Genomic DNA, 144,179 nt, shown 5'->3' with positions numbered 1-144,179 from the left:
ATAACAAAGCAATATAATTTTCTTCCTCGCTCACACTCTTGTTCTTCAGCTTATTGTGTTTTTATTGTCCTTGCATCAATCAGTTCGAGGATACTTTAACTCAAGGGTTGAGTGCTACTCAAATACTGGTTTGATTTATTTTATTGTATAATTCTATCTTTAATCTTCATATTTATCAATCGGTATTAAGTGAAATCACGTGTCCTTAAATCCACATTATAAGTTTAATTGTTATCCAATTTTGAGGGAAAATAATTTGGCGCCTGTTGATACCCAATTTTTCTTCCATATTTTTCAAATATATATATACTTTCAAAATAGTACATACGCATCATCATTTGATTTACAAGCATATACAAGTATTTTCATAATTTTTCATAATTTTTAAAGACTTTAAATCAATTTATTTCCGTATTTTTATTATATAAATACCCATTAATTACCTTAAAAATAATTTTTATGATGCTTTTATCATCTAAACTCATCATTTACACCCATATTAGGTTTTAAATATATTTAGTACATTTTTTATAATTACATTTGTATTTTAAAGGCTAAAATTGCATATTTTTGCAATAATAGCCTATATGTACTTATAATTACTTTATTTATGCAAAAATAACCTTTTTATATTTTTATAATGTTGAATATTTGTTTTTAATCATTTTTATGCACAAATTATATTTTTATTATTTATCTATTATTTTTACAAATTATTTGATTGGTTAAATTTGGGTATTTAAAATCTGGCCCCAATTTTAATTTATTTCGGACCCAATACTACCCAAAGCAACCCAATTCACCCAAGCCCAATATCTAAGCCCAATACCCTTACCCACTTAATAAACCGACCCAACCCCTGCCTAGATCCCAGCCGTTGATCACAAATGATCAACGACTCACAGACAACCGCTCCCTTTCCTTATATCTCCACCCCCAAACCCTAAACCCCATTTTCCAAAACCCTCCGACTCTATTTCCCTCCTCTGATGAACCCTAATCCCGTCGCCTCACTAAAATCCCCCCCAATCCCGTTCCTAATGGGATTCTTTCCCCATTTACTTACCATTTCAATATTTTCCCCTTATTTGGTGCTATGTTACAGAGTAACTTAAGTACTTGCCTAAACATGGCAAGTACCCCACTTAGATTCTGTCCTAATCGATTTTTACCTCTTGAATCTGGATGACCTTAAGTCCAATCACGTTATTTTGTACCGTATGAGCCCTATTCGCTCGTATCTTGCTGATTCCCTAAAGTTAGGGTTTCAGATTCTCTTTTGATTCGAACCAAAACTGGTTCAAGTTTTGGTGAGAAAATCTCTCGCCAAGCGATAAGAACCAGGTGAAAATAATTCTTGGAAATTTACCTTCTTTGCTGGACATTCAGCCAAACAATGTACTGATCGAGGCCGCTACTATGTTCTGGGATGAAAAGAGGGTTGTTTTCCATTCTGGTAACATAGAGATGACTCCCCTTCTTGAGGAAATAAGAGGTTTTACCGGGCTACCCTGGGATAGCCCTGGTCTGCTGGTACCGGAAAATAGTACTTCTAGGGGATTTCTGAAAATGATGGGTCTTAGAAAGAATGACGAGTTAGTCTGCCTGAAGAAGTCCTACATACCTTTCGACTTCCTCTACGAGCATTATGGGCACATCACATCCTACCATATCTATCATGATGAGTTTGCCATCACTTCCCTGGGCTGGACTCATCATCGAGTTTTTGTATTCATCGTCTGTTTTCTGGGTATGATAGTATTTCCAATTCAAGGAGACAGGATTCACACTCGTTTGGCTATGGTTACCAAGACCTTAATGGAACGGATTGAGGGACAGACTTACACTATTGTCCCAATGATCGTGGCAGAGATATACCGAGCTTTGGACCATTGTAAGAAGGGATTCAGACATTTTGAGGGTTGTAATTTGTTACTGCAAATATGGTTGTTGGAGCATCTTCAAAGCAGACAGTACCATCAGGAATTTCCGCGGCGACCATGGAATGACCATATATCCTTTCACTATCCAAAAAGAATGACTTTCATCCCAGACAGGTTTGCACAATCGGAAAACGCCGTGGATTGGGTACACTTCTTTAGCAATTTGACTGATGATAAGCTCCATTAGATGTTCGAGTGGTTCCCTACTAGCGAGTTGACTATCAGGTCCAGGGATGTTCCTCACTTAGTGCTGATCGGGTTGAGGGGTATCTATCCTTATGCTCCTATAAGGGTCATGAGACAGGCTGGGAGAAAACAAGTCATACCGCGAGTTTCTAAGATGGTTCACTAAAAGCAGACTTTCAGGGTGGTACCATTCCATTCAAGTGTGAGGCCCAACACATGTGGCATCTGAAGATTATTGTGGAAAAGGATACCATCGAACAAGATTGGTACCACGCCGGTCATGTGTATTTCTACCTATCATGGTTGGATGATGACATAGCAGGAGAAGTCGAGTCAGGGATCGATCGAGGAAACAGGGTTAGAGACGATGCTGAAAGCACAAGTAAAATACAAGAGGTTGCGCAAGAGAATCCTTGAGTCTGAAGTCAGACATTTGGAACAATACAAGATAGACATGGAATCAATCAATGAATGGAGGGAAGTTGCTACAAAATCAACAGAGAGGTTGGAGTACTTAGAGCAGGGTCTGATGGAACTCGGCATCAAGTTTCTCCAAATCTATGTGTCGCTAGGCCTACCTCAGGCACAATGAGGTCCCCAAAATTAGGACGCGAATTTATAATTCCGCAATACATGTTTAAATACTGCATATATCCTTCCAAAATCCCCTACTGGCTTGTTTACCTTTTTGCTTTTCTTTGTATTGATTATTCCCATCCCCTAAGGTTGATTCTTGCATACTGGCATCATCAGCATATCATACCAGATCCAGAGGCCCTCCACCTCCTCCTCCTCCAAGTGATCCTAAAAGTAAGGGAATGGCTAAGATGGATGACATGAGCGGTATCAGGAAAGATAACGCTGCGCATGCGGAAAATGTTAAAACTTCAGATGATCGGAGTACTCTGGCACAAAATGTTTTGGTTCTACGGTTGGAGCAGAAAATACTAGAATTGCAAGGGGAACTTGAGCAAGTCCGCAACTTGGCAAATCTCTTCCTCACCTTAAACGTCCCGAATATTAACCAACAGAATGCCCAAAACCCAGCACCTCCTCAAAACACACCAAACCAACATCCACAAAACCCTCCCGCACCTCATCAATATGCCACACCTCCTCAAAATCCTAACCCTCCACCAGTGCCAACTCCTCCTCAACACCAACATCTTTCGACTCAGTATCCACAAACTACTACCTACCATGCTCCTCAAAATACATCGCAACCTACCCCCGATCCGCAGAACTCAACCAATGATCATCACTACACCCAAATCCCCGGCATCCACCAAAGTAACCCCATATACGTAGAAACTCTACCTCACCCCACTCAACAAACCCCATACACACCAAAATGCGCCGAGAAGGACCTGCTCATTAAGAATATGGCAGAGGAACTTAAGAAGCTCACAAGCCGAGTCTAGGTTGTCGAAGGGAGTAAAGGAATTGAGGATTTAAACTATGAAGATCTGTGTATTCAGTCAGACATAGAACTGCCGGAGGGTTACAAACCTCCCAAGTTCGAGATGTTTGATGGAACAGGTGATCCAAAGGTGCATTTGAGAACTTATTGTGACAAGCTTGTAGGAGTTGGCAAGGATGAAAGAATCCGCATGAAGCTGTTCATGAGAAGCCTCACTGGAGATGCCCTATCTTGGTACATCAGTCAGAACCCAAAGAAATGGGTTAATTGGGTAGGCATGGCATTAGATTTCATGGATCGGTTCAGGTTTAACACAGAAAACGCACGAGACATTTTCTATATTCAAAATCTCAACAAGAAGCCAACGGAAACTTTCCGCGAGTATGCTACTCGGTGGAGGTCTGAAGCTGCAAAAGTAAGGCCAGCGCTGGAAGAAGAACAGATGAATAAGTTCTTTGTCAGAGCTCAGGATCCGCAATACTACGAAAGATTGATGGTTATTGAAAACCATAAATTTTCTGATATCATCAAGTTGGGAGAGAGAATAGAAGAAGGGATCAAAAGCGTAATGGTGACAAATTTTGAAGCACTCCAAGCCACAAATAAGGCCCTGCAGTCAGGAGGTATCTCCAAGAAGAAAGAAGTAGGTGCAGTAATGGTAGCCCAAGGTCCGAAGTCTCCTCTCACATAACAAATGCCTCCACCCACATATCAGCCTTCACCTCCTAGATACCAACAACCTGCCACCACTTACCATACCTATAACACCCAACCCGCATACTACCACTCACCACCAGCCCGCCAAAACTACCAAAAACCTAGACTAAATTTTGACCGTAGACCACCAAGATAATACACCCCAATTGCTGAACCTGTAGACCAATTGTACGAGAGACTGAAGGTTGCCGGTTATATCACTCCCATTCCTGCTGTCGCCATGGAAAATTCCTCTCAATAGGTCAATCCAAATAAGACATGTGCCTATCACTCAGGCATGAAAGGTCATACTATTAATGAGTGTCGTACTTTGAAGGATAAGATTGAGATATTAATTGACACCAAAGTCATACAGGCAAAGGAGGCTGCACCCAATGTCCGTAACAATCCTCTCCCGGATCACAAGGGCGGAAGGGTAAACATGATAGAGACCGATGAAGAATGGGACTCATAGGGGTCAATTGGACTCATTCGAGAAGGGGATAATCCTGAAACATGTTCAGTCACTCTCACACCTATTATGGTACAAACCCAGGCACCAATTGAAGTTGAGATAGCTGCACCAACTCCGTTTAAGGTTGAAGTAACAACACCTTTCACCGTGATGGTAGCACCTACACCGTCTTATAAGTCTAAAGCTATATCATGGTATTATGTTGCAGAATCAAGAAGGAAAGGAAAGGGGAAAATGGAAGAAACTGGTGCAGCACACGTTATGACCAAAACTAGTAGGGTTTACACGCCCGAGCATTTGGGGGGAACAAGTAAAAAAGCCGCTTCCAAGCAGCCCATCATTGAAACTGGACCGGATGATCTTTGGAGAAAGATGCAAGCAAGGGAGTATTCTGTGGTTGATCATTTGAACAAAACCCCTGCTCAAATATCCATTCTATCACTACTGCAGAATTCTGAGGTACACATGAACGCGTTGATGAAAGTGTTGAATGAGGCTTGTGTACCCAACAACATTACCAGTGGAGAGATGTCCAATATGGTAGGACAAGTGTTGGAAAGCCACAAGATCACTTTTCATGAAGACGAGCTACCACCATAAGGACTAAGTCACAACAGGGCACTACATATCATAGTGCAATTTGAGGATAAGTTCATTGCCAGAGTCCTGATAGATGGGGGTTCGAGTCTTAACATATGTCCACTAACTACTCTGAAAAGACTGGGTAAAGGCCTGCACGAGATACGAGCAGGAAGTATGAATATGAAAGCATTTGATGGGTCTCAAAGGGCCAAAATTAGGGAAACCAAAGTCAGCCTACAAATGGGCCCAACCTGGTTTGATGTTGAGTTTCAAGTGTTGGACATATCTGCTACCTACAACTTATTGTTGGAACGACCTTGGATACATGCCGCTGGGGCTGTAGCTTCTACTCTACATCAGGTCGTGAAGTTTGAGTGGAACCATCAGGAAGTGATCATCCATGGGGACAGAAGTAATCCCATTTACACCAGTCAAACTATTCCGGTCATCGAGAATAGAAGGAAGTTAGGTGGAGAAACATACCATCGCATCGAGCGCGTCAACGCATTGAAAAAGACAAATAGTGGAGCAGTAAGATAGAAGGCATATTGGCATGGATAGGGTATGAGCGTAGCAAAGGTCTCGGCAATAATCTCCAGGGGATCACCAAACCAATACAGCTAAAGTGTCACGGCACGACCTTTGGGCTTGGGTATGAATACACTTGTCACGAGTATTAGCATTGGTCGCCACCATGGCGTGGTCCTTATTACCCTCTAGAGAAACCAGTACCATATTTGAGCTAGTCATTTCACCAAGATGACATGATATGGGAGTCCGAAGAAGATGAAGTTCTAGCCGGTATAAGGAATCTGTTTCTGGATGATGGAGACATGGATTGCAGTGCGATAGTTAAGGAGGAAGAGGAGGAAGGCCTCATTATTCAGACCTTGGAGAAAGGAGCTGTTCTCAAGAACTGGACTGCTTCACCATCAAGGGCCCATCGAGTTCTTGGGTAGCCTGGCAATTAGCATCATTTATTTTTAAAAGCAATTTTTATGAGCATTTAATACGTTTTTAGCATTTTGTTTTAAGCATGTTTTGTTTTGAAATAATTGCTCGGGTCATCGAGCCGCACCTGTTTGAGGTTTTCAAGATTTATCTAAATGCATTGATGTTTTTAGTATTCATTATTATTCTTTACATTTTTCTACAGCATTATTATTACCTGCCCCGATGAACTTACGACTGTGACGTGTAATGAGACAATACAACTTAAGGATAATGATTCGGAGGATTTGGAAGGGGATATAATGCCCGAGGAAATTGTCAGAGAAGTGAAAAAATTTGAAAACAAGCCTAAGTTCAATTTGGATGAGACTGAAATAGTTAATCTAGGAGACTCCAAAACAGTCAAGGAAACACGTGTGAGCATTCACCTGTCACCATCAGAGAAGAGAAGAATACACTCATTTCCTGAAGGAATATGAGGATATATTTGCATGATCCTATGATGATATGATCGGTTTGAGCACGTCCATAGTGGCTCATATACAAACTACCAACCTAATGTGTCCGCCAGTAAAGCAGAAGCTTAGAAAGTTCAAGTCAGATATGAGCTTGAAAATCAAAGAAGAAGTCACCAAACAGATCAAAGCTAAGGTTCTCAGAGTAGTTGAATATCCAACTTGGTTGGCTAACATCATGCTAGTTCCAAAGAAGGATGGGAAAGTCAGAGTATGCGTCGATTATCGGGACCTAAACAGAGCAAGTCCCAAAGATGATTTCCCGTTACCCAACATACACATACTGACCGACAATTGCGCCAAGCATGAACTCCAATCCTTTGTTGATTGCTTCACGGGATATCATCATATCTGGATGGATGAAGAGGTTACCAAAAAGATGACTTTTATCACACTATGGGGGGTGTACTGCTATAAAATGATGTCGTTCGGTTTGAAGAATGATGGGGCCACTTATATGAGGGCCATGATAACTATTTTCCACGACATGATACACAAGGAGATAGAGGTATATGTGGATGATGTCATCATCAAATTCTAGAAGAGTACATATCATATAGCAGACTTGAGGAAATGTTTTGATCGGCTTCGGAGGTACAATTTGAAATTGAATCCTGCAAAATGTGCCTTCGGGGTCCCCGCAGGAAAGTTATTAGGGTTCATCATCAGCCGCTGAAGAATTGAGCTAGACCCATCAAAGGTCAAGACTATCCAAGATTTGCCGCCTCCAAAGAACAAGAAAGACATGATGAGCTTCTTGGGACATCTTCATTACATCAGCCGCGTCATAGCACAATCAACCGTAATCTGTGAGCCGATTTTCAAAATGTTAAAGAAGGATGCCACAACCAATTGGATTGAAGACTGCCAGAAAGCTTTTGACAGAATCAAAGAATATTTGTCCTCACCGCTAGTCCTGGTCCCGCCAGAACCTGGTAGACCACTGCTACTCTATCTCTCCATTTTAGATGGGGCTTTCGGTTGTGTCTTGGGACAACACAACCAGAAGGGAAGGAAAGAACATGCCATATACTATTTGAGTAAGAAGTTCACACCCTATGAAGCACGGTATTCTTTGCTGGAATGCACCTGCTGTGCTTTGACCTGGATAGCCCAGAAAATGAGGCACTACTTCTGTGCCTATACCACATATCTCATATCAAGGATGGACCCTCTGAATTACATCTTCTAGAAACCCATGCCTATAGGGAAGCTGGCAAAATGGCAGATATTGTCGAGTGAATTCGACATTGTCTATGTGACTTAGAAGGCGGTTAAAGGAAAAGCATTAGCGGATCATCTTGCGAAAATCCTGTAGGAGGAGAATACGAACCACTAAAAACATATTTTCCTGATGAAGAAGTATCATTCGTAGGAGAAGATATCGCCGAAGCCTACGACGAGTGGAGAATGTTTTTCGATGGAGTTGCAAACTTCAAAGGAGTGGGTATTGGAGCCGTCTTGGTGTCAGAAACAGTCAAAATTATCCGGTATCCATGAAACTCAGATTTCTGTGCACCAATAATATGGCAGAATATGAGGCTTGCATATTGGGGCTCAATTTGGCCGTTGACATGAATATCCAGGAATTATTGGTAATTGGCGATTCAAATCTGCTGGTACATCATGTGTAGGGAGAATGGGCTACAAAGAATACCAAGATATTACCATATCTATATCATGTGCAAGAGATGATGAAGAGGTTCACGAAGATAGAGTTTAGACATGTCCCGAGAATCCAGAATGAGTTCGCAGACGCATTGGCCACTTTGTCCTCATTGATACAGCATCCGAACAAGAATTTTATCGACCCCATTCCGATAATGATTCATAATAAGCCGGCTTACTGCGCTCATGTTGAAGAAGAAGCAGGTGGGAATCCATGGTTCCATGATATCAAGGAATACTTGGCAAAAGGAGAGTACCCGGAGCATGTAAATCATACTAAACAATGCACGCTCCGAAGATTGTCCAACCATTTCTTCCAAAGTGGAGGAATTATGTACAGAAGGACTTCAGACTTAGGATTATTACGGTGTGTTGATGCCAAGGAAGCTTCCAAACTGCTCGAAGAGATACACTCTGGAATTTGCGGACCACACATGAATAGTTTCGTTTTAGCCAAGAAGATACTGAGGGCAGGTTATTTTTGGATGACTATGGAAACAGACTGCATCGGGTATGTCCAGAAATGTCATCAGTGCTAGATACACGCAGATATGATACGGGTACCTCCAAATGAACTCAATGCAACGAGTGCACCTTGGCCTTTTTCTGCTTGGGGAATGGACGTCATTGGACCAATCGAGCCCGCCGCTTCAAACGGGAACATGTTCATTTTAGTGGCCATAGACTACTTCACAAAGTGGGTCAAAGCTGCATCTTACAAAGCTATAACCAAGAAAGTCATCGCAAATTTTATCAGAGATCGTATTGTTTGCTAATTTTGGGTTCCAGATCCATCGTCACTGACAACGCTGCCAATATCAACAGTGACCTAATGAAAGCTATATGTGAGACCTTCAAAATCAAGCACAAGAATTCCACAGCATACAGGCCTCAAATGAATGGAGCCATGGAGGCCGCAAACAAGAATATCAAGAAAATACTGAGGAAGATGGTAGACAACCATAAGCAATGGCATGAGAGGTTACCATTTGCCTTATTAGGGTACCGGACCACAATCCGCACGTCAACCGGGGTAACTCCTTACCTATTGGTCTACGGTACTGAAGCCGTCATCCCCGCCGAGGTAGAAATTCCTTCTTTGAGAATTATACAAGAAGCTGAACTCAGTGACGCAGAATGGATAAGGAGCCGCTATGAGAAATTAGCCCTCATAGATGGGAAAAGAATGAATGCAGTGTGTCATGGTCAGCTTTATCAGAACAGAATGTCCAGAGCTTTGGACAAAAGGGTCAAACCTAGACAGTTCGCACCGGGGCAGCTGGTGCTGAAACGGATCTTTCTACATCAGGATGAAGCCAAAGGAAAATTCTTACCCAACTGGGAAGGGCCTTATATGGTTCACAGGGTACTAACAGGAGGAGCACTCATACTCGCAGAAATGGATGGAGAAATTTGGCCAAAGCCTATCAACTTAGATGTAGTCAAACGATACTATGTTTAAACTGTTAGCATTTCTTCTTATGATGTAACTGAACTACGCTTGACCTAATTCCCGTTTAAGAGAGGATACGTAGGCAGCCCTGTGGGTTCGATCATAATTCAATAAAATTCTCATTTTCCCCACAATCAGAAACTGGGGCAGAATTTTGAGGTGGACCCTCAAAATTCCGGGGCAAGCTCAGCCAACGACACCGTATGCGGAATAACCAAAAATTCGTCTAGATAACTGGGGCAGAATTTTGAGGAGGACCCTCAAAATTCTATGGCAAGAAGGTTGCAATGTCTCTGATAGTGTCATAGTTACTGGTCCATCTAATCAATTTTTAAATTGCACATTACTGTGTTTTGAATAACTATGTATGCATATTTTTCGAAAACTTTATTTTTAGCCAGATGCTACCCATGGTAACTCGAACAGGATTCCAACGCAGAGCGGAGCAGACAAAGGCATGAACCAACCTCCCTCGCAAAACTCAAGTTTTTTCTTTGAATGCAGGAACAAGAGATAGTCGCCAGTACGTGCGCACCTTAGAATCACTGTCTTCACAACAACAAAGCTACCGAACTCATCCAAAGCTAAGAAATACTCCGCTATCACTTATTATTTATTCACTTCATGAGACTAAGCGTTGTCTCAAATCTTGCATGAGGCTAAGCCCTGCCTCCTCAATTGCATAAGGCTAAGCTCTGCCTTCCCATTGCAGGAGACTAAGCAGTGTCTCAAATCTTGCATGAGGCTAAGCCATGCCTCCTCAATTGCATAAGTCTAAGCTCTGCCTTCCCATTGCACGAGACTAAGCATTGTCTCAAATCTTGTATGAGGCTAAGCCCTGCCTCCTCAATTGCATAAGGCTAAGCTCTGCCTTCCCATTTCATGAGACTAAGTATTGTCTCAAATCTTGCATGAGGCTAAACCCTTCCTCCTCAATTGCATAAGGCTAAGCTCTGCCTTCCCATTGCATGAGACTAAGCATTGTCTCAAATCTTGCATGAGGCTAAGCCCTGCCTCCTTAGTTGCATAAGGCTAAGCTCTGCCTTTCCTTGCATAAGATTAAGCATTGTCTCAAATCTTGCATAAGGCTAAGCCCTGCCTCCTCAATTGCACAAGGCTAAGCTCTGCTTTCCCATTGCATGAGACTAAGCATTGTCTCACATCTTACATAAGGCTAAGCCCTGCCTCCTCAACTGCATAAGGCTAAGCATTGCCTTCCCCTTGCATGAAACCAAGCACTGTCTCCATCTTGCATGAGGCTAAGCCTTGCCTCCTCAACTGCACAAGGCTAAGCATTGCCTTCTCATTGCATGAGACTAAGCATGGTCTCTCCTTGCATAACGACAAATGTTGCTCTACTCCAAACCTTGCATTATTATCTTCTCTCGGGACTAAGCTCTGCTCCCGATTCTACACAAGACTAAGATTGTCTTGTTTTATCTCAAGCATCGTATCTCTGCATCTCATGGGCTGATACATAGCCAATTTGTCCGAAGGCGTCATAGTCCGAAGGCATCATCCTCATAGCCGGGAGACACCATGCCATGGCCTGAGGATCTCTTAATCTTGCACATCATTATTCAAAGGCATCATGGTTCAGAGGCACAATCTTCATTGTCCGAGAACATCATTTCATAGCCTGTAAATCCTTTACCGCACAATCCATGGCCTGGGACATCATGGTCTAAGGACGTCATCCTCACAGTCCAAGGATGATCTCCATGGTCCAAAGGAAATTTGCATCATGTTTAAATTTATGCGATAATCTGTATGCATGCATTGTATTTTGAGTTTGCAAGTAATCCGGGAAGTAACCGTTCTCATAACGGGAGCAATCTTCGCTACAGTTTCCATTCAACGTTCATATCCTTCAATTATTTCAAATGCAACCGACCACCGTCAGTTACTTATTCTCACCTGATGCCCACTCAAATATTCATAACCATTCTCAACATGTCATATCCATAATATTCAGTCCGTTCTTACAACAATTCCATCGGTTTATTCCACCGTCGGATCCAGAACTACACATGGCCTGATTCCTGTATAACCAGGGATGTGTAGGCAACTCAGAGACCAGGGTGCAACCTATAGTTTTCAAAACACCTCATTTGGTCAAAATTGGTTATCATTTCTTTACCCGACAACTCTTTCATCCTTTCCGGATAAAGAGGGGCAGCTGTTGATACCAATGTTTCCCCCGTATTTTTCAAATATATATATATATATATATATATATATATATATATATATATATATATATATATATATATATATATATATATATATATACACTTTCAAAATAGTGCATATGCATCATCATTTGATTTACATGCATATACAAGCATTTTCATAATTTTTTATAATTTTTAAAGGTTTCAAATCAATTTATTTCTGTGTTTTTATTATATAAATACCCATTAATTACCTTACAAATAATTGTTATGATGCTTTTATCATCTAAACTCATCATTTACACCCATATTAGGTTTTAAATATTTTTAGTACATTTTGTATAATTACATTTGCATTTTAAAGGCTAAAATTGCATATTTTTGCAATAATAGCTTATATGTACTTATAATTACTTTATTTATGCAAACATAACCTTTTTATATTTTTATAATGTTGAATATTTTTTTTCAATCATTTTTATGCACAAATGATATTTTTATTATTTATCTATTATTTTTACAAATTATTTGATTGGTTAAATTTGGGTATTTAAAATCTGGCCCCAATTTTAATTGATTTCGGACCCAATACTACCCAAACCAACCCAATTCACCCAAGCCCAATACCTAAGCCCATACCCTTACCCACTTAATAAATCGACCCAACCCCTGCCTAGATCCAAGCCGTTGATCACAAATGATCAACGGCTCACATACAACCCCTCCCTTTTCTTATATCTCTACCCCCCAAACCCTAAACCCCATTTTTCAAAACCCGCCGCCTCTATTTCCCTCCTCTGATGAACCCTAATCTCGCCGCCTCACTAAAATCCCCCTATCCCGTTCCTAATGGGATTCTTTCCCCATTCACTTACTATTTCGATGTTTTCCCCTTATTTGGTGCTATGTTACGGAGTAACTTAAGTACTTGCCTAAACATGGCAAGTACCCCGCTTTGATTCTGTCCTAAATGATTTTTACCTCTTGAATCTGGACGACCTTAAGTCCAAACGCGTTATTTTGTACCGTATGAGCCCTATTCGCTCGTATCTTGCTGATTCCCTAAGGTTAGGGTTTCAGATTCTCTTTTGATTCGAACCAAAAATGGTTCAAGGTTTGATTTTTAGAATTATTTCGTCATTATTCACCCTGTTATGTATGAATCTGCCTTATTTTCTGCCGATATTGTGGTTTACCTACAATACTTCATCTGCTGACAGTTCAAACACCAAGCCACATACTCTACTATCTCTTTCTTCATTCTTCTCCACTAATAATGTTGACTCAAATCCTGATACATCTTGCCGGCACCCGGATGAATGGAGTACCATGAACTGTAGGCCTCCTCAAGACTCAACTCACGCAGCCCATCCACATTGGGCACACAAATCCGACCCTACATCCGCAACACCCCATCGTCTCCAATTGAAAACTCTTTGGAATCAATGTGTTGTACCGTTTCCATAAGGACAAGCCATGGGGGTCGTCATACTGATGCTCTCATACAAAGAAGACCGAGATACCGTGCAAGCAAGAACCCGACTAGGCTCCGAAATATCTACCCTCGTGAACTGATTGGCCAAGGCCTGAACATCTGATGCTAGCGATCTCTCACCAACTGGAATATACGCAAGGCTACCCATACTCACAGCTACTCAAGGCATCAACCACCATATTGGCCTTCCCGAGATGGTACAAAATGATAATATTATAGTCTTTTAATAGATCTAACCACCTCCGCTGCCTCGAATTTAGATCCTTTTGCTTATGCAAGTGCTAATAGTAGCTACGCACGGACTCTCGTCACCTCGTGCATACGTAGCCCCCACAAATAGAAGCACATAATGATTTGATTCACCTATGGGGTTAATTTCCTCTTACAAGGTTAGAAAGGGGACTTACCTGGCTCTAAAGTTCCATAGCCGGCTCCCAAGCCTTTCAAACGACTCAATTCGATGCCTAACGCTCCGAAACTATTCAATAAATGTGCAAATCCATAAATATATACTCTAATACTCATTATAATTCAATTTACAACAATTTCTAACTCCGCTCGAAAAGCTGATAAAGCAACCCTCGGACCCATGTGCCCGGATTCTAAAGATTTTAAAAAATAAGCATTACCCATAATCCCACGAACTCAAATATATAATTTATTCTCAATTTCATGCCAAAATTCGTGATCAAAATCCAAGAATACAAATTTCTAGGTTTTTCTTCGAAACCCCAAATTTCTACAAATTTTCATGCTTCATTCCATGTATAAATCTTGTATTTAACTCACAATATGCGGGAATCACTTACCTTGACATAGATGATGAAAATCCCTCCTTGTAGATCTCCAAAATCGCCCCAACCAAGTGAAAAATGAGAGAAGAAAAGCCAAATCCTGCTCTTAAAACGATTCTGCCCAGCGATTTTTCGCACCTGCGGTGCCTTGGCCGCATCATTATCCTTAAGTTGCAGTGCCTTGCGCATTTCTCTTACCTGGCCAAGCTCCGCATCTGCGGACAAAAAGTGGCCACTTCTGCAAGCCCATCCGCTCCTGCGACTACTGCTCTCGCACCTGCGGTCACGCAGAAGCGCCAAAATTTCCGCACCTGCGGTGGCTGGGGTGCCCTCACGCATTCGCTTCTGCGGCTCATACCTCGCACTTGCGGCTGACCAAGCGCAGGTGTGATTATGACAGCAATTGGGAGCTTCAACTATTCCTCCCAATTTATAACTTGGTCCGAGCCTCATCCGATTGCCATTCGGGGCCCCCGGGGCCCCGCCTGAACATACTAACAAGTTTGGAATCATGAAACGGACTCGCTCGAACCCTCAAATCACGCCAAACAACATCGAAATCATGAATTGTACCCCAATTCAAGCTTAATGAACTTTAGAACTTCAAAATTCTACATTCGATGCCGAAACTTATCAAATCACATCCGATTGACCTCAAATTTTGCACACAAGTCATAATTGACATTACGGACCTACTCCAACTTCCGGAATCGGAATGTGACCCCGATATCAAAAAGTCTACGCCCGGTCAAACTTTCCAAAAACCTTCAAATTTCTATTTTTTCTCCAAATGACCATGAAATGACCTACGGATCTCGAAATCCACTTCCGGACGCGCTCCCAATACCAGAATCACCATATAGAGCTATTCCCAGACTCAGAATCCCAAACGGACATCGATAGCATTGAAATGCACTTTAACCCAAATTTATGAAATCCTTCCAAAAATGACAACTTCCACAATAGGTGCCGAAACGCTCCTGGTTATTCCAAAACCCGATCGGACATACACCCAAGTCCAAAATCATCATACGAACTTGTTGGAACCTTCGAATCCCGATTCCGAGGTCGTTTACTCAAAAATCACACCTTAGTAAATTCTTCCAACTTAAAGCTTCCGAAATGAGAAATTGAATTCCGACCACACGTACAGGTCATAATACCTGATGTGAAGCTGCTCAGGGCCTCAAATCACTGAATGACGCTCTAGGGATCAAAACGACCGGTCGGGTCGTTACATTCTATCCCTTTTAAACATACGTTCTTCCTCGAATGTGCTAAGAACTGCTCTGGAGTTGTCTGAAATCACTGTTTAACACCTTGTGCACCTACCCGTTCTACCACAACTCAATTGAGCACATTAGCTCGAGCATATCTTAAGATTCTCCCCTTTATTTAGGCAAATAAGCCTTAAAGCCAAATTCCAACATCCAAAATTCTCTACTAGGCCTGCTTCCAACATACGAACACTGTTTCAATCACTACACGATGTACCGATACATGATTGTATACTCTCACTGAATTCACACCATGCACCGCATTATTCACATGACCATAATAACATCTTCTGATGACAATAGGCCAAAATCCCATGAATCTGATGCTCACAACACACCTCATGACACATATAAGTCTTGTTCCAATTCTCGAAATGCCATAACAGAGAAGATGTGTAGAACTCATAGCCACCTGCCGAATTACAATTTAAGGAGTATCTCCTCCCGACAAGAACCAATACCTCATTCTGGACTGAATAACAATATCTACTCTTTAATATGCTTCATATAAATCTGATCGCACTAATCCCAGGTCCAATAATCTCTTCTCACCCAGTACAAGATGCTCAGGCAATAAGCCACCTCAGACACTACAAAAAATCACATATGATGCCACAATGTGCCCACAAGCTACTAACTCGAATGTGATACATAAGGAAACGAACTATGGAAGGATCTACTCAACCCACGTAACTAATTTAAACAGCCAAAAAGATGTTATGAACCTTTCTCAGGAAACGAGGAGCAAAACACACAATAATAGATGTGGGAAACTGTACTCAATAACACACTGTTGTGGCGTGCAACCCGATCCACACATGATACCGTTGCGGCATGCAACCCGATCGAACTATCATACCCGTGGCGGCGTGCCACCCAATCCAACCATATACCCATGACGGCGTGCAACCCGATCCACACATGACAATAAATAGGGAAGTACCCATCAAGACAAAATGCTTATACTTACGAAATACCCGAATGTCAACCACAAGCATGCCAAGTGCACAATACCATCCCTGGGGAGACAGATAGCGCCATAAGCTTTAAAACTAAAGCACGACTAAGGTGCAATAAATGACCTGTATCTCGAGAGTCATCCTGCTCATATAACACCACAAACTATATGGGATCTCAATATGAGTGCGAATAATCAAACCGCCTCACAACCCACATGGCACAATAGAGACTACACGAAAGAGCCGACAACAGAAATAACATCCAAAGCCCGAAGAACCCTCCGAAAACAATGCTATGCTGCAATGAATACATCCGGCCTTATATAGAGCCCACATTCACATTTAGATCTATCCACGCACCTCAAGACGATTCTGATTGTACCGCACTGGGCTAATAACCTTTCAAGGTTCCATAATAACCATTATTTGTTTTTCCATGACACGCAAGTACAACCGTCAAATCCGGAAAAAATTTCTAGAGTCCACAATCAAATGAATCGAGCGCTCTTCAAGCATAAATTCTCAAATTAGTGATAGTACCACAATCTCCATACTTGGCTTCAATATTCTGTCAAGCAAGTGACTACATGTCACACTCATATAATCTTCCTTTAGGACACGCTCCCACGACTTTCCGCACCAGATAACAAGTCTACACATCCATACCACCGGCCATACTAATGCTGTAAAGCAAATCAAGAATCCGCAATTAGTACTCAAAGCCTCATACACATGACACCGATCTCAAGTGATGCTAAAGACAATACCAGCTTACTCTAACCATCTGAATTCCGTTTCCTGCTCATCCGAGCTTGTGGCATTCTTGTCAACACCGAACCGCAACCTTGATCATCAACTTCAAATTCCCATGCTACTCACTACACCTAATCATGCCAATGCACAAGAGTAAAAATATTTCATCATCACTCCTGAACCACTAATAGAATACACACTTCATCATATAGGAAGCTCTCACTTGACTCATTTCAGGAGAACCATTGCAACACATGACTGAATTCTCATAACCGCTAAAAATACAACCCCAAGTGGTGGTCTAATCCACCATGTCCCTTCCGGGATCCATCTATACATAACATGCCATAATAATCGAATACCTCTGAATAAATCAAATTACGGCAGTCGTCAAGCCTCGCACGTACCGCCACAACCACCTGTAAAACTTAACACGTTGAAGGAACCGATCATTGCCACCATCATGCCAATTCAACCATTGCTAACTGGTCCGACTTCTTCTAATTTACCCTGGACTTGCCTTAGGAATAATAATGGTTCCGGTCAAAACATAACAAACCCAAATCCGCACCTATCCTGAGTGACCTCATTTCACGAGACCACGTTGTCTCAAAACCCACGAACCATCTCATACCCTCTTTGTGCGCATATTTGCATCTTCAACTGGTACACCTATTATGATAATACCTCTATGAATCCGAAGTTACTTTCCCCCATTCCTCCAATGCTACACCGTAGACCGAAGATAACGTAGAACACTCCCAGCCCCTTTCATAATCCACTGCAAAGCTTGATACTTAACTATATTACAGACTCAAAATCCTGAGGCACCGCGCTTTAACTTTTGAAACCACTTAGACCGTTGTTGAGAGTCACCCACTCTGGCTTGGTCCCGTATATAACCAACTCCAAGGCCTTGCTAGTGCATGAACACTCTCTCAAAGAAGAACCCATCTGGATCACTTTCCTTGTACTTCACATCTACATGAAGCATAAACTCTGAGTCTTCCTGAAGCCTGAACATGAATCGATAAGGACAATTACAACACACATTCCTCAAATCCTTTTCTCAAATTATCACTAATGTTCTCTTTCTTTAGTCGTAATAACCCATCAATATGCCGATAACCAGAAACCTCACAAGTAGATAACCATGCAATCAAATTGTAGACGTTGGGGCTCTCCTGCTTAGCTTGGAGGTACCATTGCATAACGCTGGGGCCCACCAAGACTCCTTATCCCCCATTGACATGATTTTGCACCATCAACCTGCCAAATTCCTCGAAATCCTTCTGAATCATTAGCCATATTTACATATCCGACCTCTTATCGGATAGCCAGTAAAATCCTTCACAGAAGCTTTGTCAACACCACATGACCGCTAACCTGCTCACAGGAGATAACCCACCTGTGAAAATTACATGCCGACATCTTCCAACAGTGTTGCACCGAGTACAATTACTATGAAATCAATAAACCACCCTGAGCCCGTGCTCCTTCACTAGCTGTATAAGTCCGTTCACTCCACATTGACATCAACTAAAGGTGTGACGATACATTCCGATCCAACTCCCTCCTGTCACACCCAATCTTCATCAATATAATAACTAATATTCCAAATTAAGCATGTAGACTTAGTCATTGTCCCCCATGAATCCCCCAAATCACTCTAAACTTTCCTCAAGGCGTGCAATTATCCTACCACAGAACCCATATGCTACTCTGCCACTCTCCCACTTTGGTCAAACCCTCTCTTTTAAGCAACTACTCGACTTCTGTTTCCTTACACTTGGCCTTCTAGAAGTTTAACCATCGCAAGACACGTCCCACATGTCCTTCCTCATCCTTCGCTGCCCAGTTGTTGCCTTAACTCAAAGTTCATCTTTGTAGCACCCGAACCAACCGATTACCGCCAACTCTAAACCCTCCCGAAGATCATCCTCCTTGAGCCATAATCATTAGGATTACCGATTCGATTCTGAACCACAACACACTGCGACATCTAATAGCCGCTTCCCTGGCACCATTCACAATACTCTGCGCCAAAGGCGATTTGAAGAAGGCCCTAACACCGGTGAACTTAACACATTCGATCAAGGATGACGACATCACATCTCGGATGAAGATTCCACCACATTCGAAGATACCAAGTCTCGTTACTCCATCAATCCAACCTGAACATTCTTAGTCCGATTGCATTTCCTCCACTAGAAATAAAACACTGAACCTCTGAATCACACATTGAGAAAAACCTCCTTTCGATTCATTCACTGCCCCTGTGTGATAACAACTCATGAACATCATAGAAATTGGTGCATAGCTCCAAAACCATCAGAAATATCGCTACTAAGCTGAGATGACAGAACATCCTTCCACAAGGCGACGGCATTAGACCAATCGAATATGTAGGGAGAAACATCCTGCTCTACATCAGTAGTGCCATTAAAATTCCTCGATTCCAAATTTATAACAAGCGCTTCACGTCGCATAAGATTGAATAGTAAGGAGATGAAGGTATAAGCCTCAAAGGAATCAAATCGCATGATGAGGAATCAAGAAGGGAAGTGCTCTTAACAGTCAGGTAGCCTCTTGAAGATAAGTACATGCGTCTCTGTACTGATCTGCACGGCTCTACTAGACTCACTCATGACTCGTGAGACCTAAGTGAACCTAGTGCTCTAATACCATATTGTCACGACCCAAAATCCATTAAAGGTCGTGATGGCACCGGATCCCGCTGTCAGGCAAGACAAAATAAATAATTCATGTGGTTCTCATTTTAATATTTATGAAATCAAATTTCCTTCAACTAAATAGTAAAAGATGGAATTTACAGTGTAGATAATAATATTTTTACAATTTCAATACAGGACAACCCATAATCACCCCAAAACCCGGTGTGACAAGTGCATGAGCATCAACTAGGAATATAAAATAAAATACATCATTTGTCCGGAATACAAATTGGATAGGAAAAATATAAATACTCTGAAGGAGACTCTGCTAGCTGCGGATCATAGTATAGAGTGCAACTCACCTAAGTCCCCGCTGTAACCGCGCCTCTGCACCCACAAGGCCACTAGGCATATATGTACCTGCACAAAAATGTTCAGTAAATGTTCAGTAAATCAATGCGTACTCAGTAAGTATCCCGCTAACCTTGAAGAAGTAGTGACGAGGGGTCGGCTCCAACACTTACTATGGGCTATAAATAAAATACAAGTGATATAATTTAGCATGGATTATGTAGAACGGCTGTAAGCCTAATATCATGAAATAAGTAAACAATTCTTTTGTAAATAAGAAATTTCCAAATTTATTTTTCATCGTTTATCATTTTGTATTTCAGGCCAATGAAGCAATATCAATTGTCATAAATTCCAAAGCAACCAATTCAATCATGAGCAAATCATGCCGAGGTCGTACGACACGGTCCAACATAAATATTTAAACTGTGCACTGCCGAGGGTGGAACAACGCGAACCATATATGCATCTATCTGCTACAGAGGCATTCAGCCCGTTCCATAAAAGGGAAAACACATTAAACAACCAATTCAAGATTTATTAAGGGGTAAATATTCCAAGAATTTCAAATTCCCATTTAACGGTCAAGTAAATGAAGTTTAACCTTCTTACAATTCCTTTATCATGTTTCTAAATGTTTTGGACAATTAATTTAACAAGTAGGGCACAACATCACAAGTACAACATGATATGGGTCCTAGACTACCCGGACATAAGCATAATAATAGCCACGCACGGACTCTCGTCACCTCGTGCGTATGTAGCCCCCTCAAATAGAAGCACATAATGATTTGATTCACCTATGGGATTAATTCCCTCTTACAAGGTTATAAAGGAGATTTACCTGGCTCCGAAGTTCCATAGCCGGCTCCCAAGCCTTTCAAACGACTCAATTCGATGCCCAATGCTCTGAAACTATTCAATAAATGTGCAAATCCATAGATATATACTCTAATACTCATTATAATTCAATTTACAATAATTTCCAACTCCGCTCGAAAAGTCGATAAAGCAATCCTCGGCCCACGTGCCCGGATTCCGAAAATTATCAAAGATAAACATTACCCATAACCCCCACGAACTCAAATATATAATTTATTCTCAATCTCATGAACAAATTCGTGATCAAAATCCAAGAATACCAATTTCTAGGTTTTTCTTCAAAACCCCAAATTTCTACAAATTTTCATGCTTCATTCCATGTATAAATCTTGTATTTAGCTTACAATATGCAGGAATCACTTACCTTGACATAGATGATGAAAATCCCTCCTTGTAGCTCTCCAAAATCGCCCCAACCAAGTGACAAATAAGAAAAGGAGAGCCAAATCCCGCTCTTAAAACGATTCTGCCCAGCGATTTTTAGTACCTTCGGTGCCTTGGCCGTATTTGCAGTCCCGCACCTACGACAAAATCCTCGCAGGTGAGCATTTCCCTTACCTAGCCAAGCTCTGCATCTGCGGACAAAAAGGGACCGCTTCTGCAAGCCCATCCGTTCCTGCAACTACTGCTCTCGCACTTGCAGTCACGCAGGTGCACCAAAACTTCCGCACCTGTGGTGGCTGGGCTTCCCTCACTCTTTCGCTTGTGCGGCTAGTAGCTCACACATGTGAGCTTGCACCTGCGGCTGGCCAAGCACAGGTGCGCTTATAACAGCAACTGGGAGCTTCAGTTGTTGCTCCCAATTTCCAACTTGGTCCGAGCCACGTCCGATTGCAACTCGGGCCCCCCGACGCCTTGCCCAAACATACCAACAAGATTGGAATCATAAAATGGACTCATTCAAACCCTCAAATCATTCCAAACAACATCAAAATCATGAATTTCACCCTAATTCAAGCTTAATGAACTTTAGAACTTCAAACTTTTACATTCGATGCCGAAACCTATCAAATCACGTCTGATTGACCTCAAATTTTGCACACAAGTCATAATTGACATTACGGACCTACTCCAGCTTTCCGAATCAAAATACGACCCTAATATTAAAAAGTCCACTCCCGGTCAAAATTTCCAAAAACCTTCAAATTTCTATTTTTTGCCAAATGACCCCGAAATGACCTACGGACCTCCAAATCCACTTCTGCACACGCTCCCAATACCAGAATCACTATATAGAGCTATTCCCAGACTCAAAATCCCAAACGGACATCGATAGTATTGAAATGCACTTCAACCCAAATTTATGAAATCCTTCCAAAAATGCCAACTTCCACAATAGGTGCCGAAACGCTCCCAAGTCATTAAAAACCCGATCCAGACATACACCCAAGTCCAAAATCATCATACGAACCTGTTGGATCCTTCGAATCCCGATTTCGAGGTCATTTACTCATAAATCACACCTTATCAATTCTTCCAACTTAAAGCTTCCGTAATGAGAATTTCCTTTCTAAACCGACTCAGATTTTCCTGAACTTAAATTCCGACCACACGTACAAGTCATAATACATGAAGTGAAGCTGCTCATGGCCTCAAACTACTGAATGGCGCACTAGGGCTCAAAATGACCTGTCGAGTCGTTACAACTCGAAATGACCGGCCGGGTCATTACATTTACCTCGACAATCCTCTGAACAATACCACGTGTGCCAAAAACAACACAGCACAATATAACAACTCGCACCACGTGCCCATATGCCACAATATTTTGTTGAAGAAAATTCCAATACCACAACCACACATAGCCTTCGGCTCAACAACACTGAATCTAACAACAACAACAATAATTACATGGGAGTATGGCAAGTAAATCAGCACAAGTGTAATGACCCGGCCAGTCGTTTTGAGTGTAATAGCCCCGATCCTCTATTTACTACTTCTCCCATATCTATTTCTGCTATTGTGACTTGCCTGGAGGTTTCGCTTTGGTTTTTGGAGTGTTTTGGGACACTTAGTCCCTAAATGGAGGTTTAAGCCTTAGGATTTGGACCGTAGTCAGAAATGTGTGAAGACGACTCTGGAATAGAATTCTGTTAGTTTCTTAGCTCTGTTAGGTGATTTTGGACTTAGGGGCGTGTCTAGATTGTGTTTTGGAGGTCCGTAGCTCATTTAGGCTTGAAATGGCGAAAGTCGAATTTTTGGAGTTTTGGGCTGGTAGTGGAATTTGTGACATCGGGGTCAGATTCCGATTCCGGAAGTGGGAGTAGGTCCGTAGTTATGAATATAACTTGTGTGCAAAATATGAGGTCAATCTGACATGGTTTGGTTGGTTTCGGCATCAGTTGTCGAATTTGGAAGTTTCAAGTTTCTTTAAGTTTGGATTGGTGGGTGATTCATGATTTTAGCATTGTTGGATGTGATTTGAGGGCTCGTCTAAGTTCGTATGATTTTTTAGGATTGGTTGGTATATTTGGTTGAGGGTCCGGGGTCTTCCGGAGTGTTTCGCATGCTCAACGGGTTGAAATGTGAACTTATGCAATTGCTGAAGATTTCTGGTTGTTGCTGTTTTTGCATCTGCGGTTGGGGAACCGCAGGTGCGGACTAGCACGTGCGGAGGATCAGGCATAGAAGTGGTTTGGAAGGATGAGCTCAGGGATCACATATGCGAGGTAATATTCCGCATCTACGATGTCCGCATATGCGACCCTGGAGCGCATGTGCGAAAAGAGACCGCAGAAGTGGACCAGTTTCCGCAGGTGCGGCCACAGAAGCGGTCCCAGGTCCCTTAAGTCATTTCCGCACCTGCGATAGAATTTCCACAGGTTTGGTGCCGCAGGTGCGATGAATAGGTCGGAGGAGCGAATTTGCTAGGCAGAAAAGGGAAAACAATTAGAGGGTTTGATTGTTACTTAGTCTAAACTATAGTATTTCTTGCTGTAATTGTTACTTCGGTTGGTTGCCTGTATATTTACTTTGGGACTACAGAACCGTATTCCAGGAGATCCCCCTGTATTGCATATTTACTTTGGGACTACGGAACAGTATTCTGGGAGATCCCCCTATTTTGCATATTTATTTTGGGACTAAGGAACGGTATTCCGGGAGATCCCCCTTCACATTTATGTTTGGAACTACGAGACGATATCTCGGGAGATCTTTTGTTGTTATCATTGTGTTTTGAGCTGTTGTCTTTCATTGATTCTATTCATGTTAGATTTTCGTATTTATTTTACTGCGATATTTCATTCTGTCTTATTTCATTATATTTATACTAGTAGGGCCCTGACATGATCTCATCACTACTTGACCGAGGTTAGGCTTGGCACTTACTGGGTACCGTTGTGGCGTACTCACGCCCTTTCCTGCACATGTTTTTCGTGTGTAGATCCAGGTTCATCTTACCAGCCTCATCACTAGTTGCAGTCGCTGCTGCTTATTGGAGACTTCAAGAAACATCTGCTCGCGCCAGCAGATCTTCGGAGTCCCCCTCTATCCCTCCATGTTCATTTTTCCTTCTTTCTGTAGAAATAATGTATAGAACGGTTAAGACTTCTTAGTAGCTTGTGACTTACGGTATTACGCATTTTGGGAATTGTTTTGTACATTTTCAGAGGTAATAATTATATATGCCGAGTGGCATTAAGTTGCGTATTAGCTATTTGTTACTGTTAGTAGTTAATGTTCTTGTTTTTGTTTCATTTCCACAAAGTGTTAGGCTTACCTAGTCGTAGAGACTAGGTGCCGTCACGACGGTTCACGGAGGGAGAAATTGGGTCGTGACAAGTTGGTATCAGAGCTCTAGGTTCATAGGAGTCGTGAGTCACAAGCCGGTTTATTAGAGTCTCGCAGATCGATACGGAGACGTCTGTACTTATCTTCGGGAGGCTATGGAACTGTTAGGAACAAACATACTTCTTTGATTTCCTTGTCATGCGAGTTATTGGCATCAAATTCTAAAAATTCTCTATTATATTCTTTCTCACAGATGGTGAGGACTCGTACCGGAAGATTTGACAACCAGGCACCCACGCCCCCTGTTAGGGCCGCCAGAGGCCGAGGCTGGGGTAGAGTACGGCCACACGGTGCAGCCAGAGCACCCGTGCGAGCTGCGACATAGGAGCCCTCTGGCAGGCATCGGAGGTTCCTATTGCTGCACCAACCCTTCAGGAGACTCTAGCCTAGTTCATGAGCATGTTCAGCACCTTAGGTCAGGCTGGATTGATTCCGTTAGCACCCGCCATATCTCAGGACGAGGGTGGGGCACAGACTCCCATAGCCCACACTCCTGAGGAGATGGTCCAGGTTGATCAGGCCCAGAGTTCATTCCTATGTCATCGGTAGCCACGATTCAGCACGAGATTAGGACAGCCGCTTCTGAGGTAGAGCAAATTAGACTTGAGAGGTATAAGAAGTACCACCCACCTACCTTCAGCGGATTGGCTACATATGATGCTCAGGGTTTTTTGGAGGAGTGTCATCATATTCTCCGTACTATGGGTGTAGATGAGACGAGCGTGGTTTCTTTTACCACTTTCCAGCTTAGAGGAGTAGTCTATCGGTGGTGGTGTGCTTATGAGTTGAGTAGTCCGGATGAGGCAGCTTCACTTACATGGACTCAGTTCTCGGACATGTTTTTGAGAGAGTATGTCCCTCAGAGCCTCAAGGACTCATGGCACGTGGAGTTTGAGCAGCTGTGCTAGGGTGTTATGACTGTGTCAGAGTCTGCAGTCTGCTTCAGTGATTTGGCCCGACATGCACCGGCCATGGTTGCCATAGTTCGAGAGGGGGTTCGACGATTTATTGAGGGACTTCACCCCAGTATCAGGATTAGTATGGTCAGGGAGCTGGAGATGGATATTCCTTACCAGCAGGTTGTGAGTATTTCTAGGAGATTGGAGGGCATGCTTGCCCAGGACCGAGGGGAGAGAGAGGCCAAGAGGTCTCGAGAGACTAGTTCTTATTTTGGAGCTCATGCCCCAGGAGCTCGCCGTGGTAGGGGTTATGTGGGTCGCCCCATTCATTTAGCTCTTCCAGCTGCCAGTGGTTTTCCAGCCCCTTCTAGGCCCCAGGAGCCTTATTATGCACCACCAGTATCTAGTGTACCTCCTACTCGGGGTACTTTTAGCGGCCAGTCCAGCAGACCTGGCCCGAGTCAGTCATAGCAGCCACGCCCTCCGAGGGGTTGTTTTGAGTGTGGCGACACCCGTCATATGGTGAGGGATTGCCCCAGACTTAGGAGGGTTGCACCTCCATAGACTTCTCAGCCACCACGTGCTCCACTAGGTCCTTAGGCTATGATTCCAGCACCAGCTTCCGCCCCACCTACTCAGCCATCTCGAGGTAGAGGTCGGGGAGGTCGAGGTCGCCATAGAGGGGGAGGCCAGGCCAAGTAGTATGCTCTTTCAGCTCGTACAGAGGCAGTTGCTTCCAACTCTGTCATTACAGGTATTGTTCCAGTCTATCATAGAGATGCGTTGGTATTATTTGACACAGGCTCTACGTATTCATATTTGTCCTCTTATTTTGCCCCACATTTGGGCGTATCTCGGGATTCTTTGAATTCCCCTGTTTATGTGTCTACTCCCGTGGGAGATTCTCTTATTGTGGACCACGTGTATCAGTTGTGTTTGATTGTTCTTACTGGTTTTGAGACCAGTGTCGACTTATTATTACTCAGCATGGTAGATTTTGATGTTATCTTGGGCATGGACTGGTTGTCACCCCATTATGCTATTCTTGATTGTCATGCTAAGATCGTGATGTTGGCTATGCCAGGCTTACCTCTATTAGAGTGGAGAGGTACCTTAGAGTATACTCCCAACCGAGTTATCTAATTTCTTAAAGCTCAATGAATGGTTAAGAAGGGGTGTGATGCGTATCTAGCTTATGTGAGAGATGTCAGTATTAATACCCCTATAGTTCAGTCAGTTCCAGTAGTGAGGGACTATCCAGATGTGTTCCCAGCTGATTTCCAGGCATGCCGCCCCATAGAGATATTGATTTCGGCATTGACTTGTTGCCGAGCACTCAACCCATCTCTATTCCTCCATACCATATGGCTCCTCCTGAGTTGAAGGAGTTGAAGGAGCAGTTGAAGGAGTTGCTTGATAAGGGCTTTATTCGGCCCAGTGTGCCACCTTGGGGGTGCTCCTGTCTTTTTTGTGAAGAAAAAGGATGGTTCTATGCATATGTGTATTGATTATCGCTAGTTGAACAAAGTCACAGTGAAGAACAGGTATCCTTTGCCTCATATTGATGACCTATTCGATCAGCTACAGGGTGCCAAAGTATTTTTCAAGATTGATTTGCGTTCAAGTTATCATCAGTTGAAGATTCGGGAGCCAGATATCCCGAAGACTGCTTTTAGGACTCGATATGGCCACTACGAGTTCCTTGTGATGTCATTTGGGTTGACCAATGCCCCAACAGCCTTTATGCACTTGATGCATAGTGTGTTCCGGACCTATATTGATTCTTTCATCATCGTATTCATTGATGACATTCTAGTGTATTCCCGGACTTAGGAGGATCATGAGCAGCACCCGAGGATAATACTTCAGACTTTGAGAGAAAAGAAGTTGTATGCAAAGTTCTCAAAATGTGAGTTCTGGTTAGATTCCGTGGCATTATCGGGTCATATTGTGTCGAGTGAGAGGATCAAGGTGGATCCAAAATAGGTGGAAGCAGTGCAGAGTTGGCCCAGACCGTCCTCAGCTATAGAGATCCGGAGCTTTCTTGGGTTGGCGGGGTATTACTGTCGGTTTATTGAGGGATTTTCTTCTATTGTAGCACCTATGACCAGGCTGACCCAGAAGGGTGCTCCATTCAGGTGGACAGAGGAGTGTGAGGAGAGCTTTCAGAAGATCAAGACAACTTTGACTACAACCCCAGTAGTGGTATTGCCTTCAGGTTTGGGGTCTTATACAGTTTATTATGATATGTCGCGAGTTGGCCTCGGCACGGTGTTGATGCAGGACCGTAGGGTGATTGCCCAGACAATTGAAGGTGCATGAAAAGAACTATCCTATCCAGGACCATGAGCTAGCAGTTATTGTTCATGCCTTGAAGATTTGGAGGCATTATTTGTACGGTGTTCCTTGTGAGATTTACACCGATCACCAGAGTTTGCAGTATCTATTCAAGCAGAAGGATCTTAATTTGCATCAGAGGAGGTGGTAAGAGCTGCTTAAGGATTATAAAATTACCATTTTGTACCATCCTGGGAAGGCCAATGTGGTGGCCGATTCTTTGAGTCGTTGAACAGAGAGTTTGGGGAGTTAAGCATATCTACCAACAGCAGAGAGGCCTATGGATTGGATGTTCAGGCCAGTTTGTGAGATTGGATATTTCTGAGCCGAGTCGAGTATTGGCATGTGTGGTCTCTCTGTCTTCTCTTTATGATCGTATCAGGGAGCGCCAATATGATGACCCCCCATCTGCTTGTCCTTAAGGACTCGGTCCAGCACGGTGATGCTAAGGTGGTCACTATTGGGGAGGGTGGTGCATTGAGGATGCAGGATATGTTATGTGTGCCCAATGTGGATGGGTTGCGTGAGTTGATTCTCTAGGAGGCTCATAGCTCGCGGTACTCCATTCATCCGGGTGCCGCAAAGATGTATTAGGACCTGAGGCAGCATTATTGGTGGAGGAGGATGAAGAAGGACATAGTAGAGTGTGTGGCTAGATGTCTAAATTGCCAGCAGGTGAAGTATGAGCATCAACGACCGGGTGAGTTTCTTCATAAGATAGAGATTCCGGAGTGGAAATGGGAGCGGATCACTATGGATTTCATTGTTGGACTTCCACTATGTAGTTTAGGTGATTGTGGACCGACTGACCAAGTCAGCTCATTTCATTCTTGTGATGACTACCTATTCTTCCGAGCAGCTGGCTCGAATTTACATTCATGAGATTGTCAGACTTCATGGCGTACCGGTATCTATCATCTCTGACTGGGGCACGCAGTTTACATCGCAGTTCTGGAGAGCGGTACAGCAGGAGTAGGGTACTCGTGTGGAGTTGAGCACAGCTTTTCACCCTTAGACGGATGTAAAGTCCGAACGCACTATTCAGATTCTTGAGGATATGCTTCGTACGTGTGTGATGGAGTTTGAAGGTTCTTGGGATCAGTTCTTGCCACTTGGAGTTTGGAGGTTCTTGAGAAGGTGAAGGTGATTCAGGACAAACTTCACATAGCCCAGTCTAGACAGAAGAGCTATGCAGACCGAAAAGTTTGCGATGTTGCATTCATGGTTGGAGAGTGGGTCCTGCTTCGGGTTTTGCCTATGAAAGGCGTTATGAGGTTTGGAAAGAGGGGCAAGCTTAGCCCAAGGTTTATTGGCCCCTTTGAGCTGTTGTGGCGAGTTGGGGAGGTTGCTTATGAACTTGCCTTACCTCCCGGCCTAGCAGGAGTTCATCCGGTATTTCATGTTTTGATGTTCCGGAGGTATCACGGCGATCCGTCTCATGTGTTGGATTTCAGCTCAGTCTAGTGGGACAAGGATCTACCCTATGTTGAGGAGCCAGTGGTTATTTTGGACAGGCAAGTTCGAAAGCTGAGGTCAAAGAACATTGCATCAGTAAAGGTTCAGTGGCGGGGCCAGCCGGTCGAGGAGGCAACTTGGGAGATCGAGCAGGATATACGCAGCCGTTATCCTCATCTTATCACCACTTCAGGTATGTCTCTATGCTTGTTCGAGGACGAATAATTGTGTTAAGAGGGGAGGATGTAACGACCCGGCTGGTTGTTTTGAGAGTAATAGCCCCGATTCCCTATTTACTGCTTCTCCCATATCTATTTCTACTATTGTGTCTTGCTGGGAGGTTCCGTTTTGGTTTTGGGAGTGTTTTGGGACACTTAGTCCCTAAATGGAGGTTTAAGCCTTAGGATTTAGACCGTAGTCATAACTATGTAAAGACGACTCCGGAATGGAATTACATTGGTTCCGTTAGCTCCGTTTGGTGATTTTGGACTTAGGGGCGTGTCCGGATTGTGTTTTGGAGGTCCATAGCTCATTTAGGCTTGAAATGGCGAACGTTGAATTTTTGGAGTTTTGGGCTGGTAGTGGAATTTTTGATATCATTGTCAGATTCCGATTCCAAAAGTTTGACTAGGTCCGTAGTGTTGAATATGACTTGTGTGCAAAATTTTAGGTCAATCGGACGTGGTTTGGTTGGTTTCGGCATCCGTTGTCGAATTTGGAAGTTTCAAGTTTCTTTAAGTTTGAATTGGAGGGTGATTCGTGATTTTAGCATTGTTGGATGTGATTTGAGGGCTCGACTAAGTACGTATGGTATTTTCGGATTGGTTAGTATGTTTGGTTGAGGGCCCGGGGCCGTTGGGCGTGTTTCGGATGCTCAACGGGTTAAAATTTGAACTTATGCAATTGCTGAAGATTTCTGGTTGCTGGTGTTTTCACATCTGCGGTTGGGGAACTGCATGTGCGGACTCGCACGTGCGGAGGATTAGGCGCAGAAATAGTTTGGAAGGAGGAGCTCAGGGACCAGTTTCCGTAGAGAGAGAGACCGTGGAGCGCATGTGCGAAGAGAGACCGCAGAAGTGGACCAGTTTCCGCAGGTGCGCACGCGCAGGTGCGGCCACTTTCTCGCAGAAGAGGTCCCAGGATCGTTAAGTCATTTCTGCACCTGCGATGGAATTTCCACAGGAGCGGTGCCGCAGGTGCGATGAATAGGTCGCAAGAGCGAATTTGCTGGGCAGAAAAGTGAAAAATATTCGAGGGTTTGATTCATTTCTCCATTTTTGGACTTGGGAGCTCGGAAATTGGCTATTTCTTTGAGGGATTTTCAGAGGGAGTCATTGGGTAATGATTCCTAACTCCTTTATGGTTATAACCCACTAATCTATCATTAATTTTATCATTTAATTTCAGATTTGGGATGAAAAACATTGGGAAAAATTGAGAAACGTTCTTAGACCAAATTTTGGGGATTTGATCAAGCTTTTGGTATCGGATTTGAGTGAATTTGGTATGGTTAGACTCATGAGTGAATGGGTGTTCGTATTTTGTGACCTGTACCCGATTTCAAGACGTGGGCCCGGGGAGGCGTTTTGGGCGTTTTTCTAATTTCTTGCCTTAGCTATGATTTCGTTAGATAGATTAGTTTCTTGTAGCTATATTTATGTTATGTAATTGGTTTTGGCTAGATTTGAGCCATTCAGAGTTGGATATTCCTGGAAATAGCATTGTGATGGATTGATTTGAGATTGGTTCGAGGTAAGTGGCTTGCCTAACCTTGTGTGGGGGAAATCCCCTTAGAATTTGGTACTGTTGGATATGTGGGCGCCGTGTACATAAGGTGACTAGTATGTACACATGATATTTGTTGTAAAACTCTATTTTTCACTAAGTCATAACTTGTTTTTCTCCTTATTTGAAATACACTGGCATATGTAACTATCTTGTTTAAACTAGAATAGCATGCCTACATTGTTTAACTACCTATTTGAACACGGTGCAACATGTTTAGTGAAATTTTTTGCTTTCCTTGACTTGAATTTAGTCTAAACTGTAGGATTTCTTGTTGTAATTATTACTTCGGTTGGTTGCACTACATATTTACTTTGGGACTACGGAATGATATTCCGGGAGATTCCCTTGTACTGCATATTTACTTGGGACTACGGAACAGTATTCCGGGAGATCCCCCTATTTTGCATATTTATATTGGGACTACGGAACGGTATTCCGGGAGATCCCCCTTCACATTTACGTTTGGAACTACGAGACGATATCTCGGGAGATCCCTTGTTGTTATCATTGTGTTCTGAGCTATTGTCTTTCATTGATTCTATTCATGTTAGATTTCCATATTTATTTTACTGCGATATTTCATTCTGTCTTATTTTATTATATTTATACTAGTAGGGCCCTGACATGATCTCGTCACTACTCGACGGAGGTTAGGCTTGGCACTTACTGGGTACCGTTGTGGTGTACTCACACCCTTTCCTGCATATGTTTTTTGTGTGCAGATCCAGGTTCATCTTACCAGCCTCATCAATAGTTGCAGTCGTTGTATCTTATTGGAGAATTGAAGGTACATCTGCTCGTGCCCGCAGATCCTCGGAGTCCCCCTCTATCCCTCTATGTTCATTTTTCCTTCTTTCTGTAGAAATGATGTATAGAACGGTTAAGACTTCTTAGTAGCTTATGACTTACGGTATTCTGGGTTTTGGGAATTGTTTTGTACATTTTCAGAGGTGATAATTATATATGCCGAGTGGCATTCAGTTACTTATTAGAAATTTGTTACTATTAGTACTTAATGTTCGTGTTTTTGTTTCATTTCCGCAAAGTGTTAAGCTTACCTAGTCGTAGAGACTAGGTGCCGTCACAACGGTTCATGGAGGGAGAAATTGTGTCGTGACAACAAGAATTACAAAAACACAATGAAACGGAAGAACGAGCTCACAATGAAATACATATCAAGTAATAATGGCTTCAAATAAGAATATATCAACATTGGAAGAGATAACATGTAATAAAAGAGACAACAACTTTTCATTAAAGCATACAAGAGTACATTTAGCAATAAAGGGTTGAACATGAACCAATCAACTTCAAATAAGGCGTGTAAGGGTAAATTTAGCAATGAAGGATATACCATGATAAATTAACTTCAGTTTAATGTGAATGAGAAACCTAAGTGTCTAAAACCGCCAAATTTCACATATAAGACGTATACACACTCGTCACCTCGAGTACACGTCTTCCACATAGTTCAAATAGCGCAAACAAATCAATCCCTACGGGGTAGTTCCCCCCCCCCCCCCAACAAAGTTAAGTAAGATACTTACCTCAAAAGCCCTCAATCAATACTCTAAAATAGCTTTTCCTTTACAATTCACCTCTACTCGGCTCAAATCTAATCATGAGAAGTCAATTTCGATAAATAAAACTAGGATCTTTGCAAAATTCTTCAAAAGTCAATAAAAGAGGTCAAACCCCGGGTCCAAGGATACATTTCGACTACCCATAACCCACGAGTCTGTGTTTTGTTTCAAAATCCGAGTCCATATCGAATCTCAAAACTCAAATTCTCATTTTTCAAAACATAGATAAAGTTTCTTAAAATTTCACTTTGATTCTTATAATTTTGATGTTAAAATTCACATATAATCATGTAAAATAGTTGAAAATTGATCAAAATTGCTTACCCAATAATTGTAGATAAAAATCCCTCTTTTAATTTGCATCTTACCGAGTCAAGGGTTAAAAAATATGAAAATGAGACCAAAATTCCGTCCCTCAAAGTCTATGTACAGTCACAGGTGTCGCAATTACGACCTGGGATTCGCGAACGCGAACCCCGCAAATGCAAGGAAACAATCGCAAAAGCGAAGCCCCTCACACCGCTGCAGTCATCGCAAATGCAATGACCAGTTCACAATTGCGAAGAGTGGACCATCGCAAAAGCGATCAGGATGATCGCAAATGCGATCACTGGTAAGCCTAGACCCCCTTTGCAAATGCGAACACAGGGTTCGCAAGTGAGAACCGATCAGACTCAAGCCATTCTTATAAATGCGACCCCACACCTTGCAAATGCAAGTGCCGCAGATGCGAACAAACTATCGCATTTGCGAGACCTGTAGCATCTGATCAAAACCAGTAAACTAAAACTCTTTCAAACATTCCGGAATGCGTTAAGAACTCACCCGAGCCCTTAGGGCCCCAAACCAAATATCAACACAAGTCTAAAAACATAACACGAACTCGCTCGCATGATTAAATCATCAAAATAACATATGAAATTATGAATCGGACCTCCAAAATACATGAAATCAATATGAAACTGAAGAACTTCTAAATACACAAGCGCTTCCGATTCTTATCAAATCAACTCGGAATGACGCCAAGTGAAAAAACAGACCTATTGCAAGTCTCGAAATAAAATCTAAACACGATAGCTATGAAGTCAAACTACGATCAAACTTATCAAAATTGTAAGCCTTTAATCGCCAACTTTTGGCATACCAACACAAATCAAACTACGGACCTCCGAATCCGATTTTGGACATACGCCCAAGTCCAAAATCACGATACGAACCTATCAGAACCATCAAAATACCGTTTTGGGGTTGTTTCCATAAAAGTCAAATCTCGGTCAATATTTCTAACTTAAGCTTCTAAAGTGAGAACCATCATCCAAATTCATCCCGAAGCATCGGAAAATAAATTATGACCGCGTACGCAAGCCAAAATTCACTATATGAAGTCCTTCAAGACCCTGAACCATTGAGCGGATCGCTAAAACTCAAAACGACCGGTCCAGACGTTACTTTTTTTAATGTTGAGAAAAACTAATTAAATCGTTGAATTAAATAATTAGCTAACGAATCCAATTTAATTATTTAAAAAAATTATCATATAAGAAAAATTATTTGTTAAATTGACAAAACACTCAAAGTACATAAATTTATTTTTGTATGAAGAGTGTCGACGGTGAAAGCAATAATAAAATATACAATTATAGTATAAAATTCAAATTCAAATTCAAATCGGTAAAAATACAAATTTGAAGCAATAAGGAAATATTTTAGAAGACAACTAGATTATAAATGAGTTGTCATTTGTTTCATTCTTGCATTCAGTCCAACAAATAAAAATGTCTCGCTATAATTTTTATACTAAGTTTTTTCTTGTATAATTAGTTCAATATTAGCCATTCTTTAAACATTACATTGTCATTATTCAATTTTTAGAAGGTATAACGCTAACTTTTTAAGCGCAAATTTTTAAAAGACTAAAAGAATTAATTTTTAATTTGTTTTATTTAACAATTCTTTAAAGAATTGTGATAAATAATATTTTTATATTTTATTTTTAGTATTAGGTCACATAAGTAATAGCAATTTTCATAAGTTTCGACATTAAGTCCGGATAAATCATAATAAGGCTTCTAAATAAAATTCCTTCGTTTGTTAAGCTAACTAAATGGGAATAATATTTATTATTTAAAAAAAATCTTAAATCTTAATTTATAACTGAAAAAAATTATCTAACAATATGTATATAATTTTTTAAATTTTTTAATTCATTGATATAGTTATATGCGTAAAGTGCAGACTCTGAAACTAGTAATTCATAAAGGCTAATCTATCACCAGGTAGTCTACAATGGTGACTTAACAGAAGAAACAAGTCGAAAAGAGAAAAACAATATTAATAGGCAAAATAGTTTGGGAGGCCCCTGTACCTATCCAGTTTTATCATGCTGGTGTTCATACTTACGAGTTTGCCAACCAAACCACTCTACTAAGCATTTTAAACTCCGCTTCAGCCTGCTCATGGTGCGTGTTGTTTAAACACCTCCACGTTGACTAATACATCAACAAATAACAATGTGTAGATGCCATGTCACATGGCAGATTAAAAATAATTAAAAAAATAAAAAATAAAAAAAAATTTAAACACTAATCCCCTAGTCCTCCCTCATTGATTTTTCTCTCTCCCCTCACGGTCTTCCTCCTGCCCATCTCGTTTCTCTCTCTTCATGTACTTCCTCCTCTCCCTTTCCAATTTATCCCTTTTTATATTGTAGAAATAAAATTAAAAGGAATAAAGAAAAGAAATTGAGGTAAAATTGGAGTAATTATTTTTCCAGATCGAAAAGTGGGAGAAGAAGTTCGGTTGTCCATTTCTATAGCTGAAGGCGTTAGGTGGCGGAGAAGAACTTCGATGGTCCATTTTATGTCTAGCTCGAAAATGGGGGGAACAATTCATTGTTGTTCTTCTTCTTCTTTTACTGATAGGAAAAAAGTCTTACCTTGTTTGATTTGTAAAATTTGGGGTTAAATTTTCTCGAAAAGTTCAAATCTTTTTAGTGTATTAATTGGTAAAAGATGTATACTTTGTGCTTCAAAATCCTTTATGGGTTAATTTTGAAGTGTGGGGATTTTGGAGAATTTTTCAGTTGACCTTCTTTTTGTTTGTTGGTATTTTTTGTAGTTTGATGGGTTTCCCTTCTACAAAAAGGGCATATAATTGAATTTCAAAATAGATCTGAATTATTGGCTAGAGGATTCTAAATTAATGACAAAGTTTCAAATTCGAGGGAAGAAACAAACAAAGAAGATAGGGGAGGGGAGAAAGAATTGGACAGAAAATGTTGAAGAGAGAGAGAAAAGCAAAGAAGAAAAGTTCACTTTTGTTCAACAATGGAGGATGAACAATCGGGAAGAAGATGACAGCCAAAAATAGTTGTTGGTGCCTTTTTAATAGGCCTCACACTCCTTAAACGACTGTATCACACTCACTTCAATAAAAAAAATACCACATAGGATGAACGAGGTTTAAAATGATCAATTTTTAAGGGTAGAGGGGTTTGGTTGGCAAACTTGTAAGTACAAATACCGGCATGACAAAACTGAACAAGTACAGGAGCCTCTTAGGCTATTCCGCCATGTTAATATTTTACTTTGTTCAGTTTTTTTTCCTGTTATGCCTGAATTTTTGGTTACCACCGCCACTAACATATGCAACAGCTCATCTCGAGTAATGGGTTGGTACAACTACTTTTATTAATTATTCAGCAACAGAAGAATGTATGAACAAACTTACAATTCCTCTATCACTACCTTTCATCGGGAAGAATATCTTTTCAAAAAGATTCCTCAATCACTACTAAGGCGCCACCAATCAACCAAATTGTTTTCAATTTTCGGTAAAAAAAAACTACATAAAAAAATACAAAAGCACTAGTCAGTGGAATTTAATTCCTCTTCTTGTATATAACAAGGCACATACCAAAATAAAAAAAAATCAATTCAGTCTTGTGTACTTTAAATACATTTAAACTGACAACTCTTGAATATAGAACATTAGTCACCTCTGTATACGGTCGAAGTCGAGCTCGATTACAACTTGGTAGATTTGGCTTAGAACCCGACGATCACGGACTGGAAGTTGACCTCGAGTCTCACCGAGCTAGAACTTGAGGTCGGAAGACCTGCATTCAAGGAACGTTGAGTCCGATGTCGACCTTAGCCTCGAGTGAGCTCGGAGATAACAAATGGAAGACCTAAGTATCCGCGATCGGCCGGATAGTACGGCAGGAATATCGGCGCATATTGGCAAGGAACCGGCAATTAGCAAATCTAGAGATTTTTACCTTTTATGGAAATGTACCTAGAGTAGGACTCCTCTACTATATAAAGGGGGTCTGATAATTCATTGGACATATTGTAACACGCACCCAAAAGCAATATATTATTATTACTAGTTCTTATTATCTCATCATTCCGTTCCGATATCGATTAAGGCATTTTGACTCGTGGGTGACCAACCTTCAAGACCAAGATTGTTCAACTTGCGTTGTTTGCATTTACTTTTCTATTATTAATTTCAATATTAATCTGATTTTCTCAATTTGTATCAAATTAGATCACGTATCCTTAAAACCGCGTATAAATTTTATTTTTATTTGATTTTGAGGGTAAACAGTTTGGCGCCCACCGTGGGGCTAAGGATAATAGTGGTTATTTGATACACGGTGAAAATGATAATGTAGCATCCAGGAACGACGTGCCCCCGGTCAATCCCGATGGAGTCCCGACTGCAATTCCAATTGACTTCAGCTCAACGTCCCGAGGACAATGTTCGTAGGGATGTTCGATCGGCCGCACAAAGCACACATGGCCGCGAAGATGGTGGAATCAACTTGCGAGTGATCTTTGAAATGTTACAGGCTCAACATGCAGCGATAGCCCAACTCCAGAACCATAGTCGCCCATCGAGTAGGATTGAGGCCGCGCTATCCCAGAAAGTTGTTCACAGTGTTGAATCGGCTTCAAGGAGATCGAATGAGGAGGAATCGAGGACCAATACAGTAATCATGAAGATGCTCAAGGAATTGAAAAAATGAATTGAGTTGGGCTGGGCTATCAGATCCCAGGAGCACCGCGATATTGAAAGGCCTGGGCTCCAAAAGGTTCGTGCAGAAACCTTTGGCCCCGAGCGTGGCTCCCAAGCCGATCCTTAAGAAGTTCTGCATGCCTGAGATTCCTAACTACAATGGAACGACCGACCCGAACGAGCACGTTACCTTTTACACATGTGCCATCAAAGGGAATGATTTTGAGGATGACGAGATCGAATTTCTCTTGCTGAAGAAATTTGGAGAGACCATGTCGAAGGGAGCTATGATATGGTATCACAATTTTGCACCAAATTCTATTGACTCATTTTCAATGCTTATAGACTCTTTCATGAAGGCACACACCGGGGCTATCAAGGTTGAGACCAGGAAGTCGGACCTTTTCAAAGTAAGTCAGAAGGACAATGAAATGCTCAGAGAGTTCGTGTCTCGATTCCAAATGGAACGGATAGGCCTACCGTCGGTCGCTGATAATTGGGCCGTTCAAGCCTTCACCCAAGGATTCAATGTTCGAAGCTTGGTGGCTTCACAACAGTTGAAGTAGAATCTGATAGAGTAACCGGTTGTTACTTGGGCTGATGTGCATAACGGGTATCAATCAAATATTAGGGTCAAAGACGATCAACTTGGGGCTCCTTCCGAGTACATTTATCCTGTCAGACCCATCGACATAATCAAGAGAGATATTGACCGAGAATCGAGGTCAAACAGAGATTGGTACCGGCCATATAATGGAGATCGTAGAAGCAGTGGGTCCGGGATAGGTTCTATGCGAAGTGAAAGGAGAAGTGATCGAGGTTAGAGCTCTTGGAGACTGATGAGCAAGAACGGCTTCGACATGCCTGTCGTACCTAAAGAAGCACTATGATTGTCGGAATCTAACTTTAATGTTGATGTAGGTGTCATCGTATCAGCTATCAGACACATCAAAGTTACTAAATGGCCTCGACCTTTACAATCCAATCCAGCCCAAAGAGATCCCAACCAGATATGCAAATATCATGGAACTCATGGCCACATAACGGAGGATTGCTGACAGTTCAGAGAGGAAGTAGACCGGTTATTCAACAACGAGCACCTTCGAGAATTTCTAAGCAAACAAACGAAGAATCAATTCAAAAACAGAGATTCTAACAAATAGACCGAACAGTAAGAACTTCAATATGATATCAACATGATCATCAGTGGAGTCAATGTCCCTCAAGGACCGATGCTGAAATGCACCAAAGTATCCATCACAAGGGAAAAACAGACTCGTGAATACATATCGGAAGGAACCTTGTCTTTCAGCGATGAGGACGCATAGGGGATCATGCAACCTCTCAACAATGCTCTGGCAAAATGAGTAGTCATAAATAAAGCTCAAGTTAAGATGTGTTAATTGATCTAGGTACCTCGTTCAACATCATCCGGTCGAGAGTCGTAGAACAGCTCAGTCTAAAAGATCAAATCGTGCCCCCAATCCGAGTTCTGAACGGATTCAACATGGAACGTGAAACCACTAAGGGGCAAATAACATTACTAGTCAATGCTGCCAGGACCATCCAAGAGGCCAAGTTTTATGTGATCGAAGGTGACATGAGGTACAACGCCCTGTTCAGGAGGCCGTGGATCCACAACATGAGGGTAGTGCCCTCGACTCTTCACCAAGTGTTAAAATTCCCAACGCCGAGAGGGATTAAGACGATCTACGGAGAACAACCAGCCACAAAAGAGATGTTTACAGTCGATGAAGTGATTCTGATATCAACCCTCGCAACGTCGAAGGAACCAAGTTCGGGAGCAGAGCGAAAGGCCAAATAGCAATCAACGATACCAGCCACGACCCAACCAGGCAAGCAGGGGACTGACGAAGACAATGATTATGGGGTTCCCCGATCTTTTATAGACCCCGATGACTCCGACGCTACTAAATCAACGGTTGAAGAGCTGGAACATGTCATATTGATCGAACATCTACCCGATCGGAATGTATACCTGCGCACGGGTTTAACTCATGAGCTTAGGAAAAAACGCATTCAATTTCTTATAGCTAACATGGATTGTTTCCCTTGGTCTCATCTTGACATGACAGGGATCCCACAGGAGATAACCACCCACAAGCTAAGCCTGGACCCAAAATTCTATACGGTCAAGAAGAAAAGTAGGCCTCAGTCCGAGGTCAAGCATGCTTTCATCAAGGACGAGGTATCTAAACTCCTTAAAATATAGTTCATTCGGGAGATTAAATACCCAGATTGGTTAGAAAACGTAGTGGTAGTCCATAAAAAGGGGAACAAACTAAGAATGTGTGCAGACTATAAGGATTTGAACAAAGCATGTCTGAAGGACTCCTTCCCTTTTTCTAACATATATGGCATGATCGATGTCACGGCCGGCCATGAGATCCTCAAATTTCTCGATGCCTATTCCAGGTACAACCAAATACAGATGGACCCGGATGACCAAGAGAAAACCTCCTTCATTACTAAGTATGGCAAAGTACTGCTATAACGTGATTCCATTCAGACTAAAAAATGCCGGTGCCACTTATCAACACATAGTAAACCGGATGTTTGAGGAACAAATAAGTAAATCGATGGAGGTTTATATTGATGACATGTTGGTTAAGTCCCTATGAGCAATGGACCATATAAAACATTTGCAGGAAACTTTAAGCATTTTGAAGAAGTACAATATGAAGCTGAACCTAGAGAAGTGTGTGTTCGGAGTCGGATCGGGTAAATTCCTCGGGTTCATGGTATCTAACCGAGGAATCGAGATCAACCCTGATAAAATCAAAGCTATCGAAGATATCACGGTCGTGGACAACCGGACGTATAGCCATGCAAAGATTAACCGGACGTATAGCCACCCTAGGACAATTCATCTCGAGGTCCTCGGATAAGAGTCACCGATTCTTCTCGCTAATCAAAAAGAAGAACTACTTTTTGTGGACCCCGAAGTGTCAACGTGCACTGGAGGAACTCAAACAATATTTATTGAGCCCACCACTGCTTCATACACCGAAATCAGATGAACAACTGTACTTGTACTTGGCAGTATCGGAAAATAGTGGTAAGTGGAGTCCTGGTCCGAGAAGAACAAGGTACGAAATGTCCAATTTACTATGTTAGCAGGACCCTAGGTGAGGCCGAGACTAGGTACCCTCACCTAGAAAAACTGGCGCTCGCTTTGCTAAGCACCTCTAGGAAACTAAAACCTTATTATTAGTGCCACCCCATATGTGTTGTGACAACTTACCCGTTGCGAAATATTATGCAAAAACCCAAGCTCTCAGGGCGATTGGCCAAATGGGTTGTGGAAATCAGTGAGTACAATATTGAGTATCGACCCGGAACATCCATCAAATCTCAAATTCTGGCAGATTTTGTTCCCGACTTTACGCCGGCCCTAATACCCGAGGTTGAACGAGAGTTATTGGTAAACTCGAGAACGTCCTCGGGAATCTGGACCCTCTTTACAGATGGTGCCTCGAACTCAGCATTGTGTTGAAGCCACCAACAGGAAATGTAGTTAGAAAATCTATAAGGACTGTAAAATTGACTAACAACAAGGCCGAATGTGAGGCCATGATTGTAGGTCTCGAACTAGCCAAAAGCCTGGGGGCGGAGGTGATCGAAGCTAAGTGGGATTCCCTCCTCATGGTAAACGAAGTTAATAAAACATTCAAGGTCAGAGAAGAACGAATGCAAAGATACCTAGATAAGTTGCAGGTAGCATTACATCGATTCAAGGAGTGGACCTTACAACACATACCCCGGGACCAAAACAGTAAGGCTGACGCCCTTGCTAACTTAGGGTCATCGGTCGAAGACAATGAGCTTAATTCGGGGGAAGTAGTGCAACTCATGAGATCGGTGGTGGAAGAAGGTCATGCCGAGATAAACTTTAGAATCCTGAATTGTGATTGGAGAAACAAATACATAAAATATCTAAAGAATGGAAAATTGTCCTCGGATCCAAAAGAATCGAGGGCCCTACGTACAAAAGCAGTCTGGTTTTGTTTGTCCGAGGATGGAACCTTGTTCAGTAGAATGTTCGATGACCCACTAGAAATATGTCTAGGACCAGGAGATACCGAGTATATTTTGAGGGAAATTCACTAAGGCACCTGTGGAAATCATTCGGGCGCCGAGTCACTGGTTCGAAAGGTGATTAGAGCAGGCTAATACTGGATCGATATGGAAAAGGATGCGAAGGAGTTCGTACAAAATGGTGATGGGTGCCAATGACATGCTCCGATGATACACCTACCAGAGGAGCTGTTGCAATTGGTTTTATCACAATGGCCGTTCGTGAAGTGGGGAATAGACATCGTCAGCCCCCTTCCATGGGCACCCGGTAAGGCCCAATTTATTTTGTTTATGACTGACTATTTTTTTACGTGGGTAGAAGCCCAGGCGTACGAGAAAGTTAGGGAAAAGGAGGTCATCGATTTCATTTGGGACCACATCATATGTCGAGACTGTGTGCCACAACGGAAAGCAGTCTATCAGTAGCAAAGTAACCAAATTTCTCGAATACCGTAAGATCAAAAGGGTCCTATAAATGCCTTACCACCCTAGCGGGAACGGAAAAGCCGAATCAACCAACAAAACCATACTCCAGAACCTTAAAAAGAGGTTGACCGATGCCAAAGGAAAATTGAAGGAAATCCTACCCGAAGTCCTTTGGGCATATCGTATGATATGGAAGTCCAGTACCGGGGCCACTCCATTCTCATTGGTTTACAGCGTCGAAGCTCTAATGCCAATCAAAGTCGGAGAACCATGTATCAGATTCCGATATGCAACAAAGAAATCAAATGACGAGGCCATGAATACGATCCTGGAGCTATTGGATGAAAGGCGCGAAGCTGCCCTTGTTCTGTTGGCTGCCTAGAAGCAACATATCGAGAGATATTACAACAAAAGGGCCAAGATTTGATACTTTAATGTCGGGGACTTAGTACTAAGGAAGGCCACGTTGAACACCCAAAACCCGAATGAGGGAAAGTTGGGGCCCAACTGGGAGGGACTGTATCATATCATCGAAATCACCAGAAAAGGATCCTACAAGCTCGGAACGATGAACGGCGAACAACTACAGAGCAATTGGAATGTAACTCACCTAAAACGATATTACTGCTAAGCTACGGTCCCATTCATTTTCTTTAACTTATATTTCGGACTAACGCTTGCTGGTAACCGGCAAGAAGCAGTACAAAGTTTTTAGGTATGTAAGTACGCGTTGCACTCTTTTTCCCTTGAACTAGTTTTTTCCCAAATGAATTTTCCGGCAAGGTTTTTAATGAGGTAACAGTGGATCGTGCTAACTTAGAATCGATGACCGGTCAACAATCGATGTCGAAGATCACATTAACAGTATCCGAGGCTTCTCTACAATAACCTCGAATATCGACTTTAGCAAGGGAAGAAAATTCGTAACCGAACGGTCTCGATCGATAGGATTTATTATAAGGTCCAAACAATAAAATGAACCATGCCAACACAATGCTTGTACACATAAGTAATTATGACACACAAGAATGAAAAGTAGTCTCTTCCTTGCGGATAAGTATCATTGTCTTTTTAAGTTTCTTGCATTTCTTAAGAAATTCCCTACTTCCGATCTCCTAAAGGTATCGAGCCCAAGGGTCACCTTAGTCCGAGTTCATGCGATCAATCCCACTCGGGGACTGATATCCGAAACCAAACTCGGACGGTTCGAATTATCAGAGCTCGGGGGCATAAGTCCTATTAGGCTAAGCCCGAATTTTAAAGGCTAAGGCAACCCCTACCCGGGGACAGTTACCTTAGGCAAGCCCGGATAACTCGGGAAAGGAAGCCCACTGGGTGACACCCGAACTAAAAGGCTACAACAATATTAACACGGCTCGGAGACGTTCGAGACCCGTAACAAAAACAAGGCCTAAAAAAGAAATTTTTTCATAACCGGTTATAAAGGCTACCCTCAAGAAACTATAATCTAAATTACTCACTTTGAGAGAGAGTTTCCGGTAACACCAAACCCCCAAGATGCCTTAAAACAGAAAAATGTAAAGGCAGGGTTTGTTTGAACTTTCGAACATAACCTAATTATTTCATGCTAAGGCATTTCGATCTTTGTGAATACAAATAATAAATCAAAGGAATTTTTTTGAAAGTTGTGAAAGGAAAAGAAAGACTTATGTATTTATCCAAAATCTTTTTTACAAGGGCGAAATGGCCCCGATACAAAATTCTACAACGGCCAAAACGGCTTCAAAAAAAAAAGGACAAAAACATCTAAAATGACCCGAAGTGGCCTAGTCTTCGCCGGGGGCCGCGTCATCACCTTCGGGGTCTCCTCCACCTTTGGGCTCATCCAAATATTCAGAACCCTCAAAATCCTCCACCTCAAGATAAGCCAGTTTCCTGGTCTTGGCTTCGGATATCTTGGCATTCTCTATTTTAGCCAACAGGTCAAAACCCCGAGCTTGATCTCCCTCGAGGGCCTCCCTTCATGATTTCCACTTCATATAGTCCACCATATTTCCCACTTGGTCCTGAGTCACTTCGGCATCGGCCTTACGCTCCGCCACCCTCTCAAAAGCCTCGGCCTTGACCACAACAATATCCGATTTGGCCGCCTCAAGTTCCTTGGCCAGATTTTCTTGGCCAGAAATAGCCGAGCTCAGCTGAGACTGGATCTCCTCGATCTTTTTGGCATTTACCAAGGCTTTTTTCTTTTTCTACCCGGAGCTGGACCTCAATCGAAGCCAGTTTTTCTCGGGCAGTCTTCTTTTCCGAGGCCAAGAAGTCCATGCTCTCTTCCATTCTTCGGCCTCAGCTTTCACTGTATCCACCGCCTCTTGGAGCTGATCGATTTGGTCTAGTTTATTTTGAACCTGCGGGTTAGGGTCACTAGCCACTGTGTTTGAATCATCATCACTAACTTCAAATACTCATCTTACCTGCTCGACCAGGTCAGCATGCTCCTTTCGAGCTACTTCTAGCTCAGCCTGGAGTTTCTCACTAAGAAGCTTGTAAGCGTCCCTCTTCTCAGTAAGCTCCTGAGTCTTGGCCTCATGTTGGTTTAACTCTTCTCGATATCAGAGAAAAGTTTTGTGATGAAGCACCGAGGCTAGCAAACACGAAGAGAGATGTTACGATTTTTTGCGACTTAAATCTAAGTACATAATAAAGAGGCATTCGAAGTTACCTGATTTAACGCATGTTGAGCTTCGTTGAACAGGCAAGGCGCTTACACCTCGTCCATCTTGGCCTGGTCCTCTTTGGTCACCAAGCACCGAAGATAACTGGAAACCCCCACTGGGCGAAGAGAACCCGAGCATAATCCGGGATAGACATAATGATTGACCGCCTCCGATCAGGATCTGAACTTGGAGCTGGGAACCGGTCCACTAATCTCGGACTTGAAGAAGATCCACTGTCTCCTGAAGACAGTACCTTCTTTGGTACCAATAAGTCACCCAGTCCGGTGACATCCTCCGAGGCGATAGAATCTAAGCCATCGAAGAAGTTATTGAAAGAATCTGCCACCCTTTTAGGCCTCTCATTTGAGTGGGCCTCATTGACCATAGAGTCGGTAAATAGAAGCGACCCGGAGAGATCTATCACCCCAAGTGCATCCTTCGGGGAACTTTCCTCTGCTCGAGGAGTACCAACCGTGGTCTCCTTGTCGACCTCCCCAGCTCGGGACAAAATGGCCTCGTCCCTCCCTGGTTCGGAGGCTTCGGCCACTGCCTTTTCGTCGACCACCCTGGTTTGAGGCAGTTCGATACCGCTTCTTACGCTAGTCATTAGCTCGGAAGCTTCTTAATTTTTGTCTTCGGACTCATCCTTTAGTCGATTCAATGAGCTCGATGGGACCTCCCGGGTTTTGGTACTTTGCTTGGATTTGCACACCAGCCTCCTTTTTGGTTTTTTCCTCTCGGAGCCCTTCTTGTTATTCAACATATTTGGGAAGACCTGCAAAGGAAGAAAAAGTGAGAAGCAGCACATCAAGAAAACTAAGTGTTATTCATTCAATAGAGGAATGTCACCATGGGAATGGGCCTCCCACCGGCCCTTCAAATGTTCGCGCCACGCGCGATCGGAATAGGGTTTCTGTGACATGATGCCCTAGACCCACTCATTGAGTCGAGGAACTGTATCTGGCATCTGAGCAACAACTGCACCATGAAACATCGATAAGAAGGGAGAAAAAGGAAAAGCAATAAATAAAATCTTAAAGGCAAGGTTATACTTACGATTCATGCTCCATTTCTCGAGAAATGGCATGTCCTCTGCCGACATTATATCCGAGGTCTTCACTTGAACGAATCGGCCCAACCAACCTTGGTCTCGATCCTCATCTATGCTCGAGAATAGGGCCTTACTGGCCCTACGAGCAAGTTTTATTAATCCCTCTCTATAGAGTCAGGGACTGTACAGACGTATGAGGTGATCGATGGTGAAGGGACACTGCTCAATTTTGCTTATGAAGAATCGGAGGAGAATTAATATCCTCCATAAAGAGGGATGAATTTTATCGAGGGCCACCTCGTACCTTACAAATGACTATGATGATCGGTCCAAGGGGCCTAACGTGAAGGGATAAGCGTAAACACTTAAAAAACTCTCCACGTGGGTAGTAATCGCTTCCTCGAGCGTAGGCACCACCACGTGCTTATCAACCCAGTTGCAATCCTCCTTGACCTTGGAGAGGAGACTGTCGGTGATCGAGCATATATATATCGATACCGGCTCGCACTGACCCGGTACCGAAGTGATTTTCTAGACCTTAAAATCCGCACTAGTTAGGCACCCCATAGGAACGAACATCTTTATGGAGGGCTCCAGTGTCGTTTCCTCAATAGCAGCAGACAAAACATTTTCCTCTTCAGCCGGTCGCGAGGCAGATAGAGTTTCATTTTGAAGAACTGACTTTGAGGTCTTCGCCATTTTTTTGGGAAAGTTAAGGGAAAAGAGGAAGTTAAAAGGATATGCTTGATAATTTGGGATAAAGAACAGAAGTTCTTATAAAGTGATTTTAGAGTAATCAGAAAATTGATGTTTTGGAGTATAGAAATTTCTAAGGTAAGAGGGCAAAAGTGTTGGAAGTAAAGATTGAATGCGATAATGAGGGGTATTTGTAGTTTCTCGGCGATTGTTCATATCTGGGAGTAGCTGACAGGCAACTGAAATGCATATAATGCCATTAAGATCTGACTGATGAGACATTTTGACTGTTTTATCATTTCTGTCGCAAAAAATTGAGATCAGGATTGGAAGTTCATGTCATTTCTCATCGTCTACTCTCCTAAAAATGAGGTGACTATCTGTATACGGTCGAAGTCGAGCTCGATTACAACTTGGTAGATTTGGCTTAGAACGTGGCGATCACGGACTGGAGGTTGACCTCGAGTCTCACCGAGCTAGACATTTAGGTCAGAAGACCTGCCTTCGAGGAACGTTGAGTCCGGTATCGACCTTAGCGTCGAGTGAGCTCGGAGATAACAAACGGAAGACCAAAATATCCGCGACCGACCGGATATTGCGGCAGGAATCTCAGCGCATATCGCCAAGGAACCGACAATTAGCAAATCTAGAGATTTTTACCTTTTATGGAAATATACCTAGAGTAGGACTCCTTTACTATATAAATGGGGGTCTGATAATTCACTAGACATATTGTAACACGCATCCCAAATAAATATATTATTTCTAGTTCCCATAACTAGAAATGCTACTTAGATGTTTAAGAGTCTTGAAATATTGAAGTTGGAACAGAACAGATCCCTATAGTTTCAAGGGTAAGAACTATGAACTCAACAGTTAACAAAACTAAATTAACAGGCCAAGCCGCCAAGAACTATTCATGCTTATCAACTATCATGGTTATTGGTATAATACAACAGTACTTCTGCTTCACCAGAGGTACAATGCTAGCAGACTTTCAAACTGAGGAGTTGACCCTCTTTTTAGTCTAGATCTTGCAAGTTACATTGATTACAAGCAACAACAGATCCAGGATATGAACACTTGTGTACGGGTGTTTGTATATATATATATATATATATATATATATATATATATATATATATATATATATATATATATATATATATATCCAATATGGCCGTGAAAAATCATCGAAATATATTATATGAACACGTGTGTACGTGTGTGTGTGTGTGTGTGTGTATATATATATATATATATATATATATTTATATATATAGCCAATATTACATGAAAAATCATCGAAATATATTATATGAACATGTGTGTACGTGTATGTGTATATATATATATATATATATATATATATGTATGTACTATACACACATATGTATACCTATATGTATACGTACCGTCACGACCCAAAATCCAACGAGTCATGATGGCACCTAACATACCTGGAAGGCAAGCTGGACATAACAATAATAAACCATAACAGCAGAAAAGACAAATATAACATGAGTCTGAAACCTTAATAAAGCACAATACCGCTAATATATGATAATTCCCCGTGAAATTGGTGAATACAGAGTCATGAGCTCTACAACGGAATATAAGTCTGAAAGCTAAATAACAATACTGTATGAACTAAAAATAACGGTACATACTCAGCTCAACAAGCAATTCTACTACTGCTGACTGGTCCCAACACCTGGATCTGCACAATTTATTGCAGAGTGTAGCATGACTTCAACCATCCCAATGTACTCATCAAGTATCATAACTAACCCTGGCAAGGTAAAGAAGCACGAATTATTAATGATATTTGCTATAACCTGTGGATGATGTATAAACAGAATGCACTCTCTCTCTCTCTCTCTCTTCATAAAAAGACTAACACCGTCTGCCATCGCCATCACTACCATCTTCCACCATCACTGCAAGCAGCACAGGTAAGGCCTCTAACCTCTATCTCTCCTCTCTTATTCCCTTCATCTCCGACCTTCTCTTTTTCTCTCTCTTTCTATTCTTCCCCCTTCTTCCAATCTTCTTCTTCTATTCTCTCTCCGGCAACTGGTTGGAGTGCATAATGCACTGCTCTCTTTCTCTCTCTATTCCCCTCCCCTCATATCTTACGTGTGTGTAGGGACATAGCGGCAGACCCCGTCGAAATCAGCCAACCTTCCACCGAAGATCTAGCCATGCGCCAGTGCTATTGCCGTCGTACAGCCGGTTTTCCGATGCATTCTTCTCCCTCCAAGAATCGAGGCTCAAGGATGACCAACAGATTTCCATTACTTCTGACAAATAGAACTTTAGGCGTTGCGATCCAGGTTTTTCCGTTCCTCCTTTTTCTCGATATTTTCTATTTTAGCAATAACAATATCCGTTGACTGCTTATTTGATCTTGTCCATATTCACTCTTACTAATTACATTAGCAAGAGCATCAATAAAGGTTTCGATTTTGTCCTTTATCTTACTGCCTCGATTTTGTCTTGAATCTTTGCTTGCTTGTTTTTGTCACTACTAGTTGTAGGATTTATTCCCTTTAGTTAGTGTAGTTTAATCCGTTGCCTATTTTAGTGCATGTAGTTGAAGATTATATTTCGGTAATTTTTTTTATTTGAAAATTTGTCGCTTGTTTTGGGGTAGTGCTTGTGTAGTGTCCCTTATATTATAGTGGCTTTGGTGAACGATGATAGGGTAAGTTCTTGTCCTTGAGAGGCAAGGGGGTCATTGCGAGGGATTTAGTGGGATTGGGTGCGGGGTGTAGGGGGTAGGATGAGGGTAAGAGTGTGATAGGGGGTAGGGGGTAAGAGGGTGAAGGGAGCCACTAGGTTGAGAGTTGGGTCTTGGAACATAGGAACTTTTACTTGGAAATCTATAGAGTTAGAGAAGATTCCATGGAAGTGGAAGATTAAGATAGCTTATGTACAGAAGACTAAATGGGTAGAGGATAGGGCACAGGATGCAGACGGGTTTAAACTATGGTTTTCTAGGAGCAAGGGGGGCAGGAACGGGGTTGATATTTTGGTTGATAAGGACCTTAGGGATTTAGTGGTAGAGGTAAGGCGAGTGAGCGACAAGTTAATGAGTATTAAGCTAGTTATTGGTGGATTTACTTTGAACATGATCAGTAGGTACGCACCCCAGACAGGCTTGGATGGGGAAGTCAAGAGGTATTTCTAGTAGGATTTGGATGAGATGGTGCGCGGTATGCCGCACACAGAGAAGCTTTTTATTAGATGAGATTTGAACGGCCATATTGGAGCGACGTCTAGGGGCTATGATGATGTACATGGTGGTTTCAGTTTTAAAGATAGAAGTAGAGGGAGAATTGTTGCTGGATTATGCTAGAGTGTTTGATTTGGTGATAGAAAACTTTGATTTTCCGAAGAGGGTGGAACACTCAGTCACCTTCTGGAGCTCGGTGGCCAAGACCCAGATTTACTATATACCATGCAGGAGGTCCAATAAAGGACTTTGCACGGATTTCAAGGTCATCCCGAGTGAGAACCTCACGACCCTTCATAAACTCCTCGTGATAGATCTCGAGATCACGAGGAAAAAGAGGATAAGGGTGTTGTATGTCCAACCTAAGATCAAGTGGGAAGCCTTGACTGAAGACAAAGCATGGGAGTTGGGGGTTAAGTTGTTGACGATGGGAGCTTGGAGGAGTAGTGGAGATGCGAGCCTGATATGGACCATGATGGCGCAGTGCATTAAGGAAGCTGCCAGAGAGGTATTAGGGGTCTCGAAGGGTTACTACGATGGTCGCAACGGAGACTTGTGGTGGAATAGAGAGGTCCAAGGAAAGGTGAACACCAAGAAAGCAACGTATCTGAATTTAGTAGAAAGCATTGATGAGGAGGAGAAGATGTTGAATTTGGAGTGGTATAAGTTGGTTAGGAAGCAGGTCTAAGAACTTTTCTCAATTGTTTCTAATTTGTTTCACCCCAAATCCGAAATTAAATTATAAAATAAATGATAGATTACTAGGTTATAACCATAAAGGAGTTAGGAATCATTACCCAATGACTCCCCTTGAAAATCCCTCAAAGAAATCGCCAATTTCTGAGCTCCCAAGTCCAAAAATGGAGAAATGAATCAAATCGTCGAATATTTTTCCTTTTTCTGCCCAGCAAATTCGCTCCTAAGACCTATTCATCGCACCCGCGGCACCGCACCTCCAGAAATTCCATCGTAGGTGCGGAAATAACTTAAGGGACATGGGACCGCTTATGCGAGAAAGTGGTCGCACCTGCGCGTGCGCACATGCGGAAACTGGTCCGCTTCTACGGTCTCTCTTCGCACATGCGCTCCAGGGTCGCATCTGCGGACATCACAGATACGGAATATTACCTCGCACCTGTGATCCCTGAGCTCCTCCTTCCAAACCACTTTTGCGCTTGATTCTTCACACGTGCGAGTCCGTACCTGTGGTTCCCCAACCGCAGATGCGAAAACACCGGCAACCATAAATCTTCAGCAATCGCATAAGTCGAAATTTCAACCCGTTGAGCATCCGAAACACTCCCCAGGGCCCCGGGACCTCATCCAAACATACCAACCAATCCTAAAACACCATACAAACTTAGTCGAGTCCTCAAATCACATCTAACAACGCTAAAATCACGAATAACCCTCCAATTCAAACTTAAAGAATCTTGAAACTTCCAAATTCGACAACTGATGCCGAAACCAACCAAACCATGTCTGATTGACCTCAAATTTTGCACACAAGTCATATTCAACACTACGGACCTACTCCCACTTCTGGAATCGGAATCCGACCCCGATGTCAAAAATTCCACTACTAGCCCAAAACTCCAAAAATTTGACTTTCGCCATTTCAAGCCTAAATGATTTACTGACCTCCAACACACAATGCGGACACGCCCCTAAGTCTAAAATCACCTAACGGAGCTAACAAAACTAACAGAATTCCATTCTAGAGTTTTATTCACACTGTTCCGACTACGGTCTAAATCCTAAGGCTTAAACCTCCATTTAGGGACTAAGTGTCCCAAAACACTCCAAAAACCAAAACGAAACCTCCCGACAAATCACAATAGCAGAAATAGATATGGGAGAAGCAGTAAATAATGGATTGGGGATATTACTCTCAAAACGACTGGCCGGGTGGTTACACTTGTTCTTTTTACTTGCCATACTCCCATGTTATTGTTGTTGTTGTTGTTGTTGTTAGATTCAGTGTTGTTGAGCCGAAGGCTATGTGTGGTTGTGGTATTGGAATAGTCTTCAACAAAATGTTGTGGCATATGGGCACGTGGTGCAAGTTGTTATATTGTGTTGTGATGTTTTTGGCAAACGTGGTATTGTTGAGAGGATTGTCGGGGTAAATGTAACGACTCAGCCGGTCGTTTCGAGTTGTAACGACCTGACTAGTCATTTTGAGCTCTAGCACATCGTTCAGCAGTTTGAGGCCATGAGCAGCTTCACTTCAGGTATTATGACTTGTATGTGTAGTCGGAATTGAAGTTCGGGAAATCCAGAGTCGGTTTAGAAAGGAAATTTTCATTTCGGAAGCTTTAAGTTGGAAGAATTTACTAAGGAGTGTGTTTTGAGTAAATGACCTTGGAATCGGGATTTGAAGGTTCCAACAGATTCGTATGATGATTTTGGACTTGGGTGTATGTATGGATCAGGTTTTGGATGACCCGGGAGTGTTTCGGCACATATTGTGGAAGTTGACATTTTTGGAAGGATTTCATAAATTTGGGTTGAAATGCATTTCAATGCTATCTATGTCCGTTTGGGATTTTGAGTCTGGGAATAGCTCCGTATAGTGATTCTGGTATTGGGAGCACGTACGGAAGTGGATTTGGAGGTCCGTAGGTCATTTCGGAGTCATTTGGCAAAAAAAAGAAATTTGAAGGTTTTTGGAAAGTTTGATAGAGAGTGGAGTTTTTAATATTGGTGTCGTATTCCTATTCCAGAAGTTGGAGTAAGTCCGTAATGTCAATTATGACTTGTGTGCAAAATTTGAGGTCAATCAGACGTGATTTGATAGGATTCAGCATCGAATGTAGAAGTTTGAAGTTCTAAAGTTCATTAAGCTTGAATTAGGGTGCAATTCATGATTTCGATGTTGTTTTGCATGATTTGAGGGTTCGAGCGAGTCAGTTTCATGATTAGAATCTTGTTGGTATGTTCGGGCGGGGCCCCGAGTAGCAATCGGACGAGGCTCAGACCAAGTTGGAAATTGGGAGCAATAACTAAAGCTCCCAGTTGTTGTCATAATCGCACATGTGTTTGGCCAGCCGTAGGTGCGAGCTCACAGGTGCGAGCTACTAGCCGCACAAGCAAAAGAGTGAGGGCAGCCCAGCCACCACAGGTGCGGAAATTTTGGCGCACCTGCGTGACCACAGGTGCGATACCAGTAGTGGCAGGAACAGATGGGCTCACGGAAGCGGTCTCTTTTTGTCCGTAGATGCGCAGCTTGGCCAGGTAAGGGAAATGCACACCTACGAGGATTTTGTCGCAGGTGTGGGACCGTAGATGCGGCTAAGGCACCGCAGGTGCTAAAAATCACTGGGCAGAATCGTTTTAAGAGCGGAATTTGGCTCTCCTTTTCTAATTTTTCACTTGGTTGGTGCGAATTTGGAGAGCTTCAAGGAGGGATTTTCATAATCTATGTCAACGTAAGTGATTCCCGCATATTGTGAGTTAAATACAAGATTTATACATGGATTGAAGCATGAAAATCTATAGAAATTTGGGATTTTGTAGAAAAACCTAGAAAATTAGTATTCTTGGATTTTGATTACGAATTTGGGCATGAAATTGAGAATAAATTATATATTTGAGTTCGTGGGGGTTATGGGTAATGTTTATCTTCGATAATTGTCATAATACAGACACGTGGGCCTGAGGGTTGCTTTGTCGACTTTTTGAGCGGAGTTGGAAATTATTGTAAATTGAATTATAATGAGTATTAGAGTATATATCTATGGATTTGCACATTTATTGAATAGTTTCAGAGCGTTGGGCATCGAATTGAGTCGGTTTAAAGGCTTGGGAGCCGGCTATGGAAATTTCGAGCCAGGTAAGTCTCCATTCTAACCTTGTAAGAAAGAATTAACCCCATAGGTGAATCAAATCATTATGTGCTTCTATTTGTGGGGGCTACGTACGCACGAGGTGACGAGAGTCCGTGCGTAGCTACTATTTTGCTTATGTCCGGATAGTCTAGGACCCATATCATGTTGTACTTGCGATGTTGGGCCCTACTTGTTAAATTAATTGTTCAAAACATTTAGAAACTCGATAAAGGAATTGTAAGAAGGTTAAACTTCATTTACTTGACCGTTAAATGGGAATTTGAAATTATTGGAATATTTGCCCCTTAATAAATCTTGAATTGGTTGTTTAATGTGTTTTATCTTTTGTGGAGCGGGTTGAACGCCTCGGTAGTAGATAGATGCATATATGGTTCGCGTTGTTCGACCCTCGGCAGTGCATAGTTTAAATATTTATGTTTGACCGTGTCGTACTACCTCAACATGATTTGCTCATGATTGAATTGTTTGCTTTGGAATTTATGATAATTGATATTACTTCATTGGCCTGAGAAATAAATGATAAACGATGAAAACTAAATTTGGAAATTTCTTATTTACAAAAAAATTGTTTACTTATTTCATGATATTGAGATTACAGCCGTTCTACGTAATCCGTGCTAAATCATATCATTGGTATTTTATTTATAGCCCATAGTAAGTGTTGGAGCCGACCCCTCGTCACTACTTCTTCGAGGTTAGGCGGGATACTTACTGAGTACACATTGATTTACGTACTCATACTATACTTGCTGCACATTTTTGTGCAGGTAAATATATGCCTAGTGGCCTTATAGGCACAGAGGCGCGGTTGTACCAGGGACTTAGGTGAGCTGCACTCTATACTACGATCCGCAACCAACAAAGTCTCCTGTAGAGTATTTATATTTTTCCTGTCCAATTTGTATTCCAGACAGATGCTGTATTTTATTTTATATTCCTAGTTGATACTCAAGCACTTGTGACACCAGGTTTTGGGGTGATTGTCACGCCCTAACCTCAGGGAGCGCGACCGGCGCTCAACCGAGTGAACTCGGTCGAGCAAGCCTATTAAACCTTTCCTACCCGACTTATTCATAATCCAAAAAAAAGGAACGCATCACAATTTGTTAAACAGGGGAGTGATCAATTATATAAATTTATAAACGTTGCTAGTTCATTTTGTTTTTCATTATATATATTATGACATAGTTAAGTTTCCCAAAGCACATACTTTTTACAATCTAATGGAAAAAAGTTTCAAAATACAACTTGATCCTATGACCACCCCAACATTCATACATGACCCACATAAATGTCTACAGAGCCTCTAAAGGTACAAAAGACCAACATGACAATGCCGGCAACAAGGCCCCGGCTATACCTCAAAATGTGAAAACTTATACAAAAGAAGAACTACATGACCCATGGAAGAAATGGGGCTCAAGAAGACTGCTGTGAGGAGAGTAAGAGGGAGAGTACCACTATCTGTGATCGGCGTTATCTGCAATGAAACCACCTACATCCATTAAAAAATGTAGCGCCCCCGGCAAAAGGGACGTTAGCACTGTCGAATAGTACTAGTATGTAAGGGCAAACACCAATCTTAATAGAATGAACAATGACACAAAGAGAAGACAGTCTTAATAATTAAAAAGTGCTTCACAACATTCAAAGAAACACAAAGTAAGGATCACATACTTTTTTAGTTAATCTTTCCATCTTTTTAGGTTATTAATCTTTAGTGCCAAGTGCCAAACGCCACAGCTCATAATGCCACCGTATTTTTACAAGGAGTCCGGTCTCGGCCCGACCGGCTAAGCCATCTCAAGTGAGACATATCTATATCCACAATGTAAATCAATAATTCCAACACAAATGCCACAATGTGTAGAGCATGGAGTCCGATCTTGGCCCGATCGGCTAAGCCATCTGACTTGTGACATAACCTCTTTTAATTATTCACTCAATTCACATTTCTTTCCCATCTTTCATTACATGGCACAAACAACCTCATTTATTAAGTAGTTCCTGGCACTTGGGCACATTTTACAATTCAAGTCTTTCCTTTTTTATTCGTTCACATAACATCATCATTCATGTCGATAAGTACCATCACATAAGGCATTGCACACATAAGGGAAGGAGCTTGAAAAATCATAATTACGTTCTCAAATAGCATGATGATATGGTAAATATCTAAAACAATTAGGGAGCATGAATCTTTCAACCTAACACACTGAGGCAACAATTCTAGTATGACAAAGTCGGAACTTACACCAATTATTCGGACACCAGGAATTCGATTCTAAGAAGAAGAGAGTTAGCCATACATACCTCAATCGAGCTTCTTTGATTCTACAATTATCCGGAACTCTTAGCAACCTCAATCTAATTTTAGCAATATAACAAGTTGAACCAAAATTAGGAAGACATTCATGGTTTTAGCCCACTTGAACATTTTATCAAATACTAAGTGTATATTAAGGTTTCAAGGTTCTTTTCATGGGAGGTTTCATCTTTCATAACCCATTCATCTCCATTCTTAGCTTACATTCTCCCTACACCCTTTTATCTTACATGCATGCGATGTACTCACCCCCATCCCCATGAAGTATCACACTAGTACCCCATTATAGCTATGTTTGGAATTAAGAGCTGGGGTGGTGAAGTCTTACCTTTTAGGAAGAAGACCTAGATTCCTCTCTTGATAATCTTCAAGATCTAAGTGAGAATTGAAGAACAATTTGATGAAGATCACTTCTCCCTCTAGGACCCTCTCTCTCTCTCACTCTAGAAATATTAGAAAATATGCTCAAAATGGTCCATGGGGGTATATTTTAAAGAAATAGGGTTGGGTTTAAAATCCAAAAAATGAAGCTTTGGAACAGGTTCTGCGATCGCATAACCAATATACAGACCGCATATCGGTCGCATAATTGCAAACCAAAATGGCCAAAAAGTTGTCCGTGTCTGCGGTCACTATGCGGCCCGCATAATTGTTATGTGGTCACATAATGCACCGCAGAACAGTTATGCGGTCCCATAGTCGACCGCATAATTGCTCCTAGACTGACCCAAAAACTGCCTCACTCTACGCCCATTATGTGGTCCGCAGAGTGATTCTACGGTCGCATAATGGACCGCAGAAACGCGTAATTCTGCCAAACATTTTATTTTACTTTTTGATGCATTGTTCAACCCAAAAAGTTCGAACCGCGAAGAATTTCTTTAATACACAACACGTAAAACCAATTCAGCACCACAGAATATTATTAACATTATTTTGCAAAATTTTACGGGGCCTTACTTTATCCCCCACTTAGGATCATTCGTCCTCGAATGAGGGTAAAAACCTATTATTAGCATCTTGTGGAACTAAGTTTTCATACCACACACCAGCAGCCCCAAATCCGATTAACTCCCTAAATTCTCAAAAATTTCGCCAGAGTTTCGTTTGTAACTAGGCCTATCCACCAGTCAGAGAGCCCCTGAAACACATCTTACAAACATGTATAGAACCCAACGACATAGCATAACTCATAACCACACCAACCGTGGCCTCATGTAAACAACATATAATCAAAAGGAGCATCTTTACATTAACTAAACAGGTGGTACAAAATTCTTAGGTGACAGGTTCATAAAAGAAAGGATTACACAACTATTCAAACAAGTGAGGATACTTCTCCTTCATCTCTTCTTCGGCTTCCCACGTGGCTTCTTCAACCTGCTGGTTTCGCCATAACACTTTCAAGGAGGCAATTTCTTTATTCTTCAACTTTCGGATCTGCCTATCAAGAATGGAAACTGGAATCTCTTCATATGACAATTCTTCATTAACTGCAATGGTCTCAACCGGAACGATGAGTGTAGGATCTTTAACTACTTTCTTAAAGATAGACACATGAAACACCGGGTGTACTAATGACATCTCAAGTTGTAATTCAAGCTTGTATGCCACTTGACCTATCCTTTGAATGATTCTATACGGCCCGACATACCTCGGACTTAATTTCCCTTTCTTTCCAAACCGCATGATCCCCTTTATCTTTCTTGAAATCTAAGTCTCTGCGAGGAACTTCCGAATAGGATTTTTGATGACACTGAGGAGTTTTCAACCTCTCTTTTATGATCTTAACCTTTTCCATAACCTGATGTACAAGGTCTGGTCCTATTAGTTCATCTTCTCCAACCTCGAACCACCAAATTGGTGATCTACATCTTCTACCCTACAAGGTCTCAAACGGTGCTATCTGAATACTTGCATGGAAGCTGTTGTTATAAGCAAATTCTATGAGCAGAAAATGATCATCCCAGCTACCCTTCAAGTCAAGCACACAAGCACGCAACATGTCCTCAAGCGTCTGAATAGTCCGCTCTGCTTGCCTATCAGTTTGTGGATGGAAAGCCGTGCTAAGATTTACATGCATACCCAAACCTTGCTGAAATTCCTTCTAGAAATTAGCTGTGAACTGGGCCCCTAGATGGGAAATGATGGAAACTGGAGTGCCGTGAAGCATGACTATCTCCTTGATATACAATTGAGCATACTGTTTCGCAGTGTCGGTGGATTTAACCGGCAAGAAGTGAGTTGATTTCGTGAGTGGATCGACGATCACCAAAATTGAGTCAAACTTACGCGGAGTGCACGGTAACACTACCAGAAAATCCATATTGATCATTTCCCATTTTCACATTAGAATTTCTATACTCTGTGCTAAGCCAACGGGCCCTTGATGATCGACTTTCACCTGTTGACATTTTGAACATTTTGCCACAAAGTCCGCCACACCCCTCTTCAAGTCATTCCACCAGTAAACTTCCTTGAGGTCATGATACATTTTCGTAGAACCCGGGTGCACGAAATATCAAGAAGTATGAGCTTCTGCCATGATTCTTTCCCGAAGACCATCTACGTTTGGAACACACAGTCGTTGTTGGTAAGGTAATGTACCGTCATCTATGCCAAGAGAAAAAAGTCTTATGTTTATGAATTTCTTCCTTCAGCTGCACCAACACTGGATAATTGTATTATTTCTCCTTGACTTCCGCCACAAGCGATGATTCCACCCTATTTAGCACAATCACTCCCCCTTCATTAGAGTCTGTAAGGTGAACTCCCAAACTGGCCAACTCGTGAACCTCCTGGGCCAAGGGCCTTTGACATGCCTCCAAGTGAGCCAAACTACCCATAGATTTCCGACTAAGAGCATCTGCCACCACATTAGCTTTCCCCGGATAATACAAAATGTCGATTTCATAATCTTTGAGCAACTCAAGACACCTTTTGTGCCTTAAGTTCAATTCCTTTTGCTTGAAAATGTATTGAAGACTCTTGTGGTCCGTGAATACATCTACATAGACTCCATACAAATAATGACGCCAAATTTTCAATGCAAAAACCACCACCGCAAGCTCTAAGTCATGAGTTGGATCGTTCTTTTCATGATTATTAAGTTGCCTTGAAGCATATGCTATAACCTTGCCATGTTGCATTTGTACGCACCCAAGACCAAACCTTGAAGCATCGCAATACACCACAAACCCCTCAGTAACCTCTGGCAGGGTCAATACCGGCACCGAAGTCAATCTTGATTTCAATTCCTGGAAGCTCCTTTCACAAGCATCGAACCACTGGAACTTAACCACCCTCTACGTCAATTTAGTCAATGGAGAGGCAAGAGTGGAGGACCCCTCTACAAACCTCCTATAATACCCGTCCAAACCCAAGAAACTGCGAATCTCTGTTGGAGTAGTAGGTCTAGGCCAATCCTTCACCGCTGCAATCTTTTGAGGATCAACCTTAATTCCTTCTCCAGAGATGACATGACCCAGGAATGTAACAGATTCAAGCCAAAATTCACATTTCGAGAACTTGTATACAATTGGTGTTGATGAAGAGTCTACAGAACTAACCTGAGGTGGTCGGCCTGATCCTCTCAACTTCGTGAATATACAAGGATGTCGTCAATGAATACTATCACAAAGGAGTCAAGAAACGACTTGAAGACTCGATTCATAAGATCCATGAAAGCTGTCGGGGCATTTGTTAGCCCGAATGACATTACCAAAAATTTAAAGTGCCCATACCGTGTTCTGAAAGCTGTTTTTGGATTATCCTGCTCCCTTACCTTCAATTGGTGGTACCCAGATCGCAAATCAATTTTGGAGAAGAACTTAGCACCTTGTAATTGATCAAACAAATCATCTATTCTAGGCAATCGGTATTTGTTTTTGATGGTGACTTTGTTGAGTTACTGGTAATCAATACACATCCGCAGCGATCCATCTTTATTTCTGACAAAGAGAACCGGTGCGCCCCAAGGAGACACACTCGGTCTAATGAAACCTTTCTCTAGCAAATCCCTTAGTTGTTCCTTTAGCTCTTTTAATTTCGTCGGCGCCACTCTATAAGGTAGAATGGATATAGGCTGCGTTCCAGGCATCACATCAATCCCAAAATCAATCTCCCTATTTGGAGAAATTCTAGGGTGCTCATCCGGAAAGACATCGAGGAATTCATTCATAATTGGCACGGATTCAAGGGTAGGCACCTCAGCGGTGGTGTCCATAACTCGGACCAAATGATCAATACATCGCTTCCTGATCATCTTTGTGGCCTTAAGATAAGAAATAAACCTACCTTTTGGCATAACATTATTCCCTCCCACTCAACAACTGGCTCGTTAGGGAACTCAAGCCTCATAATTCTGGTTTGGCAGTCGAGTTTTGCAAAACATGAATAAAGCCAATCCATTCCAATTATTACATCAAAATCAATCATCCCCAGTTCAATGAGATCAACTATGGTATCCCGACCATGCACCTTGAAAACACAATCTCTATAAACCTGCGCGACCGTAATAGACTCGCCAACTGGAGTAGATACAGAGAACGACTCATAAAGTTGTTCCGGTTCTATCCCGAAGCTCATAACAACATAAGGAGTAACATAGGATAAACAAGATCTGGTATCAATAAGGGCATACGCATCATGAGATTGAACAGTCAATATACCTGTGACGACATCTGGGGAAGCCTCTGCACTCTGTCGACAACTCATAGCATAGAACCGGTTGGGTCCTCCCGAACTCTGTGCACCACCCCTAGCTGCACCACGCCCTGCGAGTACTGGAGATCCTCGAATTAGAGGAGGTGCTAAAGATGTAGCAGCTTTAGGACTGGATGACTGAGTTTTGCCCCTGCCTGCACCTTAACGAGATGCATGACACTCCCTCTGAATATAGCCTCTCATTCCGCATCCGTAACATACTGGCATATCCAGGTAGCAGACTCCAAAATTTATCCTCCCACACTTAGGGCATGGAACCCTTTGCTGCTGCTGGAATCTCCCTCTTGATCGGCCTTGATGGTGGGACCCCCTTGCTGCCTTGACTGGGCCTAAAGTGACTCCCCTGCTACTGACCATGCCCTGATGGTAGGGCACTAGCTGAAGACTGAGCATAAGACTGGGAAGACCCTGATGATCCTCCCCAAAAGGCTGATCTCCCACCTCCGAATGAATCCCCAATCTGATCTCGGCCCGATCGGCTAAGTCATCTCACTTGAGACATAATCTCTTTCAATTGTTCACTCAATTCACATTTCTTTGCCATCTTTCATTACATGACACAAACAGCCTCATTTATTAAGTAGTTCCTAGCACTTGGGCATATTTTACAATTCAAGTCTTTCCCTTTTTATTTGATCAAATAACATCATCATTCATGTCGATAAGTACCATCACATTAGGCATTGCACACTTAAGGGAAGGAGCTTGAAAAATCATAATTACGTTCTCAAATAGCATGATGACATGGTAAACATCTAGAACAATTAGGGAGCATGAATCTTTCAACCCAATACACTAAGGTAACAATTCTAGTATGACCAAGTCGGAACTTACACCAATTATTCGGACACCAGGAGTTCGATTCTAAGAAGAAGAGAGTTATCCATACATACCTCAATCGAGCTTCTTTGATTCTACAATTATCCGAAACTCTTAGCAACCTCAATCTATTTTTAGCAATATAACAAGTTGAACCAAAATTAGGAATACATTCATGGCTTTAGCCCACTTGAACATTTTATCAAATAATAAGTGTATATTAAGGTTTCAAGGTTCTTTTCATGGGAGGTTTCATATTTCATAACCCATTCATCTCCATTCTTAGCTTACAATCTCCCTACACCCTTTTATCTTACATGCATGCAATGTAGTCACCCTCATCCCCGTGAAGTATCATACTAGTACCCCATTATAGTTATGTTTAGAATTAAGAGCTGGGGTGATGAAGTCTTACCTTTTAGGAAGAAGACCTAAGTTCCTCTCTTGATAATCTTCAAGATTTAAGTGAGAATTGAATTACAATTTAATGAAGATCACTTCTCCCTCTATGACCCTCTCTCTCTCACTCTAGAAATATTAAAAAAATATGATCAAAATGGTCCATGGGGGTGTGTTTTAATGAAATAGGGTTGGGATTAAAATCCCAAAAAGGAAGCTCTGTAACAGGTTCTGCGATCGCATAACCAATATGCGGACCGCATATCGGTCGCATAATTTCAGACCAAAATGGCCAAAATGCTGTCCGTGTCTGTGGTCACTATGCGACCCGCATAATTGTTCTGCGGTCGCATAATGCACCACAGAAAAGTTATTTGCTCGCATAATCGATCGCATAATTGCTCCCAGACTGACCCAAAAACTGCCTCACTCTGCGGTCTGTAGAGTGATTCTGCGGTCGCATAATGGACTGTAGAATTACGTAATTCTGCCAAATATTTTCCTTTACTTTCTGATGCATTGTTCAACCCAAAAAGATCACCGTGAAGAATTTCTATAATACACAACATGTAAAACCAATTCGGCATACGAAATATTATTAACATTTTTTTGCAAAATTGTACGGGGCCTTACAGTGATTAGGGGTTGTCATGTATTGAAATTGTTAAAAATATTATTATCTACACTGTAAATTCCATTTTTTACTATTTAATTGAAGGAAATATGATTTCATAAATATTAAAATGAGAACCAAATGAAGTCTTTATTTTTGACTTGCCTGACAGCGAGGTCCTGCGCCATCATGACCTTAAATGGATTTTGGGTCGTGACAATATGGTGTCAGAGCACTAGGTTCATTTAGGTCTCACGAGTCATGAGTGAGTCTAGTAGAGTCGTGCGAATCGGTACGGAGACGTATGTACTTATCTTCGAGAGGCTACAGGACTATTAAGAGAACTTTCCTTCTTGATTCCTCATCGTACAGTTTGATTCCTTTGAGGCTTATGCCTTCATCTCCTTCCTATTCGATCTTATGTGATGTGAAGCGCTTGTTTTAAATTTGGAATCGAGGAATTTTAATGGCACTACTGATGTAGAGAAGGATGTTTCTCCCTGCGTATTTGATTGGTCTAATGTCGTCGCTTTATGGAAGGATGTTCTGTCATCTCAGCTCAGTAGCGATATTTCTGATGGTTTTGGGGCTATGCACCAACTGCTATGATATTCATGAGTTGTTATCATATAGGGGCAGTGAATGAATTGAAAGGAGGTTTTTCTCAATGCGTGATTCAAAGATTCAGTGTTTTATTTCCAGTGGAGGAAAGGCAATCGGACTAAGAATGTTTAGGTTGGATTGATGGAGTAACGAGACTTGGTATCTTTGAATGTGATGGAATCTTCATCCGAGATGTGATATTGTCATCCTTGATTGAATGTGTTATGTTCACCGGTGTTATGGCCTTCTTCAAATCTCCTTTGGGGCAGAGTATTGTGAATGGTGCCAGGGAAGCGGCTATCAGATGTCCCAGTGTGTTGTGGTTCAGAATCGAATCGGTAATCCTAATGATGATGGCTCAAGGAGGATGCTCTTCGGGGAGGTTTAGAGTTGGCGGCAATCGGTTGGTTCGGGTACTACAGAGATGAACTTTGAGTTAAGGCAACAACTGGGAAGCGAAGGATGAGGAAGGACATATGGGAGGTGTCTTGCGATGGTTAAACTTCTAGAAGGCCAAGTGTAAGGAAACAGAAGTCGAGTAGTTGCTTAAAAAGAGGGTTTGACCAAAGTGGGAGAGTGGCAGAGTAGCATATAGGTTCTGTGGTAGGATAATTGCATGCCTTGAGGAAAGTTTAGAGTGATTTGGGGAATTCATGGGGGACAGTGACTAGGTCTACATGTTTAATTTGGAATATTGGCTGCTATATTGAGGAACATTGTGTGTGACAGGAGGGAGTTGGATCGGAATTTATCGTCACACCTTTAGTTGATGTCAATGGGGAATGAACGAACTTGTACAGCTGGTGAATGAGCACGGGCTCAGGGTGGTTTATTAATTTCATAGTAATTGTACTCGGTGCAACGCTGTTGGAAGATGTCGGCATATAATTTCCACAGGTGGGTTATCTCCTGTGAGCAGGTTAGCGGTCGTGTGGTGTTGACAAAGCTTCTGTGAAGGATTCTACTGGCTATCCGGTAAGAGGTCGGATATGTAAATGTGGATAGTAATTCGGAATGTTCATGAAGTGTTAACAGAAGGATTCGAGGAATTTGGCAGGTTGATGGTGCAAAATCATGTCAATGGGGGATAAGGAGTCTTGGTGGGTCCCAACGTTATGCAATGGTACCTCCAAGCTAAGCGGGAGAGCCCCACCATCTACAATTTGAGTGCATGGTTATCTACTTTTGAGGTTTCTGGTTATCGGCATATTGATGGGTTATTATGACTAAATAAAGAGAACATTAGTGATAATTTGAGCCAAGGATTTGAGGATTGTGTGCTGTAATTGGCCTTATCGATTCATGTTCAGGCTTTGGGAAGACTCAGAGTTTATGCTTCATATAGATGTGAAGTACAAGGAAAGTGATCCAGCCGGGTGCTTCTTTGAGAGAGTGTTCATATGCTAGCAAGGCCTTGGAGTTGGTTATATTCGGGATCAAGCAAGAGTGGGTGACTCTCAACAACGGTCTTAGTGGTTTCAAAAGTTAAAGTGCGGTGCCTTAGGATATCGAGTCCGTAGTATGGTTAAGTATCAAGCTTTGCAGTGGATTATGAAAGGGGCCGGGAGTATTCTACGTTATCTTCGATCTGCGGTGTAGCATTGGAGGAATGGGAGAAAGTAACTTCGAATTCATAGAGGAATTATCAGAATGAGTGTACCAGTTGAAGATGGGAATATGCGCACAAAGAGGGTATGAGATAGTTCGTGGGTTTTGAGACAACGTGGTCTCCTGAAATGAGGTCACTCAGGATAGGTGCGGATTTGCGTTTGTTATGTTTTGAACGGAACCATTATTATTCCTAAGGCAAGTCCAGGGTAAATTAGAAGAAGTCGGACCAGTTAGCAATGGTTGAATTGTCATAATGGAGGCAATGATCGGTTTTTTCAACGTGTTAAGTTTTACAGGTGGTTATGGCGGTACGTGCGAGGCTTGATGGCCGCCGTAATTTGATTTATTCAGAGGCATCAGTTATTATAGCTTGTTATGTGTAGATGGATCCCGGAAGGGACATGGTGGATTAGACCACCACTTGGGGTTGTACTTTTTGCGGTTTTGAGAATTCAGTCATGTATTGCAATGGTTCTCCTGAAATGAGTCAAGTGAGAGGTTCCTATATGATGAAGTGTGTATTCTATTAGTGGTTCAGGAGTGATGATGAAATCCTTGTACTCTTGTGCATTGGCATGATTAGGTGCAGTGAGTAGCATGGGAATTTGAAGTTGAGGATCAAGGTTGCGGTTCGGTGTTGACAAGAATGCCACAAGCTTGGATGAGCAGGAAACAGAATTCAGATGGTTAGAGTAAGCTGGTATTGTCTTTACCGTCACCTGAGATCGGTGTCATATGTAGGAGGCTTTGCGTACTAACTGCGAATTCTTGATTTGCTTTATAGCATTAGTATGGCTGGTGGTATGGATGTATAGACTTGTTATCTGGTGCGGAAAGTCATGAGAGTGTGTCCTACGTGAAGATTATATAAGTGTGACATGTAGTCACTTGCTTGATTGAAGATTGAAACCAAGTTTAGAGATTGTGGTACTATCGCTAATTTGAGAATTTATGCCAGAAGAGCGCTTGGTTCATTTGATTGTGGACTCTAGAAGTTCGTTCCGGATTTGATGGATGTTCTTTTGTGTCATGGAAAAAAAATAACGGTTATTGTGGATCCTTGAAAAGTTATTAGCCCAGTGCGGTACAATCAGAATCGGCTTGAGGTGTGTGGATAGATCTAAATGTGAATGTGGGCTCTATATCAGGCCGGATGTATTCATTTCAGCATAACATTGTTTTCAGAGGGTTCTTTGGGCCTTGGATGTTATTTCTGCTATCGGCCCTTCCGTGTAGTCTCTATTGTGCGATGTGGGTTGTGAGGCGGTTTGATTATTCACACTCATATTGAGATTCAATATAGTTTGTGGTGTTATATGAGCAGGATGGCTTTCGAGATGCATGTCATTTATTGCACCTTAGTCGTGGTAGAGTTTTGTAGCTTATGGCTCTATCTGTCTCCCCAGGGATGGTATTGTGCACTTGGTGTGCTTGTGGTTGACATTCGGGTATTTCGTAAGTATAAGCGTTTTGGCTTGATGGGTACTTCCCTATTTATTATCATATGTGGATCGGGTGGCATGCCGCCACGGGTATCATGGTTGGATCGGGTTTCACGCCGCAACGGTATCATGTGTAGATCGAGTTGCACGCCACAACAGTGTGTTATTGAATAAAGTTTCCCACATTTATTATTGTGTGTTTTATTCCTCGTTTCCTGAGAAAGGTTCATAACATCTTTTTGGTGGTTTAAATTAGTTACGTGGGTTGAGTAGATCCTTCCATTGTTCGTTTCCTTATGTATCACATTCGAGTTTGTAGCTTGTGGGCACATTGTGGCATCATATGAGATTTTTGGCAGTGTCTGAGGTGGCTTATTGCTTGAGCATCTTGTACTGGGTGAGAAGAGATTATTGCACCTAGGATTAGTGCGATCAGATTTATATGGAGCATATTAAAGAGTATATATTGTTATTTAGTTCAGAATGAGGTATTGGTTCTTGTCGAGAGGAGAGACTCCATAAATTGTAATTCGGTAGGTGGCTATGAGTTCTGCACAGCCTATAAATTGGAACAAGACTTATATGTGTCATGAAGTGTGTTGTGAGCATCAGATTCATGGTATTTCGGCTATTGTCATCAGAGGCTATTATTATGGTCATGTGAATAATGCATTGCATGGTGTGAATTCAGTGAGAGTATACAATCATGTATTGGTACATCGTGTAGTGATTGAAACGGTGTTCGTATGTTGGAAGCAGGCCTAGTATAGAATTTTGGATGTTGGAATTTGGCTCTAAGGATTATTTGCCTAAATAAAGGGGAGAATCTTAAGATTTGCTCGAGCTAATGTGCTCAACTGAGTTGTGGTAGCACAGGTAGGTGCACAAGGTGTTAAACAGTGATTTCAGACAACTCCGGAGCAGTTCTTAGCACGTTCGAGGAAGAATGTATGTTTAAGAGGGAGAGAATGTAACGAACCTACCGATCGTTTTGAGCCCTAGCACGTCATTCAGCGGTTTGAGGCCCTGAGAAGCTTCACTTCTAGTATTATGACTTGTACGTGTGGTCGGAATTGAATTTCTCATTTCGGAAGCTTTAAGTTGGAAGAATTTACTAAGGTGTGATTTTTGAGTAAACGACCTCGGAATCGGGATTCGAAGGTTCCAACATGTTCGTATGATGATTTTGGACTTGGGCGTATGTCCGATCGGGTTTTGGATGACCCGGGAGCATTTCGGCACCTATTGCGGAAGTTGTCATTTTTGGAAGGATTTCATAAATTTGGGTAGAAGTGCATTTCAATTCTATCGATGTCCGTTTGGAATTCTGAGTCTGGGATTAGCTCCGTATGGTGATTCTGGTATTGGGAGCGCGTCCGGAAGTGGATTTCGAGATCCGTAGGTCATTTCGGGGTCATTTGGAAAAAAATGGAAATTTTAAGGTTTTTGAAAAGTTTGACCGGGAGTGGACTTTTTGATATCGGGGTCGCATTCCGATTTTGGAAGTTGGAGTAGGTCCGTAATGTCAATTATGACTTGTGTGAAAATTTTGAGGTCAATCGGATGTGATTTGATAGGTTTTGGAATCGAATGTAGAAGTTTGAAGTTCTAAAGTTCATTAAGCTTGAATTGGGGTGCGATACATGATTTTGATATTGTTTGGCGTGATTTGAGGATTCGAGCGAGTCCGTTTCATGATTCCAAACTTGTTGGTATGTTCGGGCGGTGCCCCGGGGGCCCCGAGTGGCAATCGGATGAGGCTCGGACCAAGTTGGAAATTTGGAGCAACAACTGAAGCTCCCAGTTTCTGTCATAATCGCAGCTGCGCTTGGCCAGCCGCAGGGGCGAGGTATGAGCCGCAGAAGCGAAAGAGCGAGGGCAATCCAGCCACCGCAGGTACGGAAGTTTTGGTGCTCCTGCATGACCGCAGGTGCGAGAGCAGTAGTCGCAGGAGCGGATGGGTTCGCAGAAGTGGTCCCTTGCGAGGATTTTGTCGCAGGTGCGGGACAGCAGATGCTGCCAAGGCACCGCAGGTGCGAAAAATCGTTGGGCAGAATCGTTTAAAGAGCGGGAATTGGCTCTTCTTCTCTTATTGTTTTTACTTGGTTAGGGAGATTTTTGAGAGCTTCGAGGAGGGATTTTCATCATCTATGTCAAGGTAAGAATATGGTATTCTTGGATTTTGATCACAAATTTTGGCATGAAATTGAGAATAAATTATATATTTGAGTTCGTGGGGTGATGGGTAATGTTTATCTTCGAAGATTTTTGGAATTCGGGCACGTGGGCCTGAGGGTTGGTTTATCGACTTTTCGAGCGGAGTTGGAAATTATTGTAAATTGAATTATAATGAGTATTAGAGTATATATTTATGGATTTGCACATTTATTGAATAGTTTCGGAGTGTTGGGCATCGAATTGAGTCTTTTGAAAGGCTTTGGAGCCGTCTATGGAACTTTGGAGCCAGGTAAGTCTCCTTTGTAACCTTGTAAGAGGGAATTGGCCCCATAGGTGAATCAAATCATTATGTGCTTCTATTTGTGGGGGCTACGTATGCACGAGGTGACGAGAGTCCGTGCGTAGCTACTATTATGTTTATGTCCGGGTAGTCTAGGACCCATATCATGTTGTACTTGCGATGTTGTGCCCTATTTATTAAATTAATTGTTCAAAACATTTAGAAACTCGATAAAGGAATCGTAAAAAGGTTAAACTTCATTTACTTGACCGTTAAATGGGAATTTGAAATTCTTGGAATATTTTCCCAGTAATAAATCTTGAATTGGTTGTTTAATGTGTTTTCTCTTTTGTGGAGCGGGTCGAACGCCTCGGTAGCAGATAGATGCATCTATGGTTCGCGCTGTTAGACCCTCAGCAGTGCACATTTTAAATAATGATGTTGGATCGGGCCGTATGACCTCGGCATGATTTGCGCATGATTGAATTGGTTTTGTTGGAATTTATGATAATTGATATTTCTTCATTGGCCTGAGATACAAAATGATAAACGATGAAAAATAAATTTGGAAATTTCTTAATTACAAAAGAATTGTTTACTTATTTCATGATATTTAGCTTACAGCCGTTCTACGTAATCCATGTTAAATTATATCATTGGTATTTTATTTATAGCCCATAGTAAGTGTCAGAGCCGACCCCTCGTCACTACTTTGTTTAGGTTAGGCGGGATACTTACTGGGTATGTGTTGATTTACGTACTCATACTACACTTGCTGCACATATTTGTGTAGGTACATATATGCCTAGTGGCCTTGTGGGCGCAGAGGCACGGTTATAGCAGGGGCTTAGATGAGCTGCACTCTATACTATGATCCGCAGCCAGCAGAGTCTCCTTCAGTGTATTTATATTTTTTGTATCGAATTTGTATTCTGGACAGATGTTGTATTTTATTTTACATTCCTAGTTGATGATCATGCACTTGTGACACCGGGTTTTGGGGTGATATCCTCAGGCCATGGCATCCCGGGCCATAAAGCGTGTGATAAGGGATTCGCAGGCCATGAAATGGTGTCCTTGGGCTATGAGGACGGTGCCTCTGTACTATGACGCCTCTGCATAATGGAGTGCAATTTTGAGAGATCCTCAGGCCATGGAATGGTGTCTCCTGGCAATTTTTAGCCTCATGCAATTAGGGAGGCAATGTTTAGCCTCATGCAAAGAGGAGACAATGCTTAGTCTCATGCAAGGAAAGGCAGTGCTTAGCCTTATGCAATTAGGGAGGAAATGTTTAGCCTCATGCAATTGGGGAGGCAATGCTTAGCCTCATGCAAGAAGAAAAGACAATGCTTAGTCTCATGCGAAGAAAGGCAATGCTTAGCCTTATGCAATTAGGGAGGCAATGCTTAGCCTCATGCAAGAAGAGGAGGTAGAGCTTAACCTTATGCAAATGATGAGAAGAAGGTGAGAAAGTAATGTATTTCTTAGCTGGAGGTGTCTGCCCTAGATAATTTGTCGCCATGAAGGTAGTGACTTGATGTATCTGTGGATAATGTTGTTTTATCGTGCCTGCATCCAAAGAAAAAGTGTGAGTTCTATGGGGAAGGTTGGTTCGCGCTATCATTTTCTTGCTCTATCTTTACTTTTGTCTTGGGATCTCGTTTAAGTTACCCTGGGTAACATATGGCTGTCATAGAAATAAAATTTTCGAAAAATATACAATGTATTTGATAAATATAGTTATTTGAAATGTAGTAGTATGCGACATTAAATAATTTAGATGAACCGGTGACTGTGACACATTTTAGAGACATTGCGACCTCCTTGCCTTAAATGCATACTTCTGACAATACTTTGGCTATTTCGCGTATGACGAAGTTGGCTGGACTTGCTTTAGAACTTTGAGGGTCCTCCTCAAAATTCTGCCTCAATTTCTGATCATGGCAAAGTGAAGATTTTATTAAGATGCGACTGAACCGACAGGGCTGCCTACGTATCCCCTCTTAAACAGGAATTAGGTCAAGTGTAGTTCAGTTATATCAAATGAAGAAATGTAAACAATCCTAAATATAGTATCTCTTGACTGCGTCTGAGTTGATAGGTTTTGGCCAAATCTCTCCGTCAATTTCTGCAAGTATAAGTGCTCCTCATGTTAATACTTAATGAACCATGTAGGGACCTTGCCAATTGGGTAAAAATTTTCCTTTAGCTTCATCTTGATGCGGGAACATTTTCTTTAGCACCAACTGCCCCGGTGTGAATTGTCTTGGTCTGACCTTTTTGTTGAAAGCTCTTGCCATTCTATTCTGGTAGAGTTGACTGTGACATACTGCATTCAATCTCTTTCCATCAATGAGGGCCAGTTGTTCATAGAAGCTTTGTACCCATTCTTCGTGGCTGAGCTCAGCTTCTTGTATGATTTTTAGAGAAGGGATTTCTACTTCGGCAGGGATAACCGCTTCCGTACCATAGACCAACAGGTAAGGAGTTGCCCCAGTTGATGTGCGAACTGTGGTACGATACCTGAGCAGAGCAAAGGGTAGCTTCTCGTCCCATTGTTTGTAATTGTCTACCATTTTCCATAGTATTTTCTTGATTTTTTGTTGGCGGCTTCTACAGTTCCATTCATCTGCAACTTGTATGCTATGGAGTTCTTATGCTTGATCCTTAAAGTTTCACACATGGCCTTCACTAAATCACTGTTGAGATTGGCGGCGTTGTTGGTGATGATTGACTCTGGTACTCTAAACCGACAAACAATGTGATCCCGAACAAAATCTGCGACGACCTTCTTAGTTACAGCTTTGTAAGATGCGGCCCCAACCCACTTTGTGAAATAATCTATGGCCAATAGAATGAACCTATGCCCTTTTAAAGCAGCGGGTTCGATTGGACCTATGACATCTATGCCCCAAGCGGAGAAAGGCCAGGGTGCACTTGTTGCATTGAGTTCATTGGGTGGCACTCGTATCATATCAACATGTATCTGGCACTAGTGACACTTTTGGACATACTTGATGTAGTGTGTTTCCATAGTCATCCAGAAATATCCTGCTCTTAGTATTTTCTTAGCTCAGACAAAGCCATTCATGTGCGGTCCGTAGGATTCGGTATGTATTTCCTCGAGCAATCCGGATGCTTCCTTGGTGTTGACACACAGTAATAATCCCAGGTCTGAAGTTATTATGTAAAAAATTCCTCCTCTTTGAAAGAAATGGTTGGCTAACCTTCGGAGTGTGCGCTTCTGAGTATGAGTTGCATGCTCCGGATACTCTCCCTTTGCCAATTATTCTTTGATGTCGTGGAACCAAGGATTCCCATCACTTTCTTCTTTAACATGAGAACAATAAGCCGGTTGTTTATGAATTCCTATTGGGATAGGATCGATGAAGTTCTTGTCTGGGTGTTGTATCATGGAAGACAAAGTGGCCAATGCATCTGTGAACTCATTTTGAATCCTCGGAACATGTTTAAACTCTATCTTCGTGAACCTCTTGATCAGCTCTTGATCAGCTCTTGTACACAGTACAAATATGGTAATATTTTGGTTTTCTTGGTAGCCCATTCTCCTAAAACCTGATGCACCAAAAGATCGAAATCTCCAATCACTAGGAACTCATGAACATTCATGTCAATGGCCAACCTGAGTCCCAAGATGCAAGCCTCATATTCTGCCATATTGTTGGTACATGGAAACCTAAGTTTTGTAGATACCGGATAGTGTTGGTCAGTTTTTGATACTAAGACAGCTTCGATACCCACTCCTTTGAAGTTTGCAGCTCCGTCGAAGAACATTCTCCAACCATCATATGCTTCGGTGATATCTTCTCCTACGAATGATACCTCTTTGTCGGAAAAATATGTTTTCAATGGTTCGTATTCTCCGTCCACAGGATTTTCTGCCAAATGATCTGCCAGTGCTTGCCCTTTTACCGCCTTCTTGGTTACATAGATGATGTCGAATTCACTCTGCAATATCTGCAATTTTCCTAACTTTCCCATAGTCATGGGTTTCTGGAAGATGTATTTCAGCGGATCCATCCTTGATATGAGATATGTAGTGTATGCACAGAAATAATGCTTCAACGTTTGAGCTATCCATGTTAAAGCGCAGTAGGTGCACTCCAGCAAAAAGTACCGGACTTCGTAAATTGTGAATTTCTTGCTCAAATAATATATTATCTGCTCCTTTCTTCCAGCTTCATCATGTTGTCCCGAAACACAACCGAAAGCTCCATCCAGTACAGAGAAATAAAGCAGCAATGGTCTTCCTGGCTCTGGTGGGACCAGAACGGGCGATTTGGATAAATACTCCTTGATTTTGTCAAAGGCTTTCTGACATTCTTCGGTCCAGCTTGTTGCAGCATCTTTCTTTAGCATTTTGAAGATCGGCTCGTAGATCACGATTGATTGTGCTATGAAACGGCTGATGTAGTTGAGACGCCCTAAGAAGCTCAACACATCTTTCTTATTCTTCGGCGGTGGCAAGTCCTGGATAGCTTTGATATTTGACGGGTCCAATTCAATCCCTCGACGACTGACGGTGAATCCTAGCAATTTTTCGGTAGGGACTCCGAAGGCATACTTTGCAGGATTCAGTTTCAGATTATACCTTCAAAGCCGATCAAAGAATTTCCTCAATTCTGCTATATGATCGGTGCTTCTTCTGGATTTGATGATGATTTCATCCACATACACCTCTATTAACTTGTGTATCATGTCATGGAAAATAGTTGTCATGGCTCTCATGTAAGTGGCTCCAGCATTCTTCAAACCAAACGACATTATTTTATAGCAGTATATTCCCCATGGTGTGATAAAGGCTGTCTTTTCGGCATCCTCTTCATCCATCCAGATCTGATGATACCCCGCGAAGCAGTCCACAAAGGACTGGAGTTCATGCTTGGCACAGTTGTCAATCAGTAAGTGTATATTGGGCAATGGAAAATCATCTTTGGGACACACCCTGTTTAAATCTTGGTAATCAACACACACTTTGACTTTCCCATCTTTCTTCGGAACCGGCACAATATTTGCCAACCAAGTCGGATATTCAACCACTCTGAGAACCTTGGCTTTGATTTGCTTGGTGACCTCCTCTTTTATCTTCAAACTCATATCCGGCTTGAATTTTCTGAGCTTCTGTTTTACCGGTGGATACATTGGATTGGTAGGTAGCTTGTGAGCCACTATGGATGTGCTCAAACCAGTCGCATCATCGTAGGACCATGCAAACATATCAGCATACTCTTTCAGGAATCGAACATACTGTTCCTTCTCTGATGACGATAGGTGAATGCTTATACGTGTTTCCTTTACCATTTTAGAGTCCCCTAAGTTAACTGTCTCAGTCTCGTCTAAATTATACTTAGGCTTGTTTTCAAAGTTTTCCACTTATCTGACAATTTCCTCATGTATTATATCATCTTCCAGATCCTCTGAATCACTATCCTTATGTTGCGTTGTCTCATTACATGTCACAATTGTAGGTTCATCGAGATAGGTAATAATAATGATGTAGAGATAAAATGTAAATAATAATAATAAATATTAAAAATAACAATGCGTTAAATAAATCTTCAAAACGTCAAACATGTACGGCTCGATGACTCGAGCAATTATTTCAAAACAAAATACTGAAAATGCCTTAGATGCTCATAAAATTTCTTTGAAAATAATTGATGCTAATTGCTAGGCTACCCAGGAACTCGATGAGCCCAGGATGGTGCGGTAGTCCAATTCTTCAGAACAACTGCTTTTTTAACGGTCTGAATGGTAAGGTTTTTCTCCTCCTCCTCCTCAACTATCGCACTGCAATCTATGTCTTCGTCATCGAGAAACAGCTTCCTTATGCCAGCTAAGGCTTCATCTTCCTCAAACTCCCAGATCATGTTAGCTTGATGAAATGTCTGGTTCAAATGTGGTACCGATTGTTCCAGCGGATAATAAGGACCGCGCCATGGTGGCGACCAATCCTGGCACTCTTGCCAGGTATATTCATACCTAACTCCGAAAGTTGTACCATGATTCTTCGGCTGTACCAGTTTGGTGATCCCTTGGAGGTTCTTGCCAAGACCCTTGCCATGTTCATACCCTGTCCATAGTAGTATGCTTTCTATTTTGTTGCTCCACCATTTGTCCTTTTCAATTGCATTGACGCGCTCAATGCGATGGTATGTTTCTCCACATAACTTTATCCTATTCTCGATGACCAGAACAGTCTGATTGGTATAAATCGTATTACTTCTGTCTCCGTGGATGATCACCTCCTGGTGGTTCCATTCAAACTTCATGGACTGATGCAGAGTAGAGGCCACTGCCCCAGCGGCATATATCCAGGATCGTCCTAATAATAGATTGTGGGTAGTAGATATGTCAAGCACTTGAAACTCAAGATCAAACCAGGTTGGGCCCATATGTAGGCTGAGGTTGATTTCTCCGATTATGGCTCTTTAAGATCCATCAAACGCCTTTACATTCATGCTTCCTACTTGTATCTAGTGCAGGTCTTTACCCAATCTCTTCAGAGTTGTCAGTGGACATATATTGAGACTCGAACCCCTATCTATCAGGACCCTGGCTATAAATTTATCTTCAAATTATACTATGATATGTAGTGCCTTGTTGTGACTCAGTCCTCCTGGTGGCAGCTCGTCTTCATGAAAGTTGATTTTGTGGCTTTCCAGTACCTACCCAACTATGTTGGCCATTTCCCCACTAGTGTGTTGGTGGGTACATAGGCTTCACTCAGCACCTTCATTAGGGCATTCCTATGTGTTGCAGAGTTTTGTAGCAGTGACATGATAGATATCTAAGCGGGTGTTTTGTTCAAATGGTCAACCACAGAGTATTCTCTTGCGTGCACTTTTCTCCAAAGGTCGTCAGGGCCAGTCTCAATGACAGGCGGCTTAGATGTAGCTTCTTTTCTTGTTCCTCCCATGTGCTCGGGTGTATAAACCCTACCAGTTCTAGTCATGCCTTGTGCTGCACCTGTTTCTTCTATTTTCGCTTTTCCTTTCTTTCTTGCTTCCGCAACATAATCCAATGGTATAGCATCAGACTTATAATATGGCATAGGTGCTACCATCACGGTGAAGGGTGTGGTCACCTCGACTTCAAACGGCGCTGGTGCGGCTACCTCAACTTCGATCGGTTCCTAGGTTTGTACCACGATAGGCGTGAGAGTGACTGGGGATGTTTTAGGATCATCCTCCTCCCGAATGAGACCAATTGACCCTTCCGGATCCTATTTTTAATCGGTTTCTATCACATTTACTCCCTCACCTTTGTGATCCGGAAGAGGATTGTTACGAACATTGGGTTCAACCTCCTTTGCCTGTATGACTTTAGCGTCAATTAATGTCTAAATCTTGTCCTTCAGAGTGCGACACTCATCAATGGTATGACCCTTCATGCCTGAGTAATAGGCACATTTCTTGTTTAGGTTAATCCAGTGAGAAGAGTTTTCCATAGCAACAACGCGAATGGGAGTGACGTAACCAGCAACCTTCAGTTTCTCGTATAGTTGGTCTATAGGTTCAGTAATCGGAGTGTATTGTCTGGGTGGTCTACGGTCGAAAGTTGGGCTTGGTTTTATGTAATTTTGGCGGGCTGGTGGTGGTGAGTGGTAGTATACAGGTTGGGTGTTATATGTGTGGTAGGTGGCAGTTGGTTGTTGGTATCTGGGGGGTGAAGGCTGGTATATGGGTGGAGGTGTTTGGTATGTGAGGGGAGACTTCGGACCTTGGGCTACCATTACTGCACCCACTTCTTTCTTCTTAGAGATACCTCCTGACTGCAAAGCTTTATTAGTGGCCTGGAGTGCTTCGAAATTTGTCACCATTCCGCTCTTGATCCCTTCTTCTATTTTTTCGCCCAACTTGATGATGTTAGAGAATTTATGGTTTTCGATAACCATCAGCCTTTCGTAGTATTGCGGGTCTTGATCTTTGACGGAGAACTTATTCATCTGTTCTTTTTCAAGTGTCAGCCTTACTTTTGCAGCTTCAGATCTCCACCGAGTAGCATACTCGCGGAAGGTTTCCGTGTGTTTCTTTTTGAGATTATGAATGTAGAAAATGTCTGGTGCATTGTTTGTGTTGAACCTGAATCGATTCATGAAATCTGACGCCATGCTCACCCAATTCACCCACTTCTTTGGGTTTTGACTGATTTACCAAGACAAATCATCTCCAATGAGGCTCCTCATGAACAGCTTCATACGAATTCGTTCATCTTTGCCAACCCCTACATGTTTGTCACAATATGTTCTTAGATGCACTTTCGGATCACCAGTTCCATCGAACATTTTGAACTTGGGAGGTTTGTAACCCTCCAACAGTTCTACATCTGGGTGTGAATGTATAAGTCCTCATAATTCAAACCCTTAATGCCCTTGCCACCTTCGACACTCTGAACTCTTCCAGTGAGCTTCTTGAGTTCTTCCGCCATATTCTTGATGAGCAGGTCCTTCTCAGTAAATTCCGATATATATAGGGTTTGTTATGGGGTATGGGGTAAAGTTTCCACATATATGGGACTGCTTTGGTGGACTCCAGGAATCTGGGCATAATGGTGGTCGTTGGTTGAGTTTTGGGGATCAGGAGTAGGTTGCGGTGCAATCTGAGGAGTGTGGTAAGTGGTAGTTTGTGGGTATTGAGTTGGATAATAATGGTGTTATGGAGGAGTAGGTACCGGTTGAGGGTTGTGGTTCTGAGGAACTGTGGTGTATTGATGTGGTACGGGAGGATTCGGTGGTGGATTTTGGTTCTGCGTGTTTTGGGGTGGTGCCGAGTTTTGAGCGTTTGGATTTTGTTGGTTGACATCAGGGACATTTAAGGTGAGGGAAAGGTTTGCTAAGTTCTGGACCTGCTCAAATTCTCCTTGTAGCTCCAGTATTTTATGTCCTAGGCGTAGGACCAATTCGTTCTGTGCTGAAGTACTCCGACCATCCAAAGTTTCAACGTTTTCTGCATTGTCCTTCTTGATACCACTTAAATCATCCATCTTTCCTTTCCCTTTGCTTCTTCCTTTAGGATCACTTGGTGGAGGAGGAGGTGGAGGACCTATGGATCTAGTGTGGTTTTCTTCCTGCTTGTCTCATTACCATTATAGGACCATAATGATAAATGCCTTGCAACCCGATCAATACCAAATGAGTAGTATCCCTCGACCTGATGTTGAACTCGCTGCTGGGAAACCACTCGAATATCCAATGTACCTTCTCGTCTGTCAGATTGCTGAAGAAACGTACCCAACTTACAGCACCTTCGGGCTGTGCAAACCTATATGGGATGAATGTAATTTTCTTTGGGTGATGGTTAGCTATGTAGTCATTCAACGGTCATCGCAGAAGCTCTTGGCAGTATTCTCCCCTCTGAAAGTGTTCCAATAGCCAGACTTGCAATAATAGATTACAACCTTCAAAATGTCCACACCCTTGCTTGCACCGATTTAGAGCGCGGTGCAGTTCAACTAGGATCATAGGGATGATGGTGTAGGTTTGCCCCTCGATGCCTTCCATTAAAGTTCTTGCAACCATAGCTAAACGAGTGTGAATCCTTCCCCCTTTCATTGTAAATATCAACAAACCCAAGAAGCAAATGATGAATACATAAACTCGGTGGTGCGTCCAACCTAAGGAGGTAATGGCAAGTTCCTCACGACGAAGACGATATGACTTACTGTGCCCGTAACGCTCATAAAGGAATTCAAATGGGATGTATGACTTCTTCAAACGAAGCAACTTATAATTTTTCTTGAAACCTAGCATTTTTAGAAAACCGTGAGGGGTGCAATTCTCTGGCACTAATAACCCTGGACTATCCCATGGCAGCTTAGCGAAGCCTCCTATTTCTTCTAGGAGAGGAGTCATTTCTATGTCACCAAAGCGGAAGACGTCCCTTTTCTCATCCTAGAACATGGTAGCGGCCTCAATCAATGCCCTATTTTGTCGGATGTCTAGCAAGGACGTCAAATTACCAAGGACCCTTCTCACATGATTCTTGTCGCAAGGCGCGAGATTTTTCCACCAATCAAGTAGCAGAGGTGGGATGTTTTTGACCATGCCGAACCTGCGGACTTTGTGCTTCATTTTCTTCAAGCAAATAGAGTTAGCCCTCTCCCCTTAAAATTCGACCAGTTACACAATAATGATCAACATATTGGCACATTTTCTCCAAGTAATGCATATAACATGGTAGTGTCCATTGGGATTGGGGAAATCCCGTCGGACTTTGGACAAGGCTTATCTTAGCGGGCTATTATGTTAACAACGTCATAACCCGTACTAGGTTTAACATGATGAATGTACATTCGATTGTACTGCTGATTGACTATCTACCGCAAATAAGCCTTTCCGATTTAAAAAGGGTAATTCTGGAAGAGCGCGGACACTCATCAAGTGTCGCTATGTTGATAATTGGCATGAGTGGATTATGATGTGGAACATGCTTTATGAAGAGATAATAACACGTTGCCAAGTATTTGCATGATAAATATGTAAAACCAGCAAATACGGTAATAAGTTAAAACATGAAAAACATAAGAAAGAAAGACAAAGGAAGAAGTTAGTTCGTGGAATATATGCGAGAATGTAATAAAGAAAGTAAGGGAGTAGGGATGGGAGAGGCATGATATAGAAGTCAAATGAAGAGTGGTCATAGAAAATAATGGGGAAGGGATGTGCATGTTAAAACAATTTTAAATAAATAAAGGTGGAGAAGGGAAAGGATGTGCATGTTATAACAAAGAAAATAATCCACATAAGCCAAGTTCATTATGGTAAGAGCCTAAGTATTTCACTAGCAGAGTCGCCATGCTGTCGCGCCCCTTTTTCTCGCGAAGGCGGGTTTCGACATGTGACAATTCTTTTGGATAGGAGATGGGGTGTTAAAAGAAAAGAGTCACCACCTAACGGTTTTTAAGGTGCGCACCTATTATGCAAATGACTCTGTTTGACTAGTCAACGTCACCAAAGATCGGTTAAGGGCTCAAATTATCTCAAAGAGAAGGTGTTAGGAACTCTTCGAGGTCCACAATTATGAGTCCCGGCCAAACTTAAGATTATGTGGATTACAATTAGGCTAAGTAATCAAATAAACAAAGTGAATGTAAAGGTCAAAGAATTTTATTACAACATGATTAGTACATATCTTAGTACGAATATAGGTATACGACTATTTGGATCTAATAACAACATAAAAAAGAGGATGAAGGGGGGGGGGGGGTCCTAAGTTTTTTAGCCTAAAGGATCACCTCGTGCAACATAAATAATACTTCGCAACTCCCTTGAGATAAGGAGTTACTCATATTATTCAGCGAATACAGACTATCATCTCCTGCTACCCGATGTTTACCTGAAGTGCGCTAATTCAATTCTAAGCCGTGCTTTATACGTGCATTACTCGTCCCATTCCTATGGTCAAGGAGGCATTGGACCTCTATTAGGAAGGTTCTAGACTAAACTTAGGCTGCTCAAAATGATAAAACTAGGGGACATACAAAACAAATTGAACTTCAAATGAGAGCAAATAAAGGCTCAAGTTAGCCTCCACCCTTAGACAACTAATGCACGTAAAATAGGTTCTCACATTGAGCGTTGGACAGTTTCAACATTGAAGCCAATTAAAAATCATTAAGCCCTATGGACATGGTTTCTATGTCACCTCGGATTCAAACACGTATGCATAACATTACTGCTTTTAGTGGCTAAGGCGAGGAAACAGTAAGCCATTTGCTGTTAACGCTAGTTTTAGATACCAGTTTTAGAAAGGAGTGATAGGCATGATATCTAATAGTGGCATAGCTAACAAATGAGAAAAGTTCTGGAAACCCAACCTTGACAAGGGGATAAATTATACTATGCGAGGACAATATCCTATAGGCAGGATCTCTAGTGATTGACAATCGAACCATGATTTTATAATGCATTACCTCTGTGAACAGGTTATCTAGGCGGAGCAATAACGATAATAGTAGCTAATTGATTATTTAATGTCCTATAGACATGCTTTCTAGGTGAAAATCAACAGAACATAAGCTAGTGGAATCTTATAGGCATGGCATCTAATGAACATGAAGCAGTTATGCAAATTGAAAGAATGTTTATTTCCTGTAGACATGCTGTCTAGTAACACACAGTAGTAGTAATGGGAATAAATACAGTACTTAAGCTTTGATAGTAGACAAGTTGTGTGAGTGTGTTATTTTCCTAATGGCATGATTTCTACCAGTGCACATGGAAATTAAATGGGATATATACAGCAAGTTTGATAACAAGTAGACCATACAAACCCTATAGGCATGCTTTCTATCCTTTCATGCAAACATTAGAGTACACCCATTTTCCGATTTCACTAACACCCCCAATTGTTTATTACACAATTATTACAGACCCAATGATGAATGTAATTACAACATATTATACAAGTAATAGATTGATCAGCATCGCCTGGGCCCAAAACGAGATACCCAATATTGCCTGGGCCTTCAACAAACGCTTTATTCACAAATAGCATACCCAGATCCCAACAGGGGACTATATTTATCAGCATTGCCCATAAACCATAGTGGAACTCAAACCAAACCAAAACCGCCACAGATTGATCATATGACCCAAACATTGAATCACACATAAATCCTAGTAGGTAGAATGAGGAAAGAACTGAGTGTCAGACACAACTAAGGTCTCAGTAGTAAAGGGAGTGTCCAAAGGACCCCAAATCCTAGTGTGTCAAAGGGACCCCGAGCAGTGCTCACACTAGGGAGGTCAATAGAGAAAGTCTTAGTGGCCTTGGCTTTCAGTGGACCAGGATTGGTAGATTCAAAGTAGTATAGGCAACAAATGAGAGTGAGAGAACAGTGGTTAAGGGACAGAATTTGGAGAGATGCACTTGTATTTTTCGAAAGCAGACATAGCAAAGGTGCCCAAAACACAGAACATGTTAGTTAAGAGGGTCAACCAGACTTAGAGGCAGGTTTCTATTACAGGTTTAACACTTAGCAAGAAGTAACATATTGGCAGAAAATACATTGAGAGAGTTAGAGGGGAATCAAGTTTTCTGAGACTACAAGATTAGCATACAAAAGTGCATAATACCAAACGAGTCTAAGTAAAGCACTAACTTAAAGGGTTTAAAGCCTAGGGGTTCAAATCATGCTGAATATCCATCACAACACCAGAAAGCAGACATGCCAATTTATCACTAAGACAAACAGTCTCAAACAATGTAAGGAAACACAGATTAAGATAGCCATTCTAAAGGTCCCAAATAATTGCTAAGGATATAGAATCAAGAAAAACAAAGACATGCTCAGTGACACAATGGCAGGGGAGTAAGTCATAGTTAATAACACATTACAGATGTGAGGCAGCCATTGCAAGAATTCAAAGTAGAGTAGGAAAGCAAATTCATGTAAAACAGTAATGTAGACATTCAGGTACCAATACATTAGGCTAAATGAACTTAAGAGGGTATAAATTATTCAAGGGAAGCATATTCAAATAACATCTCTCAAAAACTGGAGATTTTAAGTAAAAGGCCAAATGCTAAAGAGGTTCAAATTAGAATACGAGTGCAATGCTAGTACAGTTACACATAGAGATGGTCTAAGAGCATATTTAGGTCATGAAATTCAGAGGCATAAATATGCAGGGCATGGATACAGAAGAATGAAACCGTAAAGCCAAGAGGCTTACTAGTTATCAGTTGAATAAACAAACAATAAGAAAGAACAAATTCCACAGTGCTCTGGATATCAACAAAGAGCAAGAACCCAGATTCTTAGTACGTCAGAGTTCCCAATGGCTTCAAATGAACCCCGGGCAGTACTCGCACCAAAACAAGTTGCAAATCGAATCCCGATGGCCTTGGCTTTCAGCCGGCCAAGAATCAAGAGTATAGAACAAGAGAATAATAGAACAATAGAGTAATAGCTTCGATTTTAGTGAATCCGGGTGATTAAAAAAAGTCTTTTTCAAAGAGGAACGGGGAGGGGTTTATGTAGTAGTAGGAATCAAGTGAACAAATAAGGAAAGCAATCAATCATACATAAATATGGAAAGAAAGTACCTCATTCTATCAGTAATGGAACGAGTAAAAGGAAAAGTATAAAATTCTAAACCCTAATTTGATAGAAATCAAGGAATCGACTAATGGTTTTGGTGAATCGGCTTCATATCGCCTTGCCATGAATGTATATAGACAGAATACCATCTAGATCTTTAAGATTGAAGACGATTTTCACATGATTCAAGCCTGGTACTTTTCAAAAATAGGCAAGTACTAAGTGATACCAAAAATAGTATAAGTAACACAGAGATGGAGCATATACAGAAGGCAAATTGTGGAGAGATTCCATATTAGAATTGGAGTTGGGAGATTTAGAAGAGGCAACTTCAACGGTTTGAGAGGAGAAGAGATAAAAGATGGGGGGAAACTGGGCGGCGGTATTTAGGGAAATAGGGATTAGGGTTAGAGGGTTGGGTAATTAAAAGGGGTAAGTTTATAGGGGTCGTTGATCATTTAAGATCAACGACCAAGACCGGATAGGGAATGGGCGGGTCAAGTGAACAGGTCTCTGGCCGGGTTAAATTAGAGGGTTATTTGATTGGCCTGCTGAGGTGAATGGGCTAAGTATTTGGGCCACAATTGGTCCGAAAATTAGCCTAAACATTGTGCCAGTTTTTAAATAGGAGATTACAAGAGAAATGATTTAATAAAATAGGTAAATAAATATATAAAAAATACTATTTATGCAAATTAATACTTTAAAACAATAGTAGAAAATTATAAAAAATGTAAGATATTATTCTGACCTTGAATAAGATGACAAATGCAATAAAACATGCAAATATGGGCTATTATTGTAAAATTGTGCAAACAGCTAAAAATACTATTTTAATTATATAAAATGAAGTAAAAGTATTTGAAACATGTATTAAAGGTGAAAATAATAATTTTAGATAATTAAGGAATCACAAAATAATTTGAAGGAGTAATTAATAAATATTCAAGTAATTTAAATGCAAGAAAATCGATTCTAAAGTTCTAAAAACTATGGAAAATTATAGAAAATTCTTGTATAGATTTTGTAAACTAAATAATGATGCAATATGATGTTTTGAAAGGTATATATACTATTTGAGAAAATATGAGGACAAAATTGGGTATTAACAGTGTTAGGCGTCGTCGCGGCTCCAGTGGGAGTTGGGTCGTGACACCCTGCACTACTATTTCTTTAACTAAAACAATGAATACATATTGGTTTTGGCTGATTCTATTTTAATCTAAGGTTTTTCGGCCCTAAATTTATATTTTTCACTTTCAATAGGAGCATATCATTAAAGTTGTTTGGTTGAAATTTTTAATAAAAATGCTTGTTTTTGAAAAATCATTTACCCCATATGTATGTGATTTTGTCAATCTATTGCTCTTTAATTTTTTAAGGTTAAAATCATACGTACTCCTACTTTTTGCTATATATCATCCACTTTTCATAAAGAAAAATTATTTTGTTCTTTAGATTGTTAAGCTTTTCCTCTCTATAACTTCCCCTTTTCATGTTAAGTGTCAAGATTGACTTGTATCATAAACGCTTGAATTTATTTTCCATTAATATAATAATATTATATGTTTACCCTAAAAATTGAGTAACAATTAAACTTATATAGTGGTTTTGAGGATATGCGATTTAAATCAGTACAAATTGATAAACAACGAATTAAATAGATATATTGGACAATAAAACAAATAAAATCGGTCTGCAAACAATGCCTCATCCTCAATTCGAGATAATCTCGAGGTTAGTTAATAAGAACAGTAGAGGATGGAACAAACAGTGATGAACAATAAGTAAAACACAGAAAGCAGCGTATATGTCTCTTTTTATCAGTGAATAATGAAAATCCGACTTACAAGTGAATGAGATCCCTCTTTATATAATAGAGGAATCCTAAATAAGGTACAACTCTAATAACGGAAGTAGATCCCATTATTGGCACCAATAACCGCTTTGATTTGATTTGTTCCGGAATTTTCTTGGCGTGATCTACGACCAATTACTGATATATCGCCATTCCGTTATTACGCCTTACTCGAAGTCAGTCATGCTTGATCTCGATTGTTGTAGGCCTCGATCTCAATGAACACTTCGATCTCCAGGCTTGGTATTCTATCTTCGAGCTCGAGCCCGATCTATTATGAGGTTACCCTTGAGGCAACTCCCATGCCAATGAAATCGGGTATGCCCGATTTAGACCATATATAGATAGTCCCCTCATTTTTTGGAGTGTAATGAGAAGAAATGAATTCGAGACTTTGATTTAATACCTCGATCAATTATGACGTCAACATCGTGATGTATGCGACAGAAGCGATTGAAGCATCGCATCTGCGCAGTTCCCAAGGTCATTAATTAACGCCAGTTGATGGTCGTCCACCAATGCTTTCAAACCATCAAAGTGGCTATTATAAATAGACCACCTTCATAATCTATTCAAACTTTACTTTCAAACTTCTTCTAATCTTCAAAAGCTCTTCTATTCTCTTCAAGTTCATCAACTTTGCCGGTTTCTGTTTGCCAATCTCTTATTAAAACACAAATTCCGCCTTCTTATTCCTTAAACCTCATATAGCAATGGCACAAACATCAAAGACCGTTCCTTAAGAAGAACATGCCTCCTCATTGCCGCCGGCTGGTGACAAAACACCATTGGAGCCACGTATCGAGGAGTGCATCCCTGGGCCATATGAACTTACTTCCGACTTTAAAGTTGAAAACCCTCTTCGGTTCCTGGCCGATGCGAGCCCATGTCTAGATACATCTATTCGATATCCGAAGGCAATATCGAGCAGGTGAAAAAAGACTTCCACTGGGAGAATAAAGAGGTGGTGATTCCTACCCCCGAGGAGGACATCACCACTCATGTGAAAGGGTTCTTAAGTGTGTATACTTACCCTTTCACACTGGGTTCTGTCGATCCTGTCATATTCGACTTCTACCGCCAATACCGGGTAAACCTAGGCCATATCTACCCCTCTTTTTGGCGCATTGTCATTTTTCTCAGATTCTTCTCGAGCAAGGTTGAGGGGATGTCTTTCACCCTAGATCATCTCATTAGGCTATACAACCCCCGTCTTTATCGGGGCGGACTGATAAGGCTTCAGCACCGGGCCACAAAGGTGATATTCTCGAGCATAGATGAGGACAAGGACCAAGGATGGATGGGCCGGATTGTCCGAGTCAGGACCTCCGACTTAATCCCCGCCGAGAAGATGCCATTCCCCGAGAAATGGAACATGAAGCGTAAGTAGAACCTCACCGATAACGTTTGATTACTTGTTATGTTTCCTTTACCTCTTCTCATCTATATTCTTATTTATGGTGCAGCTTCCACCTGGTTTCCTGGTGCAGTCCCGAACCTTGCAGGTTGGGTTCGACAATTGGTTTCCACCTCTTCATATATTGAGTGCTCGTGGCGCGATTTGGCCAAAGGTCGATGGAAGGCCAAAAAGCATGGTATGTTCCTTTGTCTGTGTTTGTTTCATTCCTGTGAAATACTTCTTTTTAACTTTATTTCTTCTCATACAGGCCTTGGAGATAATGTCGTCATGAGGCCGCCTCCCCCCGGGGAAGAGGAGGTCCCGAAGCCGACCAAATACAAGAAAAGGAGAAGGGCCTCGCCTCCAGATACCCCAAAGCCCAGGAAAAGAAGGGCTCGAAAGTCGAAGACTGATCCCGCTATTCTGTCTACCAATGTAGTTCAAACGCTACGAGATAAAGACGAGGAGGGAGAAGGTGCTGACTGCCTGCTGGTGGCTCGGAAGAGGGAAGGCATCAAAGTTTCAAGAACTGCTGAGCCGGTGATAGTCGAGGAGGTTCAGCCGCACACCGAGGTGATCTCGGAGGAAGGTCCGAGCAGAGTCCCTGAGTCATCGGTTTTTAAGGTCCGAGTGGTTGTGCCCGAAGGGTCTAGTCAAAGAGAAGAGAATGCCTCAAGTGACTCACTCGGGGCAATTAACATCGATGATTCTCCACCCGGCCCCACATTCTCTGAGGGGCAGTTTCGGGATGCCTGGTCCATGGGGTCCCCCGATTTGGGGACGGCCCCCAAAGGGGATGATATATTTCGCGGCTGCTTCGCGGGGGTCGATGATATTCACGACCTGGACGTATTACTCATTTTTTATGAGGCACACCGGCTTCTGAACCAAGTGAGTTTTAGCCCATGTTACCATTCTTGCGTTTGTTCTTATTTCTCTAAGTCTGATTTCCTTCCTTTTCGTACAAGCTACGTTGCTCCATCGAGAAGCGTCCTCCAAATACCGAGCTGAGTTAGCCCAATGTGAGGCTGATCTCAAAAGGCTTACAGAGGAGAGAGACGCCCTCAAACTCCTCTATGTGCAAAAGGAAGAGGAGATGATGAGTATTTGAGCCGAGCTGACAAAAGCTCATCAAGATCAGACCGAGCTCATTCAACGGGTAATGTAAATTTTTGGAGCTTGTTATGTATTAACTTGATATTGGCGACTAACACTTTGATCCTGCAGGTTCAGCAGAAGGCCGAATTGGTTGAGCAGCTTCGTAAGGAGGCCATGATGAAAGAGGCAGAGACTTTGGGGTGGAAGTAGAACATGGACCGTCTCGCCTCGGAGAAAGATGTAGTTCGGTCCCAACTATCTTCGGTAGAGAGTCAACTCCAAAGTGTGAAGGTGGAGAACTTGGCTCGAGCCTAGAAGGTTGAAAAGCTCGAGACTCGGTTGGCCGCTGAGCTTACAATGGCCACATCCGAGGCAGAGGCACTCGTTGCCTCCTACCGAGCCGACGCTGAAGCTGCTAACACTCAGGAAAAGGAAATTTTTGACGCTGCTGAGGTTAGATTGTCCCGTGTTGCGGAGTATGCTAGGCTCCAGTCTCGGAGAGAGACTCTTGAGGAGGTACATGCTCGTGGCTTCGACCTCACAGATGATATCAAGAGTGCGAAGGTTTTGGAGGATGAGGTCGGAGTTTTTTTTTCCGATAATGAAGACTCTGGGAGTGGATCCGAGAATGGAGGAGATGAAGATGAAGCTCCCGAAGATGTGGCTCCCGAGGCAGACTAGGCATTTAGAATTTTTTTTTAAGACCATGTGTCGTCTTTGTAAATACTTTGCATATATGAAAGATTCCTTTTCTTTCTGTTTCGTCTCCGATTTGTGATTTATGATAAATTCTGCTTTGCCTTTGCCTTGTGAAAACTTTGTTGCAATCGGGTTGTTGTAGCTTCCATAATCGAGTGAGCAATAACTCGAACTCAGAGTAGAACAAACCCTTAGGTTTTTTAGTTAAGCGAGGGAGAGTCCTCGAGCTCATCAATATGTTCGGGATTTTGATTTTGGATGGCTTGATCGAAGCCGTATTTGTACTGGTTTTATAGCCGAGTTCGAGTAAGTTTCAAACTCACAGTAACAGACCCCTTAAGGTTTTATATCAAATAATGATGAATCCTCGAGCTATATTCAACTCAGTTTTATTTGAGCTCGGAATAGTGAAACCCTTAGGTCCGAATTGAGTGAGAACAAAATCTCGGACTCTAAGTGTATTGGCCCTTAGGCTCTTTAGATTGGGCCGATATGGCCTCTAAAAGATGGCTATTTTTTCCCTTTTTCGGCTTAAAAGACTTAGTAAAATATTTCTTTATGCCTTAACACGTATTCTTTACCCATTGGGATTTTTGAGGGCTTGATGTCGATTAAAAGCCCTTTGCTTTTTGTGCCTTAGCACGTTTGTGTTAAGATAATTTGTTACCTCTTAAGGTTTTTCGAGGGCTGATTTCATCTAAGCCCTTTTGATTACTTTTCGAGGGTAGCCTTTTTAATCGGTTTTTCAAAGAATTTGAAGGCCTATTTTTATTGCGGGATTCGGACGTCTCCGAGCTGCCTTAATTTGGCCGTAGCCTTTGGGTATGCCTCTTGGGCTTATTTCCCAATAACACTTCGAACTTGTTCGAAGTGTTAGTCCCCGAGAGTGATGTCCGTGGCCTACAGATCGAGGGGTACCTCTTTGAGGTCTTATGAATTTGAGTTTAGATTAATCGAATATGTCGATCGTCGACGATAGTCCCCGAGTGTACGAGGTATATTTGCACCTGGCCCTTGAGCCATTTCTCAAAAAATCATAAGTATGGAGCTTGTATAGTAGAAAATTTTCTTTGAGATACAAGATGTTTGATATAGAAAGAATACTTCTTTGTATAATATATACATGCGTACATGTTTTGCCATCTAGGCTCGACTAATCTATACGGACACGGTTCATTTGAGGGTATGGCCCATTACAAAGTTTCTCTATCGTGACCCTTTGACACGATGTATTTTCCTCGAAAGTGTAACATCCGAGGGTGATGCCCCCAGTATTCGAGGTTGATTCTAAAGAAGCCTTGGATACTGTTGAATTGTCCTCAGGTGGCACATAATTGTTGCCTCATTAAAAATCTCGCCGGAAAAACCCACTTGTGACAAAAATCAATCTAAGGGAAAAAGAGAGCAATGCATGCTTTAAAACCTGAGGTCTCGATATCTTCGATCGAACACCTACAGTGAGTTAGTGTCGAATATATAAATTAAAAAAAGGGATAAAGTCATACCTTAGCAATAATACCGTTTGAGAAGCGATATGTTCCAATTATTTAGCAGTTGTTCGCCGTCCATCGTGCCGAGCTTATAAGATCCCTTTCCGACGATGTCAAGGACATGGCAGGGTCCCTCCCAATTTGGACCGAGCTTCCCTTCTTTAGGATCTCGAGTGTTGATGGTGACTTTCCTCAAGACTAAGTCCCCGACTCTGAAGTGGCAAAGGTTGGTTCTCCTATTGTAGTATCTTTCGATTCGTTGCTTTTGTGCAGCCATTCGAACAAGTACGGCTTCTCATTTTTCATCCAATAATTCGAGGCTAGTATTCGTAGCCTCGTGATTTGACTCTTCTGTTATATGTTAAAACCTGGCACTGGGTTCCCCGACTTTGACTGGAATCAAGGTTTCAGAGCCATATACTAAGGAGAACAGGGTTGCCCCCGTACTGGACTTTGATGTTGTTCGACATGCCCAAAGAACTTCAGGTAGAATTTCTCTCCATTTCCCTTTAGCGTCGTTCAACCTTTTCTTTAGGTTTTGAATGATAGTCTTGTTCATCAATTCGGCCTATTCGTTCCCACTAGGGTGATACAACATTGATAATATTCTTTTTATTTTGTGGTATTCGAGGAATTTCATAACTTTGCTGCCGATTCTTTTCCATTGTCACACACTATTTCGGCGGGTATCCCAAATCGACATACGATGTGATCCCAGATGAAGTCTATAACCTCTTTCTCTCTCACTTTCTCGAATGCATGTGCTTCAACCCATTTAGAGAAATAATCAGTCATAAATAAAATGAACTTAGCTTTACCTGGGGCCGATGGCAGAGGGCCAATGATATCCATTCCCTACTTCATGAATGGCCATGGGGATAGGACTGAATAAAGTTGTTCTCCGGGCTGATGGATCATCAGTGCAAACCTTTGACATTTATCACATTTTTGAATAAACTCCTTAGTGCCTTTTTCCATGCTATCATAGTAGTATCCCGCTCTAATGTTTTGTGAATCAGTGATTCGACGCCGGAGTGGTTCCCACAAGTGCCTTCATGGACCTCTCGTAGAACATAATCGGTGTCTCCTAGTCCTAAGCATACTGCGAATGGTCCATCAAATGTCCTTCTGTATAATGTTCCATCTTCAGCCAATGTGAATTGAGCAGCTTTGGTTTGTAGGGTCCTCGACTCTTTATGGTCCGATGGGAGATTTTTGTTCTTCGAGTATTCAATATATTTATTCCTCCAATCCCAGGTTAAGCTTGTAGAGTTTATCTCGGCATGACCTTCCTCGATTACGGATCTCGAGAGTTGAACGACAGTCCCCGAGCTGATCTCATCTTCCTCGACCGATGACCCCAAATTTGCAAGTACATCGACCTCACTGTTTTGTTCCTGAGGTACATGCTGTAAAGTCCATTCCTTAAAATGGTGCAAAGTTACCTGTAGTTTGTCCAAATACCTTTTCATTCTATCCTCTCGAACTTCAAAGGTTTTGTTTACTTAGTTCACCACCAGTAAAGAGTCACACTTGGCTTCAATGACTTCTGCTCCCAATATTTTAGCTAGCTCGAGACCTGCAATCATGGCCTCGTACTCGACCTCATTGTTAGTCAACCTAGAAGTTTTGATAGATTGCCTAATAGTGCTACCCGTGGGCGGCTTCAAAATGTTGCCTAGCCTAGACCCATTCACATTCGAAGCACCGTCTATGAAGAGGGTCCATACCCCCGATGATGTACCCGATTTTAACAAGAGTTCCTTTTTAACTTTGGGTACGAGAGTTGGCGTGAAATCGGCCACGAAGTCCACTAAAATTTGAGACTTGATGTTCGTATGTGTTGATATTCGATATCGTACCCACTGAGTTCGACAGCCCATTTGGCCAATCGACCTGATAGTTCGGGCTTATGCAAAATATTACGAAGTGGGTAAGTGGTTATTACGCACATGGGGTGACATTGAAAGTATGGTCTTAACTTTCTAGAGGCGCTTATCAGTGCAAGTGCCTATTTCTCCAAGTGTGGATATCTAGTTTCTGCTTCTCCTAAGGTTCGACTTACATAATAAATGGGAAATTACGTATCTTGCTCTTCTCGAACTAGGACACCACTTACCGCGATATCCGATACTGCCAAGTACAAGTAAAGTTTCTCATCTTCCTTTGGAGTGTGAAGCACCGGTGGGCTCGATAGGTATTGCTTTAATTCCTCTAATGCCTGTTGGCATTCCGAGGTCCAAGTGAAAACATTCTTCTTTTTGAGTAGAGAGAAAAATCTGTGACTTCGATCCAACGACCTAGAAATGAATTGGCCTAAGGCAGCTATCCATCCAGTTAGCCTCTGCACGGCTTTTACACTGTCCACGATGGTGATGCCTTCGATAGCCTTGATTTTATCTGGGTTGATCTCGATCCCCCGATTCGATATCATGAAGCCAAGGAACTTGCCCGAACCGACCCCGTAAGCACATTTCTCGGGGTTGGGCTTCATGTTGTATTTCCTTAAAATCTCGAACGTTTCCTGCAAATGAGCCAAATGGTTCTCTGCGCACAGGGACTTAACTAGCATGTCATCAATATAACTTTCATTAATTTACCTATTTGTTCTTCGAACATTTTATTTACTAGGCGTTGGTAAGTATCTCCTGCATTTTTTAGCCCAAAGGGCATTACATTATAACAATATGTTCCATACTTGGTGATAAATGAAGTCTTTTCTCGGTCCTCTAGGTTCATTTGGATTTGATTGTACCAGGAATAGGCATCAAGAAAAGTACGGATCTCGTGGCCGGTCGTGGCATCGATCATACGATCGATGTTAGGCAGTGGAAAAGAATCTTTGGGGCACGCCTTGTTTAAATCTTTTTAATCTACACACATTCTAACTTTGTTCCCTTTATTAGGGACTACAACTACATTGGCTAACCATCGGGATATTTCACCTCCCGAATGGACCCTATTTTGAGAAGTTTAGTTACCTCGTCCTTTATGAATGCGTGCTTTACCTCGGATTGGGGTCTTCTCTTTTGATTCACCGGTTTGAACCTAGGGTCCAGGCGTAGATGATGCGTCGTTATCTCCAGTGGGCTCCCTGTCATGTCTAAATGGGACCAAGCAAAACAAGTTATGTTATCAATAAGAAATTGAATAAGCTTTTTCCCGAGTTTGGGGGTTAATCCCGTTCCCATGTATACCTTTCGCTCGGGCGGGTACTCGATCAATATAACCTGTTCCAGCTCTTCGACCGTTGATTAGGTGGAGTCAGAATCTTCGGGAACAATAAAGATTCGAGGGGTCAGAAAATCCTCATCTTCTTCTTCTATCTCCTGCTTCCCCAATTCGGTTGAGGCTGGTGGCTGTGATTGCTATTTGACTTCCTGTTTATCTTTGATGCTCAACCTTTCCGAGGTTGATAGTGTCGATATTGGTGTTACCTCATCGACCGCAAACATTTCCTTTATCGCATGCTACTCCCCGTATACTATTTATACATCGTCCGACGTCAGGAATTTCATCATTTGGTGGAGAGTCGAAGGGACTGCTCTCATATTGTGGATTTAAGGCCTTCCGAGCAGGGCATTGTACCTCATGTCGCCCTCGATTACGTGGAACTTGGTATCTTGAATGGTTCTAGCCACGTTCACCGGTAGAATAATCTCCCCTTTTGTTGTTTCACTGGCCATATTTAAGCCGTTTAAGACCCGAGCTGCGGGCACGATTTGATTTTGTAGGCCGAGCTGCTCCACGTCCCTCGATCAGATGATATTCGCCGAGCAGCCTGGATCCACTAAAACACGCTTAACTTGAACTTTATTTAATAAGATAGAAATTACCAGAGCGTTGTTGTGGGGCTGAGAAATGCCTTCTGCTTCTTCGTTGTTGAATGATAAAGTGCCTTCGGGCACATAATCTCGGGTTCATTTTTCCCTAGTGTTTGATACCTTAGTGTGTTTGAATATGGGTCCCTGTGGAATGTCGACCCTACCGACGATCATATGAATGACATGTTTGGGTTCCTTATGTTCATTTTTCCTGTTGGAGTCCCTTTCTCTGAAATGATTCTTGGCTCGATCGTTGAGGAACTCTCGAAGGTGGCCCTCGTTGAATAGACAGGATACCTCCTCCTTTAATTTCCTGCAATCCTCGGTCTTGTGACCATGCGTGCCATGATACTTGCACATCAAATTTGGGTTTCTTTGGGAAGGATCAGTTTGTATGGGTCTAGGCCAGCTAGTATCTTTGATCCTTCTGATTGCCGATACAATGCCCAATGCATCGATGCTAAGGTTATATTCCGATAACTGAGGTGCCTCTGTGGGATCGGCATACTTGCCAAAATAACTTTTTCTCATAAGTCCCCGAGAATTTTGTCCTCGATCACTTTTTCGATCGTTCCAGGCGGAATTGCATCCTGAACAATTATTCCTTCGATCTGCAGTATATTCTTGATATGGTCTCTGTTCGACCTTGGCTCCATGTCGACGTCCCTTTGGTTTTTAACTGCCAACCTGTTTGGATGTACTGAACCGGAATGGGCTCTTAATAGGTCATCCTCGACCTTGATCTTCGATTGATATCGATTGTGCACATCTGCCCAAGTTACAGCTGGATACTCGATCAAATTTTGTTTCAACTGACGTGATGCTATCGAACATTGCTCGTTCAGCCCTTGCGTGAAAGCTTGAACGGCCCAATCATCTGTGACCGGTGGCAACTCCATGTGTTCCATTTGAAATCGCGACACGAACTCCCTCAAATATTTCATTATCCCTTTGTCTTACCTTGAAAAGATCTGATTTTCTCGTTGCGGCCTTTATGACCCCGACGTGTGCCTTTACGAAAGAATCTGCTAACATGGCAAATGAGTCGATGGAATTTGATGGTAGATTGTGATACCAAATCATTGCTCCCTTCGAAAGGGTCTCTCCGAATTTTTTCAACAGTACAGATTCGATTTCATCATCTTCTAAATCGTTATCCTTGATGGTGCATGTATATGAAGTAATATGCTCATTGGGATCGGTGGTCCCATTATATTTGGGTATGTCTAGCATACGAAACTTCGTTTGAATAGGCTTCGGAGCCGCACTTGGAGGAAACGACTTTTGTACAAACTTCTTCGAATCCATCACTTTCAAGATTGGTTGTGCCCCCCATATTTGATTAACTCGAGAGTTGTATGTCTCCATTTTTTTATCGTTGACTTCGATTCTCTTCTCCCCTGATTCAATTCTTTTGGTGAGCTCCTCGAGCATTTTCATTACCGCAGGATCAGTCCCCGATTCGTTACCATTCGACCTTTCCAGTACTGGCTCGGTACGACGAGTAATTTCCGGCTCGACCCTATTCGGATCTCTATGTTGATTTTGTAACTGAGTAATAGCGGCTTGCTAAGCCTGAAGCATCTCAAATATCACTTGGAGACTGACTCCTTTGTCTCATTTTCCCTGTGTTCCTCGGCCACTAGATCGTCCTTCTCTGCGTACACTCCCATCGAGATCTGCGCCCCGCGTTTAGAGCAACGTGTGAACTGACATCGACTGGGTTAGCAACCGGTGCTCCCTCGAGATTAGCCTGTTGCACCTCGACTTCTGGAGCAATCACATTTTCGTTTTCACCGTGGAATCTGAGGCCATTGTCACCGTGTGTGGATGCATTTTGTGAGTTTGACATGTTTTAACCTGAAAGCAAAGATACTAGACAAGAACAAGCGTAAAATAGTGTGTTTTACCAGAATCAGTACTGAACTATCACTGTTATCCTTAGCCCCACGGTGGGTGCCAAACTGTTTATCCTAAAAATTGAGTAATAATTAAACTTATATTATGATTTAAAGGATATGTGATTTAAACCAGTACCAATTAAATAGATAAATTGGACAATAAAATAAATCAAACCTGTTTGCAAACAATGCCTCGACCTCGATTCGAGATAGTCTCGAGTTTAGTTAATAAGAACAATAGAGGATGGAACAAACAACGATGAATAGTAAGTAAAACAAAGAAAACAGCGTATGTGTCTCTTCTTATCAATGAATAATGAAAATTCACCTTACATGTGAATGGGATCCCTCTTTATATAATAGAGGAATCCTAAATAAGGTACAACTTTAATAACGGAAGTAGATCCCATGATTGCCACTAATAACCGCTTTGATTTGATTTGTTCCGAAATTTTCGCCGTGATCTTCGACCGGTTACTGATATCTCGCCATTCCGTTATTACGCTTTACTCGAAGTCAGTCATGCTTGATCTCGATTGTTGCTGGCCTCGATCTCAATGAACACTTCGATCTCCAGGCTTGATGTTCTATCTTCGAGATCGAGCCCGATCTATTATGAGGTTATATTCGAAGCAACACCCCTGCCAACGAAATTGGGTATGCCCGATTTCAACCGTATACAATACATAACAAAATAAAAAGGTTTTCTACGTCAAGAAGAAGGTAAAAAGACAAGAGAACTATCCTCCAAAAGTTTTGAGCGAAGAAGAGAATAAAATAAAGATAAAAATACGAAGAACTCGCGCAACAAAAATTATGATCAAGTATCAAAGGTAAGAGAAGCAATATTGCACCGTTTTCTTATAGTATTAAAAGATATATTGAGATAAATTTATGCATTATAATATCTATAGTAAATTAAATTATAAAGCATGTTAATCTCTTATCAATTCAGTAGTATTTGACATAACTTATTTAGGTTAGACCTCTGTGCTTTCACCAGAGCCCCCATAAAAAACTGAATGCTTAAAACTAGATCCCTCACTTGAAGCATCGACAACCTTGTATAGATCAGGATTGGTCATGTAAGGTATTAAGTTGCCAGCTTCTGTTTCTTGGCCATTGTCATCTATTGTCCCAATATTCCTACAATATGCATCGTAACGTGTGTCTCCAATTGGAAAAAAGCTTGAGCCCATTGGAGGTTCAAGTACCCCAGGTGGACTATATACTACTCCTCCCCATTCAATCGTTGATGCAAAATCATTCAATTCATCAAAAATCTGTTTTGGCCAAAAACCAACTTGTGTTTGATTTCGCGTGAGCAAAAGCCACCAGTTCCCGTTGACAAGGTCCTTTAATTTTCAAAAAAGACAAAAAAGAAAAAATATTTTAGTGTTATACATTAACAGAGTATCAAATAACTCATGAATTACTGAAATAGGTCTGAGACTAATTTACCCGCGTTATGTACATTTTATCTACCCACGCATCCTTACTTCCACGTTGTGTAACAGGAGAGTATACAAAATCTAAAGGTATATCTCTGTTTACAATAACAAATCCAGGACATTGTGTATTAAAACATTGATTTTTTCCTGCCTACAAAAGAAAAGCAACATATACTTTGTTACTGAGATGTCGTGAATATAGATTAATGGAAAGATATATAAGACATGCACATCTTATACAAAAGGTAAGAATAATATTCCAAAAAAGTTATAAATAACTCACTTGAAAATGTGTATATAGCCTACTTCGACCATCTCCATAAAGTGTAGGATCCACCTGCAATAACATTATACAAAAATAATACACAGCTAAAAAGACGATAAAAGCATTTGTAAAGATAGAAAAGAATATGATTGCAGGTTGAGAGTTAGAAAAACTTGTTAATACTCACCAACACATTAGAGGGATTATAAGTAATATAAGGAAAAAATAATGAACTGTTAATAAAAGTCAAGATACATACTCTCCATCCGACTTGTATATTTTCTGGTCCTTTTTGTATTTTCAATCGACAAGCACTATGTTGTTGGCCTTTCACACGGGGAGTATAAATAGCAGTCACCATACCAGCTCCTCCAAACTTGTTGCTTGGATTATTTTCGGTTTGAACAATAGCAAGCTAAATAACAGAAAATATGAGGTCATAGAACGGCTAAAAAAAATCTATTTGTTATCTTGAATTGCCCAACATTTTGTTAAGTTTTGCTTTTCTCTCTCTTTTATCTCTCATTGTCCCCATGATACATCTAGTAAACTTGGTGTATTTGAAGGAATAACACTAAAACAGTAAATTCAAAGAAATAGGACGCAATATTGATTTTATGGATACTTACCTTGTACCCTTTGGAAGGAAAAGTTACTTTATTACTCAAATTGTTTCCCTACATACAGTAAGAATTTTATCATGAGTTAAGTATTGTTATAAGAAGGTATAATAGCCATCGTCATTAATTAATATAGTTAAATTCATAATCTTACATAGGAAAACGAAGTGCTGAAAGAGACATCCTCTGCGGGTGGCATAAGTTTTTGTCTGATAAGGTCATTTTTAGTAGTTCTTCTTATGGGAACTGTTCCTTTTGGACAACCGACTCCTTCTGATCTTCCCATAGGCCAATCAATTATTGATTCGTCAGAATACTCTTTCATTATAGGCAATGTTGGTTTCATCTGTGTGGATGAAAACCTCAAAAGAATATTAATATTAATATATATTATAATATAATTAATTTCAATTTGGACTTAAGAGAATGATGTAGTGACAAACCTGAGGGTGAAATGTGTGATTTTGCAACAATGGATGGTCAAATGCAGGCTGTTGGTAGAAATTCACACAATCGTATATATCACCATATTTCGTCTGTAGACCCAATAGTAAATATACTATGTCATTTATAAATTTTGCTTAGGAAGGTGACCTGATTTCTAAGTCACATTTATATTATAAATGCAATTGATTGATTAGGAGTAGAATATTATTAAAGAGAACATTAATCATTCCATTACTATTGAACAAAATAACAAATAATTGTAACAGAGATTTTCTTTATTTACAGCGCATACCAACAAAAAAAATACCTTGATGGATTTTACAGCTGGCTTGTTTAAAAGCTTTAACTGCTTCTCTAATTCTAAGTCTTCAAGGTAGGATAATTTTGTTCTTCCTTGGACCTCATTGCAGCTCAGAAGAAGAGATATGGCAAGTACTAATATGTAACCTATTGCCCACTGTTGTATCATCATTGTAAAACCTGAAAAACCACATTATTTTAATAATGGCAATTAGATAAGATAATATTACAACGTCCATGAATCGAGTTATAAAGATATTTATTCATGTACCAGAATATAAGTTACTTTGAATACTTAAAGAAGCAAGGTAAAATTTGATTCCTTGCATACAACTAATAATATATTATTATTTATTTCTCTGTAATTCTCACACAGTGGCTATAAACTAAATTATGTATCTTACTTTGTCCCTCTTATTACTATATTCTCATCTTTTCTATTATATCACGAGAATATATGATCGAGTTTGTCCAATTCTTTAACTTTGTGTTTGTGTGCTTATTTATCTCTTGCTAATTAATTTTTTTGAATAGTTATTTCAAAGTAAAAATAGGAAAAACAATGACAAAATAAGACCAGAAAAGATGAAAATAAAGTATCTGCCGTGGTATTATAATATCAATCTATTGATTGAGGTAAACTAGTTTCATATCACTACTTGAATTCAAATATTTTTCGATTTTCCCATGTTTGTTAGGCTTAAATATTTTGGAAAATATTTTATTCATAAACTTATTTTTCTCCAATTGGAGGAAAATATTTTCCTTACCAAGAGAGTATTTTCTTTTCATGATGTTAAAAAAGTATTTTTATTTATTTCAATAAAATAATTACTTTATTTTCATGTCGTAGAAAGAGTACTTTCTTTTTCAACCAAAAAAGAGTATTTTCTTTATAGTTATGGATTTTTTGTGTGAATATTTAGAAGAATAATTAAACCGTTGAACAAAAATAGAGTCCTGAAAATAGAGTCCTGAAAACGTTGGGTTTTTGGGGAGGGGAGTGGGGAGCAAGGAAACATGGAGACTTGGGGAAAGGGGGTGAGGAGAATAAAAATTTATTTTCCTAAAAAATATTTTCTACTCTCTAACGAAACACTAGAAAATATTTTTTGGAAAATGTTTTTCGCTCACCAACCAAATAAGAGAAAATAAGTGATAAAACTACTCATTTTGCATAAAAATATTTTCTATGGAAAATATTTTCCAAACACTTCCAAATGTCAACTTCAACTTCAACGCAAGAAAAAATAATAAAAGGAATACTCACATACCTGACAATTCTCCAAAAGACAAGAACTGCTTCTCTATATTTTTTGGCTAAGCTACTGTTGTTATGCCTTTATTTAAATAGTGCAATATAGCATAGCTTCTGATTATCGTAATATAAAACTATTCCTTAATCATCATTACTTTTTTTCCATTTGAATTATGTTTCTTTGATTTACTAGGTCAAATTGAGAAAATCCATATCTTATTGACCGCGACATTTATGGTATAAAATTATTGTTGTATACTTTCATAAACTCATTATTATTATTATTATTTTCATTTGAATTATGTTTCCTTGATTTACGGTCAAATTGAGAAAATCCATATCATATTGACCGTGACATTAACGGTATAAAATTAATGTTGTATATTTTCAGAAACATAGTAAAAGTAATACCTAACTTCTTAGAAAAATCAAATATAGTCAAAGTGATTTGTTCAACCATTAAATTTAAAGTTGCTTATAGAGTAATGAAATGATTATTTTCCATTTCAGAGGAGAAAATGTACATATCTAATGATAGGTGTTGATAATTTTGTTCTCATATTTTATAGAGTACTCCGTATACTTTTAAAAATATTATTTTACATTTTTACCCAATTTACAAGGATTATATAATTATTTTTTTATAATTTTTAAAGATTTAAAATGAATTTTTCATGCATTATAATTATTAAAATATTTATTAACTATCCCTTCAAATTGTTTAGGGGTGATTTAATTATTCAAATTTATTAATTGTACCCACATGCATATTTCATAATATTTTACTTCATTTTTATATAATATTTGCATTCTTTACATCATTTGTACATCGTTTGGAATAATGGCCAATATTTTCAATAATTGTCTTTATTATGCTAATTTTAGATCAAAATGACTTTTTATATTTTACAATTATAGTCATTTATTTTCAAAACCAACAGTTTTATATTATTTTATAACTATTTTTATAATTTATTTTGTTAAATTTCATTTTATTTTTAAATTCAGTCCAAAATCGGACCAAAAGAGGTCCGAAATGCTATAGCCCACTTCAATTGACCCATCGGAAGCCCAAAACCAAGCGACCCAAGAACATGCACCTGTCTGCGACCCATTATACCTGACCCTAGCACCCTCTAATCTCGGCCATTCATCTCAAATGATCAACGATCCATAATCAACTATCCGCCTTTGCATTCTCTCTATTTCCCTCATCTCTTCACAAAACCCTAGCCGCCTTATCCCCCAAATCCTTTCCGAATCTTGCTATATGATGGAATCCTTTTGTGATTTGCTTGCCTTATTCCCCAATTTTTGCAAGTAGTGCCTTTCAAAAGCAGGCCTGGTTGACTCCGATTTTGTGAAGATCTTGACGATGTTTCGCCTATATACATTGTACAATGAATGATTCTTGCATTCTTGTTCCAATTCATGGTCGTTGGACCCAACTAGGTTTTGAAATTTTGTTTCATCTCTTTTACTGGCTCTGTTACTGATTGCATGTGATCGTTTCCTTCCTTATTTGTGTTTATTTGATTATTTTTCATGTTTTGTCATCCTAATCTTTCACTATATAAACCCCTTCCCCAATTCCCTAAACGGACCTAACTACTATTATTCTCTCACTCTGACTCATTCTATACTATTCTAAAACTCTTGACTATGCCCGATTGAAAATCAAGGCCATCGGAATCCGCTCTATTGACATTCCAGTGCAAGCATTGCTCGAGGCTCGTTTGAAGCTCTAATGAACTTTGACGCACTAGGGGTTTGGGTCTTGTTGCTCTCGATCTTTGCTACTGATACGAGAGTTGTTGCTGGCACTTGGTTTTCTCCTTTATTTGCTTGTTAAATCTGCAAGCAGGTAAGTGTTCAGACCCTCGCAATTTTGTTTCTCCCCTGTTAGTGTTCATGCTTCTGAACATATGTGTTATGTGAACTTTTCTAAACCAATATGAAACTGTGTTGACCTTTCTTTGAATTTCTTCTGCAATCCATCATAAAAACTTGTATATGTTTACATATGTTTATTTAGTGTAGTCAATTTGGACGATTTCAAGCTGGTATGCTTGTTTGAGATTGGGTTTATCTATGCTTGAATTCCTATATTGGCTGTCTAATATTGAATCCTTTCTCATGCCTTACCTTGAACTTTTTGTACTGAAACCCCTTAGGAAATATGTTCCTGCTCAGAATTGCTTTGAGTAGTCTATTCCTGCTGAATCTCTTTATGCATAATTTGCTATTTCTCTGCAAATTAACCCTTGACCATCACATGTGACAATACTATGTAGATGTTTAGCCTAATATGCTCCCTTGCCATTGCTAAACTCTAATGTATGACTATTAAATGTGTTCAACCTGAATTATCTCTGACCATTATGTTTATGTATAGCCGAGTACTTATATTTGTTGCTTGTTATGAGTCCATGCCTTAGATTTTTGTGAGAAACTAATTCATGCCTAGAATTTGTTCAAATAAGTTACTTCCTGTTGAGTCCTTCATCTACAATATGCTACTTTCTTAGAGTCAATTCATGAGAAATCTACATGCCAATACTATCCCAATTAGGCCTTTCTACTGTTTGTAAACTCTAATGTTATGTTATCATTATGTGCTCACGGATTTCTTAAAACTGCTGGGATGAATATATCTAGCCTATTCTTCCTATATGGTAAACTGGATAAGTCCTTATGGTTGTTTGACATGTTACTCTGAAGTTGATATGTTTCACCTACCACGAGTTCTTATACTTTCTCTAAGACTTTGAACCTTTGTGTTATGACTGATATCTGTCTAACACTCAATATGTTAAGTTTCTCATGTTCAAACTAAGTGATTACTTCCCCATGTCAACTACTGTGCCTGTTATTTTACTTGGCTACAAGCTAGCTGGAATAATGTCTTCATTAGGCTCTCATGTTTAAGGCTTTTCGGTATAACTGCTCTTTACCTGTGTTTCGAAATTTTCTTGTTAAGACTCTTAGGTTTAAAGTCTCCTCTAGGTTAATTCTGAACCATGCTTACTTGGAAATTATGCTTAACTTTGGCTTGATATCTCTTAACATGTTTTCTGGAGAATATAATTTGTATCTATCATATGTATACAATGCCTGTTGAGAACTTGTGTAATCCTGCTTGTGTTCCTTTGGTCTGGAAAGCATCTGTTTCTTTTTTAGCTACAACCCTAAGAGCTAAGTGCATAATTGACTTAGCATATAACTTGTCACTTGAATGGTTAATTTGACGGGTAAGCAAGGCATTGGTTTTTGCCTTATTGTCAGGCCAGTTTGGTGCTGGGAGTTGAGGCATATCTATAGCTATCCGGGGTATGGGCATGTTCATAGACATGAGGCCCCAAGTTTGGTCGAAAGCCCAGAATAATCCTTGATTTAATTTGTATCTATGTAGGGCATATAGTTGTCCTAGCTGGACCTATGGTCATTTATTTGAGTTTGTATTATTCTTATCGGTCCTGTAATAATATTTAATGACAAATAATAGGGAATTAGTGAAAGTGGGGGGTTGTGATATTTTAATTCTCGTATTAAAGGGTAGAAAACATGCCTATAGGATCTAAATGCTTCATTCGCTACTTGCTTAACATGCTCTATTTCTACGCGTTATTATACAACATGCCTATAAGATCTCATTTGAGTAATCAAGAACTATTTACATTGATACCTCTTGCAATTGTGTGGCTCACCTAGAAAGCATCGCTATAGGACTAATGAAACAAACCTGCATTTAGAACAGCTTCATTGCCCAAATCCGTTCATCTAGAAACCATGTCTATAGGACTTCAATGTGTTTAATTAAGATTGCTGCTACTGTTGTCCTCATCATACTGCTGCGTAAATAATATGGCTATAGGAATAAAGTAAAACAAGTGTCCATTCCTAATTACTTTGCTATCTGGATATTACTGTGTAGATATAATGCCTATAGGGTTTCGCTGTTCATATAGAAATCATATCTATTGGCTCCAAGACGAATAATTATGAACTTTCAATGACCCCATAGGCCAGTCATAAGTCACCTAGAGATCATGCCTATAAGGTTATAACGAACCATCTGTTAAAATCAGCAGTTTGTAGGATCTTATGTCAACTATTGAATCAATAAACCACAAAGAAAGCATGCCTATAAGTTTTGCGCCATTCAATAGTGCTCCAATTTCATATATGCCTACCTATAGTCGTTAACTTCATAATTTGTAATGCCGTTAGAATAAGCTCATGACTCTTTGTGTGCATCTGTGCCTATGTGTGGAGGTCAATTTGAGCCTTTAATTGATAACTATGTGCAGTCCTAATTGTTTTAATTGTGCGCCTAGTTTTATCATTTTTGAGCATCCTAAGTGAAGTCTAGAACTACCAAAGTAGTAGGTCCAAAGCCTCCTGGAACATCGGTATGGGATGGGTAAAGAACTCATAGGACGCGATTTAGAATTGAACTAGAACTCTTTAGGTAAACAACTTTAAGATAGTAATTGGGTAACATGAGATGATAGTCTGTGCCCGCTGAATAATATGAGAAACCCTTACTTTTAAGAGAGTTGCAAAGTATTATTTATGTTGCACGGGGTCATCCTTTAGGCTAAAAAACTTACCCCCTCCTCCCAATTCGTTATTTTTGGTAGGCTTGTTTGAACCTAGGCCATATCTTGTAATCTTCAAGGATTGTATACCTGTTTATTAATAATAATCTGCTTTCTTTTCTTATGTGCAATTTTTTTGTCTTGTAAACTAGACTCCCTATATTACTTTAACTTATATGATCACATAGTATAATTTTAATTCAATAATCCCACATTGCGTAAAATTTAGCCTGGACGCAAAGTTGTAGACCTTGGAGAGTGCCTAACACCGTTTCTTCAAGGTAATTTGAGCCCTTACCCGATCTTTGTTAACACAAACTAGTTAAAAACATAGTTATTTGCAAATAGGTGCCCTAACACACCATAAAAATATTAGGTAGAGACTCTTCTCTTTTTAATATCCATTTAAAAGAGTTGTCACACGTTAAAACCCGCTTTTGTGAGAAAACAGGGTGCGACAACATGGTGGCTCCGCTGGGGACATACTTACGCTCTTACCATAATGAAATTATCACTTGTGTGGATTGTTGGATTATTTGACTTCTTTCATGTACATCCCCTCCCTATTTCCCTTATTTTCTTTAAATTACTATATTGTATATCTCTCGTCCCTATCTCCCCTATTTGCTTCATTTAATTGCATTCTCGAACATTTTCGTAAGCAATGCTAACTTCTCTCCTTTGAAGACGTATTTTCCCGATGAGGAAGCGTCATTTATAAGGGAAGGCATTGCTGATGCATATGATGGTTGGAGGATGTTTATCGATGGAGCCGTAAACTTGGAGTGGGCATCAGAGCTGTCATGGTATCAAATACTGGTCAACATTACCCGGTATCCACCAAGTTCAGATTCCCATGCACCACCAATATGGTAGAAAAAAAGGCCTGCATCTTGGGACTTAGGTTGGCTGTCCACATGAATATTCTAGAATTTCTAGTAATCATAGATTCATATTTGCTAATATATCATGTACTCAGAGAATGGGCCACCAAAAATGCCAAGATATTGCCATACCTACACTTTGTACAAGACTTGATCAAGAGGTTCAAAAAGATAGAGTTCAAACATGTTTCGAGAGTTCAGAATGAGTTTGCAGATGCGCTGACTGCCTTGACTTCCATGATACAACATCCAAACAAGAACTATATTGATCCCATTCTAATTGAAATCCATAAGCAACCAGGTTATTGCGCTCATGTTGAAGAAGAGTTCGACGAAAATCTATGGTTTCACGATATCAAGGAGTAATTGGAAAAAGAAGAGTACCCAGAAAATGCTACACACATCAAGAAGCGCACGCTTCGAAGATTGGCCAACCATTTCTTTCAGAGCGGAGAAGTTCTGTATAGAAGTACTCCCGATTTGGGTCTGCTACGATTGTTTAATGCCAAGGAGGCATTTAGGTTGCTCGAAGAGATACACGGCAGAACTTGCAGACCTCACATGAATGGGTTTGTTCTAGCCAAGAAGATATTAAGGGCATAGTATTTTTGGATTACTATGGAGACGGACTGCATCAAATATGCATATAAGTGCCTCCAATGCCAGGTGCATGTTGATATGATACAGGTAACACCTAATGAACTCAATGCAACGAGTTCACCATGGTCTTTCTCCGCCTAGGGCATGGATGTCATCGGATTGATTGAACCATCTGCTTCTAACAGACACAAATTCATCTTGGTGGCGATAGATTACTTCACAAACGGGGTTGAACTCGCTTCATATTAAGCTATGACTAACAAGGTTGTAGCAGATTTTGTCCGGGATCATATTGTTTGCTGATTCGTGGTGCCTGAATCAAACGTCACCGACAATTCTACCAATCTCAATAGTGATCTGATAAGAGCCATGTGTGAATTATTCAAAATCAAGCACCGAAACTCTACAACATATAGGCTACAAATGAATGGAGTCGTACAAGCCTCCAAAAAGAATATCAAGAATATATTAAGGAATATGGTGGACAAAAACTAGTAGTGTCATGAGAAGCTACCATTTGTTCTGCTCGGATACTGCATGTAAGGCCCCGTAAAAATTTCCTAATGATTTAAGTTTTTAAAGTGCGCCAACGGTATTTGGGAATAACTTATTTGAGTATTAAAGGAGACCTATGGGATAGAGACACATCATGTTGAATTGATAATATATGTTTAAGGTGTATTGGAACATACTAGGGAGTTTTGTCAATGGCAAGAACTTGTGTGGAACAAGTTGGATACATTAAGCGGAAAGGATGTTTACACTGGCACAAGACCCGATTTCAAATGAATATAACTCCCTCCATATAAAGACTTAGGTGGTGATCTACCGATAATATTAAAGCCCTTTGAGTTTAGTTTCCAACGCATCAAACCTCTCGTCATTTGGATATGTATAGAAAACGTTATGACAATTTTACGGGACATGTATCATATGGGCGCCCAGACTAGGGGCTAAGTCATTTTTTCAAGACTAGGCCTTTCTCTCCACCACCCATCCAACCAAGGCTTCAAATACACATCTAAGGTGAGTTTTTAAGTGTGTTTTTATGATGATTTCACTTATCAATCACAAGTTACAACAAGGTTTTGTATTGGATTCCATAGGATTTCTTCAAAATCTCAAGAACACCCCAAAAGTTGACTTTCAAGATTTGGTCTACAAGAGGTAATTTTTTACCCTTAAACTTACATGCATAGATTGTTAGTGAATAAATGAGCAAGGAATAAGTACTAGCACTTATGAGATGGTGATTGGAAGCCATAAATACTTAAACTAGATTATTGGGTGTGGTAGAGATTGTGTAATGAGTTAATTAGTAAGATTTGGTAGATGTGAGTCCATTGATGATTATAATGGTGCTAAGAAGGTAGTTAGTGGACAAAGGATGTTGTAGTATCTCTTGTTGGTGGTAAGGAGGTATTGTTGGAGGAAGAAACACCATTACTAGAGGTAGTTGAATGCTATGCACTGTAGGTGTTTGATAAAATGCCAAAATGACCAAAACCTGGAAATATTTACTAATATCGGTCCAATTGAATTATGTTGATGTAGATTGAATTTGTAAGAGTAGTTGGTGGTTTTAATATCGCTAAAGAGCTCCATCAAGGTATGTTGGCTAAACTTTCTCTCTTAGAATCGAATTCCATAATGTTCCCGTCAGTTTTAATGTATGGGTTGCGTATTAAAATGTTGTGGCTTTGAATCGTATTTCAAATAAAAGCTAGTATGCCAAATCGTGTGAGGAAATCTCAATATTCTTAAGACTCTTAATTGCTCATATGTGTACCTAAAAGTCTTGATTGGAAATGCCTTACTATTCATAACCTATAAAGGTGGTCAGAAACGAAATAATTGAATTGGGGATATAGAGTGTGGCCAACGTGCCGAGAATTTAAGTTATGACTATTCCTAGTAGTGCAAATGATTTGAGAGAATGCGCTAAAGAATATGAAATAAGACTCGACTCAATTGTGTTAAAAGTGATTTGGAAAATAGAATTTGCCTAAGAACTTTTGTACTCAATTCATGCCCATTAGTGGCTGTTTTAACTAATGCTTTGCTTTATAAATATATCCAGTGTGATTCGAGTTCTATATACTCATGTGTTGAAATTGTACTTTGTCATTTCTGGGGAAGAGTATTGCAAGAGTAAACAGTGTATTGATTGTTTATGATTTTTCATGTGTGTTTCTATTGTTGGTTGGTATGCCTCATTCTTTGGGAAGAGACCATTTGAGTTTGAAGTTTCCATTTCAAATGGATTTAAAGTATATGATTCTGAAATTTTCTATATGTTGATATTTGATGGTGATCTTTGAAATTGAAAGGGGTAAAAGTGTGCAATATGAAATACGGCCATCGTTCCATGAATAAAGAATCTTGTGAATAACTAAATGAGCCATTGAAATATTGTCGTTGTGAATGACTGGAAATACTAATGAGAATTTATACAATGTGAAAAATGTTAAGGTGAGTACAATTGTATTTATGTTACCTCTGTGTACAAATCAAAAAAATATTTTTTTGGGAGCATCATTAGCAAAACCGAGGTAGGGTGGGTCATAAGGCCCACACCTGAAACTACACGTGTCGGTGTAGGGGTGGATTGGGATTATTCCCCTTATTTGGGATGAAATTGGATCCTTTGGGAAATTATGATATTATTCCCCTTAATTGGGATGAAACTGGAACCTTTGTGGATTGGAAAAGTCAACCCACATGGCATATGTGGGAAGGTGACCTAGCTGATTTGGTGGAGATCAGACGTCATATTGCGCATATGGTGGTACTACTCTTGATAACAACTTTCTTTCGCATCACATGTCAAACAACATTTTTTGTGGGGAGATGGCCTAGCCGATCGGGCATGTGTCGCACCCCTTCTTTCTCGCAAAATCAGGTTTCGACACGTGACAACTCTTTTAAAGGAAGGTGTTAAAAAAGAGAGTCGCCACTTAACGGGTTTGAGGTGCGTTAGGGCACCTATTTGCAAATAACTCTGGTTTAACCAGTTTGCATCACCAAAGATCGGGTAAGGGCTCAAATTACTTCGAGGAGAAGTTGTTAGGCATTCCTTGAGGTCCACAACTGCGGGTCCCGGCCGAACTCGAATTATATGAATTAGTCAAAAACAAGAGGGAAAGACAAGAAGTTTGGGCAATTATTATCAAAAGTATACAAATAAACACAAATAATTGACTTTAAGACAAGATGGGGGGTCCTAAGTTTTTTAGCCTAAAGGATCACCCCGTGCAACATAAATAATACTTCGTAACTCCCTCTAGGTGGGGTGTTACTCGTATTATTCAGCGGGTACAGACTATCATCTCCTACTACCCGATTACTATCTTTAAGTTTTTACCTAAAGCGTGCTAGTTGATTCTAAACCGTGCCTTATGCGTGCACTACCCGTCCCATGCCTATGGTCCATGAGACGTTTGGACCTTTATTTTGGTTGTTCTAGACTTAACTTAGGTTTCTCAAAATGATAAAACTAGGTGACATACAAAACAATTTGGACTTCATGCGAAGGCAATTAAGGGCTCAAATTAGCCTCTTCACTTAGACAACAAATGCACGCAAACAAATTAGGCGATTGACAATTTCAGAATTGAGACAAGTTAAAGCCATTAAGCCCTATAGACATGGTTTCTATATGACCTTGGGATTCAAGCGTGCAGGCAGTTTCAGAGCAAGATGCCATTTTAGAATGACTTCTAAGTGATTACGCAGTTGCCTACTGATTATAGGTTATAAGAGGTTAAACCTATAGGCATGATATCTTGGTGATTTATGCAGTAATTAGCAATGATAATTGAAGGAGAATATTCAGAACTGCTTAGTTGGATCCTATAAGCATGCTTTCTAATAGTGACAATGACACAGTGTTGAAAGTTCAACATCAGCACTCAAAGGAAACGAGCAAGAAAATCGATAATTAAGACTAATTTTAGATCCTACATGCATGATTTCTATAGTCACAATAAAGGCTGATTTTAGATCCTATAGACATGATTTCTATAATCAATAATTAAGACTGATTTTAGATCCTATAGGCATGATTTCTATAATCAATAATTAAGACATATAGGCAGGATTTTTAAATTGCAGATTAGGTAGCATGTAAATTAACAGAATCCTATAGTGCCTAAAGAGTATGCTGTAATGCACATAGTAGCAGAACATATTTGAGCAATTTGAGTATGCTGTAATGCACACATGATTTTTAATTGAGTAAGTGGAAGTAAAATATGTCAAACAAATTAAATACCTATAGGTAGGTTATCTAACTCACACAGTAGCAGAACATATTTGAGCAAAGTAAACACCTATAGGCAGGTCATCTAACACACGGAATAACAGAACAAAGTAAAACAGCTATAGGCAGGATTTCTACCCATTTCAATGTAAGTATTAAGATAAACCCCTTTTTCTCAATTTTACTAACACCCCAATTGTTATTACAATATTATTACAGGCCCAATGAGTGAAATAAATTACAGAATTATAGAATAGCTATAATGGGCCTACAGCAGGCCCAAAATATACCCAACCTGGCCAGGCCTTCGTTCTCATGTCCATACAGTTTCTCAACAACCCAGAACCAATCTTCATTTTACACAGAACAGACCACATCCAGCAACCATAGTCTGAACAAAAGTTCCAAAAGTATAACTGTTTACACAAATCAACTGGTTTAATGCAGTGGGTGAGAATAGGGGCGGAGTTTGAGCAATTAGGGAAAAGTGGCAGAGAAACCTAGACCCTAGTGTGTCAGAGTTCCCAAGGGCTTCAAGAACCTAGGGTAGTGCTCACACTAGGGAGGTTGATAGAGGAGACTTAGGGAAGGGCTTTGGCCTTCAGCCAGCCCCAGAGTTAGCCAAGAAATAACCCATAAAAAATAGTAGTAGGGTAATAGGTTTTGAAAGCATTTGCTAGCTTGTAAGATAATCACATAATGAATTCATAAGAAAAACAAATTAACACACTGAACAGGGTGGCTTATGACAAGGAACAAGGAGCATGGGATGACAAGTTAACATGCACTCGTATTAGGCTATTGCAACTGAATTAAGACTAAAGTGGTCAAATCATGCTAACTTAGGTTTAAACAGCATTACACAAATAGGATCATGTATCATGGAGGGTACTAAATCAAAAGAGATTAGTTTCAAAAGATCACAAGTCATTAAGGGTATAGGTTGGACATAACAGAAGTTCATAGGGTGATAACCATAGTCATAAGAGCATACAACATTCAGATTAAAGGTATATTAAACAAGTTAGAGAATACTAATAATACCAATTAGTCGATAGAAGTTCAGAATTAGGAAGGGAACATGGCTTAAACCATATAGTCAAACATATCATTCTAGTCATCATGAATTAAACTAAGCATGCTTCATTGTGTCTAAATTAATTAGGCTAAGTGCAGAACATCATTAAGCTAGTAAGCAGAATTAGGCAGAAAAGAGTCAACGAGATGCATTGGATTATCCAGTTTCAGAGAACATGCTTAACATAATAGAGTAAACATTGCAAAGGTTTAGAAACTAACCAGTGATTATTCGATAAACAAGAAAAGATTGCAGAAATGACCCAGAATCCTAAAGGTGTCAAGTTCCAAGGGTTTCAAGAACCCAGGCAGTGCTCACACCCAAGAGAGGTCAAAAGAGTAGAAATCCGGTGGCCTTGGCTTTCAGCCGGCCAAGAGCCAAACAAAATAGAATAGTGAACAAATATAGAGTAGAAAGCTTCAGTTTTTAGTGAGAAAATAGTGATTCCCCAAAATTCCCCCCATAAAAGGGAAGGGGGATCAGTTTATATAGCAGTAGAACAAGCACATAAATAGGGAAATATAAACAATCCGACCATAAAAGGAAAGAAACACGTAAATTGATTAAAAATCAAATTAGGAGAGTAAACTAGTAAACCCTAATTTTAGGAAAAAAGACAAATATTAATAGATTATTCAAAAATGAAGTAGCACAAGATGAATAGAGACACAAATAGTACTAAAATCAGAGAATCGAACTAATTTAAGAAAAATCTGAAAACCCTAATTTTAGGGTAAGACAAATATTAACAGAAATAAAAATGAAAACATGCCATAGTAGAATATCGGGTGAATATGGACATAATAATACCTAAAATCAGAGTATCGAACCTATCATGGTTCGATTAAAAGAGATCTGAAACCCCTAATTTTTAGGGTAAGTAAGAATCAATAGAGATACACAGAGATTCATACCCATAATAGAACAAGAATGAACATAGACGGAATAGCAGAAAGGTCAAGAAGTTGAACCGACTTTTGTTCGATTCTGATGAGATCCGCTTACCATGTTTAGGCAAGTGGTATAGAGAAGGATCCAGTACCAGCGAAGAGTCGTATATGGCAAGAAAGGGTCGTATAATCCCATGTCTAGTGGGATTAGGAGAGATTTTAGGGGAGACAATGCTAGGGCTCTTAGGAGGGAGAAAGGAGGTAGGATTTGAGGGTAATGGACGGTAGGAAGTGATTTGGGTTAGGGGGTTTGGGTGGTAATTAAAAGGGAGGGTGTAATCTGGGCCGTTGATCTCAGAGATCAACGGCCACGATTTAAAAGCGGTCTTGGGTAGGGTGGTTAAACGGGTCGCGACCAGGTTTAGGTGATTGGGTTAATTTTGTTTGAGCTGGGGTATTTGGGCCAGTGTATTAGGTACTTTGGGACATTGTTTGGTCCGAAAATACGTAAGGTTTGGGCCAGATTTTGAATACCCAATGTATAATAAATAAATAATTTATAAAAGTAATTAATAAATATCAAAAATATCATTTGTGCACTAAAGTGATTAAAAATAACTACTTAACATTATAAAAAATATAAAAAGTCATTTTCTGCATAAAGAATGTAATTATATATGCATGTGGGCTCTTATTGCAAAATGTGCAATTTAGTCGTAAAAATGCAAATGTAGTTATAAGAAATGCACTAAAAAATATTTAAAGCCTAATGCTGGTATAAATGATAAGTTTAGATGATTAAATCATAATAAAATAATTTTTAGGATGATTATTGGATATTTATACAGTAGAAATGCAGAAACAAATTTGTTTAAAGTCTTTAAAAATCATGGAAAACTATGAAAAATACTTGTGTATGCTTATAAATCAAATGATGATGCATATGCACTATTTTGAAAGTATATATATATATATATATATATATATTTAAAATATGATATAAAATACGCGAATATGAGGAAAAAATTGTGCCCTCTTTACCCGGGAATGATGAAAGAGTTGTCGGGTAAAGAAATGATGACCGATTTTGACCGAATGGGGTGATTTTGAAAAAATATAGGCCGAACCCTGGTTTCTGAGTTGCCTACATATCCCTAGTTTTACAGGAATCAGGCTATGTGTAGTTCTGGATCCAACGGTGGAATAAACCGATAGAGTTATGTAGGAATGGACAAGGTTTTCTGGACAGGATGATATCAGATGGGAACGGGTAACAGACGGTGGTTGGTTACGTTTTAAATAATTGCAAGATATGAACATTGAACGGAAACCAGAGCGAAGATTGCTCCTGTTAGGAGAACGGTTACTTCCTGGATTACCTGCAAAACTTAAAACACAATGCATGCAAGTATATATGGATTATTGCGAGAATTTAAACATGATGCAAATTCCCTTTGGATCATGAAAGTTGTCTTTGGACGAAGGGGATGGTGTCCTTAGACCATGATGTCCCGGGCCATGAATCGTGAGATAGGGGATTCGCAGGCCATGAAATGATGTTCTCGGGCTATGAGGATAGTTCCTCTGAACTATGACACCTTTGAATAATGATGTGCAATATAGAGATCCTCAGGACATGGCATGGTGTCTTCCGGCTATAAGGATGATGCCCTCGGACTATGACGCCTTTGGACAGAATGGCGATATTTCAGCCCATGAAATGCAAAGACATGATGCAAAACGAAACAAGACAGATATTGGTTTCGTGTAAGATCGAGGGCAGAGCTTAGCCCCGAGGTAGAGAATAATGCAAGGTTTCGAATAGCATAGCATTTGTGGTTATGCAAGGAGAGAAAATGTTTAGTCTCATGCAGGAATGGAGACAATGCTTAGTCTCGTGCAAAGGGAAGGCAGTGCTTAGCCTTATGCAATTAAGGAGGCAGGGCTTAGCCTCATGCAAAGATTGGAGACAGTGCTTAGTCTCATGCAATAAAAGGAAGTGCTTAGCCTTATGCAATTAAGAAGGCAGGGCTTAGCCTCATGCAATGGAAGGCAGTACTTAGCCTTATGCAATTGAGGAGGTAGAGCTTAGCCTCAAGCAAAGATTGGAGATAGTGTTTAGTCTCATGCAATGGAAGCCAGTGCTTAGCCTTATGCAATTAAGGAGGCAGGGCCTAGCCTCCTGCAATGAAAGGTAGTGCTTAGCCTTATGCAATTGAGGAGGCAGGGCTTAGCCTCATGCAAAGATTGGAGACAGTGCTTAGCCTTATGCAATTAAGGAGGCAGGGCTTAGCCTCATGCAATAGAAGGCAGTGCTTAGCCTTATGCAATTGAGGAGGCAGGGCTTCTCATGCAAAGATTGGAGACAGTGCTTAGTCTCATGCAATGGAAGGCGGTGCTTAGCCTTATGCAATAATGGAGGAAGGGCTTAGCCTCATGCAATGAAAGGCAGTGCTTAGCCTTATGCAATTGAGGAGCCAGGGCTTAGACGCATGCAAAGATTGGAGATAGTGCTTAGCCTTATGAAATTAAGGAGGCAGGGCTTAGCCTCATGCAAGATGGAGACAATGTTTAGTCTCATGCAGGGGAAGGCAATGCTTAGCCTTATAAAATTTAGGAGGCATGGCATAGCCTCATGCAAAATAGAGACTATGCTTAGTGTCATGCAGGGGAAGGCAGTGCTTAGCCTTATGCAATTGAGGAGGCAAGGCTTAGCCTCATGAAAAACGGAGACAATGCTTAGTCTCATGCAAGGGAAGGCATTGCTTAGCCTTATGCAATTGAGTAGGCAGGGCTTAGACTCATGCAAGATGGAGACAATGCTTAGTCTCTTGCAATGAATAGATAATAAGTAGTAGTAGAGTATTTCTTAGCTGGAAATGTGTTTGCGTTTGGCAACTTTGTCGTTATGAAGATAGTGATCCTGAGATGTGCACGTATTTGCGAATATTCTTTGTTCCTTCATCCAAAGGGAAATCGTGAGTTCTACGGGGAAGGTTGGTTCGTGCCTTCGCCTGCTTGCTTTGCCTTGCTCTGCATAGGAATCCTACTCGAGTTACCATGGGCAGCATCTGGCTGTTTCATAAAATAACGTTTTCGACAAATCTGCGTGCATATGATGAATGTGGTTATTTAAAATACACTAGTATGCAATATCGGATAAATTAGATGAACCAATGACTGTGACACTTTTAGAGGCATTGCGACTTCCTCAGAATTTTGAGGGTCCTCCTCAAAATTCTGCCCCAGTTTGATCGTTCTGCATATGATGACGTTGACTGGACTTGCTCCGGAATTTTGAGGGTCCTCCTCAAAATTCTGCCCCAGTTTCTGGTTGTGGGGAAAATAAAAATTTATTGAATTGTGACCAAACCCACATGGCTACCTACGTATCCCCTCTTAAACGACAATCAGGTCGAGCGTAGTTGAATTACATCAGATGAAGAAATGCGAACATTCTAAACGTAATATCTTTTGACTGCGACTTAATTGATAGGCTTTGGCCAAACCTCTCCGTCCATTTCTGCGAGTATGAGTGATCCTCCTGTTAGTACTCTGTGAACCATGTAGGGCCCTTGCCAATTGGGCAAAAATTTCCCTTTGGCTTCATCTTGATGCGGGAAGATCCGCTTCAGTACTAGCTACCCCGGTGCCACTGTATTCATTATTTTCGCGTCAATGAGAGCTAATTGTTCATAGCGGCTTCTTATCCATTCTGCATCACTGAGTTGAGCTTCTTGTATAATTCTTGAAGAAGTAATTCAACCTCGGCAGGAATGACAGCTTCGGTACCGTAGACCAGCAAATAGGGAGTTTCCCCGGTTGATGTGCGGACTGTGGTACGGTACCCCAATAAGGCAAATGGTAACTTCTCGTGCCATTTCTTGTGGTTGTCTACCATCTTCCTCAGTATTTTCTTGATATTCTTATTTGCGGCCTCCACGGCTCCATTCATTTGAGGCATGTATGCTATGGAATTCTTGTGCTTGATTTTGAAGGACTCGCACATAGATTTCATTAGGTCACTGTGGAGATTGGCGGAGTTGTCTGTGATGATGGACTATGGAACCCCGAATCGGCAAACAATACGATCTCTGACAAAATCTGCAACGACTTTCTTGGTTACAGCTTTGTAGGATGCAGCTTCGACCCATTTTATGAAGTATTCTATGGCCACTAAAATGAACCTATGCCCGCTTAAAGCGGCGGGCTCGATTAGTCCAATGACGTCCATTCCCAAGCGACAAAAGGCCAAGGTGCACTCAGTGTATTGAGTTCATTTGGCGGCACCCATATCATATCTGTTTGTATTTGGCACTGATGACATTTCTGGACATACCTGATGCAGTCTGTTTCCATAGTCATCCAAAAATAACCTGCCCTCAGTATCTTCTTGGCTAAAATGAAACCATTCATGTGTGGTCCGCAAGTTCCAGAGTGCATCTCTTCGAGCAGTTTGGAAGCTTCCTTGGCATCAACACACCGTAATAACCCTAGATCTGGAGTCCTTCTGTATAGAATTCCTCCACTTTGGAAGAAATGGTTGGACAATCTTCGGAGCATGCATTTTTTAGTATGATTTGCATACTACGGGTACTCTCCTTTTGCCAAGTACTCCTTGATATCATGGAACCATGGATTCCCGTCTCCTTTTTCTTCAACATGAGCGTAGTAAGCTGGCTGATTATGAATACTTACCGGAATGGTGTCGATGAAATTCTTGTGCGGATGCTGTATCATGGAGGACAAAGTGGCCAATGCGTCTGCGAACTCATTCTGGATTCTCGGGACATGTCTAATCTCTATCTTAGTGAACCTCTTCATCATCTCTTGCACATGATATAGATATGGTAATATCTTTGTATTCTTTGTAGACCATTCTCCCTGCACCTGATGTATCAGATGATCTGAATCACCAATTACCAGTAATTCCTGGATATTCATGTCAACGGCCAAATTGAGCCCTAATATGCAAGCCTCATATTCTTCCATATTATTGGTGCACGGAAATCTGAATTTCGATACCGGATAATGTTGACCTATTTCTGACACCAAAACGGCTCCAATAACCACTCCTTAGAATTTTGTGGCTCAATCGAAAAACATTCTCCATCCGTCGTAGGCTTCATCGATATCTTCTCCTACGAATGATACTTGTTCATCAGGAAAATACATTTTTAGTGGTTCATATTCTCCTCCTACAGGATTTTGCGCAAGATGATCTGCTAATGCTTGTCCCTTAACCTACTTATGAGTCACAAAGATGAGGTCGAATTCACTCAACAATATCTGCCATTTTGCCAGGTTCCCTGTAGGCATGGGTTTCTGGAAGATGTACTTCAGAGGATCCATCCTTGATATGAGATATGTGGTATAGGCACAGAAGTAGTGCCTCAGTGTCTGGGCTATCCAGGTAAAAGCACAGCAGGTGCATTCCAGCAAAGAATACTGTGCTTCGTAGGGTGTGAACTTCTTACTCAGATAGTATATGGCCTGTTCTTTCCTTCCCGTCTCATCGTGTTGTCCCAAGACACAACCGAAAGCCCCATCTAATACGGAGAGATAGAGTAGTAGTGGTCTACCAGGTTCTGGCGGGACCAGGACTGGTGGTATGGACAAATATTCTTTGATTCTATCAAAATCTTTCTGGAAGTCTTCAGTCCAACTGGTTGCAGCATCCTTCTTTAACATTTTGAAAATCGGCTCACAGATCATGGTTGATTGTGCTATGAAGCGGCTGATGTAATTAAGACATCCTAAGAAGCTCATCACGTCTTTCTTGTTCTTTGGAGGTGGCAAATCCTGGATAGCCTTGACCTTTGATGGGTCTAGCTCAGTTCCTCGGAGGCTGATGATTAATTCTAATAATTTTCCTATGGGGACCCAGAAGGCACATTTTGCGGGATTCAATTTCAAATTGTACCTCTGAAGCCGATCAAAGAATTTCCTCAAGTCTACTATGTGATCTGTACGTTTCTTGGATTTGATGATGACGTCATCCACATATACCTCTATCTCCTTGTGTATCATGTCATGGAAAATAGTTCTCATGGCCCTCATATAAGTGGCCCCAGTATTCTTCAGACCAAACGACATCATTTTATAGTAGTACACCCCCCACAGTGTAATAAAAGCTGTCTTTTCGGCATCCTCTTCAACCATCCATATCTGATGATATCTCGCAAAGCAATCCACAAAGGATTGGAGTTCATGCTTGGCGAAGTTGTCGATCAGTATGTGTATGTTGGGTAATGGGAAATCATCTTTGGGACTTGCTTTGTTTAGCTTCTGATAATCGATGCATACTCTGACTTTCCCATCCTTCTTTGGAACTGGCACGATGTTAGCCAACCAAGTTGGATATTCAACCACTATGAGAACCTTAATTTTGATCTGCTTGTTGACTTCTTCTTTGATTTTCAAACTCATATCTGGCTTTAACTTTATGAGCTTCTACTTTACCGGCTGACACATTGGGTTGGTAGGTAGTTTATGAGCCACTATGGACGTTCTCAAACCGGTCATATCATCATAGGACCATGCAAAGATATCTTCATACTTCTTCAAGAACCGTGCATACTCTGCCTTCTCTGATGGTGATAGGTGGATGCTTACACGTGTTTCCTTGACTATTTCAGAGTCTCCTAGATTAACTGTTTCAGTCTCATCCAAATTGGACTTAGGCTTGTTTTCAAAGTTTTCCACTTCTCTGACAATTTCCTCGGGTATTATATCCTCTACCAGATCCTCTGAATCATTATCCTTATGTTGCATTGTCTCACTACATGTCACTGTTGTAAGTTCATCTAGATAGGTAATAATAATGTTGTAGAGAAAAAAAGTAAAGAATAATAATAAGTACTAAAAATAACAATGCATTAGATAAATTTTGAAAACATCAAACAAGTAAGGCTCGATAACCCGAGCAATTATTTCAAAACAAAACATGCTTTAAACAAAATACTGAAAATGTCTTAAATGCTCATAAAAAATTTGCTTTTAAAATAAATAATGCTAATTGCTAGGCTACCCAGGAACTTGACGGGCCCTTGATGGTGCAGCAGTCTAGTTCTTGAGAATAGCTCCCTTCTCCATGGTCTGAATAATAAGGCCTTCCTCCTCCTCCTCCTCAACTATCGCACTGCAATCCATGTCTTCATCATCCAAAAATGGATTCCTTGTACCAGCTAGAACTTCATCTTCTTCGGACTGCCACATTATGTCAGCTTGATGAAATGACTAGCTCAAGTGTGGTACTAGTTGCTCTAGAAGGTAATAAAGACCACGCCATGGTGGCGACCAATTTTGATACTCATGCCAGGTGTATTCATACCCAAACCCCAAAGTTGTGTCGTGACGCTTTAGCTGTATTAATTTGGTGATCCCCTGGAGATTCTTACAGAGACCTTTGCCAGGCTCATACCCTATCCATGCCAATATGCCTTCTATCTTACTTCTCTACCATTTGTCCTTTTTAATTGCGCTGACGCGCTCGATGCGATGGTATGTTTCTCCACCCAACTTCCTTCTATTCTCGGAACAGTTTGACTGGTGTAAATGGGATTACTTCCATCCCCATGGATGATCACTTCCTGATGGTTCCACTCAAACTTCACGACCTGATGTAGAGTAGAAGCTACGGCCCCAGCTACATGTATCCAAGGTCGTCCCAACAATAGGTCGTAGGTAGAAGATATGTCCAACACTTAAAAGTCAACATTAAAATAAGGTTGGGCCCATCTGTAGGTTGAGCTTGGTTTCCCAAAATTGTGTCCCTTTGAGACCCATCAAATGCTTCACATTCATATTTTCTGCTCGTATCTCGTGCAGGCCTTTACCTAATCTTTTCAGAGTAGTTAATGGACATATGTTAAGACTCGAACCCCCATCTATCAGGACTCTGGCAATGAACTTATCCTCAAACTGCATTGTGATATGCAGTGCCCTGTTGTGACTTAGTCCTTCTAGTGGTAGCTTGTCTTCATGAAAAGTGATCTTGTGGCTTTCTAACACCTGTCCTACCATATTAGCCATCTCCCCACTGGTAATGTTATTGGGTACATAGGCTTCGTTCAACACCTTCATCAAGGCATTCCTATATGCCTCAGAGTTTTGCAGTAGTGATAAAATTGATAATTGAGCAGGGGTTTTGTTCAGATGATCAACCACAAAATACTCTCTTGCCTGCACCTTTCTCCAAAGATCATCTAGACCAGTCTCACTGATAGGCGGTTTAGAGGCCGCTTCTTTGTTCGTTCCTTCCAAATGCTCTGGTGTATAAATTCTACTAGTTTTGGTCAGGCCTAACGCTGCACCTGTTTCTTCCATTTTTTCCTTTCCTTTCCTCCCTGCTTCCGCAACATAATCCCATGGTATAGCATTAGACTTATAAGACGGTGTAGGTGCTACCATCACGTTGAAGGGTGTTGTTATTTCAACCTCAAACGGAGTTGGTGCAACTACCTAAACTTCAATTGGTGCCTGAGTTTGTACCATGATAGGTGTGAGAGTGACTGGAGATGTTTCAGGATTATCCCCTTCCGAGTCCCATTCTTCATCGGTCTCTATCATGTTTACCCCTCCGCCCCTGTGATCCAGGAGAGGATTGTTACGGACATTGGGTGCAACCTCCTTTGCCTGTATGACTTTGGTGTCAATTAATGTCTGAATCTCATCCTTCAAAGTACGATACTCATCAATAGTATGACCTTTCATGCCTGAGTGATAGGCACATGTCTTATTTGGATTAATCCACTGGGAAGAGTTTTCCATAGCAACAACGGGAATGGGAGTGATATAACCGGCAACATTCAGTCTCTCGTACAATTGGTCTATAGGTTCAGCAATTGGAATGTATTGTCTGGGTGGTCTATGGTCGAAATTTGGTCTAGGTTTTTGGTAGTTTTGGCGGGTTGGTGGTGAGTGGTAGTACGCTGCTTGGGTGTTATAGGTATTGTAAGTGGTGGCAGGTTGTTGGTATCTGCGAGGTGAAGGCTGATATATGGGTGGAGGTGTTTGGTTTGTGAGAGGAGACTTCGGACCTTGGGCTACCATTACTGCACCTACTTCTTTCTTCTTGGAGATACCTCCTGACTGCATGGCCTTATTTGTGGCTTGAAGTGCCTCAATATTTGTCATTGTTCAGCTTTTGATCCCTTCTTCTATTCTCTCTCCCAACTTGATGATATCAGAAAATTTATGATTTTCAATAACCATCAATCTTTTGTAGTATTGCGGATCCTAAGCTCTGAAGAAGAACTTATTCATCTGTTCTTCTTCCATCGCTGGCCTTACTTTTGCAGCTTCAGATCTCCACCGAGTAGCATACTCGCAAAAAGTTTCCATTGGCTTCTTCTTGAGATTGTGAATGTAGAAAACGTCTGGTGCATTTTCTGTGTTAAACCTGAACTGATCCATGAAATCTGATACCATGCTTACCCAATTAACCCATTTCTTTGGGTTCTGACTGATGTACCAAGACAGAGCGTCTCCAATGAGGCTTCTCATGAACAGCTTCATGCAGATTCTTTCATCCCTGCCAACTCCTACAAGCTTGTCACAATATGTTCTCAAGTGCACCTTCAGATCACTAATTCCGTCAAACATTTTGAACTTAGGAGGTTTGTAACCCTTTGGCAGTTCTACATCTGGCTGAATACACAAATCTTCATAATTCAAACCCTCAATGCCTTTGCCCCCTTCGACACTTTGAACCCTGCCGGTATGTTTCTTGAGTTCCTCTGCCATGTTCTTGATGAGCAGGTCCTTCTCGGCGGATTCAAGTATGTATAGGGTCTGTTGTGGGGTATAGGGGTAAGGTTTCCACATATATGGGATTGCTTTGGTGGACTCCGGGAATCTGGGTGTAATGGTGGTCATTGGTTGAGTTTTGCGGGTCATGAGTAGGCTGTGGTGCATTCTGAGAAGTGTGGTAGGTGGTATTTGTGGGTATTGGATCTGATGATGATGATGCTATAGAGGAGTTGGTACTGGTGGAGGATTTAAATTTTGGGAGGCGTGGCATATTGGTGAGGTGCGGGAGGATTTTGCGGGTACTGGTTTTGTGTGTTTTGAGGAGGTGTTGGATTTTGGGCATTTTGTTGGCTGATGCCGGGAACATTCAGGGTAAGGGAAAGGTTTGCCAAGTTACGGACCTGCTCAAGTTCCCCTTGTAACTCCAACATTTGCGTTATTACAACCAAAGTCTAAAACGAATTTAGAAAGCAAGTAAAACATCATTCCTAATCTATTTGGTCCCAGAGGGACCTTCTCCATGCTTGGCCTTCTTGGCTCCATCAATCGGATTCCCCAGGTCGCACACGTCCAACAACAGATATGCCCTTGCTAAATTCCCTCCTTCGTTGCCCTCTGTATTCTGACAGTTTGAGACCCTTTTCCTCATCTTCCCCTCAAGTTCCATCAAACCCTGCTCCAAATACTCTAACCTTTCTGTTGATTTAGTAGCGATTACCCTCCATTCATTGATGGCTTCCATGTCCACTTTATGTTGTTCCAAATGCCTGGCCTCAGATTCAAAGACCCTTTTGCGCAACCTCATGTATTTGACTTGTGCTTAGCAGCGTCATCTATGACCCTATTTCTCAAATCAACCCCTGGCTTGACCTCTCCTGCTATGTCATCGACCAACCATGATGGGTAGAACTACATATGGCTGGCATGATACATGTCTGGATCGATGGTATCTTTCTCCTCAATAATCTTTTGATGCCACATGTGTTGTACCTCGAACTTGAATGGAATGACATTCCCTTGGAAGTTTGCTTCGTAATGAACCATTTTGGAAACTCGTGGTATAACCTATTTTCTCCCAGCCTGCCTCATGACTCTGATAGGAGCATAAGGATAGATTCCCCTTAATACGATTAACACTAGATGAGGAACATCTCTCGCCTTATGATAAATTCACTGCTAGGGAACCACTCGAACATCCAATGTACCTTGTCATCAGTCAAATTGCTAAAGAAATGTACCCAGCTCACAGTGTTTCCCGGTTGTGCAGATTTGTCTGGGATAAAAGTCATTCTCTTCGGATGGTGATAAGCTATGTGGTCATTCAATGGTCGTCGCGGAAATTCTTGACGGTATTGTCCTCTCTGAAGGTGTTCCAACAACCATATTTGCAGCAACATATTGCAACCCTCGAAATGCCTATATCCCTTTTTTTAACGGTCTAAGGCTCGGTACATCTCAGCCACGATCATTGGGACAATAGTGTAAGTTTGCCCCTCAATTCCTTCCATTAGGGTCTTAGTGACCATAGCTAGGTGAGTATGGATCCTTTCTCCTTGTATCGGGAATATCAGCATCCCTAGAAAACAGACAATGAATACAAAAACCTGGCGGTGAGTCCAACCCAAAGAAGAGATAGCAAGTTCATCATGGTAAAAACGATATGACTTGCTGTGACCATAACGCTCATAAAGGAAGTCGAATGGTATGTAAGATTTGTTCTACAGACTAACTCATCATTTTTCCTGAAACCCATCATTTTTAGGAAACCTCGAGAAGTACGATTTTCCCGTGCCAACAAGCCAGGGCTATCCCACGGGAGCCCAGCGAAGCCTCCTATTTCCTCTAGAAGGGGAGTCTTTTCTATACCACCAAAATGAAAGACGACCCTCTTCTCATCCCAGAACATGGTGGCAGCCTCAATTAACACATTGTTTGGCTGAATATCTAACAAAGAAAGTAAATTCCCGAGAACTCTTTTCATATGGTTTTTGTCACTTGGCGAGAGATTTTCCCACCAATCTATCAACAAAGGTGGGATACTTCGAACCATGCTGAACCTGGGGACTTCGTGCCTCATTTCTACAAAATAAATAAAGTTAGCCATTTTCCCCCTTCGGATTCGACTATTAACACATTAATGATTAGCATACATGCTTTCTCCAAATAATGCACATATTATGATTGTACCCATTGGGATTTAAGGAAATCCCGGCGGGCTTTGGACAAGGCTTGCCTTAGAGAGTTATTACGCGGACAGCGTTCTAACCCATACTAGGTTTAGACATGATGCATTCACAGTTAATATTAGAGTGGGGGTTTCTAGAAGAGTCTAGACCGGTACCCTCAAGTGGACAACTTGAGAGGGGAAGGCACGGAACCGTCGATTGCACTGCTGATCGACTAGTTTTACCGCAAATAAGCCTTTCCAAATTTAAAGGGTGATTTAGGAAGAGCGCGGACACTCATCAAGTTTCGCTATGGTATTAATTACGCACGAGTGGAATACGATGTGGAGCATGCTTTATGTAAAGATAAAACAACACGTTGTCAAGTATTTTGCATGATGAAGACAATAAACGCAGTATTAAATGGAGCGTAAAGACATAAAAAAGAAAGGAAAACAAGGAAGAAGTTAGTTCGCGTAATATGAAAGAATTGTAATAAAGCAAGCAAAGTGGTAGGGGTAGGGAGAGACATGATGTAGCAAATTTAAAAATGATTCGGAGCAAGTGAACATGACTAGAAAATAAAGGAAAACGCACATTGTAACCAAATTAAGAAAAGATTTGCATGTTAATACAAATTCAAAGTAGAGGGAAATAGGGGAAATGGTGTGCATGTAGCCATAAAAAGGGAAAATGGAAGCGGGATGTTCATGTAACAATAAAGAACAAGGAAACACATTCATAAAAGAAGACTAATTCATATAGACTAAGTTTGAATGGTACGAGCCTAAAAATATCTCCAGCAGAGTCCCCATGCTGTCGCACCCCTTCTTTCTTGTGAAATCGGGTTTCGACACGTGACAACTCTTTTAAAGAAAGGTGTTAAAAGAGAGAGTCGCCACCTAGCGGGTTTGAGGTGTGTTAGGGCACCTATTTGCAAATAACTCTGCTTTAACCAGTTTGCGTTACCAAAGATCAGGTAAGGGCTCAAATTACCTCGAGGAGAAGTTTTTAGGCATTCCTTGAAGTCCACAACTGTGGGTCCCGGCCGAACTCGAATTATATGAATTAGTCAAAAACAAGAAGTTTGGGCAATTATTATCAAAAGTCTACAAATAAACACAAACAATTGACTTTAAGACAAGATGGGGGGTCCTATGTTTTTTAGCCTAAAGGATCACCCCGTGCAACATAATAATACCTCGTAAATCCCTCGATGTGGGGCGTTACTCGTATTATTTAGCGGGCACAAACTATCATCTCCTGCTACCCATTACTATCTTTAAGTTTTTACCTAAAACGCGCTAGTTGATTCTAAACCGTGACTTATGCGTGCACTACATGTCCCACGCCTATGGTCCAGAAGGCGTTTGGACCTCTATTTTGGGTGGTTCTAGACTTAACTTAGGTTGCTCAAAATGATAAAACTAGGCGACATACAAAAAAAGTTGGACTTCATGTGAAGGCAATTAAAGGCTCAAGTTAGCCTCCACACTTAGACAACAAATGCACGCCAACAAATTAGGCATTTGACAATTTCATAATTGAGACAAGTTAAAGCCATTAAGCCCTATAGACATGGTTTCTATGTGACCTTGGGATTCAAGCGTGCATGCAGTTTTAGTGCAAGATGCAATTTTAGAACGACTTCTAAGTGACTACGCAGTTGCCTACTGATTATAGGTTATAAGAGGTTAAACCTATAGGCATGATATCTAGGTAATTTATGCAGTAATTAGCAATGATAATTGCAGGAGAATATTCAGAACTGCTTAGTTGGATCCTATAGGCGTCCTTTCTAATAGCGACAATGACACAATGTTGAAAGTTCAACATTAGCACTCAAAGGAAACGAGCAAGAAAATCAATAATTAAGACTGATTTTTGATCCTACATGCATGATTTCTATAGTCACAATTAAGGCTGATTTTAGATCCTATAGACATGATTTCTATAATCAATAATTAAGACTGATTTTAGATCCTATAGGCATGATTTCTATAATCAATAATTAAGACCTATAGGCAGGATTTTTAAATTGTAGATTAGGTAGCATATAAATTAACAGAATCCTATAGCGCCTAATGAGTATGCTGTAATGCAGATTGAGACATTGGTCATTTAATTTCCTATAGGCACGGTTTCTAGCATGTGGAAGCAAAATATGTCAAACAAATTAAATACCTATAGGCAGGTTATCTAACTCCCACAGTAGCAGAACATATTTGAGCAAAGAAAACACCTATAGGCAGGTCATCTAACACACAGAATAGCAGAACATATTTGAGCAAAGTAAAACACCTATAGGCAGGATTTCTACCCATTTCAATGTAAGTATTAAGATAAACCCCCTTTTTCCAATTTTTACTAACACCCCAATTGCTATTACAATATTATTATAGGCTCAATGAGTGAAATAAATTATAGAATTATAGAATAGCTATAGTGGGCCTACAATAGGCCCAAAATATACCCAGCCTGGCCAGGCCTTCGTTCTCATGTCTATACAATTTCTCAAAAACCCAAAACCAATCTCCATTTTACACAAAACAGACCACATCCAGCAACCATAGTTTGAACAAAAGTTCCAGAAGTATAACCGTTTACACAAATCAAATTGTTTAATCTAGTGGGTGAGAAGAGGGGCAGAGTTTGAGCAATTAGGGAAAAGTGGCAGAGAAACCTAGACCCTAGTATGTCAGAGTTCCCAAAGGCTTCAAGAACCCAGGGTAGTACTCACACTAGGGAGGTTGACAGAGGAGACTTATGGAAGGGCTTTGGCTTTCAGCCAGCCCCAGAGTTAAACGAGAAACAACCCATAAAAAATAATAGTAGGGTAATAGGTTTTGAAAGCATTTGCTAGCTGGTAAGATAATAACATAATGAATTCCAAAGAAAAACAAATTAACACACTGGACAGGGTGGCTTATGACAAGGAACAAGGAGCCTGGGATGACAAGTTAACATGCACTAGTATTAGGCTATTGCAACTGAATTAAGACTAAAGGGGTCAGATCATGCTAACCTAGGTTTAAACAGCATTACACAAACAAGATCATGTATCATGGCGGGTACTAAAACAAAGGAGATTAGTTTCAAAAGATCATATGTCATTAAGGGTATAGGTTGGACATAGCAGAAGTTAATAGGGTGATAACCATAGTCATAGGAGCATACAACATTCAGATTAAAGGTATATTAAATAAGTTAGGGCATACTAATAATACCAATTGGTCGTTAGAAGTTCAGAATTAGGCAGGGAACATGGCTCAAAGCATATAGTCAAACATATCATTCCAGTCATCATGAATTAAACTAAGCATGCTTCATTGTATCTAAATTAATTAGGCTAAGTGCAGAATATCATTAAGCTAGTAAGAAGAATTAGGCAGAAAAGAGTCAAGGAGATGCATTGGATTATGCAGTTTCAGAGAACATGCTTAACATAATAGAGCAAACATTACAAAGGTTTAGAAACTAACCAGTGTTTATTCGATAAACAAGAAAAGATTGCAGAAAGGACCTAGAATCCCGAAGGTGTCAAGTTCCAAGGGTTTCAAGAACCCAGGCAGTGCCCACACCCAAGAGAGGTCAAAAGAGTAGAAATTCGGTGGCCGTGGCTTTCAGCCAGCCAAGAGCCAAACAGAATAGAATAGTGAACAAATATAGAGTAGAAAACTTCAGTTTTTAGTGAGAAAATAGTGATTCCCCAAAATTTTCCCCACAAAAGGGAAGGGGGATCAGTTTATATAGCAGTAGAACAATCACATATATAAGGAAATATAAACAATCAGACCATAAAAGGAAAGAAACACATAAATTGATTAAAAATCAAATAAGGAAAGTAAACCGGTAAACCCTAATTTTAGGAAAAAAGACAAATATTAACAGCATATTCAAAAACGAAGTAGCACAAGATGAATAGAGACACAAATAGTACTAAAATCAGAGAATCAAACTACTTTAAGAAAAATCTGAAAACCCAAATTTTAGGGTAAGTCAAATATTGACAGAAATAAAAATGAAATTAGGCCACAGTAGAATATCGGGTGAATATGGACATAATAATACCTAAAATCTGAGGATCAAACCAATCTTGGTTCGATTAAAAGAGATCTGAAAACCCTAATTTTTAGGGTAAGTAAGAATCAACAGAGATACACAGAGATTCATACCCATAATAGAACAAGAATGAACATAGACGGAATAGCAGAAAGGTCAAGAAGTTTAACCGACTTTGGTTCGATTATGATAAGATCCACTTTCCATGTTTAGGAAAGTAGTATAGAGAAGGATCCCGTATCAGGGAGAAGTCGTATATGGCAAGAAATGGCCGTATAATCCCCATGTCTGGTGGGATTATGAGAGATTTTAGGGGAGGCGACGCTAGGGTTCTTAGGAGGGAGAAGGGAGGTGGGATTTGAGGGCAGCAGACGCTAGGAACTGATTAGGGTTAGGGGGTTTGGGTGGTAAATAAAAGGGAGGGTGTAATGTGGGCCGTTGATGTCAGAGATCAACGACCATGATTGAAAAAGGGTCTTGGGTCGGGTGGTTAAACGGGTCGCGACCGAGTTTAGGAGGTTGGGTTAATTTGGTTTAGGCTGGGGTATTTGGGATAGTGTATTAGGTACTTTGGGACATTGTTTGGTCCGAAAATAGGTAAGGTTTGGGCCAGATTTTAAATACCCAATGTTTAATAAATAAATAATTTATAAAAGTAATTAATAAATATCAAAAATATCATTTGTGCACTAAAGTGATCAAAATTAACTACTTAACATTATAAAAATATAAAAAGTCATTTTCTGCATAAATAATGTAATTATATATGCATGTGGGCTATTATTGCAAAATGTGCAATTTAGCCTTAGAAATGCACTGAAAAATATTTAAAACCTCATGTTGGTATAAATGATAAGTTTAGATGATTAAATCATCATAAAATAATTTGAAGGATAATTATTGGATATTTATACAATAAAAATTCAGAAATAAATTTGTTTAAAGTCTTTAAAAATAATGGAAAACAATGAAAAATACTTGTGTATGCTTATAAATCAAATGATTTTACATATGTACTATTTTGAAAGTATGTATATATATATATATATATGTTTAAAATATGAGGGAAAAATTGGGTATCAACAGCGTGATCGGACTCCGTGCTAACAAAGACGGTGGTATATCAGTGATAATGATCTCCCAACCAAATATTGTAAATGAAGTTCGTATTTTGAAAATTATTATATTTTTAACTGGACATTTGGCTATTGTGGATGGTGACTTGGTGTTTCTATGTGTTGCCTTTTCTTATATGGGTATTCTATTTTGGAAGAGGACTTTTAGCTATATATTCTAGTGCTATTCGATGGTACTAACGTCCCTCTTTCCGGGGGCGCTGAATCTTTAATTGATGCAGCTGGTTCTACAACAGGCGGCATTGATCAGTGATCGCAGTACACTCTTTCAGCGGATTTGGTGAGCCCCACTTCATTTGGGGGTCATGTATCTTTTGTTTCTCATGTACTGTGTTTTGAGGTACAGCTGGGGCCTTGTTGCCGGCATCTCCATATTACTCTTCTATTGTACTTAGAGGTTCTGTAGACAAGAAGTGGGTTGTGGTTGATGTTGGGGAATTGAACTAGAAATATTGGTATTTGGAAATCATATTTTTCATTAATTATATAAACTCGTAATATTTTGGAATTTATGAATGAAGCTGCTAATGAGAATTAAAAAGAAGTTGTTAATAAAATCTTTTCAGTGTTTGATTAATGGAATACATCTCCTCTTTATTCATGGATGAGTTTGGGTAGAAGAAAATCTAACAGGCTTGCTCGGCCGGGGTCTCTCGGTTAAGCGCCGGTCGTGCTCCCCGAGTTTGGGACGTGGCACTGCACCACGATTCACACATCAACTAGGGCAACCCACTATCTACTAGTCTACGGTACAAAAGCCGTCATACCCGCCGAGGTGGAGATTCCCTCCCTCAGGATCTTATAGGAAGCCGAGCTCAGCGATGCGGAATGGATACAAAGCCGGTATGAGAAACTAGCTCTCATTGACGGTAAAATTATGAATGTGATGTTTCACGGTCAACTCTACCAGAATAGAATGAGCTCAGCTCAAGGCTTTCAACAAGAAGGTTAGATCGAGGCAATTCATATCGGGGCAATTGGTGTTGAAGCGGACCTTCCTGCATCAGGATGAAGCAAAAAGGAAAATTCTCACCCAACTAGAAAGGTCCTTACGTGGTGCATTATGTATGGAAAGGAGGAGCACTCATACTTACAGATACAGACTGAGAGATATGGCCAAAACTTATCAATTCAGATGCCATCAAGAGATATTATGTTTGAGATTGTATTTTCACTTTCTTTTGATGTAACATAAACTACGCTTGACCTGATTCCTATTTAATAGGGGATACGTAGGAAGCCTCGTGGTTCGATCACATCATAATAAAATCTTCACCCCCCTCTGCCACAAACCAAAATCTAAACCGTCGTGATGACACCTAATCCAACCCGCTAGGTAAGCTAATTAAAAATAAAATACAATATAAGGATAGTGATATGAGTCAAATATGGGATAACTGAATTTTATACAACTCCCTAAAGACTGGTATTACAAATCATGAGCTTCTCAGATTCAGGTTGTTACAAGACTGAGTTTAAATAATGATAACATCTATTTGAAATGTAACTGAATAGAATTCAAATCTAATGCTATCAAGGACAAGTGATAGTCGTAACTGGAACGTAGATACACCTTCAGATCCAGCTCCCAACGTACGCAGCAAAATCAACATCCAACATCCGCACGCGAGGTGCAGAAGTAAAGTATGAGTACAACCAACCCCATGTACTCAATAAGTAACAAACCTAACCTTAGGTTGAAAGTAGTGACGAGCTGGGACAAGGGTGAGAGTGCAATCCAATAACCAGCAACAATTCATAACAATATAATAAAGATGGTACAGGAAATAATTTATATCGTTCACAGTTATGGAAAATATGCATGCTTTTCAAGTATGACAGTAAATCTTAAATCTTTTACCGAAAACACCAAAAACAACATATGAGTAAGTTTGAAAACTGTGATTTCCCTGAAAACCTTTCAACAATAAATAAGATGTTTCATTTTTTAGATAGCATGAGAAAAGTACATCTCTATGCCTACATGTCAATATGCAGGTAAAATCATGAATGTCAGCAAAACCAGGTAGCGTGGGGAAATACATCTCTATGCCTATATCTCAAGTATGCATGTCAAATATAATGCATCTTAGTGATGAACTCATGTACTCACACTCTCAAATTACTCAATCTCTTAGTCCTATATTCTCACTCACTATGCTCGATACCCAGCACACTCAGTCACTCAGTACTGTACAGGGCAGATCCAACCCAAACATAATAAATCCAGGTTAGATCCAGTCCAAATGAAATAAACCAGGGCAGATCCAGCCCAAATGTAAATAATTGCTAGCAATTGCGCCCCTTGTGGATGTACAGACTCCGGAAGGGTCAATCCAGCCCAAGCACAAAAATAAGCCTAATCTTGGCATGAATCAAAAATGCCTGCTGTGGCGTGCAACCGGATCCCATAAATATAACTCACAACAGACCCTCGGCCTCACTCAGTCATCAATCCCTCCAGTCTATCGGGCTCACAACACTCATGATAGGTAGCCCAAATCAAACATATGAGATGTGACAATATATAATAACATATGCTGAGATATTATATGTAATGATAAATACGACATAGTACATAACTACAATTAAGAAAACAACTCAACAGCAAAAAACGACCACTTTGGTCCCAATAGTAGCATCATATAGACTAAACATGTTTTTAGTATAAATCACAGCTCAAGTGCTCTAACACATAGAGTACATTACAAGTATTTAGATAAGATAGCTACACAATTCCATCAAATCGACTAAATCACCATTTCTACGGTGCACGCCCATACGCCCGTCACCTAGCATGCGCTTCACCTAAACATCAATCACATAACACGTAATTTGGGGTCTCATACCCTCAACACCATGTTTAGAAATGTTACTTAGAACAAGCCAAATCCAATACCGAGCAAGCCAAGCGAGGCTCTAGAAATGCCATCTCGCACGTACCGACCTTCGAACGGCTCGAAACTAGCCAAAAATAATTTAGGAACATAAAATAATGTCTAAGAAACAATTCCAAATGATAAAGGTCGAATATTCATTCAAAAGCCCAAAATCGACCAAAAAGTCAAACCCACACCCGTGCCTCAGAACCCGACGAAACTTGTAAAATCCGACAACCCATTCAGTTACGATTTCAACCATACTAGTTTCACTTAAATTCAACTCCAAATCGATGTTCAAAACTCCAAATTTTGCTCTATGAAACTTTAGATAAAAACCCCCCAAAATTGTCTTTAAAATTCACAATCCAATTTGCAAAAACGAAGATAGATTCACAAAATATAATCAAAATCGTGTATAGAACACTTACCCCAATCATTGTGATGAAATTTGCCTCCAAAATTGCTTCACTTCTATCCCCAAATCTCAAAATATGATAAAAGAACCAAAAACCTCGATTTTATAGTTTCTCCCAAGCAACTCCGCATACGCGGTCACACTATCGCATCTACGACCCCCGCTTCTACAGTAAAATGCTTTGCTTCTGTGAAAACAGTTTGGCCTAGCACCCCTCGCACTTGCAGTAGCAAAACTCTGCTTCTGTGAAAACCTTCGCGCCTGCGCTCCAAGATGTCCTTTTTCTCCGAGTTCCTTCCGAATTACCCTCAAGGTGACACTTCTCCTTGCCAGAACACCACGATCCTTACCCAAACTCACCACAAGAGGTTCTGGCATAAAATCACACATCCTAAAGCTTATAAGCCGTTGATTCCCTTTTAATCACCCAAAGGTACCACAACCGAGACACCCACTCTGAAAAGACCTTTTGTAAATCTAAAGTCGTTTCCTTCACCTTCCTGATACTGAAATGTAGAATCTATAATGATATAAAAATACCGCGATACCAACCAATGTAAATCTCAAATTCCAGCCAAATACCAATCCGCAAAATTTTCAATTGCTACATATAAATCTTGAATCCATTAGAACCTTCTCGAGATTTATCCACTCTGCTCAAATCTCAATTGCACCAATCAAACGAGCTAAACGATCTGTGCCCCATTGTTAGGGAAACACCCAAAGAAGTAATCCTGCCTTAATGCAACCTAGAAAATTCATACACCATGCACACTACATCCGTCACGAATAACAACTCAACCCATTCTATTATTTCCATATACCCATAAAGTGTAACATAACATGTATTCAGAAATTCATTTACTCGAGTCATCCTCGACCTTAATCTCTGCAACTCATAACTGATTCATAAGTACACCTCAAACTAAACCCAATACAACACGTAACTGTGCAATCAACTCGTCGATAGCAGACTCCCCCAGTTGGTTCAAAGCCATGGAATAAAACATCTGATAACTTACAATAACCATACCTCATTACTGCCATAATACCGTCGTGAGATTCAACTCAATATTTTATAAGCTCATGTAACACAAACCATCTAATACCCTAAATAATCTGCAAATCTCACATTCATCCTCGTAACGGTCAGGTCAACTATTACGGCCGATCCAAACTCAAATCACACTAATATAACCCACTGGTTGAATATAGGAAACCTCCACACAGTATTATAAGGATTACAAATCCCTAGATTACCATGTAGGTTATAACCCATCTGTTTAACCTCAAACGAAAATCTCTTTATTCCATTTAGCAGCCAAAACTACTACGGCATCACTTAATCTTCCTGAGTCTGAACTCATCAATAAGACATGAGAATCTAATTCGTTCCACAAATAATCAACATGAAAAATTCTGCATTACGATGATAACTCGAGACTATACGTCATATCAAAAAAGAAATCAACCACCCAATAGTCCCTTCTACATCTCAAGCAACCTCTTCTCATCACATTCAAACCACTTGAACACATTCCTTCATCACATCACACTCATCATATAGCCATCCAACTACTCATCGAGCCATAAAATCCACTCATTGGGACACTACCGGACTTATAAGTCCAAAAACACGTGCTCACACAACCGAAATCCCCGTGCTCATGGTATAGTCAAAACCCGTCCTCAAGTCCTCCACACTGGCCCATCATCAGCACATAGAAATCACATCTTGCCCCGCATTCTTAAATAACAGCTCAAGTGCTCTAACACATAGAGTACAGTACAAGTATTTAGATAAGATAGCTACACAGTTCCATGAAATCGACTAAATCACCATTTCTATGGTGCACGCCCATACGCTGTCACCTAGCATGCGCAACACCAAAACAACAATCACATAACATGTAATTTGGGGTATCATACCCTCAACACCTTGTTTAGAATGTTACTTAGAACAAGCCAAATCCAATACCGAGCAAGCCAAGCGATGCTCCAGAAATGCCATCTCGCGTGTACCGACCTCTGAACAACTCAAAACTAGCCAAAACCAACTCAAGAACATAAAATAATGCCCAAGGAACAATTCCAAATGATAAAGGTCGAATCTTCATTCAAAAGCCCAAAATTGACTAAAAAGTCAAACATGGGCCCACGCCTCAAAACTCGACGAATCTTGTAGAATCCGACAATTCATTTGGTTACGATTCCAACCATACTAGTTTCACTTAAATCCGACTCCAAATAGATGTTAAAAACTCAAAATTTCGCTCTATGAAACTTTAGACAAACCCCCCCAAATTTCTCTTTAAAATTCACAATCCAATTTGCAAAAACGAAGATAGATTCACGAAATATAATCAAAATCGAGTATAGAACACTTACCCCAATCCTTGTGATAAAATTAGCCTCCAAAATTGCTTCACTTCGAGCCCCAAGTCTCAAAATATGACAAAAGAACCAAAAACCTCAATTTTATAGTTTCTCCTAAGCAACTCCACATACGCGGTCAGGTAGCAAAACTCTGCTTCTGTGAAAACCTTCGCGCATGCGCTCCAAGCTGTCTCATTTCTCCGAGTTCCTTCCGAATTACCCTCAAGGTGACACTTCTGCTTGCCAGAACACCACGATCCTTACCCAAACTCACCACAAGAGATCTTGGCATAAAACCACACGCCCCAAAGCCCATAAGCCACTGATTTCCTCTTATACACCCCAAAAGTACCACAACCGAGACACCCACTCTGAAAAGACCTTTTGTAAATCTAAAGTCGTTTCCTTCACCTTCCTGATACTGAAATGTAGAATCCGTAATGATATAAAAATACCTCGAGTCTTGATACCAGCCAATGTAAATCTCAGATTCCATTAAAATACCAATCCGCAAAATTTTTAATTGCTACATATAAATCTTGAATCCATTAGAACCTTCTTAAGATTCATCCACTCTGCTCAAATCTCAATTGCCCTAATCAAACGGGCCAAAGGATCTGTGCCCCATTGTCAGGGCAACACCCAAAGAAATAATCCTGCCTTAACGCAGCCGAGCAATTTCATACACCATGCGTACTACATCCGTCACGAATAACAACTCAACTCATTCCATGATTTCAATATACCCATAAAGTGTAACATAACCTGTATTCAGAAATTTCTTTACTCGAGTCATCCTCGATCTTAATCTCTGCTAGTCATAAACGATTCATAAGTATACCTCAAACCGAACCCAATACAACACGTAACTGTGAAATCAACTCGTCGATACCAGACTCCCCCACTTGGCTCAAAGCCATGGAATAAAATATCTGATAACTAACAATAACCATACCTCATTACTGCCATAATACCGTAATGAGATTCAACTCAAAATATTATAAGCTCATGTAACAAAAACCATCTATTACCCCAAATCATCTGCAAATCTCATATTCATCCTCCTGACAGTCAGGTCAACTATTACAACCGATCCAAACTCAGATCACACAAATATAACCCACTGGTAGAATAGGAAACGGTCTCGCCCCGATGTTACACACCATATTTTTGTATATGAAAGAACGCCATAAATAAATTGATGAGAGCTCGGAAATGAGATGTTGTATCACGTATTTTCTTTGTACGCTAATGTTTCGTCGTAAAATAATCGACGCAAGCTCGGGAATGAGATTATTTTGGGATTATAAGTATTATGCTATTCAAAACAAGTGATGAGAATATTCATGAAGGAGAGAGGGTAAGCAAATCGAAGAAAATAGAATTCCTCGAAGTTTGATAATTTGGGATAAAATACGGTCCCATCTATAATAATCGGTATTTGTAGATTAGTGCCATACAAGGTATCATATAGCCATGATAGTATGATGTATAAAGTGTATTAAAAAGGAGTAGTATTTTAGGTAATTTGAGATAATTCTTAATTATGTGGGTAATTGGTTAATTATTGAACTAGTGGGGGAATTAATGGATTGATTAAGAAAAGGGGTGGATAATTGGATAAGTAAGGGGCACTCACGTGGCAGCACCCCTTAAACCCCAAGAATGACTCTTTAAACCATTATATTATGTGGCAAATTATACAAATGAGTCACTAGACAAAGGGACAACCCATTTACACGTAAAGATTTCTTGGTATATTTATTGGAAAAGTCTAGGACTTTTCAAAGTTAAGATAACATTCCTATACCATTAACAGAGAAGATGACAATAATCCAACGTGAATTCTCTCTGAAATTTTACAAGATCCAACGTGAAAGGCTAGTTCAAAGAAAGGCCAGTACAATAGTTCTCAAGAATATTATACGGATTTTTTCCTACTCCGATCTTGCCGTTATGAGTTTTGTCGCAATTGTCGTATGTTAGAAGGATTGTCCAGAGAACCGGCTCAGGTATGTTAAGGCTATCCCTTCTTTAATTTTGGCATGATCTATACGAAACAAGAAAATGCACAATTTTCATAAATGACTCTATTCATAGAAATATTAGGGGTGTATATATTCTTGATTCCCCATGTGAATTATTATTATATCTTCTGTTCATGGGTCTCAGAAAAATACGTATTTGATAAAATTTATCCGACGGGCATATTATTTTCATGACATTCCGAGAAAATCTTAAGAACGTATTTCTTAAGGCATATTATTTTTACGACATTCCGAGAAAATATTATTAACGTATTTCTTATGCATTTCATGCATTTATACGTATACATTGACCTATGACTAGATGGCGTTATATACGCGTATATATGTATATATATGTATATGGGATATGGAAAAAGATTATGACGTTATATACGCACTACCACCTGATCAGCCGGTATACGTTGATTATTTGCCCACAGTGGCTGAAATGATATGATGGGATGCCCTCAGAGGCTTGATGATGCTATGAATGCATATACCTATGCATGGTATGATATTTATACGCATATGCATGACATTATAAAAATGAAATGACTCACAGAGCTATGCACACATACATGTTGAGTCTTTTACTCCATGTTTCTCTGATATCTATTATTTACTGATTTCTATTCCTTACATACTCGGTACATTATTATTACTGACATCCTTTTTGTCTAGGGGCACTGCGTTTCATGCCTGCAGGTCTCGATAGATAGGTCGAGAGTCCTCCAAGTAGGCGATCAACTCAACAGAAGATATTGGAGCACTCCATTTGCTCCAGAGTTGCTTGTTTGGTCAGTATGATTTAGATGTGTATGGTTTGGTATGGCGGGGCTATGTCCCGACCTTTATGACAATTATGTATTCTTAGAGGCTTGTAGACAAATATCGTGTACGTGAAAGATTGTACGACCTTGTTGGCCTATGTTTTGAATTTATAAATGATGATGTTGGCCTATTAGGCCCGTATGTCACATGTATATGATGATACTAATAAAAAAGATACGTTACAGTGGTACTCGGTTGAGTAAGGTACCGAGTGCCCGTCGCGGCCCATCAGTTTGGGTCATGACAAAAGTGGTATCAGAGCAGTTTTGTCATAGGGAGTCTACAAGCCATGTCTAGTAGAGTCTTGTTTATGGGTGTGTCGTGCACCGCACTTATAAGCAGGAGGCTATATGGCATTTAGGACTGTCACTCTTTCTTCTTACTCTAGATTGTATGGTAGAGCTTATTTATAAGAATTCAAATTCCTAGCTTCTATTTTATCCGTAATATGATGATACCTCCAATTGGTAAGAGATTGAATACTGATATGGAAGAATTGAGTTAGAGGAACTCGATTTTTCATAATGCTTATGATGAGAAAATGTAAGGTCTTCATTAGATCATGTGTGTACTAAAATGTGTAAGCCTCTTGATAAGAAGCCTTAAGGCAAGGATATCTATCCACCCCTAAGGTGAAAGGCAATGAGAATTCAGAAGATATTACAAGTCTCAACAAGTAAATGAAGCAAGGCGAAGAAGGGTACGAAGCGCCCAGTTAATGAAGACTATCATTATTTACCATTCATGACGGGAGATATAAGCATTTTGAGTTACCTTCAATGGTAGTAGAGGTATGTACAACCGGCCACACCCATCTCATTTATGCCATATGGAAGCTAACAGAAGTAGTATAAGAGAAGGACGGATATCAAGGTCCGACTGGGGTTAGAGTGACCCAAAAAGGGTGGATGGAATATTTGAGTTGGTTGATATTTCCGAAGGATAGTGCAAACGTGGTAATATAGCTAGTTATGAGTACTACAAAGATAAGCACTGGAAGCCTGGAAAGGATAAATATTATCTTAGTATGACTCCCGTCCCAAGTAGAGAAAGAATGTTAGACAACCCGAAGAGCCAGTAGATGGAGCAAGGGGAGCTAAAAGCAAGAGAATGTCTTGTTGCAGTTTTTAGAATAAGGTGATAGACACAAATGTTAGCAGGTAAATAAGAAGAGAGTTAATGAAGCATTATGAGTAAGATGTCAACATGGATGACAACGGTAGATCAAAACAAAAATGGCAGTATTATAGAGTCAATAGTCAGGGGAAGGAAAATACGAGAGATGACATGCCTTGAGGCAACAAAAGAGTATATGCCATAAATTCATTGCCTCACTTCGAAAAATAAGTTCGTGACTCCAACGCATCTACCGAAAGGAAAAGTTAGACCCCAGAATAATAGAAATTAGTATGGGCTGGTGAAGAAGATAAATTAAACATGAATTAGGGACTGAGTGACTTGATAATAGTTAGCATCACGAGAATTTCTGATTTGCGTTCCGGCGATAATAGAATGGACAACAGAAGACGATTCATGAGAAATTCAGAAAATGGTCATTTAGGAAGACGCTTCCCTAAAGCAAGCAATATGAGCAAAGTTAAGCTTAAGGGATTGTATGTGCCTGTTGCACTGTCACCATTGTGAGTAAGGGAATTTGTTATCCTGGGTACAGAAGGATTGCCGCAAGGAGAGTAAGGGTTATTGATGTTGTGAAACGATGCCAAAGATGAAGAGGTAAAACATCTATAGGTAGATCCTCGTGGCTTCAGCTCTTAGTACTCTCCTAAAGGGGGGAATATGGAGTTACCGGGCATTAAGTGGGAATTAAGTAATTCTAGTAACTATGAAATGGTAAAGGAAGAGTGCGACAAAAATGAAAAGGGGATGAAATTGCACGTATTCAAATCCTACACATGTGCTACGATTCCAGAATATTATGCAAGCATGACGTCAAGGAGAGGAAGTAAGGGTTCATGCTTGAGATGTTATTAATAAATAAGGAGCACGTGTGAGACGTAAGTTAAGATAAAGGAAATGACCCAAGAAAGATTACGCTTAATATTGATATGAGAAGGGGCCAACGAGTAGTTAGTAGTTGATCCAGGAAGAGCCTAGTTATGGCTAAACAGGGGGTTACTGATGAGGTAGCAGACCATGCAAGATAAATATAGTAAAAACAACAGTGCGCTGGGGAGTTGAAGGAAATAGTTTTGTAGAAATAGGCATTTCTGCGGCCCATTATGTGGCCGCATAATCACTCCGCGGGCCGCAGAGTGAAGCAACCTTTTTGGACAATTTTGAGGTGAATTCCACGGCCAATTATGCGACCGCATAACCGTTTCGTGGGCTGCACTTTGTCCGCATAATCGTCCTTGGACGTTTGCGGTGGGAGGTTCTGCAGCGCATTATGCGACCGCAGAACAGGTCTGCGGGCCGCATAACGGCCGCAAATTGCTATCCCGAATGTGCTTGCTTTGCAAATATATGTGTAATATGTATTCACATGCTTTCATCATGTTATCTCCTCATATGAGGAAATGTTCAAGACTTAGTATATATGCTAATATGCCTAGACTTCAAGTCAAATACGATTAAAGCATGTTATGCCAAATTGTGTGAAAAGCCTCCATGTGCCTTGAATTCTAAATTTCTCACATGTGAAATCAAGAGTCTTGAATGAAAACCGTGTTGTTATTGATGATAATAATAATGTTGGATTGTGGAAAAGAACTTGAACTATGAAATAAGGCCAAGTGCCAAGAACGACTTTATAATTAAAGCCAGTTATGCCAATATGCTGAAAAGATGGAAAGGTGACGTATAAGTGTTACGTAAATAAAAGAGGATGCCACTGGAAACAGTCAACATTTAATTTCAAAAGCAACCCTACAAGCACACGAGTGTAAACTACTGATAATTATAGGAGAGAAAGGACATTAAGTATTCAGTGTAATTAGCTCGCAGCTTTACAATAGTCAGAGAATCCTCCCTAAATACTACAATGAAAGACTGGCTGAGAAAGTAAGGAAGGAAGCTTTAACCTAAGCTGGGTGACCTAAAGAGGAAATGGTCTTATAACAACAGTCTCACAACAACATTGTATGCACCCAATAAGAAAATAGCACCTACTGTGGCTAAGGAATGGGAAGTGAAATCAGAAGTGATATTCAAGATCATATGAGTTGTATGGAATTCCAATATGCATGGGCACGAAGATAAGCTAAGTATGCACGCAAAAAAGGGGGCAGAAAGACCAGGAAAAGTAATCGCTTACGTTTGAAGAAAGCTGAGATGGAACAAAAAGAATTATTAGATTCATGATCCAGAGTTAGTTACGTTATGAACACACTTAAGCGTTTGGAAGTTTTATATATGCAGCATATACAACCGTAGAAGATTACGGTATAAGTCAAAAGAAAGAATTGAGCCTAGGTCATAGATGAAGGATTGCATTAATAAAGGATTGTATCATGCACATTCCTCAGCACCCATGAAAGGCTAAAAGTAATAACTAATACCATGAGCCGCAGATCAAGAGATAGTTTAAGCCTACATAAACACTGATCAGAAGAAGGAGGAAACTAAAGAGTTATATCAACGAAGTAAATCAAGAATCTGATTATTGGACCCAGAAAATTATAGAAATCATGATTGAGAGCATTACAGGATCACTCTTAATATCAGAGGTACCAGAGGGATAGTACAACAACCATATTCTATAACGGCCCTACGATAAAGCCGGTTAGAAAAGTACCAGCCTCATAAGAAGTCAGTACAAAACTCCCACGGATTGTGTATGCACCAGAGGTGCAAGTATTATAATAGAGCTTCAAGTTATGGATGTGAATTATACCTATGTGGAAGGGAGGTCATGAAAGAGATAGAGGATACGATGCGGGATTTTAAGGTAAGTAAGGTAAAGGTGAACAACGTACAAGATACGCCAAGGCAGAAGATCGTGAATAGTCTATGCTTCGGATAGAAGGCTAGAAGCACTGGGATTCAATATCCAAGAACGATAGTAGCGTCGTCAGTGGTGTACCTTCCAGCCTATGGTTTCTAAATACCGAGAGATCTAGTCAAGAGAGTAAAGAAAAGTTAGAGACGATGTGATGTCTCACTTAATATTCCACAATAACATAAGGGAATCAATGGTGCAAGCAAGTTGAAGGAAGGTTGTGAATAGTATAAATAGATACGTAGAGGTCGCAAGCTAAAGTATAGTAAAGCGACATGGTTTTATGACAGGAGTAAGGATGAGAAAGGGCGAGTAAGAAAGTGACGAGAATGGGTCAGTTCTCGGGATTAAGCCCATGAAACCATGAGAGCCGATGGGTTCTCTAAGTTATAGAAGGCTCAGTATAGCCTGAATGAACTCAAAGGAGTCTAAGACTAGTAGCATTTAGAAGAGATGGAATGTTGTCCTGGTAGTGAAATGAAAGTGTAATTGTGACAGATAAAATATAACGGTTGGGCCTTCGATTGAATAATGATTTGAAGAAAGAAAAATAAAGGGGAGAAGGAGAAAAGATTTCGCAAACGGCATGAGATCAGAATACCCCCATAAGGCAAATCATATCGAGATACTATGAAATACGATTACAGAAATCACTTCAAATATTCCTCGATGCAACGTAAGCCCTAGTGGCAAGGTTTTACGTAAGAAATTTCAAGTTATCAGTGGTATATTGTAGATAAATATTGAGGTGAATCAATAATGGATTGACAAAAGCCACAAAGTACGAGTTGAGATTAGACCGCCGTTCTTAAGATGAACAGTAATGAGGAAGCATTAAAGGACTTAGATTTATACATATGGGATAAGCAACGAGAATAACCTGGAGTTTGGTAGCAAGCCTCAGTAACGATAAATCGATTGTGTATGCACCAGAGGTAAGGACTTCAGTATACCTATAAATGCCTAGAGGGACATCTTTAGTTTTGTATATGTTCACAAAGTGAGGCCTAGAGATTGGCTAAAAGCCGAAGGAAAGAGTCGCATAAGCACATTTACAAGGTTAGAGTCATACAGGCTGCATGATAGAAGGTAGCAACAGTTACGAGATTGGAAGGATTCTGACCACAAGTCGTGGTGTGAGAAAGAGGCCTAAAGGGAGAGAATGCCCTGGCCTTTGGATTTATTCACAGAATAGTTGCCTAGATGGCAAGGGGAGTAATAAAGTATTCGGAAGACATAGGCTATGAAAATGATCAGTGCACCAGTCAACATTCGAGGACAAATGTTCCAAAGGGGGGAATGATGTTACACCCCACATTTTCGTATATGAAAGCACGCCATAAATAAATTGATGAGAGCTCGAAAATGAGATGTTACATCCCGTATTTTTTTTGTACGCTAATATTTCATCTTAAGTTAATCGACGTAAGCTCAGGAACGAGATTATTTTGGGATTATAAGTATTATGCTATTCCAAACAAGTGATGAGAATATTCATGAAGGAGAGAGGGTAAGCAAATCGAAGAAAATAAAATTCCTCAAAGTTTGACAATTTGGGATAAAATACGGTTCGAGCTATAATACCCGGTATTTATGGATTAATGCCTTACAAGGTACCATATGGCCACGATAGTATGATGTATAAAGTGTATTAAAAAGAAGTAGTATTTTAGGTAATTTTAAATAATTCTTAATTATGTGGGTAATTAGCTAATTATTGGACTAGTGGGGGAATTAATGGATTGATTAAGAAAAAGGGGTAGATAATTGGATTAATAAGGGGCACTCACGTGGCAGCATCCCTTAAACCCCAAGAATGACTCTTTAAACCATTATATTATTTGGAAAATTATACAAATGAGTCACTAGAAAAAGTGACAACCCATTTACACGTAAAGATTTCTTGGCCTCTTTATTGAAAAAGTATAGGACTTTTCAAAGTTAAGATAACATTCCTATACCATTAACAGAGAAGATGACAATAATCCAACATGAATTCTCTCTGAAATTTTACAAGATCCAACATGAAAGGCTAGTTCAAAGAAAGCCCGGTACAATATTTCTAAAGAATATTATACGAATTTTTCAAAACTCCAATCTTGCCGTCACGCGTTTTGTCGCAATTGTCATATGTTAGAAGGATTGTCCAGAGAACCGGCTCAGGTATGTTAAGGCTGTCCCTTCTTTCCTTTTGGCATGATCTATACGAAACGAGCAAATGCACAATTTCCATAAATGACTCTATTCATAGAAATATTAGGGGTGTCTATATTCTTGATTCCTCATGTGAATTATTATTATTATATCTTCTGTTTATGGGTCTCAGAAAAATACATATTTGATAAAATTTATCCGACATGCATATTATTTTCATGACATTCCGAGAAAATCTTATTAACGTATTTCTTAAAACATATTATTTTT

The 144,179-nt window shown here is 40.6% G+C and overlaps 7 protein-coding genes across 7 annotated transcripts; 2 read left to right on the top strand and 5 right to left on the bottom strand.

Annotated features, from left to right (window-relative positions):
• Positions 1–7,594: 7,594 nt before the first annotated feature.
• Positions 7,595–9,898, top strand: LOC138899061 (uncharacterized). Its single transcript, XM_070185175.1, has 2 exons — positions 7,595–7,836; positions 9,226–9,898. Exons 1-2 carry the CDS (start codon positions 7,595–7,597, stop codon positions 9,896–9,898), a joined length of 915 nt encoding a protein of 304 aa, XP_070041276.1.
• Positions 9,899–50,376: 40,478 nt separating this feature from the next.
• LOC138899060 (uncharacterized) lies at positions 50,377–51,000 on the top strand. The gene has a single exon (XM_070185174.1). The coding sequence runs from the start codon at positions 50,377–50,379 to the stop codon at positions 50,998–51,000; it is 624 nt and encodes a 207-aa protein (XP_070041275.1).
• Positions 51,001–57,803: 6,803 nt separating this feature from the next.
• LOC138899059 (uncharacterized) lies at positions 57,804–58,983 on the bottom strand. Its single transcript, XM_070185173.1, has 3 exons — positions 58,894–58,983; positions 58,144–58,371; positions 57,804–58,031 (listed from the first exon to the last, which is right to left on the bottom strand). The coding sequence occupies exons 1-3, from the start codon at positions 58,981–58,983 to the stop codon at positions 57,804–57,806; spliced, it is 546 nt and encodes a 181-aa protein (XP_070041274.1).
• Positions 58,984–59,173: 190 nt separating this feature from the next.
• LOC138899058 (uncharacterized) lies at positions 59,174–60,753 on the bottom strand. Its single transcript, XM_070185172.1, has 2 exons — positions 60,492–60,753; positions 59,174–59,496 (listed from the first exon to the last, which is right to left on the bottom strand). Exons 1-2 carry the CDS (start codon positions 60,751–60,753, stop codon positions 59,174–59,176), a joined length of 585 nt encoding a protein of 194 aa, XP_070041273.1.
• Positions 60,754–71,173: 10,420 nt separating this feature from the next.
• LOC138899057 (uncharacterized) lies at positions 71,174–71,735 on the bottom strand. Its single transcript, XM_070185171.1, has 2 exons — positions 71,436–71,735; positions 71,174–71,287 (listed from the first exon to the last, which is right to left on the bottom strand). Exons 1-2 carry the CDS (start codon positions 71,733–71,735, stop codon positions 71,174–71,176), a joined length of 414 nt encoding a protein of 137 aa, XP_070041272.1.
• Positions 71,736–96,434: 24,699 nt separating this feature from the next.
• Positions 96,435–117,142, bottom strand: LOC104091524 (protein neprosin-like). Its single transcript, XM_070185170.1, has 10 exons — positions 116,849–117,142; positions 116,490–116,499; positions 98,586–98,758; positions 98,275–98,367; positions 97,986–98,177; positions 97,841–97,888; positions 97,471–97,626; positions 97,230–97,283; positions 96,957–97,097; positions 96,435–96,850 (listed from the first exon to the last, which is right to left on the bottom strand). Exons 1-10 carry the CDS (start codon positions 117,140–117,142, stop codon positions 96,476–96,478), a joined length of 1,536 nt encoding a protein of 511 aa, XP_070041271.1. The 3' UTR covers positions 96,435–96,475.
• A 4,248-nt stretch (positions 117,143–121,390) lies between these two features.
• Positions 121,391–121,897, bottom strand: LOC138899056 (uncharacterized). The gene has a single exon (XM_070185169.1). It carries the CDS (start codon positions 121,895–121,897, stop codon positions 121,391–121,393), a length of 507 nt encoding a protein of 168 aa, XP_070041270.1.
• Positions 121,898–144,179: the final 22,282 nt, after the last annotated feature.

The sequence above is a fragment of the Nicotiana tomentosiformis genome, chromosome 9 (genome assembly GCF_000390325.3).
Source record: "Nicotiana tomentosiformis chromosome 9, ASM39032v3, whole genome shotgun sequence".
Lineage (NCBI taxonomy): Eukaryota > Viridiplantae > Streptophyta > Magnoliopsida > Solanales > Solanaceae > Nicotiana > Nicotiana tomentosiformis.
Note: the sequence above shows the minus strand (reverse complement) of the source record. Positions and strands in the feature narration are given on the sequence as shown.

Excerpts from the sequence above, each read along its gene's own strand:
- LOC138899059 (XM_070185173.1), bottom strand. The coding sequence starts at position 58,983 with ATGTATCATGACCTCAAGGAAGTTTACTGGTGGAATGACTTGAAGAGG. Across the intron at positions 58,372-58,893 it reads AATGTTCAAAATGTCAACAG|GGTAGAAGATGTAGATCACC; the intron begins GTGAAAGTCGAT and ends GAGACCTTGTAG. Across the intron at positions 58,032-58,143 it reads AAAGGGAAATTAAGTCCGAG|AAAGTAGTTAAAGATCCTAC; the intron begins GTATGTCGGGCC and ends TCTATCTTTAAG.
- LOC138899057 (XM_070185171.1), bottom strand. The coding sequence starts at position 71,735 with ATGGTAGACAATTACAAACAATGGGACGAGAAGCTACCCTTTGCTCTG. Across the intron at positions 71,288-71,435 it reads CAAGAGCTTTCAACAAAAAG|AAATTGACGGAGAGATTTGG; the intron begins GTCAGACCAAGA and ends TTATACTTGCAG.
- LOC104091524 (XM_070185170.1), bottom strand. The coding sequence starts at position 117,142 with ATGGAAGAATATGAGGCTTGCATATTAGGGCTCAATTTGGCCGTTGAC. Across the intron at positions 97,627-97,840 it reads TTCCTTCCAAAGGGTACAAG|CTTGCTATTGTTCAAACCGA; the intron begins GTAAGTATCCAT and ends TCTGTTATTTAG. Across the intron at positions 96,851-96,956 it reads ATAAAATGTACATAACGCGG|GACCTTGTCAACGGGAACTG; the intron begins GTAAATTAGTCT and ends TGAAAATTAAAG.
- LOC138899056 (XM_070185169.1), bottom strand. The coding sequence starts at position 121,897 with ATGGCAGAGGAACTCAAGAAACATACCGGCAGGGTTCAAAGTGTCGAA.
- LOC138899058 (XM_070185172.1), bottom strand. The coding sequence starts at position 60,753 with ATGATCAGGAAGCGATGTATTGATCATTTGGTCCGAGTTATGGACACC. Across the intron at positions 59,497-60,491 it reads AAGGGATTTGCTAGAGAAAG|ATGTATTCACGGACCACAAG; the intron begins GTTTCATTAGAC and ends GAGTCTATGTAG.
- LOC138899060 (XM_070185174.1), top strand. The coding sequence starts at position 50,377 with ATGGTGGTTTCAGTTTTAAAGATAGAAGTAGAGGGAGAATTGTTGCTG.
- LOC138899061 (XM_070185175.1), top strand. The coding sequence starts at position 7,595 with ATGTTAAAGAAGGATGCCACAACCAATTGGATTGAAGACTGCCAGAAA. Across the intron at positions 7,837-9,225 it reads TTCACACCCTATGAAGCACG|ATCCATCGTCACTGACAACG; the intron begins GTATTCTTTGCT and ends TTTGGGTTCCAG.